At 37.3% G+C, this 135,000-nt stretch overlaps 3 protein-coding genes across 3 annotated transcripts in view; 1 reads left to right on the forward strand and 2 right to left on the reverse strand.

Moving 5' to 3' along the window:
• LOC100888772 overlaps nt 1-244 on the forward strand; it is a 5,406-nt gene extending 5,162 nt beyond the window's left edge. The window contains exon 6 of the mRNA XM_003726395.3: nt 1-244. This exon is cut by the window's left edge and continues 76 nt beyond it. Within this exon, the coding sequence (XP_003726443.2) occupies nt 1-5 (5 nt within the window). The 3' untranslated portion in view covers nt 6-244.
• Nucleotides 245-9,490: 9,246 nt separating this feature from the next.
• On the reverse strand, nt 9,491-75,912 carry tmem16 (transmembrane protein 16; the record flags this gene model as incomplete). The annotated part of the gene is given in 26 exon segments (NM_001079541.1): nt 9,491-9,691; nt 13,261-13,351; nt 15,564-15,787; nt 16,772-16,824; nt 18,520-18,672; nt 19,253-19,392; nt 23,374-23,471; nt 24,137-24,194; nt 24,624-24,735; nt 25,462-25,498; nt 26,280-26,444; nt 34,039-34,113; nt 36,672-36,734; nt 37,685-37,767; nt 38,960-39,020; nt 39,708-39,804; nt 40,623-40,757; nt 41,995-42,059; nt 48,686-48,798; nt 49,263-49,317; nt 49,767-49,821; nt 51,802-51,938; nt 56,848-56,946; nt 59,458-59,484; nt 61,438-61,629; nt 75,797-75,912. Coding segments are annotated over 26 exon segments (2,705 nt in total), but the record flags the coding sequence as incomplete, so codon positions are not given.
• A 46,672-nt stretch (nt 75,913-122,584) lies between these two features.
• The window catches only part of LOC115926112, a 25,073-nt gene continuing 12,657 nt past the window's right edge, over nt 122,585-135,000 (reverse strand). Inside the window, exons 2-5 of the mRNA XM_030990597.1 lie at nt 127,787-129,031; nt 125,204-125,849; nt 124,193-124,378; nt 122,585-123,271 (exon numbers count right to left, since the gene is read on the reverse strand). Coding sequence (XP_030846457.1) covers nt 123,072-123,271; nt 124,193-124,378; nt 125,204-125,849; nt 127,787-129,031 — 2,277 coding nt within the window. The 3' untranslated portion in view covers nt 122,585-123,071. The remainder of the gene's footprint in view (nt 123,272-124,192; nt 124,379-125,203; nt 125,850-127,786; nt 129,032-135,000) is intronic.

Genomic DNA, 135,000 nt, shown 5'->3' on the forward strand with positions numbered 1-135,000 from the left:
CTTGAAGTATCTCTGTCTCAGTTCGTACAAAACTTCGCATCATTATTATGACTACATTCCAAAGGGCGTAGCTACATCAACAGGGAGGCAGAGGGGTGGCCGTGTGACACCCCTTCGAAATATTCAATCGGCAATGGATGGGGTTTCATAACTTGTCGGTAAATATTTAAAACAAATGATGGTCTTCTGTTTCCTTTTTGAGGGAAAGGTTTTTGTTGACCCCCCCCCCTCCCCGAAATTTGCATTCTACCCCCCCCCCCCCTCTCTCCCTTATTAAAATGGTATAGCGACACCCCACTGGAAATAAGCTTTCGAGCTTTCGTGGGTTATCCTGTTCAAGCTGACTTATTTTTGATCTGTTATTATTGTATCATAATAATCACATCATTGGTATGATCACATTTTTCTTATTGATAATCATGGCTGGTATGCAATATTTTTTTTTCCAGAAAGTTTTGGGTCTTTTTTTAAAACTATTGTGCTGATGATTCCAAATTGAGAAATGCAGTATGTTAATATATGTGTATAATTATGCAAAATGTAAATAGTGTAAATGGCTGTATTTATTAACTAAAGCTGCAATGGAATACATTTACATAGTTATACCGCTATAGTTAATTGATTCGGTATAAGTGAAGTATTTTAGAATGCAATTTGTAAATCTATTATAATGATTGACAAACGTTTAGATAAAGCACATATTACAATGAATGTGAACTGCGGCAAATTGATCTTCAATCGCTTTATACAAACGAAAAAAATAGCACGGGTGACGTCGTTTTCTTACATATCGTACCTAATATAATAGTTGCTGTGTAGAACAGCAATCCCCCTGCAATTCAAGGCTACAAGTGTAAGAATATGAAATACTCCGTCTATTTTCATGTTCTTTTTGGGGAGAAATTAAAAGTCTAACATTTTTAAAGATTTATTATCTTACATTGATAAAAGAACAAGTGTTAAGCGTAAGAATTTTAAGTACCCTCTCCTTTCGAGGGGAGGGGGGTGGGTCAAAAATAAAATTTGTAATTTGATGAACATTTATTCTTCTGCCATGTGTTAAAACTCAAGGAAGATACAACTATGTCGCAATTGTGTATCGGTTGTACTTTGTTGTAAGGGAAAACCCAACTTGTTCAGCATACCTCAATTCACATTTTGTGTCAGTTTGAAAAGATTGCAACGACGGAAGGAAAGGAACCAAAGAATAATAAAACTTGCGATTGCTGATGAACTTGATTTACTTTAAAGGAAACACTTAACAAGAATAACAAAGTAATACGGGTTCCCCCAATGGATATACTTGACACACGTAACGAATATTTTTTTAAAGGGCTTCGTCGGCATCGATTAATTATGATAAAGACAGGAAATTCCTATGTTATAATTCTTCACAAAATAATGACCTATGTCTTCTTCGTACTTGCACTTTACGTATATCCTACATCATTACATTTGGATGACATTGTACGTTCTTTAGCTAAAACGATATTCATATATCTCTTCATGGTAAATATCATGCCAAACTTGTTCCAATTAATGTATAGTCAATTTCTAGTTATAGACTCTATTTTGAAAAGAAAAGCAGAAGAAAACATAAACGTCGCGGTTACCGGCTTCAAATCTGAAAGAGCATTTGAGAGTCGATTTCCAACCTTCTATATTCGGTAGAGAGAGATCATAATAACTATATTTCTTCGGCATGATGTCACCTATAACATGAACATTACCATGGCGACGTCGCGTCCGTTTATACCAGACAGGGTATTAGAGTTTAAGTGTTTTGACCTCTGGGTTTTTCCCTGGTTTTCCCCAAGAAAGCTGCTTGAATAACATTTTATTGAACCAGAAACAAGGGCCATACATGGTGCGCTTTCGGGTTGTAATAGCCCTTTTTCTTCTGCAGATTTCTAAATGAATAATTCTTGGTATTGTGACACATCATTTATTATTATTTTATTGTGTACATTTTCACAAAAAAAAACTTGTTATAGATGGTTTATGTTGTATTGCTGAAATGTGATTTGATTTGTATGTTACAGAAATATATAAATTTAATTGAATTCAATAAGTAGGCTGTCAAATTCTCAACTTTATTGTTTATCTAAATTATGAGCAATTATTAATCTCAATCGATGTTCCCATTTATTTTCCCCCTTTTTCTTACAAAATATTGTACACGAAGGCAAAATGTTTCTTTTTTACTTTCATTTCAGTTTTGTTAAAGTTTGTTTTTCTCTCAAAATATTTCATATGATTTTGACACTGGCTTGCAAAGGATAAAACTGAGTTCATAATATTAGCATTTCCTCTAAGCGCACAATGTATGTAAATTAATGGAATATAGTGTTGTAGATAATGTACAATGTCTTCTTTTTATCAGAAGAGTATTTTTGTAATAAAATGAATGAGCATTATAAATGCTATGATTGCACAATATAACACCTTACCGTCTGATTACATTTTTCACCTTTTTAATGTTGAGGGGAGATGAGAGGAAAGGAGAGGAGATGAGAGGAGAGAGAGAGAGGGGGAGAGAGAGGGGAGAGAGAGAGAGAGAGGGAGAGAGAGAGAGAGAGAGAAAGAGAGAGAGAGACAGACAGACAGAGAGAGAGAGAGAGAGACAGACAGACACAGAGAGACAGACATACAAAGACAGAGGTAGACAGAGACAGAGAGACAGATAGAGAGAGAGAGAGAGACGGAGACAGACAGGCATAGAGAGAGAGAGAGAGAGAGAAAGAGAGAAAGGTGGGCGGAGAGAGAGAGAGGTGGAGCGAGTATATTAATTGAAATTGATTCTCACAAGAGTTGGTTGGCGGGAATGCAAAGAAATGTTAATTATGAAACACTTAAGTAATATTAATGAAAGTCGTTGAACAAATTGCTCTCATTAACTTAGATTAGAGTTTGGAAATATTGTACATTATACCGAAACCAGGATACGCAACCAAATAAAAAGTTTTGTCCAAATATGAAGAAGAATTCAACAATACTCAACACTTGCTCATAATATCAAAAACTTTACTGGGCATCATCTTCGATGAAAACCAGAACTCCCATTAGCAAAAAGTGACCGGTGTTAATCACATGGTGTCGGCCCTACTTACCCGGATTTCCTTATCTTTCTATGCTCATTTCTCAGCCTCTATATATTTGTTACCAAAAATTGTTTGGCACTTCTCTCTCTCTCGCGCTTCACATCCTTTCTCAAGGCTCACGTGTCATTTTTTCTTCTTCTCAAAGAAGAACCCAGATTTCCGATCAGAGTCACATGCAACTTTAATGTTCTACTTTTCATAACCTCGCTTGAACTTCGTGAATGTCTGGTAAACATGGCGCCTGTGGAAATCCTTAACGATTCAGTTTTCCTTAAACCGACATACCTTCATAATTTATTAACTCTTCCTCGTATCTCTTTTTATTCTTCAGTAATCTATTTCCCGCATTTCTCTTGCCTACTTTTAGGTTATAGCCCCTTTGATCTTATCTCCATTTCCTTTCTCACCTTCTTCATCTCTCTCTCTCTCTCGCCCCCTACCCCTCTCTCCAATCCCCCTCCGTTCTCTCTTTCTCTCGCTTCGATCTTTCCCCAACCTCCTTCTCTCTCTCTCATGTTATGCGAATGATTTAAAATATTTGAAGTTGAAAACAAATGTCTATCAAATTCCAATCAAGATTTTATACTATGTGTATGAGGAAAAGCTCAAGGTAATATTAAAAAATGTCAGTAAGAGGGAAATAACTAACAAATAAACAATGGTCACCACATATTTTCTAGTACAATCATTTTAAACATAAAATATCAGACTCCAGATCAAGAATTTTTAAACACAATTTGTAAGGGGGAAAAATGTCCATGGGATAATTTAGAAATAGCATTAAATAGGGGGAAATAACCAACAAAATAAAATAAAATGATCACCAAAGAGTTTTCGAGCACAATCTCCCGAGTTTAATATCTCAATAAAACATGAATTAGACATAACTACAATATTCAAGCTTATACATTATGTATACACGTAGTCTACCTCGCTAAACACAAAACAACCTTAAATGTACAACTAAAACGATCCACAAATTCTAACAATTCATTATGATGATTACACAGTCAATCAATTCCATATATAAAAATATAAACATTGGGCGAACATACATACAAATGAATAGATTATAGATTTCATAAAATAATCGTTCAAATAAATGAAAACAACTGATTACATTAACTGGTTATATAATAATACGTAACATGGATTGCATCTGTATTTTTTTTCTTCTTCAAAAATCCTCTTGGCAGATTACCGTATGCATATATAATTATGTGTGTGTGTGTGTGTGTTCACACGACAGGGTTAAACAACATTTGCAAACTGCTCTGTAACCAAGTAGGTTCATGTCAACTAAGTGGTGTGAACACGTCTGTCGATAAATGACTTAGGAAAAATAAGGGTGTTTTATCAAGAAAGAAAGTCACTATTTTCTTTTAAAAACCGTGTTCCAATTCTTCTTTAATGCATAACCTGACCATTGTCATACTTTGATTTTGAGGTGAAAGAGGGCTAATTAACTTAAACAAAGAAAAGTAAGAAAATGCCCCTACAGGTCAGTTTAATTGGTCATTTGTTTTCAAGTCTATGAACTATACCCTATATTATGGTACAACACAAACATGCAAGTACAATTTGATTTAATTTATTAAAATGCATGAACTAGCTATGAATATATAGATATTAGCATATATCGAATTTCATACATGCACTTGAAATTAATTGATGAACTGTTTTACGAGCCTCAGTCTTTACCATAGAGTTTTTGACACAATTCTATGGATAAAATTAGAGTCGCCTATACGGCATATACGTTTACATATTGGTATGCCCTAAATAACATCTTAACATAATGATACAAGTTATATAATATCCAAAGAGAAAGAAAAATAACCAGATAAGTACACCGCCCTATGCATATGTCGACATGGTATTAATTGTATGATTTATATTTTCATTTAGCATACAAGGAGAGGGGAGCTGAATATGTACAGAGCTCAATTTTCAAAAATTTCTTTTCCATTCTTACAAATATACATTTCTGAGGCCAGAGTATGTGTCACATGACAGTGAAAAAGATCATCCGACAAAAAAGTCTGTAATTATAAAATGAAATAAGAATAAAATACAAAAATGGAAGATTTTGATGTTAATATCCCAAAACAGGCACCATGTTTGAATCAAGTACATTGTACATGGATGTGTTTTCGTAAAATCAAAAATGATTACTGAAAATGAATTAATTATAAGACAACATCTCATACATAACAAGAGATTTATAGTTTGAAGACAGCCCAATGAAGAAGAAAAAGAAAAGGAAATTGTTCCTGAGGCTAAAAGACGATAAATGATATTCTAAACAAAAGACAACACACTTTCATTCCTAAGAAGATAAAAAAGCACATTTTGAAACATAGTTTGAAAGACAGTGACACAACAAAAATGATTACAGAATTTGGTCAGTGCAATAGGTCATTTTCGTAATGTAACCAAATTTAACGCGTACATCTTAAAAGTGCCTTCATACAAATTATTTCATTTACTTGTTCATTGTATTTCAAATAATTGTATTTCAACAGTCAGTATGCGAATGCATTTATTACATGTTGTTAGGTAGGGCAAGCCATTCCGTTTGTCCTATCTAGCAACAGCTTATGCATGCAATTCGCACTCTGACTATTGAAATACAATTATGCGTAACAGGTGAAAGAAATAATTTGCACAAGGCACAAAGACGTTTGCATTAAATCTGGTTACTATTACGAAAATAGCCTATTACAAGAAAACATAAAAACTATTTTTTCCCCGTATCAACAAACATGTTGGTTATTGATAACCGATTTGATCCGAATTTCATATAAAAAGACACAAATTTTCTATTTTCTTTCTCAATTTTGAAAAAAAGTCCTTTAAATATAACAAGTTAAAATATCTTAACAAAAAGTCAAGATGAAATACGAGGAGCATATTTAGTTTGTACTCGAGTTGTTGCAATATGTACTTCTTGACTTAACTCCAGATATCATCATAAATTGTTCAATTTTAAATTCAAAGTCACCAAAAACAAACATCATTACATGGCTGAAGATGCAAGAAAGTTGATTACGAATTAATTTCACTCAATTCATTATTTATATAATTATTATTCATACATAAACTACAAAAGTTCTTCAAATTGTTTAAAGAGAACACCTTATATCGGGGGTAGGAAACTCAATAAAACGAACCATACATTTACTGTAAAAATAGCCAGTCCCTAATTAACATGCAAATTATATTCATAAAGATTAATTCATGCATGCATTACCATTAATATGTTTAGAATGATATCCCAAATAACGTACAGGTATATGAATATGTAAATCTATATACAGTAAGTGGTGAATACACGCACGTATTACAACGACATATCATATATATCAATTTAATGGCTACCGTATATATCACAAACTTACATATAGGTAGAGATATAAAAATGCAACCAATCTAAAACTATTCATCGTTTCAATAAAACTGTACAATATACATGTAAACACAACCCTGAATATCTGAAAATGTTTCAAATTCAACTTTCAAATTTCTAAAATAAATTTCATGAAGATCATTAAGACAACGCTGAAATTGTCTCCTCACCATGGAATGAAAAATTGTCATCGAAAATCTAGATGAGACCATCTGCATCCAGCGAAGTCATTCAAATCAGTAAATCGAAATAAAGCAAGACAGGAAAAGCCCTCACCATAATAAAACAATATTTCATTAACATTCAAAATGATTCAAATTAATGAAACATGCAATGTGCATCCAAATAATGCCAAACCATAAATTAGTCAAGGATGATTATTATAATATTTTTTTTGGTAATGATTATCAAAATGATATGGGGGTGGGGTAGGAAAGAGGAGGAATCTTTGCCTTATATCTTAAATTCTAAACTCTTATTAAAGATAAAGAATGGCCCTATTCAAGCTTTTTCTCCTGTCTACGCTATTGCCCTTCGGATTGTAAACTATGATATAAGGTTGGTGACTGTTTTTAAAGTTTGACAGAATGGGTGCGGTCCCAATCCCCATCCCACCCCACCTCACCGCGCCCCTGTTGATTATACTATCCCACTTGCCCCAAGGGGCATGGCCGCTTCCTGAGACTTAGTAGCCATACCCTTGCTTAAGGTAAGCTCATGTAGCGCCTGCTGGGCAAGGAAGTTTTCCCTCTTGATCTGGTTCTTGACAGTGTCGGGCATGTCCGGGATGACGTACGCCACCACCATCTTCACGAAGATGATGACGTGCTGGGGATGCGGTCGTCATGGTGATCACAAGGAGTGGTCGAGAGGGGGGCGGGGCCAAAATGGTATTGGAGTATTGATGGGAAGGGGTGCAGGCATTGGGAAGGGGGTGAAGGCATTCACAAGGGAGGGGAGAGGAAAAGGACAAATCATAAAACAACATCATTAAATGATTCCGGGAATACAAGTCAAACCAATCATACAAAATGAAAATAATATAAAAACATTCAATAATGATATAAATGCAAATAATTTCAATTCATGCACGATGATGACAGTAAAATGAGTCGTTTCATTACAAATTTGCAGACAGATCATTAGTTAATGAAATAGTGTGGATGAATGTTTGAACTTCATCATCAAAATCAGATCACTTACATCCAACCCTGTATGCATGTAAACTAGCAAGATAAAATTTGAATGAAAATTGAGGGAAAAAGAACATGTTGGGGAAGCAAAAATCATCACAATATTCACTATTCACAGCTGCACGTATTTCAGACAAAAACCCTGCATTTGAAAGAAAAGATCACTTTATCTCCAAACTGTACAGACACTGCATTGAAAAGTCTTTTCGTACTTCTACACACATACATGTATCAATGTATTGATGAAAAGGGTAGACAGACTTGCTATACACTGTACTAAGCATTTTCTTCTATGAGTAAAAACTGGATAAGACTGATTAAAACACAGACATTTAGGAGAGTCGGTAAATGGGTCAGTATTTCATATTATCATAGTTATTTCATGTTCTGTTTCATATTACATGCTTATAACATGCAAAGCTAATATATAGCTATAGATACAAATTGTCTTCATTAGGTTGATAAGTCTAAGCATTAAGGTGTAAAATATGAGAGATACTAGTATTCCAAAGGCTCAAACTATTCACTTCTTTCAAAAGGTCCTAGAAAATACTCTTTTTATTTACAGTATAAAAAGTGATGAATAGAATAACAATTTCTTTTCTTCTCCAATTTGCATGTTCATGCACTCGAACATTGGGTACCTGCCATCATTTTCATAAAACTGATTTAAAACATGACATGGATAATCATGTGTGGTACAGTGATGAACGCAAGGCAGTATTTTGCATAGAAATCAAGAGGTGATGCCAAACGGTAGTCCAAAGAGATTGAAAGATTCTTAGAGAAAGTGATACGTGACCGAGACATCCTAAATAACCCAAACTGTACATGCATCATAATGGATATCTGATCAAATGATGAATCACACTGATGGGGCTAAGCTTTTTTTTCATACAAGATGATTTTCTTTTTGAATATACATGCAATTTTCAAACAGATGAGAGGCCTGCATTAATCAAATTAGCAGTAATTTAGGTATATTTGAGGCCAGGATTGCTTGACAGATTTGACGAATAGCGAAAGTGAAAGTGAGAGTGATTTTGAGCGTAAACAGGATGAGCACAAGGATATAAACTGCAAAAGAGGTCACTCATTATAAAATGGTCCATAGACTCTACAAAAATGTGAATATCGTTGAGAACAATACAACATATGACATGGAAAGAGAGTCATGAACAATACATGTACAACATTTGATTGAGAAAGTGAAACACTATTATAACAGAAAGCTTAAATATGTAACTTAGAGGGAAGCAATTAATTGTACATCCTTGTTCTAACAAAGAGATTACATATAACCTTGAACATCGATTTTACTTCTGAAAGCATTTGAAGAGAGAGCATTTTAAGGAGACTGTATTATGAAGAACAATTCAACATGGGGTTTCGTAGCAAAATGAAACTGCAAAGCGTGTATATACATGAACGAGCTTCAACGGTATTTCCGGTGTTGCGGTACGATACGAAATCGGATATTGATACGAGAATGAAAAGTGATGAAAAGTCATTGTCGATTCCCTTGCTTAAATGAGGGCACTATGTAAGATAATCTTTAGTACAATAAGGACAGAAAGATGATATAAGATAGTACAACTCATGAGGACTGTCATGGTTGATTCCCATAATAGAGGGCGCTACATAAGTTTAGCTGTATACGATAACGAAAGAGAGATAATGTAGTCTGATTTGATTTGAAATGAATGGATGCAGACGTGATGATAGCGAGGATGGCCAACATCGCCGAGCGAGGGATGATGCGTAGTCGTGGCGATGAGAGAGCCGGTCTAAGGCCCAGCGGCGCCGGCCTGCTCTACTTCCGGTCCACCCGGCGGGACCAACTTCTTGCTCTTGCCGCGTTGCTCCGTGAGGGCCGTACGCAGGGCCTGCTGGCCGAGGTAGGTCTCGCGTTTGATCTGGTTCTTGACGAACTCGGGCATGTCGGGAATGATGTATGCCACAAAGAACTTGGTGAATAGGACGAAATGCTATGCGTTGATGGAGAGAGAGGGTACAGGTGGTTATGTATATACAGATACATACAGATTAAACAGAGAGACAGTTTGAATGATAGCATTGACAGGTTGAGAGAGAGAGAGGGAGAGAGAGAGGGAGAGCGAGAGAGAGAGAGAGGGAGGGAGGGAGAGAGGGAGGGAGGGAGAAAGAGAGGAAGGGAGAGAGAGAGAGAGAGAGAGAGAGAGGGAAACAGAGTAGAGAGAGTAACCAAGAGAGTATAAATGTGAAGGCAAGAGATAATATATTACAGAAAGGCAGAGAAAAGAGATAAAAATAAATCAAAGAGAAAGGAGAAAGAAAGAAAGAGTCAACAAACAAGGAGGCAGATGGAGGGTGGAGAGATAGAAATAATTTTAAAAAAGAGAGAGATAGAGAAATAAATAAGAGGGAAAGCATAGGAGAAAGAGGGAAAGAGAAAGCATGAGAGATAGAGGGAAAGAGAAAGAGAGAAAGCATGGGAGATAGAGGGAAAGAGAAAGAGAGAAAGCATGGGAGATAGAGGGAAAGAGAAAGAGAGAAAGCATGGGAGATAGAGGGAAAGAGAAAGAGAGAAAGCATGGGAGATAGAGGGAAAGAGAAAGAGAGAAAGCATGGGAGATAGAGGGAAAGAGAAAGAGAGAAAGCATGGGAGATAGAGGGAAAGAGAAAGAGAGACAAAGAGCAAGCAAACAAGGATAGAGAAGGGAGTGTTTCAATTATTAGAGAAAAAGAGAAAAGGTGAGATAAAGTAATAAATCATATTACGAGAGAAATATATAATCAAGAGAGATAGAAAGAAGGAGTGTAGGTAGAGAAAGCAGGATGTACACACATTTGATTTTCTTAACAGAACATATAAAGATAAAATGGGAATATTGTGATGTGCCAGTGATATTTTCAGTTGAAGAAACGAATAGCTAGCAATATATTTAAAAAAATATGTATCACACAATAAAAAAATAAAAAAATGAGTATATGGCAGCATATAACACAGTGAGTTTCTATGTACTTTTTGAAAGATGCTTGACAAAAAATCCATAGGTAAACCCCATATTTCTTCACAAAATAACTGGATATTTCTTTATCTGATAATTTTATTCATCTTTTTTTTCTCAATACAATGTAAAATTCTTGCAACTCTGTAAATTTCATGATAATCTGATAAGTTTGTAAGTTAGTTACATATAGTATTTAAAGAAAGTTAGTCCAACTTTGATATAAACCTGTTTCGATTGTGTAATTACAACCCCATGCACTAATGACATGTTATTACTACGTTACTTTAGCATAAATGATTAAGTGGTTCTTAATAACAATCGTTAGTCTGTCCTGAGTATTAGACGTCGTCCTCAAGTGTTCTTGAAATTAATTACGCAATGTCAAAATAAAACATCCTGCTATATGCGATGTTGTTAGTTTCACAAGCATGGAAATGATAAATACATGAATGGATTTTTTATGAATGAAAGCAGCACAAGTTTATTAATCTTGGCTTAGCTTTGCCATGTCTGCATGCCATATATCATGATGAATATATAACAATGAAAGGAAATGTCCTTCAATATATTGCCTTATTAGAAACCACAGGCGTTTATGTGATGCTACGAAGCAGGATACCATACACATGAATGAAGATAAAGTATTATTAACGTGTTGGCTACGACCAAGTGCACATCCGGAAACATCTAAAAATGTAAATCCGGCATCTGAAAATAGATTGCGAGGTATTTATTACCGCCATTAGCGAACAATCATGGCTTAGGAAAAGAAACCACTTGCGTTGCTGCGTGCCAAGTTTTTCCAAGAAAATTTCTCCAAGTGATGGCGTTTGCAATATTTGGTATATTACTCTTGATTAACAAATATGCTTACTGTTTGTGTACTTTTACAAATGAATCGAGATAGATGGAGAATAGCAGATAACAAATTGTAAGCATATCGTAGTATAGCAGAATAGAATCTTTTAGAATCACAGGAAATTAGCGTGTCTGCAAAATCGCTGAGATATCGGAGACGCAATGCATTGTGGGAATGCATTGTGGGAATGCATTGTGGGAATGCACATTGCTATATGCGATAGTGAGAATTATAAGCATGATAGTGTTTAGAATATTAGTTACTCCCGTACATGATTTTGATAAGAAATGAGACAAAGTGAATGAATTGTACAAACATCAAACTCATGAATGCCAGGATAATGAAAAATGAGCAACATTGATGACGGTTCTGGTGAGGAAGCAATTTCCAGCTTCGGGATAATATCCAGAGTCTGAAAAAAATGGGCTATTTGGCAAACTCAAGCTGATGATGACATGCCTACTGTGTATGATCACTGCCGTTAATACATGTATGTTAAATAAATAAAACACTCCCTATTCTGGGGATCATTCTCATCAAGCCAATTTTAGCTTTCACGATTCCACACTTCCTTTTATCTTATGTTGATAATGACAAACATGTATATACTTTTGATGTTTTTTAAAAGAGAGTGAAATAGAGTGAAATAAATAAATGAAATAAAATGAAATAATCAATCCTACAGCATTAAACTCTGTATTCTGGGTTTTCATCTTGCTCTTTCCTCTGATGTTAAAGCTTATCTGCACTAGTTTGGCCAGGAGGGATTAGACCACACAGCGAGGTCACTGACGGGTGGCTATCTCATCAACTCTCAAATAACATAAGAAATAGAGGATCATGGGGGACCAACAGGCACCGATTGGGGAAGTTTTCTATAAAGAGGGAGCAAGTAGCTTCAAGTAGGACAGTGGGGCTTTAAATAGAAGATTAAACTTAATAAAACTGTTTTGTTTCTTCTTCTTCTTCAAAGCGACTTTTCACCAATATCTACCCAAACCTTCCATTGTTAGTGGTCCGTTACCAAGAAGGGGGAATTGCTAGAAAGTTTATACTTTGGGGTGGGGTGGCAATGTTGGATAAAAGTTGCTAAAAAGTTTGCCCGAATTCGCCAGCCAACCAAAAGCAAATAAATTAACCACAAATTTGCAAACACTGATTAAGGATTTGGCTACAGGAAATTGAGACACAACTCCTCAACAAACATCCCGACATGACCTGTGTTATTAGCATACACACACCAATATGAGTACTCCGTCAAACCCAATACACCAACCACCTACCAATATAAGTATTCCATAAAACCAAAGACAACAAACTGCACTAAACCATCTACAATTATCATGAAATTTTCAAAGCCGATAAATTTTAAAGCCAATAAAAATGCACCGTCCAAAAGAGGCCCTGACAGTGTACTTCTCAACTTCTAGATTATTTCCCACTCACTGCTCTTCATTTACAAAATTATCAAAAACAAAACACAACTTATCACACCCCCATGTTCAAAATGGAAGAATCTCCTCAACAGTATTATCCTGTTATAAAGTGGGTAGCTACCATTTTTGGGTGGGGATAAAATCTAGAGGTTTGAAGAAAAAAACACACACATTTCACTGCATCCCTTCAATAAGAATGGAACAGTCCTAATATTTGCTTTCATGCAATAAATGGGAAGGTACCATTTGATTTTAGGGGGTGGACTTACCTCATAGAGCAGGATAAAGGCCAGCTTAATGGCGATGACCAGCCAGTAGTCCAGGGTGACATTATAATGTTCATCGTAGTTACCACGGTATCTTTGAAAATGGAATTATTGAAGAAAAGAAAAGAAAAGCATCATTTAAACTGGAAATGTGCACATTGTATACCCTCAGTTTGAACAAACCAGTGATGAATGGATTTGGTTACTCCAGTGCTTTTCATTAATTTGTGATTTTAAACAAGAATTTGGCCAAGTTGAGGACAATTTTGATACCATTCCTCAGAATACATAATCTTTCTTCTGTACTAGTGCCTATCTCAATAACAATTTTTAATTTTACAGTCATAGGTTCTGATAGTTCTTTGTACGAATTGAAAATCTAGTGCCGTTTTCATTTGTTGCACGCTTTATTGCCACAGAGGGGGCTGATCACAAATCAACAGATATATCGGTCAAATTCATTTTGAATTGTGTACAAATAGAGTTTTTGAGTCTAGTATTAAATAAACATCTGGAATTAAACATTCAAATTAATGTGTTGATAGCCACTTTGGTTGGAGGTTCCTAATGGTCGACCTCTTCATTATATCACTGGATTCATGGACCTTCAGTTTCCTAGGTCTGCAAAAAGGAAAAACATCTTTAATCTATGCCCCTTGTTTGCCAGCAAATTCAAACTGAAGGGCTTTCTCGGTGTCCAAAGGGTCCGTCCAGAAAGTTGGGGCAATTTTAGTGACATACCAGAAATAAGAAACTATGTCTCCTATCTAGATAACAATGTTTGCTAAAATGAGTTTTGCATAAAAAGCATAGCCAACTAACTTCAGAAGTACTCAAGCTTCATGATGAATCAATATTATGGACCCAAAGTTTATGTAATGTTATATGAATATGGTGTCCATGTAACGCCGGTAAGAAGATAAATGTGTATCAAACACAGATTTTGAAGAAAAGCAACTGAAACAGAAACGATTCTAGCAGGGCACTACTATTTATATTCATTTCATAAAAATCTTCAACAAATAATTTCAACTTCCATGTGTAGTAGAAGATCTCATACCTACGTTACATGGACACCGTCATATTTTTTGCCCTATTTTTATGGAATGACCCAAAAAGAAACTGACTGAAAAGATTACCTAGACAGGGGTGATGAAGAGCACTAAAAAAAAAAAAGGGGGGGGGGTTTCCCTTCAACCACGCTCCCCTTGAGTGGAAAAAAAAGAGGATTCAGGGCGGAAAATGGCATCAAACGACATTCCGCCCTTTTGAGTAAGAAAATCTTGAAAAAATAGGAAGGAATCAAGAAAATAAGGAAAAAATCTGAAAAGAATCTGGAGAAAAGAAAAAAATAGATGGACCTTCGACCGGTGCTGTCGAAAATGATGCCTCCGCCATGGAGCAATTTTACAAATCAAAACAGAAGCGAGGAATTTTTGCATACATGACCCAAGTTTGGCGGGAATCCATCAATGGGTTCTTGAGATAAAGCGATCACGAGCTATTTTTGAATACATAGTGAGCCCTGTGACCTTTGACCTTGGATCTCGTGATCCTAGAATCGAATCAGGTCATTGGCTCTGCAAGATACATATATGACCCAAGTTTGGCAGGAATTCGTCAATTGGTTCTTGAGATAACGCGATCACGAGAACGGGACGTACATACGTACGTACATACAGACGGACGGACAACCTGAAAACATAATGCCTCCGGCTAATTTGTAGCGGAGGCATAAAAAAAAGGATTCGGGAGGAAAAAATGGCATCAAACAACATTCCGCCCTTTTGAGTAAGAAAATCTGGAAAAAAAAGGGAAGAATCAAGAAAATCAGGGAAAAATCTGGAGAAAAAAATAAAAAATTGGGATGCCGATTTAAAGAGAAGGTTGAGTTCTGGGAAGAGGTGAAAAATTATTAGTGAGCGTTATCATTCTTATTATGCAAGTGTGAAAGAATATCACATAAGACATGTTCCCTGAAAAGCATGGCTCTTCAAATGCCTTCATATTCTAACTATGTCATGTAACATCGTAAAACTCCAGGGTAGGATTTTTATGCCACGTGTTTGTGTAGTCCCATATACATCTTTCTGTGTACAGTGTTTGTAAGTTTACCAAGACTTGGCCAAATTTCTTATCATTTTGATGATTCCAGAACCTTGCAATACACACAAATTCTTACATGCTAGATGATCAACCTTGTCTGGTCGATTCCACACCGTTTCTTTCACAATGCAATCGCATGACCAGAACTCAACTTCATCTTTAAATCAGGTTTTTATCAGGCCTGCCAGAGGAAGACTGACCTGCATACGGATACGTTCAATCCATAGTTGGGGTCCGTGGTGTCCTCATCACCAACCCTGGGGTAACTCGGATCTGTGGGCTTAGAATCATTCTGCATGTCCACGGTGTTGAAGTAGGAGAGCGACCAGTTGGTATAGCCGTTGAGCGTTGCCTCGGGTCCTCCGTAGTAATACTTAAAGACTTGACGCGGGATGAACTCGGACGTGAAGGCAATGACAAGGGCCTGTCGTGGAGATGAACAAAATTAATTTATTTATTGATATATTAATTAATATAATATTAAAGCCCCACCGCACTAGTTTGGCCAGGAGGATTAGACTCCCTGCATGGTTACTGACAGGTGGTTATCTCATCAATCAGCTCTCAATTAACATAAGAAAAAGGGGATCATGGGGGACCAACGGGTACCGCGTAGGCATTGTTTGCTATATAGAGGGCGCAAGTAGCTATAAGTAGTGCACCGTTTAGTTGAGGTGAGATAAACTTGGAAGTGAAAAGTATAATAAGGGCCTGTTATTAAAAGAGAGAGATAGACATAATAATAGTATTGGATATTTATATAGCGCACATATCCACCCTGCAAGGTGCTCAAGGCGCTCCAATATTACCCTGGCTCTGCTAGGCTAACGATTTTGGTGCTCACAGCATTTAAGGAATTCCTTCCCAACCGATACCAATTTCACATCTGGGTGGAGAGCGGCAAATGTAGATTAATGTCTTGCTAAAGGCCATTAGTGCTATGGCGGAACTCGAACTACGTACCCTGTGATCCACTAGACCACAACACTTCTACACATAGAATATTAAGAGAGACAGAGAAAGAGAGAGAGAGAGACAAAGACATAAACAGGTTGTCTTTATGAAAAAGGAGAGAGAGAGAGACAAAGACATAAACAGGTTGTCTTTATGAAAAAGGAGAGAGAGAGAGACAAAGACATAAACAGGTTGTCTTTATGAAAAAGGAGAGAGAGAGAGAGACAAAGACATAAACAGGTTATCTTTATGAAAAAGGTGAGAAAGGTGTTTTCAAGGGAACAGAAAATGTGGTCTTTACAGACAGGTGGTTACTAGTATAAAGCTTAGCTGGTTTCAATACACAGTGAAACCTGTCTATAAAGACTACCCAAGGGAGACAAGAAAAGTGGTTTTTATAGGCAGGCTGTCTTTGTCGACAGGTGGTCACTTAAGCAGGTTTGACTATACTTACATTGGTTAAGACAGACAGGTTTCCAACGGTGACTAGGATTGCATACCAAGCACCTATAAATGAGACAAATTTGTGAGATAAACATATTAGCCGCTTCTAATAATTGGATTGTATTTACATGAATTGAATTTATGTTGTGTGGTAGTAGTTTACAACTGGGCCCCATTTCACAAAACTTGTCATCAGTGACAAATGACAATTTTCGTTATAAGCTAGTGAAATCCTTGCTTCTGAATGGTTATCAGAAGATTTTTCACTGATTTTTGTCATGTGTCACTGAAAAAAGGCTTTGTGAAATGGGTCCCAGGTCTAACACAAGCATAATAGCAATCTTCTTTGTTTGATGTACTTTATATTATCTAGTTATACTGTATTTTACAACTGTTCTTACACTACCACTTCAGCACTTGACACCTTACCATTTCATCTCTTCGCGACTGGTCAGAGCAAAGCTCCCTTTTACAAATTAAACACTAGCATATTACCGAAACCCCTTCTTACCGAAATCCTGGGCCCTCTTGGCGACTGGTCGTCGGAGCTGAGAGATATTTGTAGGCATCGAGACGGACCTCAACGAGGTTGTTAGAAAGAGCGAAGAGAGAGACTTCTCTTTTACAATAAATTAAACACCAACACATTTACTGAAACCCCTTCTTATCGATATCCTGTGCCCTCTTGGCGACTGGTCGTCGGAGCCGAGAGATGAATTTGTAGGTATCGAGATGAACCTCAACGAGGTTATTAAAAAGAGCGAAGAGAGAAGCTCTCTTTTACAACAAATTAAACACCAACACATTTACTGAAACCCCTTCTTATTGATATCCTGGGCCCTCTTGGCGACTTGTCGTCGGAGCTGAGAGATGAATTTGTAGGCATCGAGACGAACCTTAACCCTATTTTAACTGGGCTATTTCAGACCAGGTTTTTACTGGGGGGGGGGGGGGGTCAATTTGACCCCCCCTTAAGATCTCGGCCGTTTAACGGCCGATCGCCGCGAAAATTTGTATACATGTCAAGTGAAGTGTATAGAATACTATGGTAATTTCAATTTTTTGAAAAATTCACTCATTTACATATTTATGGTAATTTATGCAAACAAGGTCATAAAATTCACATTTTTGCCCATAAATCATACATTATTGATATTTAAGGATCCTTTTTCTCTACATATATTTGTTAGACCGTTTGAAATAATAATACAACACAAAAAATTAGAAGAGCCAGGTTATTCCTTATGTTATCTCTTGTTTTGATAATTTCTTATGTATTTCATTGTTTTTTCAACTTATGTATTTCATGGTTTTTGTTGTTTTATTTGATTTATAACTACAATTCAACTATTTTGACCCCAAAACAAACACCCAAACTTTAAACAAGACCAAATAACCAATGTTTTATCTCTTTTCAGGAAAAATGACATTTCCATATGTTTTGTACACAAATCACAAAAATGAGCGATTTTCGGGCTGACATGCATCAACAAAATGTCACGTGACTCCGTAACTATACGTCCGATTTTCGAAAAAATTGTTTTAAAAGATGCGTAAGACTCGAAAGAAAAAAGTCATGAAAGGAAAATTTTATATCTGCCGCGGTTTTGGAGAAGTCGCGAAATTTCTACAGGGGGGGGGGGTCAAATTGACCCCCCCCCCCCCCCCAGTTAACGTAGGGTTAAGAAAGTTATTAAAAAGAGCGAAGGGAGGAGCTCTCTTTTACAACAAATAAAAATTACTGAAACCCCTTCTTACCGATATCCTGGGCTCTCTTGGCGACTGGTCGTCGGAGCTGAGAGATGAATTTGTAGGCATCGAGACGGACCTCAACGAGATTGTTCAGAAGAGCGAAGAGAGGAGCCAGAGGGAAAGCAGCCACAAAGATGGTGGAGAAACCAAACTGAACGACTGAAAAAGAGAAGAGGAATAATAAAAGGATGATAACTTGTACTTTCAATTTTGGGAATACATGTATCAATGTGAGTGGGATTTAGAACTAAAGAAATTTAGGATTTTTATTACTTGCAAGCTCTACAGGAAAATTGATTTCATTCAAAAGAAGAAGAAGAAGATATTGCATTGGGGATGGGGGGGGGGGGGGGGGGGGTGAGAAACCATTTTGAAGGGAACCCCAAAATGAGGTCTTTGTAGACAGGTGATCACTGTTCACAATGGGTACCTGGTAGGATGTGAAAGTTCATGTGGTTGGACAAGCAAGTGTGCGCTTGCAAAATGGCGACTGGCTGGAATGCTCCCCAGGGAGTGGAAAATGTGCATACATTGTGCGCGGGTAAGCCTGAATCCAATGACCGGGGTATTAACATCTCTGTAAAGTGCTTAGGCACATCGTTGGATCGATGTATTGAGCGCTATATAAACACAGAATATTATTATTATTACTATCACTAAAGCAGGTTTGACTGTATCAGACCAATAAAATCGATCCTAATCCAAAAATTGCAAGAGAGACCTAAGAGAAAGAACTTACCCATCTCGAGGTATTCCTTGAAGAGCCCTCGTGGTCCAAGATCGGCCAGGTCAGCGTCCTGTTCCCACTGCTCATAACGTCCCTTGCCGCTCTTCTCCTCCTTGCGACCGGTACGAGAACGCCAGAAGTTCATCAGGACACTGGAAGGGGAGAGATAATGAGAAACAGCCCATGTGATGTGAGTGAATGAAGAAGGGGTTTATTGTCCAGTATTCAAACCAGGGCCCCGTCTTACAAAGAGTTACAATTGATCTGAATCAATCGTTAGTCTTCTTATCAATCGCAAGTTTGCAGTTGGACTATCTCCTATGTACATAGTTGCGATTAATATCCTCTCTTTGTAAGACAGGCCCCAGTTGATGTAAACATCATCTCAGGGGGTTTTTCACAAAGACTAATATCAACTTTAAGTTGGACTAACTATGGCAAGCCGTTCATGCCACTGTTTGCTCTCAACATTATGATCTTTAGATTTTTTCCTTCAATAATGAATTATCAAAAAATGTAAATTCTGTAGATTTGTGACGATTTATACATCACTTGAGAGACTAATGCCAGTAAATGATAAGACCAAACAATGGCATGAATGGCCTGCCATAGTTAAGTCCAACTTAAAGTCGATATTAGTCTTTGTGAAACACCCCCCTGGGTAAAGTTAGAGTCCCTGGCGGATTTGTCTCCTCCTCAAGACCGGTGAACGAACGCTAGAAATTCATCAGGATACTACAAAAGGAATTCAAGTATCCAATGAAACAGCCCGGAAACTACCACATGTGCTATTTTCTAGTCCCACTAACCAACTTTTAGCACATGTATTTATCCTGTAACATTTTCGATATATATTGTAAAGGGATGCTACATGTATGTATACAAGTTGTAGCAGGGTTGGCCGAGACGTAATGTGTTCATCATTCTTTGAAAAATTACTAATATTATTTAATCGATATATAACTTAAAGCAATTAACAAAATAGATTATGTTTAATCTTTATGGTTTTATGTGATATCTTTGGTCAATAAAATACATGACGAAAACTCGTCGTTTAAAATTGAAACCCCCATTTGACTTTCACCATTTCTACTTGTACTAGAGCTGAGATTGTGATAAGCCCTAAGTAAACACTAGCGCTGTAATCCACCCCCACCGAGACCTTGATGAGGTGATAGCGAGAGAGAGATAAGCATGATACAGGGGGAAAGGAAGGGAAAAGGGAGAAAGAGACACATGCAGGGGTTCGCTGCCAGAGTTAAAATTGTTGTTATATCGCCAATTATGGGTCATTTTGCTTCGTTCGAACTTTCATTTTGGTCTTCATCTAAATTATTAGTGACTTTAGGACATAAAAATATCTTAAAACAAGTAAAATACTTATTTCCTACTTCTCATTTCCTTTCAGGCAGACCCCAGTAAGAGTTTGTTTACACTAGTATTACGTAAGATGATGTAGAGTCCAGCTGCAATCCAATATCTTAATCTCTCTGTCCAAGTTTTTAACGAGAGAATTGAAAGTGGGGTAGTGAGACCCCATCAGATTCCCATTGGTGCCTGTGTAATAGTAGTAGCTCTCTCAAAGTTTTAACGAGAGAAACGAAACTGGGGTATTGCTACCCCACCAGATTACAAAGTTTTAACGAGAGAAACGAATCTGGGGTAGTGCTACCCCACCAGATTACATTGACTGCTGTGCTATAGTGGTGGGGTATAGTTTTAACGAGAGCTTTTCGTAATGACTCCAGCCAACTTATTACTCACTGAAGTATAAGAACAGAGCGCCCAAAATCGTTAAAAACTAGATGGAATTCGACTGCGCGCAGTCGAAAAATGATGCCTCTGTCATAGAGCAATTTTACAAACCAAAACAGAAGAAATTTTTAAAATTCAAGTTCAATTGTAATCCATTGACAGGTTCTCAGAATATCGTGATTACAAGCAATTTCTCACATATATGACCCTTTGATCTTTGACTTCATGACCCTAAAATCTACTCAGTTCTTTGGCTCTGCAAGATGTCCTGAGTTAAATAGTAATCCATCTGTCAGTTCTAATGAGAATGTGTTCACAAGCTATTTTTGCATACATAATGAGCCCATGATCTTTGACCTTTGACCTTATGAACCAAGAATTTACTCAGTTCATTGGCCTTGCAAGTAACATACATGACCTAATTTTGGCAGGAATCCATCAATCAGTTCTTGAGATAACGCGATCACAAGCTGTTATTGCATACATAATGTGTGCTGTGGCCTTTGACCTTTGACCTCATGACCACTAAATCTAATCAGTTCATTGGCTCTGCAAGTAACATACATGACCTAAGTTTGGCAGCAATCCATCAATCGGTTCTTGAGATAACGTGATCACAAGCTGTTTATGCATACATAATGAGCCCTGTGACCTTTGACCTTTAACCTCATGACCCCAAAATCTAATCAGTTCATTGGCTCTGCAAGATACATACATGACCAAAGTTTGGCAGGAATCCATCAATCGGTTCTTCAGATAACGCGATCACGAGCTGTTTTTGCATACCTAATGAGCCCTGTGACCTTTGACCTTTGACCTCGTGACCCCAAATCTAATCAGTTCATCAGCTCTGCAAGATACATACATGACCAAAGTTTGGCAGCAATCCATCAATCGGTTCTTGAGATAACGCGATCACAAGCTGTTTATGCATACATAATGAGCCCTGTGACCTTTGACCTTTAACCTCATGACCCTAAAATCTAATCAGTTCATTAGCTCTGCAAGATACATACATGACCAAAGTTTGGCAGGAATCCATCAATCGGTTCTTCAGATAACGCGATCACGAGCTGTTTTTGCATACCTAATGAGCCCTGTGACCTTTGACCTTTGACCTCGTGACCCCAAAATCTAATCAGTTCATCGGCTCTGCAAGATACATACATGACCAAAGTTTGGCAAGAATCCATCAATCGGTTCTTCAGATAACGCGATCACAAGAACGGGACGTACGTACGTACGGACGGACAACCCGAAAACATAATGCCTCCGGCTACTTCGTAACGGAGGCATAAAAATACTTGTTAAAGCCTGTCTGCACTAGTTTGGCAAGGAGGGATTAGACCTCCCTGCAAGGTCACTGACAGGTGGTTATCTCATCAAATCAGCTCTCAATTAACATAAGAAAACTAGAGGGAACTTCGACTGCGCGCAGTCGAAAATGATGCCTCCGTCATAGAGCAATTTTACAAACCAAAACAGAAGAAATTTTTCGAATTCAAGTTCAATTGTAATCCATTAACAGGTTTTCAGAATATTGTGATTACAAGCTATTTTTGCATACATAATGAGCCCATGACCTTTGACCTTGTGACCCCTACATCTAATCAGTTCATCGGCTCTGCAAGTAACATACATGACCTAAGTTTGGCAGCAATCCATCAATCGGTTCTTCAGATAACGCGATCACAAGCTCGTTTTGCATACATAATGAGCCCTGTGGCCTTTGACCTTTGACCTCGTGACCTCAAAATCTAATCAGTTTTTTGGCTTTGCAAGTAACATACATGACCTAAGTTTGGCAGCAATCCATCAATCGGTTCTTCAGATAATGCGATCACGAGCTCGTTTTGCATACATAATGAGCCCTGTGACCTTTGACCTTTGACCTCGTGACCCCAAAATCTAATCAGTTCATCGGCTCTACAAGATACATACATGACCAAAGTTTGGCAGGAATCCATCAACCAGTTCTTCAGATAACGCGATCACGAGCTCGTTTTGCATACATAATGAGCCCTGTGACCTTTGACCTTTGACCTGGTAACCCCAAAATCTAATCAGTTCATCGGCTCTACAAGATACATACATGACCAAAGTTTGGCAGGAATCCATCAACCAGTTCTTCAGATAACGCGATCACGAGAACGGGACGTACGTACGTACAGACGTACGTACGTACGGACGTACGGACGGACGGACAACCCGAAAACATAATGCCTCCGGCTACTTCGTAACGGAGGCATAAAAAGGGATCATGGGGGACCAACGGGTATCACTTAGGTATTGTTTGCCAAATATAGAGGGCGCAAGTAGCTACAAGTAGTGCGGTGGGGCTTTAATAGAAAATAAGAACTGAAGAACTGACAACTTACGGCATAGCCAGCTCCATGAAGTTGTTGAAGAATTGCTTTCCGCACATAGTGATAGCAATATTAATGAAGAGTTCTTGCATACATCCAGCAGGGTCACACTAAGAACAGACACAGAAAGATAATAAAATATAGTCAATTATTATTATTAAAGGGAAAATCCAACCCAATTAGACAACTGCTCTAAAAGAAAGCAGAAAAATCAGAGAGTTGCAATTAAATCTTACGTAATATAAGAAAGTTATTCATTTTTGAAAGTTAAAATCACTATACAAAAATTTAATGAGGGCTTGTAACAGTATCTCGACAAGTATGTGTTTAAAGGTAAAGACCAGTTATGGTCATGCGATTGCATTGTGAAAGAAACGTTGTGGAATCGATCAGAAAAGGTTGATCATCTAGCATCTAGCATCTGCAAGGTTCTGGAATCATCAAAATGATAAGAAATTTTGCCCATTCTTCGTAAAGTTACAAGCACTATACACAGAAAGATGTATATGGGACTACCCTATATCTCTCACAGACCATGAGAGAAACAAATTTACCAAATATATGAATTAGTAGGCAGTTTCCCGGCAAATTTTTTATCATCATGTATTAGTCAAAACATATTCTTTCACATGATTGGTAATGAGAGCTTCAATTTCATTTTTTGAAATTGGGGCGTTTCCAATACTGGTCTTTACCTTTAATCATTACTTCATCTGTTGTATGGGAAAGAACCATATATTTCTTGTTATCAATCTTTAAAAATAAAAATCCTCACCTCTTCCTGACGCCATATTCCGAAAACACGTCCATAGTCAGCTGGGGTACCGGGTAGGCTGTTACAAAAAGAACAGATTAAGTTTATGAAATTCAAATTAGCTTTAAAAATGTCTCATGCTTGTAAAGTAATGTATTTATCTACCCACATGTAAGACAAGTTGCATTATAAAAATAAATTTTATTTCAATGCTTAAAGGCATCGTTTATTAATGTTAAATCTGAGATGCATGGCCATACGTGTTATCAGTGTCTTTGATATGGTGTAAAATTGAAGCCCTACAAAAATTGCGCTTCAAAAAGATCATGAAGTGCCTCAAAAAAGTAAAAATCTTTGAGTGACCGGTTTTACCATACTCATTTTACGCATTAGACTGTAGTGTTATAAAAAAACATTTGAGAAATGAAATTTTGATTTCCAATCATAAATATCTTGATAATCAGACAGGCAATGCTTGACCTTTAACCTAGTTAATGACGATGCTTACCGGCCCTTGAAGAAAGCAATGTAAAAACTGGTAGAGTAGTAATTGACGAATGCAAAGAGGTACATCTTGAAGGTGAAGCTGTCTTCGTACTCTGTCTCAGTACGGTGCAACTCTGTGGTCAAAGAGATGATCATTTGTACGTCAACATTTCGGACATTGCTTAGCGCAAGACAACAGAATAACCCCCGCCTCCTATTAAAGTATTACGTGATCAATATGTTCAGTTTATAAAATTTAGGAGAATCTACTTTTTTTCCATTCTGAGTATAGCAAATTAATTCCATTTGAACTTTTTATAACATTTTCTAATCTTTTGCAATTCAATAATTTCTGATCCTATCATTTCCACTGTTATGAATGAAACGCATACAACATGCAAAGAGATTGTAACATGCATGTAATGTAATATGCCGAGTCTAATGGGTGTTAACTCAAATCATTATTTTCCACTGAAAACTACATACATGTACATAAATCAATGACATATTACAGTCCAACCTGCTTTAACCACCACCTGTATAGAAAGACCACCCGTCTATAAAGGCCATATTTTTTGTTTCCCTTAATTACGGTTTCTCAATGAAACATGTACAAAAGGAACCTGTTCTGTTTATAAAGACCAATTTTCTTGCCTCCCTTGGGTGGTCATTATAGACAGATTTCACTGTACTTTTGTTAATATAAGTGGCGGGATCATAAAGTGCACCAAAAGGTTGCTGGAAATAACCCCCCTTTGGGAAATGATAGAAGTGAACGTTCAGCTGGCAATATCACATGGTCCACGTATAAACCCAAATCTACAATAAATAATCATTACATTTGTGAGAAAGGAACTTACCTAGATTAGTCAGCCAAACTGCAATACGCTCGTACAGCTGTAAAGGAAAACGGAGTAGAGACGATTAAGGGTACATAATTACACCATTTAAAGCTCCTCCAAAGTGTTGGGAGCCACAAATTCGCCACAAAGTTTATGGCAAAGAGGATGTCATTTAAGACACACTTCTGCAAAGATTTCCCCTCACGGATTGTGTTTGAAGAAAAATATTGATAAGTGAATACATAATTTGTGTTTCCAGGGGGGTGTTTCACAAAGATCCTAAGTAGAACTTAACACTAAGTTGGACTTAAAAATTATGGACAGCCATTGGAGCCTTAAAATGAAATATATTCAAAAGCAGAAATTCAAGTATTTTAGACTTTTTATAAATTCCACATCAAGAACATAGAATCTCCCATGATAATAGAAAATATGAATGATTTGAATCAACATTTTATGTCTTTTAAAATAACTTTTACAAAATGTTTTCGAGGATGCTAATGGCTTTCCATAATTTTTAAGTCCAACTTAGAGATAAGTTCAACTTAGGATCTTTGTGAAACACCCCCCTGGGAGTATTAGGGAAAAGTTTCCCGACGTCAAGGCACCAGTGATGACTACAATTTGGATCAAAAGCAACTCTTTATAAGACGGGGCCATAGCTACTGTAGGAGTGTTGGGCGCCCCCCCCCCCAAAAAAAAAAAAACAATGGAGTGAAGTGTGCAATGCTTTTTTTTGTTTTGTTTTGGAGTCCTTCAGTGCGAAAATTTAATCACGCGAAAAAAACAGCATTTATAGTATTCTATAGTTTTTCTGGAATTTCAGTCAGACTCACTATCTGCAGGATCATGATGAGGATGAGCGAGATCATGGAAGCCGTAACCGAGGTGATGATGGAGGCATACGAAGAGATGAATTCCTGATCGATGGCGAAGATGGCCGTCTTGACGACGATCCTGTAGACGATGACGGTCATCACGGCGGCCATAACAAGCAGAATCTAGGAGGATCGTGGGAGGAAACGGTCAAGAGACCACAAAAGAAGTCAGGCTTTGCTTTGGATTATTACCGGTACTGCACTACGTTCTACTCTTGAGAGCAAGAAGCACATACACTTGCATCATTCAAAATTGATTTATGCCCTTCTCCTTCTCACTAGATTTGAATTCCTTTGTTCTACTAAAAATTGGGCTTAAAGACCATCTGTACTAGTTTACAGGAGGGATTAGACCACACTGCAAGGTCACTGGACAGGTGGTTATCTCATCAACTCAGTTCTCAATTAACATAAGAAAAAGAGGATCATGGGGGACCAATGGTCACCGTTTAGGCATTGTTTGTTATAAAGAGGGCGCAAGTAGCTGCAAGTAGTGCAGTGGGCCTTTAAAGCTTGTGTTCAGAATCCGGTTAAAAAAAGTAAGTTAGTGAGAAGTCTAACTTTTCCTATTAGGTTTAACTGAGTGGGTACAATATTGACCTTGGAGTTTAAAGGCCCACTGTCCTACTTGTAGCTACTTGCGCCCTCTATATAACAAACAATGCCTAATCGGTGACCATTGGTCCCCCATGATCCTCTTTTTCTTATGTTAACTGAGAGCTGAGTTGATGAGATTACCACCTGTCCAGTGACCTTGCAGGGCGATCTTATCCCTCCTGTAAACTATGGCAGATAAGCTTTAAAGTAATAGGTCTCATGGCCTAGTAAAAAGTCTAAAATTCAATATGAAAACTGTCAGGAGGTTTTAAACTGACTTGACTATGTTTATGTTGACTTTTTTGTTCAAACTAAAATACATACAAAATTGATGTATCATTGATCTTATTTTAACTCCCTGTTGCAAATTGATTTCAATGATAAGAATTCAAATCTTTGGCAGATTATCCATTTATCAATCTGTTATGTGCAGTCAGTTTTGCGTGCTATATATTTTTTTCATTTTCTTAATATTTTTTTTTATGTATTTCTGCACTGGCAAAATTTGCCATAACTTGTAAAATGCACTTTGAATCAAAATCAGCAAATGCTAATATGCTTTTTGAAAATAGTGCTAAAAAATGACATGCAATAACACACATATTATCATTCATACAAGCAGTGCATAGTTTTCGTTTCAATAAAATTGCAAATAATTTCAAGAAATTTACACTCCGTGCTGGAGGGGCCTTTAGTTCGATGTATTTTTAAGGTAAATAGATGCATTCATTTTGTGATGCAATATCTTTTATACATACATATATTGCTATACCAATAGTGGTAAGAGTAATTATATTATCTCTCAAACATAATAGTTATAATAACAATAATGATGATTATCAGAGGCTGTTTCTGTGTATATAGTGCTAGTCCCTCTCTAATATATAGTTTCAGCAAATTAAATACAGTAAGACCTATTTTTCCTTGTCCTGGCCTTTACGGTTTGGGCCTTGACTATAACTCCATAGACTACATTCATGACTATATCAAAATGTTACATACATGTAGCAACTTCAAGTTTTTGTTTTGAATAAAACATATGTATTGGGGAAGGGCGAGTCGGGGAGAATTCACAGTGTATTATAAAGGAGTATTAGGGGAAACTTCCCTAATTTCAGGGCACCAGTAATGACTACAATACTATTATACAAATATGGAGAAAACATCAACCATTTGCAAATATCCTATTCATGCATTGTTGCTACAAATTTGAGCCCATTCTGGCATGTAAATATGTTCCTGAAATTTTCCAATCATATGATTAACTGTGTTTTCCCTCATAGTTTTACTAACATCCCTGCTTCTATATTAGAGTGGTTTCAGAACTTCTGAAAAGCTCAACATTAAAAAAAAACTTTAAATCCCTTTAAAGTAATTTCAAGGTATTTGCAAATGGTCGACACAATCTTTTACTAGAAAATTAGATCATTTTGAATCGATCACAATGACAAAGGGAGTGTATAGGAAATCACAGTTACAAGGATAAAGAGTAAAATAGACTTTTAAAAGCATTAGAGATCTACTTGTAAGAACAGTGCTTGCATGTCATAGTCATTTGACGTCTTCTTTCTTAAAATGTAGTATGCTTGCGATTTTGGGTTCAGTTTTGGCTTTTGTAAGACATCATACAAGTAAATTTTCAATTTAGAGACGGCAAAATTAATTCTCCTTCTTATTCTGACCAAACTTTAAAAATTTGTAAGCAGCATACAGACAGTTCTTACAGAGATCTCTACTGCTTTTTGTTTTCTATACTTGTCAAAATCAATATTGAAATAAAATCACACACTCTAAAGTTGTTAAACATGTTATACAATCACAAATTATACAATTACTGGTAAAAAATTAATAAACACCAAAATAAATGTTATATAGTTTTTTATAAGAAATAGGATTAAGTATGATGAGAAAGAAGATATTATACTCCATTTAAACCCAGCAAATATCATTCCAGAAAAACGATACAAATATTGATATACGTTTATACAACAAGACTTACAATCCCCAAAATATGTGTTAATGAAGTTTACGAGCTTCCCAATAATTACATTTTAGCTATGAATTTTTGTTTTACAATAAATTATAAGACAATTTGCAAGAGTGTGATAATGGGAAGGAAGGTATATGGATTTATATACACAGTCAACGTTAAATAAAGCTAAAATACTGCAAAAGCAAATCTTCTGAGCAGTGTACCTGCTTATTCTTTTAGTTGCTCATGCCTGTACTTAAAAATAATTCCATTTTCCCATTTTTATTGTAAAATTGCACCCATTTCATACATAATTTAGAGGTATATTTTGACCAGTTTACCAGTTTCTTGAGCCCCAAAGCATTGTAAATTAAAGCATTTTAGAAAGGATTTCATATAATGTTCAGTATTTAAATATGGTGACTTATAGAGAATATTCAGAAGGGTAGGAGAAAACTTGTTAATGATAGGAAATATATGAAATGGCTGAAATCATCAAATATTTTAAGGCTTTTAATATTACTGACTTCACTACCAAATTGATCTGAAAAGAGCTTCAATATAAATCATTATAAAATAAAAATCTTGTGAATTTACAAAATTTATGTGAGGCTGCATGACTACATCAAACAGCTACAGCACCACATCTGTATATTCCCTAATAAATTCAGAATACACTTAAAATGTACAATGGCAAGAATATATCATATGTTGACATCAATACAATCTTAGAAGTTTTCTACAATAATAGAAAAAGGCATTCAGATAAATCTACACACAAGCATTGAAGCTCCATACAAATCTGATATACATACAAGTGCTTGTGCACAAATTACATGTACAATGAAAGAAAACCTAAGATGTTGCACAAATTTAGCTGATAAAGAAAACAAATTTACAGTTCAATCATAGAAAAATTGGATACAATTAAAGTTGATAGATAATAAATAAAGCTTATAAATTGAGCTTTTATTTAAGTAGCTCATTTTTCGGGCTCCCAACATTTAAGAGCCTAGAGGGGCTTAAGAGTTGAATAGTCAAGTAGGATATTAATAGTAGATACCTACAGTTAAAAACTAAATTATTCATACCATTACAAAATTGTGTAATTTCTGTGAAGTATTTGAAAAAATGATTTGTCCCGATTTATGTTTCAAGAGAATGTAACATTCAAGATTACATCAAAAAGTATTCAATAAAGGCCCTAATTCAACCAGTCCACCTTTCATTCTTGACTTTCCAAAACACAAAAATATAAAATTTACAAAGGGGGTATGAATAACTTAACTGTAAACTGTATTAGTAACCATACTCAAAACCAACCCATGACTTGCCATGCACTCTGAATATGCACTGAGATTGTAACTCTTGGGGATTTTTTCTTCTATTTTTTTTAATGAAAGCCCTGCTTTTATTTGCTATTCAAAAGAAATTTCTGGCAAATTTGCTGAGGCATTTCATTCTTTTCAACAACAAATAAGCAGAGGATTGTTTGAAGTTTACTGGAGCTAGACAGGTTGCTCTATCAAGCATTTGTTTCATGAGGCAGCCCTCGAGTCATTGGTCACTGTTACGGGTAGATTTATGGGTAGATTTACGGGTAGATTTACAGGTAGATTAACGGGTAGATTTACAGATAGATTTTACGGGTAGATTTACAGGCAGATTTACATATAGATTTACAGGTAGATTGACGGATAGATTTACGGCTAGATTGACAGATAGATTTACGGGCAGATTTACAGGTAGATTTACAGATAGATTTTATGGGTAGATTTACAGGCAGATTTACAGATAGATTTACAGGTAGATTGACGGATAGATTGACGGATAGATTTACGGGTAGATTGACAGATAGATTTACGGGTAGATTTACAGGTAGATTTACAGGTAGATTTACTGACACATCTTCAGGCAGGTAGGTTTTGAACATATGGGACACTTAAAGAGAAGGTCGAGTTCTGGTCATGCGATTGCATTGTGAAAGAAACAGCATGGAATCGATCAGAAAAAGTTGATCATGTTGCATGTAAATAGTGGTGTGTACTGAAAGGTTCTGGAATCATAAAAATGATAAGAGATTTGGCTCAGTCTTGGTAAAAGTAACAAGCACTGTACACAGAAAGATTTATCTTGGACTACAAAAACAAGTGGCATAAAAATGTGTATTTCTTTGATGTTCTTCCACACTTGCATAATAACAATCAAAACGTGCACAAATTATGTTACACCTCTCCCCAGAACTCAACCTTCTCTTTAAGCCTCTACTGTACTCTGTTATCAATATCTACATTACACTCTACATTTCATTTCTTTGGATCCATAAGGACATTAAAGATGAAGTTGAGTTCTGGTCATGCGATTGCATCAGAAAGAAACGGTGTGGAACCGACCAGAAAAGGTTGATCATCTAGCATATAAGAATTTGTGTGTATTGCACGGTTCTGGAATCATCAAAATGATAAGAAATTTGGCCAAGTCTTGGTAAAGTTAAAAACACTGAACACAGAAAGATGTATATGGGACTACATGAACACGTGGCGTAAATATCCAACCCCCCCCCCCCCCCCCCGAGTTTTACGATGTTACATGACATATTTAGAATATGAAGGCATTTGAAGAGCCATGCTTTTCAGGAAACGTGTCTTATCTGATGTTCTTCCACACTTGCATAATAAGTGATAACGCTCACAAATTATTTTTCACCTCTCCCCAGAACTCAACCTTCTCTTTAAGCCTCTACTGTACTGTGTTATAAATATCTACATTACACTCTACATTTCATTTGCTTGGGGCCATAAGGACATTAAAGGTACTGTGTTCCTTTTGCAGCCAACCTCAAATTCTGTAGAACTTTGCAGGAATAATGAATATATCACGTATGTCCTATCTGTGAAATTTAAACGTTAGCAGTGTCCTAATATTCAAATTATACAAGGAAACCCGTTTACTTGCCAGACTTCAATGTCAGACACTATTGAGTGATTGACTGGCTTTTTTTCTTCTTTGGTAATAACATACATAAAATGAGCTGTAAAGGGTACTTTAGCATTTGTCTACATTAATAACCCACTTCTTGTGATGGCCAAAATTAAACTGATTGAATCTTTGCGCAGCATAAAACGTATGACCATTCGGTACAATGGTCTGAAAATCAAGACTTTTACTTATTGGCTCTATAACTCCTAAGTCGATTTGACAACTAATAGTCGTTATTTCCCCAATTGAAGACATTTTCAAGCCCCACCTTTTTTAGGGAAGTTCTAAATTAGTATCATCTTTCAAATGCCGTTGGAATTTAACCTTTTTATTTTTTGGGCTTGCAAATGGGACATAGTACCCTTAACAGACCTTGTAACTCCAAACAGATGATTCGATACACACACTTGTGCTTCATCCTACCATGAATAAAATAAGCGCTACTCCACCGACAAGGCGGGGGAATCGCACTTTCAGGGGAACAAACGGCTCCTCTCGCTACAGGGGTCAAGGGTTATGGCAGGGGTCAAGGGTTACAGCAGAGGTCAGGGGGTAAAGGTTAGCCAGAGGGGACAATGAGGGGGCGTGTTTGTTACCCATGCAAAGCCAAAAGAGGTGTCAGTTGAAACGAGAGAGAAAATTGTTTGGGTGTTACCGGAAGTTTGGATAAGCCATCATCATGCACATGCATCAGGATGTTGGTTAGAGGTCACCGGGTTGCCCAAGGTTAGAGGTCATCCACAGGTCGAAGGTCATCCAGGATCCAAGTGTTTTAGTTGCCACATGCATGGATGGTTTATGAGGCATGTATCAATGGCATGGAAAACACACATTGGACATGTCATGGAGGTTTGTGAGAACATGAGAGTCACAATGCATGTGAAATGAACGAAAACAAATCCCAATTTTGATATTTAATAACAAGCATTTTTTATTTCAAAGTTAAGTTGTTGGCATTGAATTTATATGAAAATTTCAATGATTTTTGTAATAAATATGGAATAAATATTTTGATAAATGTATACATGAAGATTTAGTTCCATGAATTTTGCAAAATGTTTATATTAGCAAGAAATCATTTTCAAGGGATATAATAATAGTTATTATTTTTGTTAATATTTTATGCCATGTTTAGGAAGAAAAAGAATATAACAATTCAGAAGGAAAGTTTGCCCGAATCCATTAGGATGAAAATATAAGGAATTGATACAAGGCCAGTACAATTAGACATTAATGAAATGTCATGTATTTGACAGAAATGCATCACAAGAGACAAAGGTGTAATGTCACAAGGTGAGTGAATTTGGAAGGAAAAGAGAGAAAAACCAAAAGGTTAGCTTCAAAAACACCAAGAGATTGAACCCCTAGAGCAAACCCATTCACAAGGAGAACGAAAGGGCATTAATAGAGTCATCAGCTAAGAGGAAAAGTCAGTGAAAGTTGGTGAAAATTTCAATATCCTTGGTTAAAATAACGGTTAAACACATGCAGGAGATGAAAATGAGAATTGGAAATAAAAAGAAAAAGTGAAAGTTCATAGGGTGTAAAACTTGGGCGTGGGCAGACGAAGGGTGTACCAGTGGAAGGTGGTATTCGGTACATGCATATCATTAGACAATACTTAGTTAGTAGAGAAGATAAGCCATACATACAGAGTAAAAACTTGTTCAAGTAATGAAATACACTAATCAGATAACAAGATGCAAGTATAGTAGTGTAAAAGTTTTTTAAGGCGAGTACAAAGCCATACATGAGGATGATACAAGCAAGGAGACGAGCTTTGTGTGGAGGTTAGTCGAGAAGAAGTTACACTTTAGGTTTCGAGGCGACACACTTGAACACACACAAAAACAGGTGGTAAAGAAGAAGGTGCTGCTATGTCGGGGAGCACCAGCTTATAATCTCTCACCATGAATGCAATTGTAAGAACGGACGTCGAAAATCGAGGGAAGCGCTTGGAGAACTTCATGTACTTCTCGGGAAGCTAAACAGAATCGTCAAATGCACAACAATAGAAAAACACATGCATACAGGTTATGTTTTGTACTATCATGATGCTATCTAGAGATTTTGTCCCATAATGCAACGGAGCATCGTTGCAAAGGAAAAGCACTGAATTGGCTTTTGGGGGATTTTTTTTTCTCGTCTTGATTTGTTGTCAAGTCTCACCATGAAGAAAATGGATGCAATAGATGCCGAGAATCTCGGGAACTTTCTCGAGAACTTCATGTAAGGCTCGGTCAGCTGAGGGCGCCAAATATCAATTCACACGTCATGCAGTCAATCAGCGTATGTTAAAAAAAGTGTGATAGAATCGAGAAAACGTGAGCATGAGCCATGAATACATTTGACAAATATATGAATAAACATCATATAGGACATTCAAAGTGTATGAATATTCATGAGTACAGTATGACTGTTCACCAATGGGTGGCAGCAGTGGGATAGCTCATGAATATTAGAAATGAACTCATGAATAGACATGTTTTCATACAATGACACTGACAATGTATGAATATTCATGATTCTCTTTGAAAATCTGTTAGACAAGCAATGCATTGTAATCGATAAACACACAAACGATCAAGATTACAAGACATTAAGAAGCAAGAACAAAATGAATATTCATGATCTTGGTGTCCAGGATATCTGTAAAATGGTCCAATCAGATCATCAGGTTCATGTTTCATGTTCTCCAAGCGACTTTAAAGTGTGATATAAAATGCACAATCCATGATTAGTTAATAATTCATCAACAAGATCATGGCATATTCCACTCGGGGTTGCAAAATGCTGTTGCCTGCAAAAGAAAAGTACAAATAGTTAGTCATGCCAAAATGGGGATGCTTTCTAGTAATATTTAAAATCTTTAAAAAATTGAAGCAAATAATAAGAACAAATAGATTATTGTCATACTATTCTGATTTCAATGAAATTTTGTGCCATTTTAACAATTTCCCACAATGGATTGTTGTGTCTTTACTGAAAAGCAGTAATTCTTTATTTTGTGACACTTGAAAACACTCGAAAATAATACATTTTGCTTTTGATAATCCCCCCAAAACTTGGAACTCAAACTTCCTTTAGTTATTCTTTAGCATTCACACATGGAACTGGCAAGGGGTAATCAGGGTTTTTGAGCACATCAAGAAATGTCCAAAGTCCAAAGACTTGGGGTGATCTCAACGCTTCTCACCAGGAAGAAAACGGACATGACAGAAGCCCAGAGACGTGGGACCTTCTTCCTAGGCTTGATGTACGACTCACGGTTCTTCAAGGTCAAAGGTTAAAGGTTAAGGTGAAAACAAAATGAGTTCAGATATGACTGTGTAATGTTGAATGTCGGGTGCTTTTGAATGTTTGAAATGGATAAATGGCGCCATACAAGTGCTGTGGATCATCATCATCATCATTTCAATCAAGGACGCAGGTTCGAAACTGAGACACATCTTTCGGATGGTGACGTTTAAGGTCGGGCCCCAGACATAATCATATGTGATTGATACACGTCTGTACAAACCCAATTACACACACACACACATCATCATCATCATCATGTTATGTGAAGAATACAAGTTCACCAAGGATGGAGAGAACTGGTTTAAAGAAGAGAGCCATGTTCTGTTCTGGCAGTTCCATCTCCAAACATCCCAAGATTCTGAAAATAACATTCAACTTTAGCAAACAAGGAAGAGACCCACAAGAGGAGAAGTTGAAGCCGGCCGTCTAGAGGATGTTGAAGGTCCATATGACTTCAGGGACCCGTTTCACAAAGCCTTTTTTCAATGACAAATGACAAAAATCAGTGACAAATCTGCTGATGACCAATCAGAAGCAAGGATTTCAGTAGCTTATAACAAAAACTGTCATCTGTCACCGGTGACAAGTTTTGTGAAACGCCACCCTGTTCTCCATCTCAGCAAGGTCGTCTTGACCAAGGACCAGACATTGTAAAGGAATTAAATGGTTAAATGTTGATCCAACTGGTATATTCTTCAAGATGTAAAGCCTCCCTTTACACTCCTACTGCCTTGAAACACAAATCATAAACTGTAAGGGAAACAACTGCAGGATAACTGGAAGAAGTGCCCACAAAATAAAAACACATTCAGGTATTTTTAAACAAAGCAAAGTAAAGAAAAACATAATTGTATAATTTTTGTCCATCATATGCATTTGAAAAACTTGAATGCAAAACAGTAGCCTCATATACTTTCGAATATTCTGATTATTTTCACAATATTTGCTAATAAACTTCTGATACTATCTTAGTTTCTTTCTTATAACTGAGAATTATTTGACGCATCTAGGAATGCACTTGAATTTAAATCAAATAAATGAATGACCTTTGTGTTTGCATAAAAACTCTTCAGATACACTTACAAAACAGCTCATAAAAATATATGAAAGTAAAATCCCATACATAATTTTTTTGGTTTCCTTTAACAAATGTATTTTGGGATGAGCTTGGGCACAAATATCTTTGGTAACCCCTCAAAATAAAAATTGCAAATGCTTATATCACTTCATTGAGAACGACCCAATAATTTTTGTTTTTTTGTTAATATGTCTTTGTGCACACGTCTCCGGGACTGTCCAAATGTTATATATGTTTGTGACTGGCACAGTATATTGTCCAAATAAGAATTAGGAATGTGCGTCCAGTTTCCAGATTTCATAACTAGTCCCACGTTTCAATGCTTTTATTAGGGAGTGGTGTTTCCATCACCTCCTTGAGGTCTGTTCCCAAAACACATTTAAGGCATTGTCAATGATTTAAACACATAGTTTGAATGACTTACGTTGGTGATGGGACTGACTCTCCTGTCTGGGGCCTTGGCCTCGAACTCGGGACGAATGTTCTCCTAAAAGTGTCAAGAAAGAGAAAACGAGAGATCATTCATGTCATTATTACATATGTATTTGGCGACGCTCTGTCTAGTAGGGGACCTTCCATTCAATTTGAAATTTCAATTGATTTATGTTTCCAACAAAATATTACAAATCAATTATAATCATATTGGAAGTGAATGCTAAGTCACTATGAACATGACTATCATCTTGCCATTAATTTGAAATGGGTCTTAAGACTGCAAAACAAAGGTCATGGGGGCATAATTCATAAAACTTAATCATTCCATGAGTAAATTTTCGAGAGAAATTGGGAAATGAGGAATACAAACATGTAATAGTATATTTGTAAAGCGCTTAGAGACATTTGAATTAAGCGCTATATAAAAATTAAATATTATTATTATTATTAATAAGAAGAACTTGAAAAAAGAGAGATGGTGTTCATAGATCGCTAAAAGATAAAGTAGCTACAATTAAGACCAAGGAAACTATCTAATGCATTTACATAATCTAGAAGTATTTGGGGGAGAAATTAAGAAATACAGTCAACTTGTCTAAAGCGACCGCCCAAGGGAAACACAAAAAGTGGTCTTTATAGACAGGTTCCTTTTAATAGTACATGTTTCAATGAGAAACCATTTTCAAGGGAAACAAAAAATGTGGTCCTTGTAGACAGGTGGTCTTTAATAATAATAATAATAATATGTCTTGTTTACACAGGGTAGCCTCATCAGAATCCAATGGCTTCTATTGGTAAATCAATAATGATAAATCAAAACCGACTTTAGCAACTGTCCACCAAAAAAAGTATATTCTAATTTATACTGTTCTCCCTGAGGGCCCTGCAATCATATTTGTCTTTGTAGTCAGGTGGTCACTAAAGCAGGTTTGACTGTATATCAAACCTAAGAATAAATGACGAGGATAAAAGGAGCCGAAATGAGGAAAGATGAAAGCATACCTCCTGTTCTTCAAAGCCAAACAAGTCCCAGTCGTAGTCAATCGTGTTCTGCCTTCTTTTCCAGAATTCGCAGAACATGGTGGCTAGAAAGAAAAAGGAAGAAATAGATTTAAGCAACATTCCTTATTAGACAGAGAACAACAAATCGTTTTTAAATTGCATAATTAATAAGATGAATCACGACTTACACCAGAGATGCCAACCTTCTTCAACAAAAAAAGTATTCTTAAGAGCAAAAAACAGTATTTTTTTAAAATCTCTCAACTTAGCATATCGTTCCATCGAGCAGCTTAAAAAACCATGCAGTACCACGTATACGTACCCGGATAGGAGCGCGACGTGCATACATTACACGTGGGTTGTTCGCAATGTGCACAGTTTGGGGCCCGTATCACCATCCTGCGTGCAACTTTTTAAGATGTAGGTGCATAATACACTTACGACACAAAGCCCATTATCAGAAATTAAGAAAAACATCACTAAAAAAAAAAAAAAATTAAATTTAAAAAATTTAAAAAACGTAACAAAACATACAAAAAACGTACTGCCGTATTCATAGCGAAAAAACGGAACAAATACGGCAAAAACGGAACAGTTGGCATCTCTGTTACACCCCCCCCCCCCATGTTATAGTATTACAGTGTTAGGGTATTACAGAGCACAGATTTCACTATTCTTGTGGAACTCTCCTTTCCTACGCTAATGAACAACAATAGCACAACAAATTTAGCAGTGTGGCTAGACTAATATTTTTAAAACACTAGGGAAAAAATTGCCATTTTTGAAAAATGCCAATTATTCAATAGTTACATTGTTATTTTGATGTAATCACTGGATACAGACTTTCACATGAGGCCCGACCTACTTGTTTTGTCTCCAAATACTTTCATTCATGTACACGTTTTGATTTTTTTTTCTTCAGCTTTTGTTCTTCTTGTGTTCTCCGCTCATGTTATTCTCATGTTATATATTGATATCACTTTGTAACTTTTATATGTGTGTTTACCTTTGTATATTTCTAAAGAAAGTATTGAATAAATAAAATTGTACTTGAACTCAAAGCCCGACTACACTAGTTTGGCCATGGGGAATGAGACCTCCCTGCAAGGTCACTGGAAGGTGGTTATCTCATCAGCTCTCAATTAACATAAGAAAAAGAGGATCATGGGGGGACCAACAGGCACCCATTAGGCATGGTTTGCTATATAGAGGGCACAAGTAGCTATAAGAAGTGCGGTGGGGATTTAATGGAAAATAAAATGTGAAGGGACTTACCCCAGAGGGACATGAAGCAGGCAAAGAAGACGGTCGCTTCATTATCAAACAGGTACGTCAACTGTGAAGAGTAATAATGGTAATATATATTTATATGGCTCTGAATCCACCTGAAATCAAATTCTCAAGGCACACTTTTGAAACAAAAATAGAGATCACTTAAACGCATCTGAAGAAGGAGGAGAAGAAAAAGAAGAAGAGGAAGAGGAAGAGGAAGAGGAAGAGGAAGAGGAAGAGGAAGAGGAAGAGGGAGAGGGAGAGGGAGAGGGAGAGGGAGAGGAAGAGGGAGAGGGAGAGGAAGAGGGAGAGGGAGAGGGAGAGGGAGAGGGAGAGGGAGAGGGAGAGGGAGAGGAAGAGGGAGAGGGAGAGGGAGAGGGAGAGGGAGAGGAAGAGGAAGAGGGAGAGGGAGAGGGAGAGGGAGAGGAAGAGGAAGAGGAAGAGGAAGAGGAAGAGGAAGAGGAAGAGGAAGAAGAAGAGGGAGAGGGAGAGGGAGAGGAAGAGAAAGAAAAGGAAGAAGAAGAGGAAGAGAAAAAAAAGGAAGAAGAAGAAGAAGAAGAAGAAGAAGAAGAAGAAGAAGAGGAAGAGGAAGAGAAATTAAAGGAAGAAGAAGAAGAAGAAGAAGAAGAAGAAGAAGAAGAAGAAGAAGAAGAAGAAAAAGAAGAAGAAGAAGAAGAAGAAGAAAAAGAAGAAGAGGAGGAAGAAAAAGAAGAAGAGGAAGAAGAAGATTTGAGGGAAACAAGGGTCTCACCTTCGAGTAGAAACAACTGTCAGATAGCGTCCAGTACGGGCATCGTTTGTCACACAGAGGACACATGATGATATCGGTTCCGGCGCAGATCTCTTGCCTAAAAACAATAAAATCAAAACAAAATTGATTAACAAAGTGCTTCTTCCTGGCGATAACATCATTGAATGCAAGTATTATCCTTGCTTTAAAGATGCTACACATAGTACACATCGTATACAAGAAAACTTCATAGAATATGGGACAGAGAGTTGTGGCATTCCATGGCCACCAACGTCTCAGGACATGGCACGAAAGGAAGAAGAAGACACATTGACTTGATAAGGAGCTTTAAGTATTCATGGAATTAGTTCACACAAGGTATTCATTTACTTTACCTGGGTGGAGAGTGGCAAATGTAGATTGCCAAAAGATGTCATAGCAGGGATTTGAACCCTACACTATGTGGTCAATAGTCCAGCAATTCAGCCATTTAGACCACATTACTTCTACAACTCTACTGCATGACAAGGAAAGTGATGGAAACAGAAAAAGGACAGAGATGCACATGGTTCAAAAGAAGAAGAAGAATGAGAATATAAAAAAAAGGAGGAGAAGAAGAATGAGGAGGAGAAGGAAGAAGAAGACAAATACAATAAAGAGGAAAATAGAAGAAGGAGAAGAAGAAGGAGGAGATGAAAGAGAAGAAAAAGAAGAAGAAGAAGAAGAAGAAGGAGAAGAAAAAGAAGAAGACAAAAAAGAGGGAGAAGAAGAAGAAGCAGAAGGAAGAGGAGGTGAAAGAGAAGAAAAAGAAAAAGAAAAAGAAGAAAAAGAAAAAGAAGAAGAAGAAGATGAAAAAGAAAAGAATCCTCCCCTCCCCCCCCCCCCAAAAAAAAAAAGCAGGATAAGTAAGTAAAACAAATCAAGTTTTTGACTTACACAACCACACTGCTGGGTAGAGAGATACATCCATAGAGAAAGACAATCAGACCTACAAAGCCTGCCCATGTCAGCATCTCAGTGTAGAATCCCAGCCAACAGAAGTAGATACCAATCTTCTCACCAAAGTAGCGCCTGTGAACAGAAGCAGATATAATAGTTATAGTAATTTATACAACACCTACGTGGATCTTTGTCATTTGATTGGAGGATTGTTGGTCACATGGTATTCAATAGATGTTCTATTGCACGAGCGTGCATTTTTGGTTATATGCAGACTGCGTACCTCTCTAAAGTGCGCGTATCCCATAGTTATATTAGCTGCGTGCGCGTGTATCTGACGCGAAGGCATCTGAATGTAATCGAGAAGGCTTGACTCCCACTTTAATTTATCTTTAATATAAGGAGTAAAGCATAATTTGTTGATTTACGTTCTGTTACATCTTCTTTGATGTTGTTTAAAACAAATAATGAATGTGTTTCAATCGTTCAATAGTGTGAATATTTTCATTCGTTGACAGATTAACGTTAATTCTATTCAACTCTGCTGACGCTTCATTAAATAGAATGTTAGTCTTTCAACTCATGAAAATATTTGCATTATTGAACTCATAACCATTCATTATTTGTATATTATAAGACGATGAAGCGGATGTGCATGAACAAAAAATAAGAAGATTATTTCAACATACTGCTATATTTCAATTGCTAATGCTATCAAGTATCAATCTTTGACAATAGACTAAACACAAAATTATGTACCTAACCCTAAACCTAATCAAAAACCCGACTGCAACCAAAAAACCTACATGTACGTTAACTCTAGAACTTGAGATGTAAATAAAGTTGAAAGCAAACATCAGGGCCCCATTTCACCAAACTTGTCATCAGTGACAAATGACAGTTTTAGTTACAAGCTACTGAAATCCTTGCTTCTGATTGGTTATCAGAAGATTTGTCACTGATTTTTGTCATTTGTCATTGAAAAAAGGCTTTGTGAAACCAATGGGTGGCAGCGGTGGGATAGTTCATGAATATTACATCAGGACCCTTTTTCACAAAACTTGTCATCAGTGACAAATGACAATTTCTGTTATATGCTAATGAAATCCTTGCTTCTGATTGGATATCCGCGAATTTGTCACTGATCTTTGTAATTTGTCATTGAAAAAAGGCTTTGTGAAACCAATGGGTGGCAGCGGTGGGATAGTTCATGAATATTACAAATGAACTTATGAAACGGTCCCCAGACAACCAAAGAAGACATCAAGTGCTGTGGATCATCATCATCATCATCAACTCTACATCTTTAGATAAATAAATTTGAAAGCAAACATCAGACGACCAAAGAAGGCATTAGTTTTATCCTCACCTGATCAGATCGAGGGGTTGCTTCTTGTACCATCTTCCTGGCCTTGCCCACTCTTCGTACAGCAGCTACAGAATACAAGAGAACGGGAAAACAATGTCAAAACAATCTAGCATTATCATGTAGAGGTGTCGTGGTCCAGTGGATATGTCACTAGACTGTGGATTAAAGAGGTTCATGGTTCGAGTCCAACTGCAGCACTAATGTCCTTTGGCAAGATATTAATCATAAGTACAAGTTCACCCTCATTCCATTGGAATTTGTGTTAAACTTTATATACATTTTTCAATGGGATGTCGGTGAAGTTGTTCTTATGACGGTCTCGTGGAACGCTGCCCTGGCCTCTCACACTGAGCTGTTGCTGTATTACAACATACATGTACATTCCTGTACGTACCATGGTTATGTCATGCATAAATACAGTCCATAACTCACCAACTCTTAGATACAAATGCAGTTAGAGTAATTAATCCTGTTACAAAAAGTTATTACTTTACAATAGAACCTGGTAGCAACAATTATTCCCAAATGGGATTCCCTCTACATACAGTTATTAACTAAATTATTCATACCCCTTGTAAATTTGACGTTTTCCTGTTGTTTTTTTTATCTAAAAAATGAACGGTGGACTGTTTAAATTAGGGCCTTTCTTGAATACTTTGATATGTAACCTTTAATATGTCACATTCTTAAGAAACATAAATAGGTAAAATCAATTTTTCACATACTTTAAATAAATGACAAAACTTGGTAAGGGTATGAATAATTAGGTGTTAACTGTATTCAGTATGTGCCTTACACACTATGAACATGACGGACAAAGAAAGCGGACAAAATATACAGTTCCTCATTCTACCCTCAACAATTGCTGTGGTAGACAAAGGAACATCCCTTCACTGCTATTATTTAAACATGTGTAGAACAGGTGAATATGCATGTGACATCTGTTCTACACATTTTTAAATAATAGCAGTGAGGGGACGTTGCTTTGTCTACCACAGCATTTGTTGAGGGTAGAATGAGGAACTGTATATTTTGTCCGCTTTCTTTGTCCGTCATGTTCATAGTGACAGTAAAGCACAATTTGATTTCTAAAAGAAAGTTGTCAAGTTTCATATATTCAGTCGTGACATCAAGCAGTCTTCATGTACTAGCCATGTGTCTCTTCAAAAGGGAGCAGAAAGTGAACCAACTTTTGTATTCAGGATTGAACAGGAAACAGAGCAAATGGTCCTGTTACACAATATGATGGACTAGATTTTCTTGCGAAAATACGACCATGTCCCTAAATGTAGAAGCCTGTGCAGCGGCTTATGTAAATTTGAAAACCAATACTCTGAAATTTCTATTCTCATCGATGAAGGAAGATTATTCCATAGCTTTTCCCTGGTACATACTTTTAAGTGTTGACTACCATTTTGGGGTAAAGTTTTTTTCTCCACGAAAATGGTATTTCATGTACGCATAGTTCACTTTAAAAGTACACCCCTTGGCACTTTTCTTCCGAATACTGCGCCCTATCTAAAGATCATGCACGGGAAGTTGCCATTACTCAGGGGGAAAAATTTCTGAAAAGGTTAAATAGAAACTTAAGTATCTAAGGTAGACTCCATGATTCAGAGGGCCAGTCTTATAAGGTATGACAGAAAGATGGATATTCATGGACCCACTTCTACTATTACTGTATATAGTGTGGTACAGTATGTCACTGAAACAGCTCCCGTAGGACTTGTGTGCCAATTTTATTTTTTGTGTGTGCATTTTTGGATTCATTGGGGTCCAAGCTATCAGAAAATGATGAGGTTCAAATTTTCCTGAAGACACCAAATTGCCCTATTGCCCTTTATATAAGTCATTTTGGCGCCCAATATGGACCCCCCAGGAAATGAAGGAGGGGTCTGAAAATTTGAAGGAAAAAAAAAAAAAATTGGCACAAAAAATCCTATGGGATTACATACCATACCGCACTAATAGTACCAGTAACTCATTCGGATATGAGTGCAATTTTTACAGCCATTGACATGCTATCAGGGTATGAGGACTGCATCCAGAAGCGCATAGAACATGCAGGAGAGCTCAGAAAATGGTAGTTTTATCCATTCCAAAGAGACAGCTGTAAGAATGCTGATATTGGAAATAAATCTTTGTATTTGGGTGGGCTATACACCTGTACATGGTTTCCCAGTGTATCAAAAGTGTATATATTTAATATCATCATGAGCCCCATTTTTTTTTCTTTTTGTAACATTTAATACAGAGGAAAGAGTTCATGCTAAATGCATTATTCATATCTGAAATTCCATCATTGTAGATGTTTTGCATGCTTAAACATAATCAATGTATTCAACTACTGTGACAACTACAATGACTATTTCTACTACTACTGCTGCTACTGCTACTACTACTATTTCTACTACTACTACTACTGCTACTACTACGTCTACTACTTCTACTACGTTTACTACTACTTATATTACTACTACTACTTCAACTACTGCTACTACTACTACTACTACTACTACTACTACTACTACTACTACTACTGCCACTTCCACTACTACTACATCTACTATCACATGCAATATGACTACTTCTGTCATAAATGTAGAATCCAATAACTGCTGTTGATACATAGAAATAGTGAAAAATATTACTGCAGTATTAATACTTGTACATGCAGTCCCATTCATCTTTAGTTTCATTACAAGATAAAATAATGAAAATTGGACATGAATAAGTAACTGGAATGGAGTCACATTATTAACTGCTGTAGTATGTACATGTAAATTCATTTACAAATGTAATATAGGTAGTTAGTTTCTACATGTACATGTAGGTGTACATGTATGTAGAATGTCAATGAACAATGTCAGATCAAGTTTGGGTGAATAAAGAACATGAATATGATCTCTTTCAGTGTGTTATGGTCAATATGAATTGAATGGTCTGGGGGGTGTTTCACAAAGATTCTAAGTCAAACTTAACTCTAAGTTGGACTTAAATATTATGGAGAGCCATTTGTAGCATTATAATGAAATACATTCAAAAGCAAAATTCAAGTATTTTAGACTTTTCATAACATCCACATCAAGAACATGAAATCTCCCAATATAATATAAAATATGAATGATTTGAATCAACATTTTATACTTTTAAAATAATTTTTTACAAAATATTTTCAATGATGCTAATGGCTTTCTATAATTGTTAAGTCCAACTTAGAGATAAGTTCAACTTAGGATCTTTGTGAAACACCCCCCTGGTGTTAAACCTAATAGAGCTATAAATCATTATCTTTTACGACTAAAAGTACATTACATCCTTTGGTTCCAACAAACCTAGTTGTGGTATGTACATTCGTGTACATGTGTTGGTAATTAATTTCTAGGTGTAAGAGTGAAAGTACCGCCTCGAATCAAAGAGACTAGGTACAATGAACATTAAAATGATCCATTCCAGGATGTAACGTTAAATGCCAGATGGATGGTCTGTTGTTTAACACAATATAACAAAACAAAAAACATTATCTTTTGAGACTGAAAGTACATTACATCCTTTGACCTAGCTGCATGCAGACAGGAAATCCTATTCCTTCTCAAATCAAGGACTTATAATATTGAGGGATCAGTGACACAAAGACGTAACTCCATTTTGACCATTTTGAGAAAAAGTGGTTAAAGTGTCACTGAGCACTTGGGCCTTAAGGAGTTAAGTCTAAGTTTCACTAGCCATTGACATCAATGGGGTGTTGGGTGGAGTTAAACTTTGTGTTTCCTGGAAAGCCCACATTTTTCTGAACATTTTGATATCAAATACTCATTTTGGCAAAATATGGAGTTACCTCTTTTTGTCACTGAACCCTTGATATGTTAAGCCTTTATAAGTACTCCCAATCTGAAAAAAATTCACCACACTCTCTCTTTATTTACACAGATTTCAGCTGGTTAAGAAGAAAAAAATGGTTGGCTTCATACTATGTCTAAATCAAAATCTCATTTATAAAATTACCCTTTACATATACAAAATGAAAATCACATCTCACATTTGCTAAAAACACACGTTTGTGGAATAGGGTCCTTTTACCTTTAAAACTCTACTAAATGTATGAATCTTTCTTTGCCCAGTGCTTTGCACGTACATCAGTTGCAAATGTAGTCTAATACAACTGTCAAACATTTGCAGAAAACTGTTGATTTACATGTACATATAGCGCATCACATAATGACTTATGTGAACAACACAATTACATCTTATCACCCATCTCCATGATCTTATCATCTGAAAATAACTTCTATAGATGAGACACTAAGGCATTCCAATTGCCAGATAAAACTTTAATCACACTACACGATGATGTACCTGACGCCCAAATCAAATCAATTCATAGTTTACAAATGTCCCCCAACCAAACTTAATCCTGTGAATGAATAAATGTAGGTTAACTATCACAGGTGTCATATTAATTGCATGCAATAGTTGGAATTAGAAATCAAAATCAAAATAATAAAATGAAATGAAAGATAAATATCATAATTTCCCCCCTTTTCTCCCACTTAGGTAGATGAACCTAAATTTTGTACTTGACTTATGATGAACTTAAGGGTTGTGTATCAAGTTGTTATCAATTTATTACCTTTTTGTCAAATTTGTGGCAAAAATAGTAATAGAGATGAAATCAGTCACAAAAGATTTTACTTTATGAAATTACTAAATACATGTATCTATTTTTTTAACTGTAGACCTTCATTTTATTTGCGGCTATTAAATAAGTATGACTATGACTATGACATGGAATGAAATGCCTTGGCTAAATAGATGTTCCTCTTTTAACTTTTGTTTTGAATAACCTTGTTTCTGAAAATAAAAGGGAAGGACAAATATCTGAACCCAACATACGTGAACATGTATGTCCTACATATATACCTTACCCAACTTAATAAAAAGTACATCACTTGGAACAATAAATGAGTGAGATAGTTTGAACTTAAATGGTCGTTAAATGAAAGTTAAAAAGAGAAATCATAATGAATCGGAGTTGACTGAGTCAGTTGAGTTTTGAGGTGTAGATAATTAAACCATGAGCATGTCGATCCACTGGCATTAATCCGTCCGCATGCAAAGGTCAAAGGTCGGCAAATACTTACATTTCTAAAATTGGGTCGTGCCCAAGCTGGAAGCTGCTCATTTGCATAATTTATGCAAGTATGAATTTGAGCCACAAAAACAAATTATTCATCACATTCAGAACTAGACATTATATGATGAAGGTACAATGTACTCTAATCAAAAAAAGTGAAGAAAGTACAATACAGTATGAGGGCCTCTTTTTGATGCACAGGGGAAAAAAAGGTGCATACATGTACATGTATATGTGTGTAGTTTACGCCTTGAGTGAAACACTTTCACATCGTGAAAAAGCAAAGAAAAAGCAAAAAAGAAAATATAATTACATTTTTCGGGCAGGGTTTGCTGCATACAGGGCAGGGGTAAAATTTATTACCAAATATTTAAATCTGTATCATGCACTGATTATGTTTTTGCTCATTTTGGGGTTGATTCAACGGTAAAGCATACTTGCTGTAAGTATATCTCTATAGCTCTTCTTTGACAGAGGGTATATCATCTTTTCGAAGAAGAGCTAGAAATCTGAAGGATATTTTCTCCAGATATTTGAACGGCATGAAACAGTTTGGAGAGGGATATCCGAACCATTTCATTAAACAATCTCAAGTAATCCTTGAAAATATGACACAGCCTTCAAAAGCATGATTTATTTTTGTTGGGGTGGATATTGGAGTAACTACCTGTGACAACTAAAAAAATCTGACTAAAATAATGTGAAAAGGAAATGAGTCAAATCCCAAAATTGCATTTGCTAACCACAAAAGCATTGCAACATATGGAGCAAGATGAAACCAATTTTTTGTACAAACAAGTTCTCGTGGCTATGTGACATTGACATTTCTCAGTACTTTTTGAAAACATGAAGTACAAATCAGCTACTACAGTAGCCATTAGATTTATCCAGTTATGAGGGCAAAACATCTATTTTCACGGCTGTTTGGAAAAGGGGCTACACAAAAAAAGGAGGAGGGGGGGGGGGGGGTTGATGCTATCTTAATGCCGTAATTTTTATCCTGCTGCATACTTAGTCTAATATAGATCAAACTGATTTTCAAGGAAAATGCAAGGAAAAATCACACCAAACCAAAATAATAAGATAAAAAAAATAATTTCTATAATTGCATATTTGTCATTCTGTTTATCTTTAAGGGGTGGGATTGGAGTTGATTTCTAAAACTCTATCTAATACAATCAAATGAAAATGTGGCAATGCAGTATGGACGGATGACATAAGGACAAACCCAACCAGGGGAGTGCTTCACAAAGTCTAAGATCAATTTAAGTTGGACTTGAACTATGGCAGGCCTTTCATGCCAATAATTTTGGTTCAAGACTTTTTAAGGTCATAAGTCCAAGTCTTAAATATAACTTAAGTTTACAATAGAAGTAACTTTTTTCTTCAACAATGAACTATCAAGATTTGTGACATCCCTTGAGAGACCAATGGTGAGAGCAACCGGTGGCAAGAATGGCCTGCCATAGTTCAGGTCCAACTTATAAGTCGATCTTAGTCTTTGTGAAACATCCTCCTGAGTTCCTAAATGGTCAGGCTGATGATTGTGGTACTTACATGTCTATCGTTCTGAGGGCCATGGGTCAGAAGGGAGTGCTTGCTCTTGTAATCTCCCTCGTGAAGTGGGTAGGCAGCGAAGTAGGATCCGTTAGCGATCAGGTGATCGATTCCTAGAAACATGGAAAGAAAGGGACAAGATTGTGGTTTAGAAGCGATGAGAGCTTCTAAATGTAGAATTTTCCTAAATTCCTGATTAAAAAAAAAAAAAAAAAACATTTGAAGATTTGAAGCAATGATATAATAATCATATCCCTCATGGAGTGGGTAAGCAGTGTAGTAGATGCTTTTATGTGATCTCATTTTGGTTTTTATTTCACAAGTGCACCTTAAGTATTTGATTTCAAGCGAATTTAGCGTCTTCCAAATCATACATTATTATTATTATTACATTATACCATTTAAGAAGACAGCAAAGTGTCCGTCCATGTTTACTATTCACCATGTAATGATGTTTTCATGTATATGTATGTCTTTATATGTATTTTAATGTTATGCAGGGCCCCCTATATAACAGTATTTTAACTACTGATGGGGCTACCCCGTTGAAATAAAACAAAATAAATAAAATGCTTACCAAACTTGGCTGGATCATTTGCATCGTAGCGCATCCTCTCTAAGATCTCGTACACCTGGAAATTATCATAGGAAAAAGGGGAATACGGAAGAGAATTAGACTTGAAAAAAAAATGTACGACAGCTTGAATGAGTGAAGCTCTCCATTCAGCAATCAATCGGGACAATTTTTTTTTTTTTTTTTTTGAACTGCTTGTATTCATAGTCCTCTTACAACACATTTATAGGTCCAACAAAGTATCTCCACCAAAAGGCAACAGAACATTCCCAAAGTTGTTATTGTTGTTCAATTTCTGATGTTATGATTATCTGTTTGCCAAGAAAATGTTAATTTTGGTATTTTTAAAAAGAGAGTAACTCCAACGTAAATATTGGAACAGGAAAGTTTCGGAGTATCAAATGTCATTGGCTAGATCAGCTAGATCGGGGCTAAGTGCCAGAAGGGCGTTAATTCCTATACTGTATATAAAGACAGAAGGAAGACAAGACAATTGAGTAGTCTTACCACACGGTTGCGGATGTTGTTGGGGAAGAAGGTATCCTGGCTCTCCATGATGAATCTGTGTAAGACAGAAGAATGGGGAATATAGATAATTTTGCTGTACTTTTTAGTTACCATCTTCCTTTGCTCTTACTTTCAACACCTCTCCCCCCCCCCCCCCCTTATCGTAAATAGCCCTCTTTGCTATCTTTCTCTCTTTCTTTCTTTCTTTCTTTCTTTCTTAACTTTCTTAACCTTCTTTCTTAACTTTCTTTCTTTCTTTCTCTCGCTCTCTCTCTTTCTTTCTTTCTCTCTCTCTCCCCACCTTCTCAATTCGCTCACCCACTCTCTATTTCTAGTTGTATCTTCTCTATCTCACCCCCCCCCCTCTCTCTCCCCCTCTCTATCTCTCTCTCTTCCTCCCTCCCTTCTTCTTAGTTTTATCTCCTCCCCCCCCCCCTTTCTTCTAAAGTGTGACTCTCTCTCTCTCTCTCTCTCTCTCTCTCTTTATATATATATATATAAAAATCAATCTCCATAACCTTCTTCAGTCTCTCCTTACTACCCCTATCTCTCTACCGACAATCTGCCTACGCGTATCTCTCTCTGTATAAACATGACCTTTTAACATATCATATCTCCTTACCAGCCCCCTACAAATAGCACTCAATACACTGAACATGTATCCCTACACAATATATCTTTATGTATCCATTCCACAGGTACATATGCATAATTTTCTATTCAAATGCCCTGATTGTGTTTGCTGTGACAGCTTCTCCCGTTCTGGCAGTATTTTCTCTTCTATTCGGCTGCTTTTCTGCACAATTCCTCCTCCACCACCCCCCCCCCCCCCCTCCCTCCCTCCTATTCCCCCTCCTCTTTTTATTGACCTCTTCCTCAAATCTTCCTTTTACATGTATCTCTCCCTCCATGCATCCGTGTGTGTTCCCCTCTCCCTTCCCTATCGCTTCCTTCTTTCAAGCTGTTTCCTCCCCCTACTAATGTACTCACTCTAAGACTCTATCCCTGAAAAGGGGGTAGTAAGGACGTCAGATCCAAGCTTTACATAGTTTTCACTTGCCTTTATGCCCTCCCTATGTTATCCGGCCTCCTTCCTGTCCCCCCCCCCCTTCTCTCCTCCTCTATTTACCTCCCACTCATTCGGAGGCTCTGTCCCTAATAAAAGGGGATATGAAGACATCACTTTCTGCATTCAGAAAAGTCCTCGCTCATTTTTACCCCCTCCCCATCTGCCCTTCCCCTCCCGATCTAACCCTACCCCCTACTCACTCAGAGGCTCTGTCCCTGATGAACGGGGCTGTGAAGACATCAGGCTCAGGCTTCACATACTCGTCACTCTCTTGCTCTCTCTCTCTACCCCCCCCCCCCACTCTCAGCCCTACCCCCCCCCCCTTCCTCCTCCATCCACCCCTACTCACTCGGAGGCTCTGTCCCTGATGAACGGGCTGTGAAGATATCAGACTCACGCTTCACAGTCTTCGCTCTCTCTCCTACTCCTACTCCTACTCCTACTCCCTCTCTCTCTCTCTCTCTCTTGCTCTCCCTCCCTCCCTCTCTCACTCCCTCTCTCTGTCTACCCCCACTCCCCCTCCCCCTCCCCCTTCCCCTCCCCCACCCCTCCTCCTCCTCCCACTCCTCCCTCATCCACCCCTACTCACTCAGAGGCTCTGTCCCTGATGAACGGGGCTGTGAAGACATCAGGCTCAGGCTTCACATACTCGTCACTCTCTTGCTCTCTCTCTCTACCCCCCCCCCCCACTCTCAGCCCTACCCCCCCCCCCCCTTCCTCCTCCATCCACCCCTACTCACTCGGAGGCTCTGTCCCTGATGAACGGGCTGTGAAGATATCAGACTCACGCTTCACAGTCTTCGCTCTCTCTCCTACTCCTACTCCTACTCCTACTCCCTCTCTCTCTCTCTCTCTCTCTCTTGCTCTCCCTCCCTCCCTCTCTCACTCTCTCTCTCTGTCTACCCCCACTCCCCCTCCCCCACCCCTCCTCCTCCTCGCACTCCTCCCCCATCCACCCCTACTCACTCAGAGGCTCTGTCCCTGATGAACGGGGCTGTGAAGACATCAGGCTCAGGCTTCACGTACTCCTCACTCAGCTCAAAGGGAGTCCACAGCTTGTCAATGCAGTTGAATACATTAACTGGCTCCTCCATGTTGTTTTCCTATGGAAACAATCATTAATAGTATTTTTTTTAAATAAAGTGTCAATTATCATTATCATTATCATTATTACTCATACCGTGCTTTTCCCCTAAGACCCAAAGGGCTTATAGTATAGTATTAATGACTGCTTTGAGAGAAATAGTTGTTTTATTACGCTCAAGGGAAGGTTAGAATTGTGCTATTCCCCGAGGCTTGCCGAGGGGAATAGCCCAATTGTAACCTTCCCGAGAGCGTATGAAAACAACTATTTCTCGAATATTAAAGCAGTCATTAATACTTTTATATGCCGAAAAAAAATAGACTAAAAAATGAAAAATTAAAAATATTTGTCATTTTTGTCGAAGTCGGGATTCGAACTCTTGCGTAAAACAAGAGGTGTACCGAAAACCAACGCTTAGCTGCCAAGTCTCCCGGATCCTGCGGGAGACTCCCGGATTTTGACCCAATATCCCGTTTTCCCGACCCCATGCAAAAATCTCCCGGATTTCCAGATTTTAAGTTGTATTATTTTCACAAACGACTGTTTCACAAGACTAGCATGTTGAGTTCGTACGTACGTATACAAACAGGTCAACACATGGCAATTCTGTAATATGAATTTTCCTGTTATCCAGTCGTCGAATATAAATTTACCGTGATATCGTACTTTATTTAACAGCGTAATAAATGAGAGTTACGCCGAACGACTGGCGGGCTAGTCTAACAAACCATTGGGAACATGTGATAATGTGAGTGGTGTTTGTGTGATAGCAATTCGCCTGCTTGCTCTGCCGGGCGGCTTCCTCGCCGGCCCCCGTAGCGTCCCGGTACGTTGGTGCCGGTTTCCAATCGGTCGCGTCAGAGCAGCCAGAAGTTGCACTGATACAACAAGCAGACTTTGTCTGCTGCGATCGGCCCAAAAAACTGCACATTTGAACATCAGTTTTTGGATTGATTTGGGGACTTTTGCGATGTGATTTTTAAGTGGATTATCATTTGATACCAACATGGCAGTGTTACTGCAGAGTGGATTTTGAAGCCGACTTTTTTTTTCTGATCTCCTTTGCCGTTGGGAACGCATCGATATAACTTGCATCTTCCGAAGGCGTAAGTCAACTTTGTCCAAAACAAGGCTGTATTTTGTTTGACTATTAAAATATCATCCAGGACAATGTCGAAGTCGAAATATTGAAGTGATTGATGTCAGTTCCAGAAGAGATGTGTCATTTTCATCTGTGCAATACTTTGTTGAAAAGTACCCTTGCATTTTGAACAGACAATCAGAGAATGGAGACCTGGACAAGCTTGAGCTGGAATTTGCACAATACCAGGTTGAAGACTTTTCAGGGGAACCAGAGATCCTGAACAAAAACTTGAGAATAGACAAGAAATGGTCTGCAATTTCAAAGATGGAGGATGGCAATGGCTCAAAGAAATACACACTTCTGAGCAAAGTGATGAAATCTTTGCTTGTGATACCACATTCCAATGCTTCATGTGAAAGAGTTTTTAGCATTGTTAGGAAGAACAAAACTGATTTCAGGGGATCAATGAATTTGAAAACACTTCAAGCACTCCTAACAGAGAAAATTGCCAACACAGATGTCCCATGCTACCAAAGGGAGTATAGCAAGGACCTCCTTAGCAAACTCAAGCAAGCAACCTACCAGTCACTTCAAGGAAAACCCTCAAGCACACCCCAGTCCTTGCCTTCCACAAGTACATCCCCCATTTCACAATAGAGGTAACAGGAGTTCATAGTCTGAAATATGATGTGAAGTTCATATGTTATCAATTGTATGCAAATAAAATGTGCCATATCAAAGCCTTCCATTTTGAGAAATCATTGAAAAAATGTGTTCTAAAAGGGTTTCAAAGAGGCTTAAAACCAAGAGCTTTTGGGGGGCCTGCCCCCTGCCCCCCCCCCCCCACCAGGGGCACTAAAAGGCCATTCTTGGTTCCCGCCAACATGAAGTCGTTCGATGCTGCTCTCTCAGAAATCTCCCTGATTACCCAAATCAAATGTTGGCAGCTCTGTAAGTTAGACCACTCGGCTATGGCCCGCCGTTAACATGCTTGGCAGTTTTCTCCAATATATACATTAAAATGGATTGAAACCGGCTTCGCGTGTGATGAATGCTTCGCAAAAGCTCCATATACGGACTCTTCTTTTACTTTTGCAATGCATATTGGCACGAACTTAGATCAAGATCTATCGGCAGATGTTGTTTTTTTGTTTTTGGAAGTTTATTTTCGTCTTCATGTCAACAATGCAAGATAAAATTGTCGGTAAGATCGATCGAGATTCAATTGTATTGAAATTACCGACCAATCCTTCGCACACATACGGCATCCTCCATCGCTCAAACCATTTTTTAACATGTAAACCTATGGGGTAACCATGGAGGCTGACCAACTGTTTTTAATAACCATGGTTATTAAAAATATTGAAATGTTTTATGCATGGTTACCGAGAATTTTACAGGAACAGTTGAAGTTTATGAATGCAATTCGACCAATCAGATGGCTGGATTTCTTAAGTGAGGTATATAATAAATGACAACAATAATAATAATATTTTGTTCTTATATAGCGTCTTCAAGACCGCAGGCTCTCTCAAAGCGCTTTACAGATATATACTATTACCCCAGTCATCGGATTCAGGCTTAAATGCGCACAATGTATACGCAGTCTCTCTACTCCCTGGGGAGCATTCCAGCCAGGCGTAATTTATACAAGCGTACACTTGCTTATCTACCGGTAACCACAATAACTTTCTCATCCTACCGGGTACCCATTTAACACCTGGGTGGAGAGTGGCAAATTACAAATTTACTGCAAAGCACTGGGGGTAGTCAGGGTGACATGGAAAGAAATTCAGAGCAACTTTTTGTCCCCCCTTATAGATTTAATATTTAAGAGTCTTAGGATATCATATCTAGTCTTAATACACCTAAATGTATAGCAATTCCAAATAATATTAAAATGGCATTATCTATATATGCAGAGGCTTATTGACTGCCTGGCGTTTGGTTGCATTTATCACAGTTTAAAGAGATTGTAAGTCAAAACTTGACTTTCTGAAATCAGCAATACCTTGGGATAATTAAGATTGACAGGAATTTCCTCTAAATTCAGTCATCTGGTGAACGTTAATTAACCTTCATTACAGTGAATCCATTCCATACATATCATCTGCATGCAATTTAAATTAATACTCATGATCTTTCCTTCTTTAAAATCTGATAATTTTCAAATATATATCTGAACTTGACAAAAGATAGAATCAATAGAAAAATGAGACAGACTATCCCTTTGAAAAGACGCAAAAATACAGACTGGTATAGAAGCAAGGCAGCTGGAAATAGCTAACTTTTCGGTTACTCATGAGAAGGCCTTAAAGCCCCTCTAAAAAGTAGGAAGCCCTAATTTCTTCAAAAATGTTATGGTAAAATTTTACTTAAATTGTTTCATAATGTGAAGGGGAAAAAAAGAAGAGAATACATAATTTGGGTTTTCTGTTGTATCCAGAAAACCCCAATTATGTATTCTTTCATCAATATTCATCTTCAAACACATGTGTTTTGAAAATGCTTGCAGAAATGTGTCTTTAATTACACCCTCTTTCACATTAGGATACAAGTTAAGTGAAATTTTGAGGCTCCAAACATTTTAGAGGGGATTTAACAGCTACATCTAGGTACGTACATACTGTCAATGGCAGTATAAATAGCCTTATTGCTGGCAGTAGGAGGTATGGTCAATCTATTATGGTTGAGGTTTGTAGATTGACTGCCAGACTAGGTATGATTGTAAAAAATGGTAATGATCAAAGAAATATCTTAATAATAATAATAATAATAATAATAATAGCCTAATAGTCCACTCCAAATTTTATTAAACCGAAACGGAAACTCTTTTTGCCCAATTGATCGTGAGCCCGGCAGCCACTGAGCAGCGCCAGATCGACGTTGCTCTATCCCTTATTGTTGAACGCCAAACAAGGTAGCAACAACTCCCATCTTTTAACGTCTTTTGGTATGACGCGGCCCGGGTTCGAACCCACGACCTCCCAGTTGTGAGGCGGACGCTCTACTGACTGAGCCAACACTCCGGTACACTCCGGGAATCTAACACTGAAGCCTCATTTACATAGGACATGGTTAATCACCTTGGAAAGCCATTATATGTGTAATGAAGGGCAAAAGCTGGTAGAAAAGATACATATAGTTGTACTTAAAACAAAGGTACCTAAAGCTATTTAATCATTTTTGTTGTGTGTGTTTCCATGGTACAGAAAACTTTCATTGGCTAGTTAGTTTCTGCTTCTACCATGCGATGTACACCAGTGCCTGTATTCAATTCGATAGTTGATTTGTGTCGGTATTTCATTTACCATTCATAGCTAAGTTGATTGCTCAAGTCTAGGCTTATTGAGATGGCATTTAAGTATTTTACTTTAGTATGCTAGAATACTTACTGACTGCCATTGCAACGTCACTTAGCCAATCTCAAATTACATGCAATAAACTTGTCGCATTGGGTGTAAGCTGATTTAATTGCGCGTAGCCTACAATGACTGTGTATGAAAACGACATACCAAGGGAGCTGGGAGCTGTCTTAAATTTAGGTAAAATAATTAGCCAAAAGCTGCAAATAAACATCAAAGGTGGCTATTTCTGACATATGCATTGAATCAAATACTGGCCCTGGGCTGTACATGTAGCAACCAGGACAATTTGGCTAAATCCAGACCCACCCCTAAAAGATACAAAATAAAAGAAAGAACTGAATAAATGAAAAAATAAATGAAAAATAATAAAATTAAATAATGGGCTTTTGCGAATAGATTACTGTACATACACATACTGTACCTGTACATACTCAAAATTATTAATAATTTTCATTGAAATTAATATGAAATCATACCTCGATGGGCATCTTGATCTTGAGTTCCTCAGCATAGCGAGTCATCAGGTCCCAGGGAGCATGAACCTTGACAAAGAACGTTCGACCGTCGTGGGATTCCTGCAGGAAAAACAGCCAACCCAAGAAAAATTAGGAACAATCCTGGTTTTAATTACTGCAGCAGGGCTTACAGACATAAGCAGAGCACACAGGGCCAATGACCCTTTATGATAACAAAAGGGAATTTAATTTTTTAAATACCAGTCATTATTTCATGAGGACATAATTGTATAATATGTAACGCCTGCTTTTATATCACTTTTTTTTAAATCACTTTCCTTTAAAAAACAGCAGCTAGAGAAGAGTACTGCTTGCTTATTGCTTGTTTACAGCCAAAAGGTTGTTAACTCTTGTGTCAAAGTATATGAGTTAACTCCCTTCTGGAACCAAACATACGATATATTCTGCCAGTAAAAATAATGAACCTCCAAAATAACAGGAGGGGGGGGGTGACTACTAAGTTATTCGCAAACTCTTTCTAAATCTTACAAGGGGTACATGTTCAATGGACTTCACAGGTTTATATACAGGTATCATTAGCAGTATTCTAAGCAGGCTATATACTGAACATATACCAGCACAGGTATTTGTAAGAATATGCATCATTCTGTCATACATTGTACATATATACACATACATGTAGCCTCAATCCCAAATTGAACATTCTTTCATACATGTATAAATATAATAACTATCCCATACAGTACCACAGCCCTGTATATGGAAAGCCATGTGAGCAAAAAAAAAAGATATATGCAGAATTATATATTGTACCTCTATCATTCCCCGTTCTGTATACTGTATAAAAATGATTTCATGTAATAAAATCTACCAATACATATCTATACATGTATAAATATAATAATTATCCCATACAGTACTACAGCCCTGTATATGGAAAGCCATGTGAGCCAAAAAAAAGATATATGCAAAATTATATATTGTACCTCTATCATTCCCGTTCTGTATGTATAAAAATGATTTCATGTAATAAAATCTACCAAGAATGGCATAAAAGTCTGAAATAAAGTGAAAAATTGGGAGAATAAAACTGATTTCATGTAATAAACTCTACCAAGAATAGCATAAAAGTCTGAAATAAAGTGAAAACTTAGGGAGAATAAAGCTGATTTCATGTAATAAAATCTACCAAGAATTGCATAAAATCTCAAATAAAATGAATAAACCACAATAATAACAAGTTTTGAGGAATATGATAATTAATACCCATCACTATCTATTGGATTAACATTGCATTAATATTCCATTTTACAAATATATTTGCAAAACCTTTGAAACAGCTATGATTTTATAAATTAGCACAACATTGTATAAATTTATTTTCTTTTTCTGTACAACAGCGTTCTATTAAGAGAATTGTTAATGTCAACCAGGCCTTTGTTTTATCGAATCCATTATCTTAATATTATTATTTTATGCTTAAAAAAGCATATATTATTTTGTCTTCAATACCTGTGGGAAAAAAAAATCATACAAGTGTACAAATTGATGACATTTGTAAATGTAATGTACTAGTGGTAACCGGAAGTGGCATCACTTCATATTCAAAGGGACGGTAATGCATGATCGTTATCAAAGTTGAAAATGACCCCCAATTTCACAAACCTTCGAAAATATTTACAACAAAATGCGACCCCCTTCTATGTAAAAACAGGTACAAAAATGAGCTGCAATTATTACTCTTTTTGAGGGGCCTTTTTAAGGAAACATTAACAAAACTGTCCTATTTTTGCACCCCAAAATACCTTGTTCACATGTTTGTGAGCATCTTGAAAATATGACCCCTTTTTGGTGACACTTCTTTCTCTTAAAAAGAAAGAAAAAAATCAAGTCAGCAAACTACCATGCATATGAATATGAAGTGAAACCACCAGGAGGTTCGTCACTTTGGACTGTTCACATAATTTTATAAAAATATTAAAATTTTGGATGTTTTGATGAATAAAAATATCGTTGCTATGAGAGTTTTAAAAAATGTATATGTGAATTAAAGCTGTTAATATGTTAAAGTGTTAGTTTTCTGTTGAAATAAACACAGCAATCCTTTGATAAATATGTTGTTAGCATTGAAGCTGTAAAGTAGTTAAATTGCTATTTTTAAGGCATTTTTTTAAAAACTTAAATTAAAATATGACTTTTGCCATGAAAGCACGAATTGTGTAAGATGATTACCAACCCATAGAGTCAGCATTCTTAGAAATGGTATCATTAAAAAATGACAATTTATGATACTGTGCAAGTTTGGCTTTATCTGCTTCATAATTGCCTTAGTGTGAGTAAAGTGTGGTGTAGTGGTTCATTTCTTTGTCTTTCATAAGGAGATCAGGGGTTCAATACCACCTTGACAGAAATTGCCTGATTAAAGCATTTCCCCTTCAACCACCACACATAGAGAGCACTTATTTTGGCCGCTGTTTTGTTTTGTTTTTCTATGTCTTTTTGACCCATATACTTCACCATACATTGAGAGGACTTATTTGGGCTGCTGTTTTGGTTTTGTTTTTCCTTTGTCAGTTTGACCCATATACTTCATCATACATCTATACTCACAGGGTCATCTTCCTTCGGCTCCGGCCCCTGCATGCAGACGTAACCACGACAACCAATACACATCAAAGAAGGGGGCGTGGCACATGGAATGTTGAAGTTAATAAAGCACACATGTTGTCAATTTCGTGTGTGTTTTAGAATGCAACGGCAATCAAGCAAGGTGGATGGAAAGAGAGATCGGGATGGGTAAGATTTTAGGAAGGGGGTAAGATTTTAGGAAGGGGGTAAAAATTTTGTTGGGGGGGGGGTAAGAAGTTGGGGAGGGGCAGAGAAGGGGTGCAGTATTGGTAGTGGTAGAGGAGATGACAAGGGTGCCACATGAGGTGAATGATGAAGATGAAAGAGGGATGGTTCAAGAATAAGTAGGTTTAGAGAAATAAAGGATGAAAGGCAAGAACAAAAGGTTGAGAATCAAACATGGATAAAGATTAAGATTTCACTTTCTAAAATGCCATCATGCAATATTTAGGGGTTAACAAAACAAACTAATATCAAGACAATTTCAGCAAAAGTTCAAGCAAAAGAAACGAAGAGTTCAAGAAGTGGAAGAAGAAAACGATAACATTCTTTTCTTTTTCAAATTTATAAATACAGAGAAAAACGCTAGAAATTAAAGGAAGATATTTGAGGCCTATTAAAACCAAAGAATAGAATCATTTGTGAACTGAGAGTTTGAGAAAAGAAAATTTAGGTAAAAATTTAAACTAATTGAAAAGATCCACTTCTTGATTAAATGCAAAAGTAATTCAACTAATCCAAACTAAAAAGAGCTTAATAAAAAGGCAATGCAACCAAAAGTACAATGCTAGTCTACTGTATATCTAACTATTCTATTTCAAAAGCAAAATAAACATACACTTAATCAAAATAAGCAATGCAAATGATCATCCATGCATGTACAGGTTCTGTGCCCTAAATATCTGAAACATGCTTTTAATAGACATGCTTAAAACATAAAACTTTAATTTTCCTCAACATAGCTGTTTTAACTCTTCCCATTTTCTTTTCATTTGTAATTATTCATTTGTCACAATATATGACATCACGCCAATCCATTTCCTCTTATTCTCTATCACATGGTCATAATGAAAGCTATCTGTATTTAAGTATTTTATAGTTAAAGGTCACTAGTAAAGTTGCAATTAATAAGCAGGAAATTGTGAAATGATATTCTTCAGTTTTTAAAAAATCATGCTTTTCATGCTGTTAACATTCAAATTATATTTTATGCTATAAATTAGGAATAAATTATTGATTCAAAATATCATCTAAACTTTTAATGAATAACACTTTATGTATACAGGGAAAAACAAAGTTAGTCATGAGCATGACATTTGAAATTAGAATAAAGTTACAAGTTGATTACATTTTGGGAAGAACACTCTTTGCCGTCATAGCCAAATTCAAACTCAACATTGAACTTCATTATTTTTATAAAATTGATGATTAAACGCACCTGACATACAAAGTTTTTCATGTGAGCACGGATAAAGAAATTAAGGTACTGCATCTTAAAGCTTATAATCAATAGTCCACTCAATTATATGAGAATTAAAGACAGATCAAATTCACAGCAGCTATAGTTAACTCTACTTAGACACATTTTGAGGGAAAGTTCCTTCATTAGAAATCTCAAACTCGAACTCACACTCACACTCAAATCCCTACTCAAACTCAATTGCCAGATGAAAATTATAAGACAAAAAATTGAAACAAAATAAGGGATAGATCAAGCTAAACAAATGCACCAACTCATACAGAGCCTAATATCTGAAGAAAATTTGAGAAATATGATCTTTGCTGAGTTTGCTCAAGAAGCTCACACTCACACTCAAACTCAATCTCAAAATGTAAGCTCGAAATGAGCAACAAGAACATTACGATCTTTGCAGAGTTTGCTCAAGAAGCAGAGTTAGCAGACACTCACACTCAAAATCACACTCAAAATTTAAGTTCAAAATGAGGAAACAAGGACATTACCTCTGAGTTCTCATACTCGAGCTGAAGTCCTTCGTCAATGAGATTGGCCTCAAAGTTCTGCCTCTTCTTCACCCTCTTCTCCTCTCTCTCTTCACTCTCCTGCTTGCGGTAGGCCAGGACAAAGTCGATACGTCGCTTGCCATCCTTGAAGAAGAGGTCGTTGACCTTGTTATCGTCCTTCTTGGCCGGGGACTGGAAGGAGAAAGATGATAACAATAATCATTAATTAATGATAATTAGTGATATTAATAATAATAATAATGTGGTCTTATCAACCCATGTTAGCCACATCTTAATTTATATCCCTCCTTCTGTGAGTCCTTTCTTTTCTATGGGTGCTATTATCATAACGATAATAATAATAATAACAATCTGGATTTATATAGCCCTTAATACGGATACCATCTCTAAGCACTTTACAGCTATTATTACCCCGGTCATCAGATTCATTCAAGCACAATTTGCACCATTTCCACTCCCTGAGGAGTATTCCTACCATAAGGTCACTGTGAGGGCATATGGCAATTACTAACACAAATGCTCTGGTTACCCTCTGGGTATTGAGTGGTAAATGTAGATTAATGCCAATATTTTCCAGTATTTTTTGTTCAAATACAGTGAAACCAGTCTATAAAGACCACCCAAGGGAGAAAAAAAAATGGTTTTTGTAGACAGGTGGTCTCTCTATACAGGTGGTCACTAAAGCAGGTCCGACTGTAGTTCCTTCTGGGCCTTGTTTTCAATTACAAGATTGAGCACGCAATCTTTACTCTTTTAATTTTTATAAAATCCAATATAAAGCATTACATTTTTATTTTTTATTCACCGCATACATGTTTCTTGCAAGGGGATCAAGAGGTGAAGAAACAGAATAAGAAGATAATGAGAAAAAAGTGTTGTCATGGAAATGGTTACAAGTAAAGGTATCACATAATGCAAATAGTAGAAATTAACAAACACACAGCTAGATCTAAAATGTACATATAGATTGTGAGCGTTGAAAGGTCAGGGAAATAAGGACATACAAACAAATTTGTTATTCAATTGATTGTTATCACAAACTTCACAGAATCAAGACCTTCATAATGAATATTGCCCCCATCCATACAATGATTGGTTTTGGGTATGTTTAATCTTAAAAATATTGCTCATGCAGGATTTCATGCTTGATAAATGTGTCGACATTTTGTACATTTAATTAGGGTCTGTTTGGAGCCAGAAGGGCATTAACTCGTATACTTTTAACACAGAATTAATGCTCGTTTGGCCCTGAACAGACAAAATATACCGGTATTAACAAAATACATTTAGATGATGCATAAAGAAGAGGAAAATATAGAATGTTGTGCACGGAATTACATATTCGGTTAACAACTCAATTATTCATACCCCTTGTTAATTTAATGTGTTTTGTTTTGTGTTTCAAGAATGGAAATTATGGCCTTTGTATTTCAAGAAACATAAATGGGACAAATCAGTTTTTCAAATACTTCAAAGATTACAAAACTTGGTAAGGGTATGAATAATTTAGTTGTTATTATGAACAGGCCCGTAGCCACGATTTCCAAGATCGGTTGAACTTTTTACACCCCTCCCCAGGACGTTGATCAATTACATGTATGTGCCCCCCCCCCCCCCCAAACATCAAACTCTGGCTACAGCCCTGATTATGTACATGTCGCTCAACAGGTTTTATAGGTATTATCGAGTCCTATCTATTTCCGCACATTTCTGGAGCATTTTCGTCTTCATCTTCTTTGCAACGACATGCAGTTAGCAGATATTTATTTGACAAATTCACAACAAACACAACATAAAGAGCAAAATGTCTTGCATGAGAAAAGCATAATAGATGGCCTGCAATGCACTGTATAATGTCTTGTGATTGAAGCTTGAAGAAGTAATATCAAAAGAAAATATGGTCCCCGAAAATAATTAATTTGAATAATGTATCATGAAGGTAATCTTCAATCGAATGGACTCGGAGAACGGCCAAATGTTTTTAATCACAAATTTACTGAATGTCAGTTTTCCTGAAACAATGAAAATTTCATTTTTATTCAGTTTATACAAAATTAAAGTAACAGTAAGATTAAATGTACATGTAGAAGAGGGTGCAGCATGCAAAGTTAAGAAAGTCAGGAAACATCACAAGCAATAGTACAACATTGATGCAGCAATAATTAAAGGATTAAGGACATCAAACAATGGCAATTTCGTGAAAGAAAGAAAAAAAAATTCCAAAGGCACATGTAGAGTAATTAAAGCAGTAAGAAAATACAATCTTTTAACTTTTAGTGAAAAAGGGACTCTTTTTCTTTCCACAGAAGCCTTCAATCGAGTGAAAGTAAAAAGCTCACACATCAAATCTGTGTCATTTGGGGAATGCCATCAATTTGCAAATAATTAATTGATTAATTACATATTCACAATTAATACCGACAAAATACTGCATTAGATCTGACAGACAGGATGGATATTATCAAAAGGTTATTACACTGCAAATAGGCACAAGTATGGACACTGCAATCGGTGTCTGCTCAGAACCAGAAAGGCATTCAGTCATACACTATGACATTGAGTTAACGCCCCTCTGGCTCCTAACACAAACAATTCATTACCTCTGGAAGTTCATCATCATCCGTTTGTGCGAGCAAATTCGGATAAAGGTGCTAAACGAAATAAAAATAAATGAGAGAAGCAAATAAGCATTTTTAGCTTCCCAGCAAATAAGCACAAGTATTGTACACTGCTGCGACCCAGAAGGTGTTCACACTTCACACAGACACTTTGGCATTTGTATTAGGTTCATGGGTTAACGCCCTTCCTCCTCTAAACAAACGATTTATTACCTCAGGATCCTCTGGTTGCGCTACCAAATTTTGATAATGATGCTAAATGAAATAAAAATACATACAAGATGGAAAAAAGCATTAGCTTTAATGAAATGCTACTTGATTCTGAATGAATGTATATTTGTTTTGAAGTATTCTACAAGCTACATGCTTTTTGTTAAGTTCCTTTTTTACATGTACTTATGAAATTATTTACCGGTTGTGTAAATGCAGTGTAGATGTCTTTATTGTTCACGAATATCAATTTTGTAAATATGCTATGTTTTGTTTAATAATGTATTGTTTTTTTTTCATGTGAAATAAAAGAAACTAAACTCAAAAAAGAAAGAAGAAAAAAAGGAGTAAATGGATCGGTTTAAAAGCTGTTGTTGTTTTGAAATTAATTATGAAAATATTGTTAAAATTCTGCTATGCTACTTTGAATGATAAAATAAAAGAATTTGAGATTGCAATTACTTGCTATTTCAAATTTACAGGCAGCATGGAGCTGTGACCAAAACATGTTTAAACCAGAACGTCAATGACGTGGCGCTCATCCGCATCTCGCAACAACAAATATCGTAAATTTTATGTGGTACACTTTTGAACTGGTCAAAAAATAAAAATTTGATGCCCTGGAAGGGACATTTGCAAATAATCATCATAATATTTGGCACAAAACTTTAAAAATGAAATGGAGAAGAAGCATTTTTGGGGTATTTTGGGAATAAATAACCATAATTAATCGATGGAGCAAAATCTCAAAATTCTGTGTAGATTTTTTAGTAAACCAAATTTAGCTCTACCAGATAAAGCAAACCAAATCAAAATCGGTCAAGAAATGAAGGAGAAGAAGCAAATTTTTGTTTTTTCTGGAATAAATTTGCATAAATTACCATAATAAATAAATAGAGTAAAAATTCAAAATTCTGCATAGAGGTATAGTGTACCAAAGTTAGTTCTACCAGATAAAGCAAACCAAATCAAAATTGGTCGAAATACAAAGGAGAAGAAGCATTTTTTGTGATTTTTTAAATAATTTTTGGAATGAATTTGCATAAAGTACCATAAATAATCAATGGAGCAAAATCTCAAAATTCTGTGTAGAATTTTAATGTTCCAAATTTAGCTCTACCAGATAAGGCAAACCAAATCAAAATCGGTCAAGAAATGAGGGAGAAGAAGCAATTTTTGTTATTTTTGGAATAAATTTGCATAAATTACCATAATTAATTAATGGAGAACAATTTCAAAATTCTGTGTACAAATTTAGTGTACCAAAGTTAGCTCTACGATATAAAGCGAACCAAATCAAATTCGGTCGAAATATGAAGGAAAAGAAGCATTTTTTGTGATTTTTAAATTATTTTTGGAATTATTTTGCATAAATCACCATAATTAATCAATGTAGCAAAATCTCAAAATTCTGTGTAGAAGTTTAGTGTACCAAAGTTAGCTCTACCAGTTAAAGCAAACCAAATCGGGCCCTTCAGGCCAGATGAGCTAAAAATCAAACTTGCTCAGTTTTTATAAAACACAAAAAAGAGTAAATTTTATGTGAAACTGACTCAAAAATTAAAAGTACAGCTATGCTACTTTGAATGATAAAATAAAAGAATTTTTTGAGATTGCAATTACTTGCAATTTCAAATTTACAGGCAGCATGGTGATTTGGATAAAGATGCTGAATGAAATAAAAATAAATGAGAGATGGAAATAAGCAGTTTTAGCTTCCCAGCAAATAAGCACAAGTATTGCACACTGCTGCGACCCAGAAGGTGTTAACACAATCACATTGACATTGATTTAGTAAAGTAAGTTAACGCCCTTCAGCTTCCAAACGAACAATTTATTATACCTCTTGATCCTCTGGTTGTGCTACCAAATTTTGATAATGATGCTAAATGAAATAAAAATACATACGAGATGGAAAATAAGCATTAGCTTTAATAAAATGCTACTTGATTCTGAATGAATGAACATTTGTTTTTAAGTATTCTACAAGCTACATGCTTTTTATTAAGTTCCTTTTTTTTTTCACATGTAATTATGAAATTGTTTACCGGTTGTGTAAATGCAGTGTAGATGTCTTTATTGCTCACGAATATCAATTTTGTAAATATGCTATGTTTTGTTTAATAATGTATTAGGGTTTTTTTCATGTGAAATAAAAGAAAATAAAAACTCAAAAAATAAAGAAGAAAAAAAGGAGTTAATGGATCAGTTTAAAAGCTGTTGTTGTTGTTTTGAAATTAATTATGAAAATATTGTTAAAATTCTGCTATGCTACTTTGAATGATAAAATAAAAGAATTTGAGATTGCAATTTCAAATTTACAGGCAGCATGGTGCTGTGACCAAAACATGTTTAAAAAATCAAACTTTCTCAGTTTCTATAAAACACAAAAAAGGAGTAAATTTTATGTGAAACTGACTCAAAAATTAAAAGTACAGATATTAAACATGTACACATATATTTAAAAACACAATTTTCTATGCAAACAAAATTGTGTGTTAATAAAAGTCAAAGACTGCAATGAGGATACTCTGCTTTTGGCCTTTAAGTATACAAATGTACATGTTTATATGCAACAAAAAAAGAGAGGAAAATGGATATCCTTTGTTACTTCAATTCCATGCAATTAATTTTTTGTTTTAAAGGTAAAGACCAGTATTGGCAACGCCCCAATTTCAAAAAATGAAATGGAAGCTCTCATTACCAATCATGTGAAAGAATATGTTTTGACTAATACATGATGATAAAAAATTTGCCGGGAAACCGCCTACTAATTCATATATTTGGTAAATTTATTTCTCTCATGGTCTGGTGAGAGAGATATACATCTTTCTGTGTATAGTGCTTGTAACTTTACGAAGAATGGGCCAAATTTCTTATCATTTTGATGATTCCAGAACCTTGCAGATGCTAGATGCTAGATGATCAACCTTTTCTGATCGATTCCACAACGTTTCTTTCACAATGCAATCGCATGACCATTACTGGTCTTTACCTTTAATGAATATGCTATTTCATGTACATGTATGGAATAGATAGAGATGATCTATTACATCAGTACCAGTACAAGTATGTGAAGTATGATGTCGGTACATGTATTACATAATGGAAAAGTGTCATGTGTAAAAGTACATGTAAATGGCATGAATCTTTAGATGGTAAATTTACCATGCATGCATGTACACAAAACCAGCTAATTTCTGTGTTTCCAGGTTGGAATGATTTTTGGCGGACAAACTCTGATCTAGATGACACACACGATAACAGGGACGAAAATGAACCTTGTTTGCATTATGTTGCATAATTGATATTTAACTAATGAAAGAACAGAAAGTACTAGACAACATGTACATGTAGTATACATCTGATCCAATTTCAGACATGCTACAACAGGTAAATTTAGTTAATGTTTATTTTAATAATTTACTAATACATATAAAACCCTCAAATGAGTTGAAATTGGTAATGTTGGACTTTTTTTTCCAAATCTACCGTGGATGGAAATTATCCTGCTGAATTAATCTATAAAGTAAAATGAACTCGAAACTTTCACATTGACATTATGGTAACATCTTGACGAGACAAATCTCAGCATCTACAAGTTTCACTGCCATTTATCTATGGTTTCTACATGACAATCTAAACGTAACTACGTGTGTATTTGCTAGATCATGATTTTGTCTAAAAACCCCACACCTGGAACACACAGACTCTCTAACTGATAACTTACATGCATTTTATTTTTAAGAAGAGGGGTCTGTTGGAAAAGCAAGAGAAAGAGTAGAGAAGGAGGCAGGGAGAAGGCTTTTAAAACACCAAAAAAAGATAAATTATCCGTTTAGAGCCAAAAGGTCGTTGAAACATAATATTTGTTTCTGCAGGATTAACGCTAATCTGGCTCCAAACAGACAAGTTGTTCAAAACACCAATAAAATTACATGCATTTAATTTTGTACTTAACTTTTGGATTGGCAGCTCTTGTAAACAAAAATGTTTAAATAAAATATTTCATGCTAATACATTCAATATAATAAAACTTATGTGTCTTGCACAATTTTCTCAAGTTCTTATCATATTCAGGGAAAGAAAAATAATAAAACTGTTACAATGTAATTTTTAAAAAGTGTGAGACATTAAAAACGGAGCTGCTTTGCATTCATGGCCATGAGTGTATCCCATGAAAACATAAATATTTAGGTTATTCCTATATAAACTAATTGTTGACTATTAAAGTGGATGCAGAAAGGTATGGTCAAAACTTAAATATATACCTTAATTCATACAAATACAATGTAAAAAGATGTTTTGAAAACAAATGTGTATATAACTCTTTTCTGGTAAAGCCTACAAGATGAAAGTGATTTTTTTTCTTCACATTCTTACATTTGTACATTATATGCTTTTGACATCAAAAAGTGCATTTATAAAAACTGTGTACATTACTCTTTTCGAGTAAAGCCTACAGGAAGAAAGTGAAGCTTTTTTAAATATAATTTTGTAACGTTCTTACATCATGCTTGACAACAAAAAGTGTGTTGATAAAAATTGCATTGTGTTTACATGTAAATTCTGACTCAGTATGCCCAAGTTAAATGTGTTTGTCTAATCTGACACTGTAAGCAGTGTTTGCATGTTACATAATTGCAGTTAATGAGTAACTATTTGTTCTGTAATATGAAGATAGCATCTTCAATGACATTTTATGTAAACCAGAGTACATATCATATATTGAGGGCCAGATGTACATGTACACTAACTCTGTATGAAATGATATGAGTTGATAATGCCCTTCCGGCTCCAAACAGACGATGTCATAGTTGAGAGACAGGAAGACGTTATCTCTGTGTCAAAGGACTTGCATTAATGCCCTTTTGTTTCTCAACAGATGATACTGTCTGTTTGGAGCCAAAAGGGCATTCACTCAAATAGAGTTAACATCCTTCTGGCAGCAGACTGATGATAATACAGTTAACAACATAATTATTCATACCATTACCATTTTGTTTTGTTTTTGTTAAAGTATGTGAAAATTTGATTTGTCCAAAGTTACGTTTCAAAGCTTACATTTAAAAGTATTCAACAAAGGCCCTAATTCAAACAGTCCACCTTTCATTCTGGAGTTATAGCAAAACATCAAAACATCAAATTTACAAGGGGTGTGAATAATTTAGTTGTTAAATGTACTACATGCACACTCTGATATGTTAGATGTTAGATGGTGGGAAGTAGCAATTGCCTTTTAGATCTGCTTCTAAAGGCAAACTAATAATAGGATTTTGTTTACAAGCTTGTAAAGTCATTAGTACATGTACTAATGACAGGGCACTTTGAAATGGTGACAGAAAAAAATAGTGAAGGAGAGTGATATGAACTGGTAGTCAAACAATCGATCGGTAAAGTAATCACACAATCAATCACTCAAACATTTGTCAATTTAATTTGCTTGCTTTTCTTAATATTAGCTTTGTAAAATCACACAAGGCATGCATGGAACTCACAGGATTACGGATTATGGATTACGGGATGCAGAAAGGTGTGGGCAACATGGTGTTGGGTTTTGTCGGAAGGGTTTGAAAATTGGGTGTGGCCGGGGTTGGGGTAGGGTGTGGCTGGGGTTGGCGTTGGGTTTGGGCAAGCTTGGCTGCCAGCACATCAAAGTACATTAAAAGAGGGTGATGTGTGCCTGGAGATGGGAAAGAATAGCAGTGGTTACATGCTAGACCTATGTACATAATGTCCATGTGACACGACGAATGGGGGTAATGGATATGTTGAAACCCATTCACACTGCATAAAATATGAGTAAGGCAAGGGGTGGGGGTTGGCAAACCATTGAATGGGGAAGCCGGCAATGGAAGTCTGTGCAGCTTTTGACTGGGTAAAGGGAGACTGGGGGGGGGGGGGGGAAGAGACTTTAAAGCCTTGTTCACACTGCAAAAGAAAGGAGTTATTGGAGGGCTAAGCATTGAATGGAATGCAAAAGTTCAAGAGGAAGAGTCAGAGCCAGCCTGGAGGGGAGTGTAAAGGATGACTGGAGAGGGGGGGGGGGGGGGGGGGGGGGGGGGGGGGGGGGGGGGGGGAGGGAAGGGGTATCTGAGATGTCATTCACACAGTACAGCAAAAGGTATTAGGAGGGAGGAGTCGAGAGTGAGGAGAGAGGAGAGAGAGGGGGAGGGGTGGAGTTGGCATTCCATTGAATGGGGGCGCCTGGAAGGAGGTGTCGGGGCAGTCCTAGAAGGAATATGGAAATCTGAGGCATCATTCACACTTCAAAAGATAAGAGGTTAGGAGGAGGGTGGAGTTGGCTTCTCACAGGCATCAGAATCGCCCCAGATTGGTTGAAGGATGAGCTGGTGTTAGGTGAGGGTAAATCTGAGCCAAACAGCAAGGGGGCTCTGTGGGGCTAAGGGGCAGGCGGGTTGCTTAGGGGAGAGGAGGGGGAGAGGAGGAGGAGGGGGAAAAGGGGAAGGAGGGGGAGAGGGGAAAGGGGAAGGGGAGGGGGAAGGGGAGGGGGAGGGGTCAGGGTATCCAATTACCTGCTGCTGATCTACATTGTTCTCACCGTAGTTAGGGAACTTGGGAAAGAGATTCTATGATAATGAATGGATATATAAAGCAAATGAGGACAATGATAAACACAAAAGAATGAAAGCTATGGATACAGCATATACATGTATAGATAAAAGGAGGTGCAATGTAGGTAGGAGAATATATGATGGCGCTAAAGAAAATATCTAGAGATTAAATATTATAATCTGGAAGCATGACTAAAGAAGCAGGAAAAATACTATAAAAATATGGCAAATTCATAAGGGGGACACAGCGTGCATATACATGTACACGGTAGAAGGCTAAATTGTTGATTCCTTTTAAATGACCTCTTTAAAATAAAATTACAAATGACAAGCATACAAGGAGCGTTGCTTTAAACGAATGTCATGTTTCCCTATAAACTAAATATCAAATGGAAGAGAGGGACCAGGGGTGCGTTTCACAAAGCCTTTTTTCAATGACAAATGACAAAAATTAGTGACAAATTTGCCGATAACCAATCAGAAGCAAGGATTTCTTAATAACATTTCTTATAACAAAAACTGTCATTTGTCACTGATGACAACAAGTTTTGTGAACCCCTCCCCCCTGGAGATAGAGAAAGAGTAAGAGACAAACAGACAGATAATAGACAGAAACAGACACTAAGAATCAAGAATGTTACATCTAATGGCAAAGATGGAATGAGATTTGATAGCAGTAAGATTTGTTAATTTTTAATTTTTAAATCACATTGTAATTTTCTCTTAAATTCTATGATTTTGTAACTGATATATCATTTATTTTGTTGTACACTTTATAATTCATATCTCATCCATATCATAGCTACTGTAAGCTACATATTGTACTTTTATCTCTGATAATGGATTGAAAACTACATGTACATGCTCATCTAAATGGTATCTAAGTGAATTCAATTTGTAGGTACTGTATATCCTATATTACAAAACAATACATCAAACAATTCCATCCATCTATTTCTACATACACTGTATTACTTGTTTTTTTCAAGCCTTCTTTTATTTCAAACACATCCTTAAAAATAACTAATATTCAAATCTGGTTTTTAAAACAGGACATTTCAATAAAATTTCATTTCCTTCTTGCGAAATTCTATCCATGATTTGCAAATTTGATGAGTTTGTTTTTGATAAGTAAAAAACTGCCTGCTGTTTCCTGTTTCAAACATGAAAATGGCCTGAATCAATATGATACACACATAAATGTTCAGCACTCAATTAACAACCAAAACTAGAACTTGTGGGTGTGTGTACAAATAAACTGGTAATTAAACTTTCGACAGTCATTTCAATAACCACTACCCACTCACAAAATTTATTTTGATGCAGTCATGTATTATTTACACTGTCTGTTAAGCGCAAGAAGGGAGTTAACTCAGATACTTTTATAAAGACTTGATGCCTTTCTGCTTCTATTATTAAAGCAGATAAGTCATGTACATGTAGGTAATTATCAATTGACTCACTATTGGTTCCAATTGAAAGAAGTCATTAACAAATTCATATCGTATCTTTGGAACCAGAAAAGTGTAGAGTGACTTAATAATGCAAAAACTTTAACACTGAGTCAATGCCCTTCTGGCTCCAAACTGACGATAAATTCAATGAAAACTCATGAAACATTTCTAAAGAATCAGTTTGATTATATTCACTGTGAAACATGAATCTGGGTTGCCGTTTGTGATTACAAGTGTAGAAGAAAAGAAAAGGTACACACACAATGTAGAAACACACTAAATGATTCAACAGCCTACTATAAAAGATGCTTGGATGGGGAAAAGGACTGTATGTTTATGATTTTGTTGGTTGAGAGTAGAGAGGTGTTGATTCTGCCTCGCTGATTAAAAATCATTCAGCAGCATATTGGCTTATCAAGAAATAACATCATGTATGTGAAAGATTGGTCTATTCAGAGACAGAAGGGTATGAATTCTGTATTTAACGGATGTTAAAAGAGCACATAATTAATTATATTAATCAAACTCGGGCTGGTAATTTCAGCATCCTTTCTGGAATAACACACCTATCACGACGAGGAGGTGACTATAATGTCAAAGGATGTCACGTGCTAATAGTAAATAGTAGAAATAAGAACTTTTTGCACTTTCCCCAACCTTTCAAAATGTAATGAGAGACTGATATGATTAAGATAAACTGACTTTATTTGGCAATGACAATTTTGAGGTTTTAGTGAATTGGTAATGAAGGGCTAGGTAATTAAGAATCATGAGTTAATGCATTTCAGTACCTGATAAAACTCTACAAATGTTGAGTACATGATTTGAAGGACAGGGGGTGGGGGGAAGCAAGACACTCATTAATGTAAGTTTGGAACTCCTTCTCCCTCCCTTCCTCCCTCCCATCTAAAAAATGTATGATATAAATTCATATCTTCTTTGGAAATCCATGCCCTTCTCTTAGAACTGGCACAAAATATTCAGCAAACACTGTATTACTAAAGAGGAATATTATATTTGGCTATTGTTTCTTCTTTTCAGAACGGTTAGTAAATGAATAAATTTCAATTTGAGCAATCTAAGAGTTCACTTAATTTTTTTTACAGAATGCCTTTAATTATTTAAACATATTTGTGGCTTACACACAGTAAATAAGATTGATTGATCGATCTGTATTGAAAAACAAGTCAGAAAAAATCTCGGAACCAGCGGGACTTGAACCTGCATCTGGGTGTAAGCCACAAATATGTTTAAATAATTGAAATTTCTCCCAGGAAGCATTACATTTATAAAAGAATGCCTTTAATCATAATGTGCATGGTTGTTGCCATAAATCTTATATCATATAAAACTTATATGTAGCTGAAGCACTTCAGGTACCAGCAGTTCTTCACATTTGAAGAGGGTTTGAGTACTTTTGTTAGATCAGATGTTATGAGTTGAGTAAATCTTTCCAGATCGTTTGGAGCCAGGAGGCTGTAACTCCTATCATTTTAAAGCAGCGTTAATGCCCTTTTGGCAGAACAGATCATGTTTCTGACAAGCTTGAAGACTTCGGAGGTAAGCACTTTATAAGTACTGTTTTTATTATTATTAATATCATATTTTATTTAATATTAGCTGGTCATACCCTCTGACAGATTCGAATTGATTTCAAATGATTATGAAATGCTGGTATCAGAGGTAAAGCACACATGGATTAATGTACATTTATATTCATAATGTGTGTCTGCATCAGAAACGGATTTAATTTTTAAACATCTGTCATGTCTGGCCACTGAAGAAGAGTGTGACACTAACCTGTTTCTTTTGTTTGTTTTTTTTTTGGATAACTCATCGCCCTCCGCCTGCCGGATGGAGGGTGTTTTATGCCGTTTTTTGGTTTTTCACATTATCATTGAAAAACAAAGTGTGTTGTCTAATGTCTATTACATCATCTGTTGAGCGCAAGAAGGGCATTGACCCTCAACAATAGGAGTAAATGCCCTTCTACACGTAGCTCTCAACAGAAGATATGTCTGGAATCTTATGTCATTTTTGAGCAATAAAATTACCAATGTTGAAATGTACTATGTACCACAAGAAAAAGATGAGTAAGTCAACATCTAACACAGATTGTCCAATATGAACAAAGCTTGTCAATTATGTGCCAAACTCTATTGTCTTAATATACACCGTACAACATGTATCAAGTATTGCAAATTTGCAATATTAAAGGATGTTCACATATAAACTTGTAAACGTAGGCATTGCTAAAAGGAGGATCTTTGTTATCAATAAGGGATGTAATAATTTCATTTTGAAGTTGTTTTTTTAAAAGTGAAACCTTTTGGGGTGATACAGTTATTTCATACATATCTTGCTGAAGTGTGGGTTTTTTTGTAAGACAACTTTTCTATTACATTTTACTTCTGCTTGTATATCACTGTGCATAATGTACATGTACAGATATTGTTGCCATATTCATAAAAGTGAGATTGATGATGAATAAGAGATCAAGTGATATTTGTTTCTCATATTAATGACCATATGGCACTAGAATAACCGCGTCAACAGCTTTGTTTTTTCCTTGCTGAATATATTTAGGAAGGCGAGATCAGTGATTGATTGTACATGTACATACACTGTAGGCAATAGAAAGTACAAGTCAAGGTGGAAACATTCCGGGGAGCAGCTAAGAAGAGAAAGAGTACAGAAAAGCAAGTCATGACTATATGAAAGAGAAATCATTTCACAAAGAAACCTTGAAGGAGAGAAATGGAGGGCCGAGAGTTACTGGGGTACAGAGGAGGGTGTGGCCCGGGGGTGATAGTGAGCGCTAAAAAAAAGGTTTTAATGGGAGTTGAGTTTTTTTGTTTAAGTTTTATAAATCCAAGCGCTTGCGCAAGGTGTTCAAGCTAGTCGTGAAAAACGGCACCTCACCACCACCCCCTCAAAATGACTAGAGGCATGGTGGCTCAGTGGTTAGAGCGCCCGCCTCATGGACGGAAGGTCGTGGCTTCGAACCCCGGCCGAGTCATACCAAAGACTTATAACAATGGGACCTTCTGCCTTCTAGCTAGGCGCTCAGCATATTAGATTGGAGAAGGGTAGTAATAACATATTATGTTATGCAGGCCCAGCTGGAAGAGCAGTTTCATACATGTAACTGAAGTGGCTACCCTGGGTAAATAAAGCGTTATTATTATTATTATTATTATTATTATTATTATTATTATAGGTACAGTGGAGGGTGCGGTCATTACCCCTTCATGGAATGGTTGGTTCTCCTTGTCACTTTAAAAATTTGAAAGAATTATATAATTAAGAAAATCAAATAATTAACAATTTCAAAAACTAAGAGAAAGATAGAAGGCTAAGAGAGAGCAGAGACAGATAGAGAGTGAATGTATGTGTGTACTTAAATAATAGAGAGTGAAGAGAAAGGGAACGAGAGAGTTAAGAGCTACTAGAGGGGTAAAGAGAAGGGCGTGGTCATTACCCCTTCATGAAGTGGCTGGTCCTCCTTGTCAGTAGGCGCTCCCATGTGGCTTTCAGCCATCTCAATCTCCTGAGGGTTCGCTACTGCGGCATTATCAGGTTGGACTCCTTCAAAACCTGCACATAAGAAGAAAAAAAGAAGAATATTTTTGGTAAATGAGGTGTTTGAGATTTCAGGATGATGAAGGTCTATCAGGACATACATGTACTACAGGGCCCCTGTTGCATAAAACTTACCCTTGATGGTAACTTTGCCATCAATCGCAACTACCATGGTAACAGGGCTCAACAGCCAATTAAAATCAAGGTTGGTAGTTACCATTGATGGCAAAGTTACCATCAATGGTAAGTTTTGTGCAACGGGGTCCCAGATCGGATTGCAAATTTGTATTTTGATGCAGTGCTTTTGATAGTATTGCATTGATTGTTTAAAATAGCAAATAGCTTTTCACAGCTACAATGTGCATGAACAACCGAAACAGGAAGTAAAATATTCCTGCCTTTTTAAAGATTAAACGATGGGCACATTTTTCATCAGTTGACCACGCTCCACATTACAGCCTTGTCAAATACACCCAATCTTGAAGTACTTTACCACCAACAAGGTTTCTGCATTATTATTTTGTTTCATACATTACCAACAACACATCAGTTATACACATGTATCTGGGCAGCGTTTCACGAAAATATCATAAGTACAACTATCATAATGTTTCCATTAGGGAAGACTAAATAAATAATGATGCACGCAAAAGATAGGCTAAATGAATGTTGGCCTTCATCGGTACAGCACCAAGCAATGATTTGGCCTTCAAATCAATATAACCTGTAGCTTGTATATGTGTACCTATGTGTCAAAAAGTTTAAAACAATGTCACTATATTATTATGGACTTCCACTTTTCACAGATTAAACATGTATGACAATATGGACACATACATGATTGAAAAATGATAACGCACACAAAAGATATGCTATGTTGGCCTTCAGTAAAACAGTACAGCTGCAATTTAGGAGAGATTTGGCCTTCATATCAATACCTGTAGCTCGTGTATGTGTCAAAATTTCAAAACAATATCACTGCATCATCTACAGAAGTATACCATTACTAGCAGGACCCGCGGAAATCCGCGGGATCCTAGAGGGGGGCGGGGGGTGTAAATAGATATATAGAGACTGTCTAAATTAAAACCACCAAGAACTTTATTTGCCATTCAGGCCATTAAGAAATATACATGTTAAGCGTCCCCGCCCGCTTCCTTTTTGGGGGCCGCCTCCTATTTTTTTTTTTGAAATTTTTTGAAAAGTTTTTTTTTTTTTTTTTTTTTTTTTTTGAAAGAAAAAAAAACAGCGTCCCCGCCTGCTTCCTTTTTGGGGGCCGCCTCCTATTATTTTTTTTTTTTTTTTTTTTTTTTTTTTTTTTCTTTTTTGAAAGAAAAAAAAACATGAAAAGCACTGCTAAAATGTATTTCTGATTTAAAAAAAGAAAAAAAAAAAAATGTCGGCCGCCATCTTGAAAAATAGCCCGAATGTCAGGAAAAATGTACGGAGCGGCCATTTTGAAAGAAAATAAAAAGAAAAAAAAAAGGGCCTCCTCCTTCCCATTTTTCGAAAAAAACAGGAAGCTAAACATGTTTTTTTTTTAATTTGGCCTTATATAAAAATTAAAAAAACAATCCAACTGTACCGGTAGTTATTCTTTAAGCCACTGGAACTGCGTAGAGTTCCGTAGTGTGGCGTACCGACTACGCAGAAATTAGGCTGCGTATTAATGGGAAAATAGTCCCTGCGTAGGTTATGCGTAGGCTGGCGAAAAAAATTAAACAGGTTGAATTGTTTTCGTTCATCTTGCGTACCCCTTTCCGTCCCTCAGCATATAGTAACGTAGGCCAGCGTAGTTGTTACGCAACACTACGCAACTCTACGTATTGACCCCACGCCAATTAGTGACCCGCAAGTGTCACAAATAAAGTATTAAAAATATGCTCATCTGACCCTATACGCCTAAAACCCCCGAGCTTTCGGGGGTTTATGGCCCCTTGAACCCCACGCCTATATTATATATACACTCAACTCGCTGCGATCTGATCTCTCCCCCCCCCCCCCAACTTTAAAGAACGTAACCCCCGAGCTTTTGGGGTTTATGGCCCCTGGAAACCCGTGGACCCCACGCCTATATTATATATACACTCAACTCAGGACCCGCGGAAATCCGCGGGATTCTAGAGGGGGTGCGCAGGCAAAAAATTAAGTTTTTCATTTCGGGGGCTCCATTTCAAATTTTAGGTAAATTTTCGGGGGCTCTTTTTTCTGGGGCTACTTTTTCATTAATTCATATAAGGATAGGCCTACACTTTGTTGAGATTTGTTTAGTAGGCTATTAGGTTTCAGGCTTCCTACTTCATAATTGCCTATTTAAAAAAAAAAAAAAAATTTTCTAGTTCAATAACTAAGTTTTCATGCATTGATTTGATGCAAGAACTGTAACATAATAGACCCTAGATTGTGATTATTTCTGACCATGAATTTCGATAATCATTTTTCAAAGTAAAATTTTCACAGGAAAATCAAACAGTCTTTTAAAAACGTAGACATTAGAGTCTAGTACTACTTTTACTAATTCTAAGCTCAGGTTTCGTAAATCTATTCACGAAACTATATTGAAATCGCGGCAATAATGATGCAAACCAACAGATAACAATTTCAAAGTGTCAAATCTCTTCGACTCGAATTCAACTCACACACTTTCAACTGCAACTCAGCTCATCTCACACACACTACACAGTGGCAATGCACTGTCAGTTACGGTGATTTTGTCTGATTTTCTTTACTTTGAAGAAATGATTATCAAAATTACGTAAACATGGCGAGAACATCACAAAATAGGCTTTAATTTCATACCTCTATTTATGGAAACTTTATAATATTGCAGCAATCGTGAATTCGTGATGGAAATTGATTGCAGTTTCGCGATCGATGTTTAGTGGTTCATGGTCTAGATTCAGCTTCTACCAAAACAAAATCGACCGCCAAAAACTCGAGCCCTACGCTCCGTCTCGATCTCGCAACTGCGAAAATGTACGTGTTTTGGCATACTTGCGTGCGACATGGTAAGCCAGGTAAGGTATGGAATATGGTTCGAGTTTTTTTACGACCGATTTTTGTGTATTAAGTACGTGTCTACGGATGCAATGTTGAATATCCATGAGGTATCTCTGTCGTCACGCATATCCTGCATTATGCATGTCGCGTCTGTTTTCGCCCTGGACGTCGACACGGAGGAGGACCTCGGGCGGAGTATAGCCAATTCGCTAGAGTAGACTCTCCCGCGGACGATGGCACCGGGCACGGGTACCCCGAGGGCAGGGTTCAGGAGGAGATAGCTGCACCAACTTGGGTCGGCGATCTCATTAAAAAACAATAGAATACAAAGGCCGGCGGAGACGTCATGCCCCCCCGCGGAGCCTTAGCGTATTACTATTATAGATGAATATGTAAGATATTGATTTTCCGTCTTCATACATGTACATGTAGGTTACATGTATGCCAATATGTACAGATAAAAACATGTACATGTATATGTACTTATTGTACATTCATGTACATTTAAAACATACTGTAAGTACAATACATGTACATGTACATGAACATACAGTGGCAAATGAAGAAATGGAAGGGGGGGGGTCATGAACTGTACAGTATGTACCCCGAAACTCTAGGGTGGAGTCTTGGCGCAGGTGGAGCTCCATCATAATGTCATACATGAATATGAATGAGATTAAAACATATAAAATGAATATGTATGTATGAGATTGCATCATACATATGTATGAGATTACATCATACATGAATATGTATGAGATTAAATCAACATGAATATGTACATGTACATGTACATGTATGAGATCGAATCATCCAATACAAGTGTACATGAACACAAATTTACATGTTATTGTAGTTAATGCTTTAGTTTTCTAACATTCACATCAGTTATTGTTCTAGTCCGTGTTAACCAACACTCCAATGTAGAACGATGGTACTGTAGTGCAAACAGCTCTCAAAACATATATGCTGCACCTCATCGCAAAAAGCATAAAATTGGGCCCTATTCCAACAAAACAGCGCAGCGGTATGTTTGCAAACCATTCGTAATGCATGCATATAAAATCAGCCTTCAGTTTTGTCATGGATTAGGGCTCTTCAACAATACCTGTAGAGCTATACAAAAGGCTTTAAAAATTTCTACCAGACTTATTATGTGTGCAAACCATACAGTACATGTACCTGTATGAATATTGTACAATACAACAAGAAGTGAAATCTACTTGTAATATACACTGTATAGGTAATGTACAATGTAGGTATACATGTATGTTTGTACAGTACATGTAGGTTGAACTTTTCCATTGAAAAGTACATATTTACATGTACCAGTATTTGGGTAGGCCTGCAGAGATTTACATGACATAAATTTGCTTGCCAAGTACATGATGCACAGCAGATTGTGACAATCTTTCACTGTAGCCAAAATTTGTTGTCAAAAAGGGGGTGTGGCGTTTTGAATATCATTTTAAACTTCTTTGTATTTATGTATGCAAATGAATGTAAATGTATTAATACTGGATCATTCTCAATGATATTGATGATCATGAGTGTTGATCCGAGCTGAAAACTATATCTGTATTATGTCAGTGTACATGTGTTCAATGCATCTACATGTACATGAATAACGAACAGGAATTACGATATGTACTGTACGTGTACTGTGAGTATCAAGACTGGAACTACATTGCTTTTTGCCACAGAAAACTATTTCTGTACTGATACAATGAAAAAGAAAAGAGATAAGAAGTCAAAAGTATCATCTATTCTCAAAGCACACAGTTACCTAATTGCAAAGAGAACACTAAGATAAGACAAAATGCCTCAAGCAGGATATTGAAGGATATAAGGCATGGATAATGATAGTATTGATCTGTAAATGAAGGTCCAGAGAGAGCTGTGGTCAGCGACGGAATTCTTACCGAGAAGGACCGGTTCTGTAGCCTGTGACTTGGTCACTGCGAAATACATGCTTCTAATCAGTGGTCAAATCCAATGCTATCTCAACATGCCGACCCATGAAACCACAAATACACCGAGTCCAGCAGCTGTAGGAACGTCCAATACGGGTACTCACTACAACTAGCCAGTGGTTAAAAATAACCCTCTTGACAAGCTAAACTACTAATGGTCTAAGTAATTAGGATTTGAGATAAGTGGCTATCGTACCGAGGGTTGTGGGAGGGGCAGGTGAGACCGCGGCCGGTATGTCGGTGTCTTCGGTGTCGTCGGTCTCGGTGTACGACTTGTAGCTCTTGAGAATCGCTTCCTCGTCTTCCTTCTTCTTGCCGAGCAAGCTACTAGGACGAAAACCGGTTGAGCTCATCGCGGGTCTACCGATGAACGACTGGGCCTAAACAATGCTGGAATGCGGGTGAATCTCCCAATTTCTTTATGCCCTCTTGAGCAGGATCCAAAGTTTAGATCATTAGGCCGAGATCAGACTGAACGCAGAAGAATGATACACACCTATTTTGTTTACACATCCATTGGATTTTCGTTGTGGTCTTAACTCCTTAGAATAGGCGATTCAGACCCCAATTACTTCCTGATAATTAAACTGTCAGTGATGGGTGTGATCCCACTACTTAAAGATAAAGTTGAGTTCTGGTCATGCGATTGCATTGTGAAAGAAACTTTGTGGAGTCGATCAGAAAAGGTTGATCATCTAGCATATACATGTAAGTACTGCAAGGTTCTGGAATCATCAAAACGATAAGAAATTTGGCCCAGTCTTGGTAAAGTTACAAGCACTGTACACATAAAGATGTATATAGGACTACGCGACACGTGCACGACATTCTTCAGGTCCCAATAGATATAAACATTTACCAAATATATCTATTAGTAGGCGGTTTCCCAGCAACATTTGTATCATCATGTATTAGTCAAAACATATTCTTTCAGATGATTGGTAATAAGAGCTTCCATTTCATTTTTTGAGAGGGTTTTTTTTTCAAAACCTGGTTTTACATTCAACTTTATAGAGAGTGACATGAAGTGTGAAGTTGCATATTGATACATTCAATGTAATTAACACCTATTAGATGACAGTATGTTTATGCTGACTGATGTTTGGCCCACAAAGGAAGTGTCAATATCTCCACCCCCCCCCCCCTTTCTTATCCCTTCAATTAAAATGGATTTTAAATGGTGGTACACAAAAACATTAATCATATTAATTTACTTAATGCAATCACAGGTTTGCCTCAGCTTTAATCATGGTCTGAATTAAAACATCATGTCTAAAGGTTGCAAAAATAAACCTGTGATATTTACCAAGTAACGGACACCCCCTTATTTGAAATCCCTATAAAGCTAGATTGAGAATAAGAGTCCACTAAAAATAATATGTTCTTTGGCTTTTGATTATAACCAGTTCTAAAACAGTTGAGTTTCTTCTGAACTGTCTTGCTTACAATCATTTGCATGTACCACTACCAGTAAACGTCACTTTATTATCAGTACATTACACAACACCTGTTCCATCTACCATGTTTTACCGGTCTCTTAACTTTCACTACCATCCAGGCTTATCCTGATAGCTCTATTTATAATTTTATAGCTGTTATAAATTTATATGTTGCACATTCACAATGGAAATATTAATGAAAGAAATCTAAGAAGCATATCAGGGCAGTTCAAAGTTTTTAATTTAAATTCTCTGGTGTCATGGAATGCTTTGAACCACCCCTTTCAAAGATGGTCACAGTAGGCATAGTACCGGGTATCTTTATACGAAACTGGCACCTATGTTTCTGATATTTAAAAAAAAAGGATTCTATTGGTACTTGAAAAAGTAAAATAGACATGACGTAGCTGCAAATGAAGCTTTCTTCCAAGATTGCCTCTGTTAAATTAAAGGTAAAGACCAGTATTGGCAACGCCCCAATTTCAAAAAATGAAATGGAAGCTCTCATTACCAATCATGTGAAAGAATATGTTTTGACTAATACATGATGATAAAAAATTTGCCGGGAAACTGCCTACTAATTCATATATTTGGTAAATTTATCTCTCTCATGGTCTGGTGAGAGAGATAGGGTAGTCCCATATACATCTTTCTGTGTATAGTGCTTGTAACTTTACGAAGAATGGGCCAAATTTCTTATCATTTTGATGATTCTAGAACCTTGCAGATGCTAGATGCTAGATGATCAACCTTTTCTGATCGATTCCACAACGTTTCTTTCACAATGCAATCGCATGACCATTACTGGTCTTTACCTTTAAGCATGATGCTTTATACATTTTTGTCCTCGTTTCAAAAAGCCATTAGGAGTATCGGCATATCGTTCACCGACATTGCGTGCCCCTAATGGATGCTGTACTGTTAATGTTCTAGATATATTGTGAGAAGCAGCTTGGGTAATATATAGAACTCAAATGATGCTGAAACTTGTTTGTTTGGGATTTTCTTTTTTACTGCTATACATTTTTATTTCCGAGATCTATGCATAATCAAAGCAAAAGCAAAAGCAAAAGCAAGGTTTTGTGATTTTATTCTATTTTCATTTTTTGGGGGAGAGGGGGTTCGGTTTTGTCGTTTAAATGCTTCAAGTTATTACCTTACAATAAGAGAGACATGGTTTATTATTGAATCTACCTTTTATGCAAATACCATTTTTGTTAAAATATGGTTTATGGGGGAGAATCAGGTATAGTATATTTTGTTGTCATGGTTATTAACTAGATAAACAACTTCATGCTGTTTAATTATCAATAATTGCATCAGATGAGCAAAAGTTCACTTAGTTCAATTCTTTCAAAAGTATATGTATAATGTACCTGTACATGTCCATGTGAGTACATGGACTGCCATTTACGCTTCGAGCAGAGGAATAGTGTTCATTTGCATGCAGACGATCTTATATTCCATCACAATCTCTCTCTTTTCCTACGTTCAGACAATTTAAAAAAAAAGGAAGAAACTTGTTTGATCCCATTTAAAAAAGAAAAGGTATGATTCCAGAGACTACGTATAATTCACTATAAACCATCCAAGCATGATATTGGCTCATTTGGACTCTGGACCTATAAGGGTTCGGTATTTGTATACAAGCAATCGGGGTAAACACTGATTTCAAAAGTTCGTGCTCTTCCCTCCCCTGATCAAAATCTGTCCATTTGTTCCAAAAGATGACTGCTAATTTTTCTAATGTGTTCACATTTGATGTCGACTACTTGATTCTTTTTGTTGTTTTTAAACAAAGGAAAGTTTAATATGTATGTTGACGATAATTTTATACATGTCATGCTTTTTTCTGATGTCGACTTTCTCTCTTTCCAACTTTTCTTCACTGCTCGAAACCCACCTCCTCTGCTTACCGATATCTAATTTTGGTCCTCTTCAACTCTCTCGCTCTCATCTCCCTGCTCTCATCATCGAATAAAAATCATTTCATGTACATGTACCTTACCCAACTAAAGCTGTTATGAATTTAGTTAACCATTACTACAATATCTGTCTATGATTATGATTATTTCTGTTTTGTAAATTGATCTCTGTAAATTTTTATGAGTCAACCAGTGGAAAACGAATTTCTGAATGGACAATAAATCCTTAATTTCAATTTCAATACTTCTCCATTCCGTGATTCACACTTTTCTATCAAATTCCACATTTTCTGAATCTATCAACAGAAATAACTACACTTTCTTGCTGCATTCACATTATTGATTTGTTCACATTTTAAAAAAAAATTTAAAAAATGTGTACCTTAAAATTCCTGTAGACTTACTGTAGAATATGTCAACTGTGAAGATTGTGCAAATAAAATATACATGCAGGCTTACTGGTAGACCCATGAACATATTGTACCTCCCAAATTTACAGTCAAGTAAATATTGTTTCACTATAAAACTATAAAAAAAATTCAGCACAGATATGAAATCAGCCTATTAAAAGATAAATGGGTTCGGGAACAAGGCCATGCACGTTCTGTAACGCTCTATGGACTCCATGGTGGTGTTCCCTTATGGGAGGTTGGGGGTGGACATGTTTGGGAAATGGTTGTCAAAAACAGAGTGATGCCCCCACAGTGATTAACCCACTCAATACCACAGGACCACAATAACATGGAATCCTATTCACAGAAAGACCACAAAAAAATTGTTTCGTTTATAATTGCACAATAGTTTTTGCCCAATAGAATACCCTTCAATAACATGACTACACAATTCATTTGTTAAAATATAGCTCTCTTTAATAGCCCTGTACTACATGTATCTTGGGGGAGGGGGATATTCAAACTTGTAGTTTTAATGCATTACTGTTTGATCTCAATCTTGTTGGCCCAAGTTGATAATGAAACATGATTTTGTTCCACAGTCAAGATTAGCTTCATAGTGTTTTACACGTTATGCAACAATTGCCAAACAAACATAGGACTATCCCTATTGTAAACAAACGGACATACAGTCATGAAGTTAACCCCTCCACCCCCCCCCCCCCCATATTCCTCATTACCTATGCACTGGCATGATGTACAGTATATTCCCAATATGGCACATTTTAATAATGTTTTATGGACATCAAATAGTTTATTTGTATTTCAATCTCTTGCATTCATTTCAAATGGTTCTGAAGTACATGAAGTACAAATAGACACCCACATACGTTGAATTATTACAAGGACATTATGTACACATTAATAATTGTGCTGTGTATTCTTTGGCACACCTAAACTATTAAAGCAACAACTGCAGGGGAATGGTGAGAGCAACCAGTGGCATGAACGGCCTGCCATATCTCAAGTTCATCTTAGTCTTTGTGAAACACCCCCAGTTCTAGTTGAATTTAAAATAATGACATGAACAAATGAACGAATAAATTTTAGCTACTGTACATGTACATGTACTGCCCTTCTGGATCCGAAAAGAGACATGTGCATTGTTAGATCTGATGTAGATTAGTATTGAGACAAATGCTTGACAAATGAATACCTGGGCCTTGCATGCCATCTGTAGATCTGCTAAAGTCAACAGATTGTTTTGATAAAAAAGATTGTTGCGTACATTGTAGGTGTGCCATTGATAGCATTCCCTTAGTTCGACCATGCAACTCTTTGTACACTGTATTAGGTGTATGGTTCAACTTTTCAATACATGATATCATTTTATTGTTATGTAGATGTAGACATACATGTCAGGGTGCTACAAGAATTTTTTTCACCACTTGCCCTGTCGGGCAAGTGGGTTTTCAATTTACTTGCCCAAACAATATTTCCACTTGCCCAAAACTTTAAAGCGAAAAAGGACTCGAGGTTAAAGCATTTATTATCTCGTAATGATAAGTTAGTGTTTTAGATAGCAAATTAATGCACATACATGTACAGTGTAACTGTACTGAATAATAACCTAATATGTCAAAGAAAATGGTCAACAAAGGATGGTTGAAGGTTTAAAAAAACGCATTTTATTGATTCTCCATAAATAATCAGATTCACATGAATCTCGGCAAGGTAGAATGGTTCAAGCAGGTTTAAGTTTTTAATATTCAGTCATGTAAAAAAGCATAATGACCCTGTTGTAAAAAATATGATACAAACATGTCATTAATGGTAGCCACATGTACCATGGTGCAACATCACATGTGTGTCTGTGCAAGCCGCTGTCATTTGGAAACGTAGGCTAATTTTCAGCTGTTAATAATTTGGGTCAACTCTTCCATCAAGAAACGTCATGTAAATAATGGGTAATCAACTATTTTAAATAAAGTACGGACATTTTTATTTCATCATTCACTGCTATAAATATCATGCCAAAATTTGTAAATTCTTACTAAATAATAATATTGAAGATATTTTACGATAAATCTCGGATAAGTATGCGAAAACTAGACTAAACAACGTCGCTAAAACCATGAAAACAAAACAACAACGGCTTATATTCTGGGGGTCTCGATACTATTATCAAAATGACTCGCTCGGTCGGATCTTGAGACCGCAGTAATAAATTGAAAACGAGACAAAAACATTCATCTGATTTATATGAGCAGCGAGTTTTAAATAATATGTTCACAATCATTAACAGTCATTATGAATAAATATCAAACATTTGACTTTTTGTACTTACTAGAAAATCCCTGTTGTTTATTCCATTCCGATTCGCACGTGTTCATTTCCCTAGAATAATGACGTCATATTTGGCGTGATTCAACCAATCGGCAATCAGAGAATAGCAAAGGCCTGTCGGTGCGGCCTGCAGAGCTAGAGAGAGAGAGCGCGAATAAGCTCGCAGCTGGTACGATCGCGCTAGCTGTCTCTAGCTAGCTCACGGCCGGCCGTGCATGGAGGCGGAGCGGCATTCATGGCTTGAAGTGTCACTGTTGCATGCGCGCTGAGCTAGCTGAGCTGGCTAGCTGTCTGTGAAGTTTTTTCGAAATCGGAACGATCGCTTTTTTGCTTCTGGATTTTGACGACGGGTAAGAAGTTGACGGGTGAATGGTAGAGTTCTTGGACACTAGGAAATTACTGTAAAAGTATCACTTGCCCGAATCGGGCAAGTGATAATTTGATTTACTTGCCCGACGGCTCAATTTGGTTGCCCCGGGACGTCGGGCAAGCGGGTTTGTCGCGCCCTGCATGTATGCAGTACATACATTTTCATAAATGTTTGTATCAATTTCTGATTGGAAATTCGAGTACTTTATGAACATGTAAGAGAGTAAAGAAAAGGGCTGAGATAAGGTTGATGACAGGGCTTAAATTAATCCAAGGCCATCCAAGGCCAGGCCTTGGATGCCCCTTTGATTGGCCTCGATGCCCCTCTCATTGGCCTTGGAGATTTTTTGTGCCCTTTCCAATTCTTCCCATTGGTGCTGTAATATAGGAATGTGCCCTACAGAAAAGTGGCCTTGCCCTAAAAATGTTGAAATTTAAGGCCTGTGATGATCATGGAAAGAAAACTGTACTAAAGTTTAACCCATTACTTTCAGAAACAATTCAAATGCAACATTTTCCACGGACTATAAAGCCAGGTTATCTCGAGCTTAATACATATATATATATTCATATTTCAAAGTTTGTTGTTATTTTTTCTGTTTCACTGATTTACTTCTCTAATATGTCCGCTTCCATTCCAAGTGTGTGGATGAGCTCCTGTGCAGTACTGAAATAAACACACATCCATTTCTTACTGAACAAAAAGCAGAGCAAACAAACTTCTCAAAGTTCAGACAAAAGAGGTCATCGATGTGAGCTCAATCGACTCCACCCTACTATATGAATGAAATAGCTTCATACATCATATGACCCTGCTTTCAAGATCAGACTGAACGTGTTGGACAGTATGATTATTTTCTCTATTTTCAATGAAAATACAGTGTATACATTTGTACATACAGAACTTTATCATTATATCTAGACAATGTTTAACCAAATGCAAGACCGAAAGTGAATATTACGATGAGCATAACATTTTTTTTTCCTCATCTGGAATAAAAAGTGAAATTGGACTAAAACTAGATGACATATTCATGATAGATAATAAAGTAATCGTTTAACAACACAAAGTTTTAGCATTTGCAGAAAACATTGATCTGGCATTTTAACCCTAAATGAGGTGTGGGAGGGAGGGGAGGGAGGGGAGGAGAGGAGGGGAGGGGAGGGGAGGGGGGGAGGGGAGGGGGGGAGGGGAGGGGGGGAGGGGGGTTCTGCAGAATTTTGCCGAGGTAGGGCAAACGATCAATTTATATGTCATCTATTCAGAGCAAGAAGGGCATTAATTCTGTGCTAACGTCCATGAGAATAACTCCCTTCTGGCTCCAAACAGACGATATTGTGTTTTTTGATCTTTGAGCTGTGGCTTTGAGCTTTTTCCAATTTCAGTTTTTAATTTAGTAACAACTCACCATTATTGGCATAATTCATGTCATGTCCGGGAGGGTAGACCTTGATCAAGGGTTGAGGATTGTCAGAGCTCTTCTCTGACATTGCATTTGCAGCGTATATATGCATTCAGGCAACTGTTGAATACATGTAGTTGAGCAGAAATCTCATATCCCTTTAAAACATGCAGTAGATATCCTAATGTATTAAGACGAGGCGTATTAACAAAACACACCGTCGATGTCTTCGAAAATTCAAAGGTGGAACACGAAATTCAACAATTCTATGATGACAATCTACATACAGATGTTCAGTTGTTGCAAGATGTAGAATGAAAATGAATATGCACGGGTGTATACCATCAGTGTCTGGTAAGCCGTTCTAGGTACTGTGCATGCACATTGTACATTGTAGTTGACGATTAATAAAGTATACAATATATAGCGTGCCTGTAGAAACCACTGTTTAATTTGTCACAACAAATTTATACAAGGCCGTGTACAATACTGAAGAATGTGAAGGTGCGAACTGTAATGCCGGAAAAGAAGCAGTCGTAAATAAATGGCTTTCTTTACTGATCATGCAGTGTACACACAAATTGATGATACCAGCAACATTTGGGTGAGAATGCCATCATAAATTTACATGGTCATATTAGCTTATTGTTCAATGAAATAGCCCATATCTATTTCTTCATAGTTTAATAGTACAGCTCAACTAATACCCTGCCTTTAGACTACCAGGGTTAATTGTATAACTACCGGTATATGAGAATGGTATAGCTATACTATAATAAGTAATTAATTATTCCCTAGTCTGAATGCTGTCTTAAGAAACAACAAAACATTGTTTCATGAAACGTTGTATTGCAAAACGCCCCGACTGAGGATCCTATCGAACAAAAACTTGATAAACAATCAGCATCTCGCTCTAGTCTTAATGTATACCGTATTTGCCGGCGTATAGGCCGCAGTATTTTTGGAAGAGAAAATATCAAAAAGTCGGGGTGCGGCCTATGCGGCGAAAGAGTAAAAAAAGATTTTTTTTTTTTTATTATTTTTTAGTTTCGATTTATGGCGCTATGCCTGGCAATGTCTCCCAGCTCAGTAATCAGTGTGTTGACTCACCACTCGGAAACTACAACAGCACTAAAATTTGACTGTCATCTTGGTTTGAAAGTAATCTTTCTAATAGATCTCAATATGTAGTTTATAATAATAGTTCCTCAAATTTTTTTCTATAACAAATGGTGTACCACAAGGTACACCACTGGTACCATAGGTACTTTATTGTTTTTAATTCACATTAATGATCTTACACATTCTTCTAAAAACAACATTGTTACTATTATTTGTGACAAGTTTACAAGCACAAATCAGCGCCTTTAACTGCACCTCGATGTTAAATGAAGGTCCTTCCACGCGTGGGTTTTCGGCAGCAAAACAACAACAAAACCACAAAAAAACGGGGGTGCGGCCTATGCGGCCTTTACGCCGGCAAATACGGTATACAAAAATGATATAGCTGGGCAGGGATAATCATGAGCGCGCAGTGATGAGTGGCCATCTGTCACGTCAACTGAACTCTTCAAAATGTGTTTCTTTATACGATGTTGTTTTCTAGTCTGTACAGTAGTTTTGTATGCTCCTTTTGTTATTATGATTCTTTCCTTTTTTATATATGAGATTTCTTTATATGACGTTTCTTTATATGACATTTCTTTAAGCGTTTCTTTATACTGTATGACGTTTCTTCAATTGAGGTTTCTTTATGCATTTCTTCAGACATTTTTTATGTGACGTTTCTGTATACGTTTAATATGATTTTCATATAAATTTTGTTCAGTCTGAACAGACCATTAGTATGCCGTCTCAAGGACTACCATGTTTTATAGCAAGGATATATAATCTTAATTTCACTGATCACAGGGCAGGCTAAAGAGCACTTGATATCTAATCAAGATTGTAAAGTGTATGTCAAACCAGGGAAGTACCCTGTAATTTTACATGTACCTCAACTTCTCAAGGTTTATAAGAAAAATATTTAAATTTCAATTGTGATAATGATGTATATATACTGTAGTATGAGTGTAATGACTACTCGTACATAAGCTTGAATACTGCTACATTGTGTACCCTTTGGTTGCTGACTGTATACATGTACAATCAACATTACCAGTATTGAAATCTGACATTATCTGAGCAGCAGTGAACAGATTTGATGGGTCGATTTTGGACTCTTCTTTAATACACTCCAGAGACTGATGATATGACCAGCTGTCAACAGTTGCATCTGTTGAGACTTGGAGAGGGGATTTTTTGAAATCTCACAATATTTTGACCCAAAAAATATTGAACTCAATGGTCAGTGTCTGGCTGTGTACATGGCAAACACCAGTCAAAAGTTGGAATTCGATATGTATGACCATCAAAGTGATTAAAGGTATACCTGTAGATCAGTTTTGGAAACGCCCCCCTCTCAAAAAAAAATGAAAAGGAAGCTCTTATTACCAATCATGTGAAAGAATATGTTTTGACTACAAATTGTGCTGGGAAACTTCCTACTAATTGATATATTTGGTATTAAATTATCATATCACTCCGGCCTGGAAAGCTATCGCGAATGCACTTCAACATTGAACATTTAGGCATATATTTCTGCTGTTTTGCGAATTTAGGCTGAAATATTGCCATCTAAACCTCTGAAGGCAATATTTAAACAATACTGAATGGATATTTTGCACCCACAACCTTTGAACCACAATTTTACTACTTCCGGTCTTTACCTTTAAACTATTACTGTAACCTTAAAAAAAGAAAATCAAAATCAAGAATTTAACCAATTCAGAAGACATCAATGCTTTGCATTCAAAACTATCTTGACATCATAATGCATTTTTTCAGAACAAACTGCAGGACATCAACAAAAATAAATCTTGATTACTGTAACCTTTAAAAAAAAAGATTTTAATCAAGATTTTAAACAATTCAGAAGACATCAATGTTTTTGCATTTGAAACTATCTCTGCATCATAACGCATTTTTCAGAACAAACTGCAGGATATCAACAAAAATACTGAATCGAGAGTTGCAACAGGTTTTGAAAGAGAAAGTTCAAGCTCGTCACCTGTCGGGGAGGAAATTAGCTCTGAAGTGACCTGACAGCTAACAAGAGATCCCTACAGCATGTGTCATACAGGGAGCCCTTCCTCCCGCATAGCGACCCTAGCGCCCGACCCGCAGGAAGTGAAACGAGTTAGTCACCTGATAGCAGGTTGAGATCTTCATCTGATGGGTAATGAGTTTGTGCTACTGTCTGATGTGGAGTACGGTATACACTGTATGAATTATGATTGAGAGATCTCTGGTGGGTATTGCTGGGGGTGGGTTGTTTTGCCATATGGCTATATCGGTGTATGATATGATATATGTTTATGTCTGTGTAGCACCAGGCATGGTCAAGTACTAAAATGTACTGGATGGATGGATGGGTTTGGATGTGTTCTGATGGGTTGGGTTGGTGGATAAGACTTTGCTCATTTACACACACACAAATTGAATTAAGTGAGAGCCTTTAAGTCATTGAGGGGCCACTATGATTACAAGCAATATCACATACATGTATAGTGCAATATAATTGTGTAATGCAAGTTTTGAAGTATTTGCCCTTTTATCATTTTAAATATTGATAAACAAGCATTGTTCAATGATGAAATATGCATACAGTGTACATGTAGATCTACATGATTCATCTATTATTTTATCAAAGACATTTCAAAAGTCAATTTCATATGGAAGAAAGTCAATTAAGTTTTACCTTTGCCCCAAAATATTCGTGTCCTTACTGTCCTATATGTTTGCAATACAGTGTACAATCTGGGGGCTCAAAACCACAAAATATGTCTCTATACATATAGAAGATCTATTGTACTGCAGATATTAAATTTGGGGCAATATACATGTAGGCCCAAACGATGTCCAATAGTACATGAGAATTCAGAAGTCAGTACACACCCACCCCTACCTGTTTTATGGAATGCGCCCTTGACCCCAGTCATCTGATGAGGTCACATGACCAGGTCAGTGAGGTCAAGCCATTCTGAATTATGTCTATTAAATAGGGGATAAACCCTGAAGGCACAAATATTATAGAAAATTGCCCTGCATGGGAACTCACTACATGTTGGCGAGTGAATATTTGCTGAATGCAACAAAATTGTTTGACATTGCATAGAGCCTTTACTTTTAGAGGCTCTGTTTAAATCATTTATAGGGCTATCCTTGGAACAAAATTATCATTCTGAAGGTAACAAACCACAGGAAGAATGAGAGGAAAAATTGGAGAAAATGATGACACTTTCCCTTAGTGGAAATAAGTCAAAAGGGCGATGTATACCTTTCCTTTTTCATCACTATTAAAATTGCCTTATTGCAAAAAAGAGGATCACAGTGAGTCAGTGACATATTTAAAATTTATTCAAAATCCTTGTTAACTGCTATGTGCTAGATGTTTGAAAAGGTCAAGTTCTCTTACAGTTGTTATGAAAACCTGAAGGCCTACAGTACAGACCCACAGAGGAAACAATCTCCAAGCATAAGATAATAATCATCATACAGGCACTTCTCGTTGCGCCCCAACAATTTCCTTCCAGCTGACCTGGGAGACTCACTGCTGACTCAAGTTTCAAGGGGCCATAAAAGAAAAAAGATCAGGGATTTGCTGTCTTCAGCCAAGTACCTGACCATCATTTCCATGGCAACTCACTGTTACACTATTAAACTGATTCGTTATGGGAAAAGGAGTTGGCCAGACAATATCTCACTGATTTTATCAGGGGTTTTTTTTATAGCAAAACTGTTTTATCAATTTAGTGACACACTGCCCATCCTGTTCCCAAATGAATCATACATGTACAATTATTTGTGCAATTGTGTTTTAAAAAGTGTTTTTGAAAAGTAGGTGGCGTAAAATCATTTTAGCTGTTTCCTTCATTTTACGCATGTTACATGTGAAATTGTCTCTTGAAAGACAGAATGGGTATTTCAAAGTACATGACATAATAATTTTCTGACTCTTTGACTCTAGCAGATATGCAAATTAATTCTCAACTTTTACAGGTAGCTTTTCAAGTTCTGGGATTTCAAAATCTTGAATCCAAAAATCACAGGGAGTACAGTGTATACATGTATGTAGCTTCAAATGTTAGCATTTTGAAAGAAACGTGAACATCGGCTGGAGATAAACTTTTTAGGGGTCACAGAAGCACATCACACAAGAATTACCAGGCCAACTTTCATACAATGGGATTAAGGGGAGATTATCCACTACTGTCCAGAGTTTCCTGGACCTGGACAAGGGCACTCTATCCTACTAGTGATTAACTGTCCATACAAACATTTGAGGGCTTCTCTTGTGTCTAAAAAAACAATGGTGCCTTAAAGGGGCATGTTCCCGCCATTGTAGTTATCGCTGCTCTAGTCATCGCCATCTTGGTTCCGAAGATCGACTTCTAATTTGCATACAGCTGTCAATCAAAGTACGCGCGGCCTGGCCTGCCTTCGTCAAGCCAGCTGATCGCTGCCGATCCTGACGTCACGAAAGTGGGCGGAAACAGCAGCCGAATCTTAGAACCGAACTGCGATTGGTATTACTTCGGCACATGTATGCGATAATCGGCATTGTACGGGCATTCGGAACATGCCATCTGCGTAAGAGCCGTATTCTGTTGGTGTCATAGGGAGCTAGCACCGTCCGCCAGCGGGTACGTATTTTGAACGCCCTCTGGAATACGGGGAACATGCCACTTTAATACACCATAGATAGACTTACCATACATTTGTACATGTACAGTATGTCATGTACACAAGGAGATGCCAATTGCCATTGCCAATGTCATCGAACAGCTGCTCATTTGTGTACTGTGCAGCCCGACACTTAAATAGCGATGTGATACTTTCTCAAAAATAGCAAAATTTCAAGCATGAAACTGTTATGAATTTACCTTTAAAGGCTTAACCCATTGTCTACTGGAGCAAAGTACATGGACAGTTGTAGATCCTGTATTAAAGGTAAAGACCAGTTATGGTCATGCGATTGCATTGTGAAAGAAACGTTGTGGAATCAATCAGAAAAGGTTGATCATCTAGCATCTAGCATCTGCAAGGTTCTGGAATCATCAAAATGATAAGAAATTTGGCCCTTTCTTTGTAAAGTTACAAGCACTATACACAGAAAGATGTATATGGGACTACCCTATATCTCTCACAGACCATGAGAGAAACAAATTTACCAAATATATGAATTAGTAGGCGGTTTCCCAGCAAATTTTTTATCATCATGTATTAGTCAAAACATATTCTTTCACATGATTGGTAATGAGAGCTTCCATTTCATTTTTTGAAATTGGGGCGTTTCCAATACTGGTTTTTACCTTTAACACCTTCAAATATGTGTGGATATTTCAATTTTCATGAGCACAAACGTTTCTTGATAATGTTATTTTCAAAAGTTTCATTATTTGTTTTTCTCTATCAGATATTTCTTAAACTTTCACTGGCTTATTACATGTACGTGTATTTTCTCATATTTTACTGCTTTTGTTGACATCAATTTATGTCAGGGACCATGACTCAGGGTGAACTTTCTCTGAATACAAAAACAAAATAGAAATCTAGTTGGTTTGCTTCCAAATGTTTACAAAAAACCTGGCTAGCGTCCAGTGGACTGAAGGCAAAAAGGCTGAACAATTTCCCTTGTTTTTGGCATGAATGACAATCCTGACATACTTCATAACAAGTTCAAAAATATGTCGTTTTCTATTCAATTTCAAATCAATTTCTAAAAAGGGACAATTACAGTAGAGCTGAAGTTCATCTTTATTGTTCTAAATTCTTTGTTTATAAACAAAAATGGCCTACATTTGAAAGAAATCATATCTCTGACTTGAGTTGTTGAGAAGCTGTGGTTCACTAGAGGCCCCCCTCCTCAGCAAAAATCATAATTTTACAAAAATGCCCACTATAATCTTTCAATTTCTTACTAAAAAATAGAATGGAAAAAACAGACTGATTTACATGTACATGTACATACTGTACATGTTCATTATTTTACTCGGTGATCGACTGTGTCCTGTATTCCCAAGAAATTGTACACATGAAGGCTACATGCATGCACATGTACAGGGATCATAGGGATGATTGTGAAAACTGAAAATTGATTCATTTCATATGTCCTGTTTTATGAACAGCTGTCCCTTTTAATTACGGGGTACAGACACGCAATGGTACGGTTTGTTGCAAAATTCTTCTCAGTTTACCATCCAACATTTTCTTAACTAAATTTTAAATACCGTACTGTAGGCCTGCTCATTTGAAGGTGTTACACAAATCATACCAAAATCTAATAACAGCAATTTTGTGTGTGTGTGTGGGGAGGGGGAGGGGGGGAGGTATGCAGATATTGGCTTTTAACATCTGTATGGTACACTGATTTTTAGGATTTTGACAGCTTGGTTACAACTTTAATGATAACATAATTACGTGACTGCGATACATTCTAAAGTGCCAGTCACAATATTGCTTCTGAACAAGCATGAAGATGTTCAATGTCCATGGATATTAGATAGGCTCCCCTTTAGCTTTCACAGAAAATTATAGAACCTACAGATGCAAATGCAAATACTGTATTCATCTATAAATGAAAGGTCATCAATGAAATGGTGGAAGACGGCCTTTCAACCTGCTGCACTTGTAATGTACATGTAATTTACATTGTGTATGTCAATATACATTGAGCAGGTCCGATATCAATATGAAATGCAGCTTCTGTTTGCAAAGCAGTCAGAGCTATACAGTGTAGGTGACTCAGATTCATATATATAGGCATCACTCATATACATGTATTTAAGTTAACCTAGATGACTCTGCTATATCAGCTATATCAGCTCTCATCTTCTAAATTGATCTACCGCTCAATCATATTTTAATGGCTTAGTGTGTGAGCGATGGATGCATCAATGCAGTCTGGACTCCCAACTCACCCATATAATTTATGAAAGTAGAATTGGTACCATTGGTGGAAACTGAAAAGGTGTATTTTGTGAATATATCTACATTTAATAGTACATTATATGTACCGTACATGTACAACCTCTAGAGCCCTAGACTGGAGACATCTACATATGGACATGTAATCATCAAAGATTTCATGGTTCTCTTTTTCATTCTGCACCTTGATGAGCACCATGAACTGTACCATTGCAGCTTGTACCATTGAATAAAGATTCACAACGATACCGTGTAAGCTCTGTAAATTTGACAAGACAGACATGTTTTCCCAATCCCAACATATTAGATGAAACAACAACACTTCGGCTGTCAAGAAATGTCTATGGCACTGAAGTAAACATAAATATTACTGATACATGTACTGCACATTATCACTATGAATATGAGGTACCAGCGTGCCAATGTACAGATGTCATTCTGAGTTGTTTTCTCATGACATGTGCTGACCTACATTATATACAATATACGGTACATGTACATGTATGTATAGCTACAGCGTATATGCCTACAATGTACACATGTACAGCATTGTAAAGATGTACAATGTATATTTACACCTCAAGTACAGCGACTGGAACAAGACAAGACAACACAAAGAGATGAATCATTCATCAGAATAATGGAAGGACCTTGAAATCAGGTCGACACTTTAATACAGCATACAGTATAGTAGAAAGTTCATCAGGGTGAACATTTGTTTCTTTAGGGGGAGGGGGTAATGGCACTACAGTGGCCGCCATCTTGGATTATAATGCATGCCTACATTATATTCCAAGATGGCAGCCCGCATGTTTTACCTCTTCTCTTCGACCAATATTGTTAATTCAAAGTCATGAAAAGGCACTAAATATCAACAAACATGGTCTACATATACAACAACTCCAAATGACAAAATAATCCCAGCCATGAAATTCTTTTGAGCATTTGATAGCCAAAAACTTGAAAATTTTTGTCATTAAAAAAAAATTGGCATGCCGATACCGATCACAGGCAGGAGGGTGTCACTCCGATCTTCTGATCCGATCAAAGCCCCAACTTACAGGGTTAATCTGCTCCTGTATGTGGGTGGATATTATGCTCTAGTGGATGACAGGAATTTTCTCATCTAATGATTGCTAATGCTTACAATTTTGTTTAGATTTTTATTCCCTACCATGCAATTTAATTACAGTACTGTCAATCTTGTTGAATAATCATTACAATTAGTAAAATCATATCCGCATGAATGCTCCTATAGTCGGGAGGAATGCATAATAAATGCTGGCTGCTACACATATTTTATGGACATTGTTTCAAGAACAAATCAACCAACGTCACTCTCTAGATTTAATAAACATGAATTAGGCAAAAGTGCATTTAAACTACCAAATAAAAAGAAACACCAACAAGTACATACATAGTATGCAAATGTATGTGCTGCTATAAAACTTTATGAACAAATATGTAAGTTTATAAAAGGTATTTATTGAAGGGGATAAAATGCATCGTTATAAATATATTGGGTCACTCAGTCACACCCATATTTGTGACATCAAAGTCTAAACTTTCTGTAATGTTGTAAAGAAACATGTACTGTATGCAGTCTACAAATGTACACATTTATTACAAGATACACCGGTACAATGTGGTAGGCCTGCATGTATTATGACATACACTGTAGGCTACAGTATAGTACATCATGTACTACACATAAACATGTAAACATGTACTTCATCTTGCTCAAGTACCCATACTTGTCTGTATAGAATTCATAATGTACTTGAGAGTTGTCTATTACATTTTAACAATAAACAATCATGGACTACTCTTCAGCCAACAAAAAAGTGAATAGGCTTGAATACACAAAGAGTTGTGAATAGAGGGTGCACAATGGCCCCGTTTCCCATCTTCAGAGAGGGTTTACAAATTGCTGTTTGGTCTACAAGGTTTGTCTCCTACCCAATTGATAGTGTACATGTATACTACCCATATGGTCTAATAATCATTTCATCTACGAATCACTAGGTCGAATGGACATTTTAATAGGCTCATAGCCATTTGGTCTATTGCTCCATTTAGTCTAATTCCCAGTTTGTCTAATGTCCATTTTGTCTACAATCCATTAGGTCAAATAATCATTTGATGATTATTGTTATTTGTAATTGAATGATTATCAGACCATATGAATACCGGTACTAGAACAGATGAATAGTAGACGTGCGGGGTGTGGAAATAGACCAACTGGGTAGTAGACAAACTGATTGTAGACCAAATGGCAATTCACCTTCAGAGAGCACTCTCAGTCTCTGTATGTCTTTATTGTTATACATGTAGCTTTGTACCTTACTGCATTCCTTGGGCCGTCAACCGTGTACAACTAGCTTTTAATAGAGAACACAAAAAAGTGAGGCACTATGCATGGTCAGTTTTGGACTCAGAGAGTACGCAATTTGTCCTACATACATTTGAACTCTCGAACGCGATACCAGGTAATATTTAATATACAATATATCTTGCAAGATTCAAGGTTTCAGATTTACTCAAAATATACAATTGATGTATCTTGGCAGCTGGATGACTAAATTCAATTCAATTTCCATGTCAGTTTATTTGGCATCATAACAAAAATTATCATTACAAATCATAAGTACAGAATGAATAATAGGCCAGGACCTCCAAAAGCAACTTGTGCTTGTACATGTACGTATGTATCAAGTCAAACACTATAGTAAATTAAATAGCAATAGCTTAATTAGTTTTAAACATTTTTTTTAAAGTAAAAGACACCACTAAAATCAATTATGTTTTCTTTGTTTTAATTCCACTCTAAAAATAAATTGATATGTTCATTGATGAAAAGGAGACCCATAGTACATGTACAATTATGTACATGTACTACAATGTAAAGCTTAAGAACTTCAAAACTAAAAGTGATGGTGGTGGTATCCATGGAAATGTGTAAACAGATAACAATGGACAAAGAAATGAGTAGGGCCTACAAACTATCACACCTTCATAACTCCAGTACTGTGTATAATAAGGCTTGAGTGTAAATGTTGACTAGAGACATGTAGCTTGCATTTATTTTGCACTATCCTCTCACTCACACATGTATGATGGGAAGGGGCACACATAGGAGCATCACTATCCTGGCTGTATATTAAAAGCTGTGCTATTGATTCTCAACATTTCAAACACCACTGTACAAAACTCAACTGATTTCACTCAAAATCTGTACTTTAGTGATGATTGATGACACCTAAATAGCAATAAAATACAATTTGTTAAATTTTTGTATGTTAGAAAGAATAATTTAAAAATTCAAATTGTGAGTCCACTGTCAAACTTAATGATCAGCCGCATCAGCATCGGCATGATTGTGTGCATCTGTGTGTTATAAGTGTATTGCCTATTCATGTATTCAAATGCTGCCTATTAACACGAAGTGCAGTGCTTAGAGCCTAGAGCGAGGTCAATACGCAGTAGCATCAACTCTCTATGCTTTGCTGGAGTGGGAAGGGGGGGGGGGGTGTCTCACTGTCTGGATGTTTCACACACAATGACTTCTTTTTTGCCTTTGGATTTAACAGTAAATATTCATCAAATAGCACTAACCATTATGATTATTTGTCCTTTAGCGAACGGCGCTCTAGATCTATATCATGAATATTCATATTTGCTCCGCCGCTACCGCGCATGCATGCATAGATCTACTTTCTCTTTGCCTTAGGGCCTACAAAGTTGAATCAAAGATAAGAACATGGATGAATTGTGGGGTTAGGACGAAGAATCACCCTTTTTTAAAGACTTCTTCAAATGATAAATTCAAGTGGATGGAAAGATGCTCAGAGGAGTTGAAAAACATTGTAAGTCAATTAGGTCTAGCCTACTAAAGTACTAGGAATACCTCTTTACCTTGCGAAAAAAATGTAACCCAACCCGCCATTTAAATCATTTTCAAAATCAAGCTCTTCAATTCAAGACATGAATCAGGATAGTCAATATGGGGAACATGGGGGAAATGGTTTTAAAATTGTGTTCTTACCAACAGGCTTCTCTCCACCATTCTGCATATCCATACCTTCAAATCCTATAGGATTAGACATGGTGTCATTCGATCTTTTTCTTCAAACAAATATTTTTAACGTGTCGCCTAGCTCAGCGACAGTCGAGCAGGCAGCCAGAAGGTCCGGCTGAAAACGACTCCACAGATTCGGTGCGATCCCGCCGGGTTGAAGGTGAAATCCACTACTTTAAATCTATAAAGTTCAAGATGTATAACAACGAGAAGTACCCTCCAGTAGTATTTTATCAACAGTTTAGGTTTGTTTGCGAGTCAGATGGCACAAACTTGACCTATTTAACACGCAAAGTACACGGCATTTAATGCCTGCACACAAGAGTTTAGTGTCAAGTTAGTAATTGAAACCACGCGCGCACACGCACAATATACCTTACGTAGAAATGATGCGCAATTATATCTATGCGTTAGGTATGCATGGCGAACGTACTTTTGTCAATGAACCGGGATAAAGGTAGCGTCACTGCGCGCGCGTACGTACATTTAAGTTTGACCATAAGTTTGACCTCTAAAACGTCTGCCCTGCTTTTTCCCCCAGAAGGGCGTGGCACTGTAAAAGACCGCGCAGGCATGCAATATTGATTGGAAGATCCATCACAATTTTTATCCATGCCTGTGCAATGAAACAAAAATACCCGAACAAGATATATAATGAGCTATATCACCGCTTCCAACATTTGTTTTTTCTTTCACACGAACTCTATTTGAGTTTTCTACCAAACCAGGTTTTTTATATTTTGTATATGATATTGATTTGAGGGACCTGCACTTTTTAAAGATTACAAGCTAAGCTTTATTAAGGTCTCTTCGTCTTTCTATTTCACTAAAATGCATTATATAAACTTGTTCCTTATAATTATTCCTTTTATGTACTCTGTCACATGTAATAAATGTGTTAAATTGTTTTACATTCATGTTGGAGACTGAGCGATTTGAACTAAGTTAATTTGATATGATCAAAACCGTCCTAAACCTGCGCATGTGCAATGAGTTAACCTCTAGAACATAACCAACCTTGAAGAAGTGACCGAGGATTACAGGATCTACCTCTCCTCGTATCATGATGATGATGATGATGATGATAAATAAAATTGAACTACTGAACTAGAATTTAATTATCGTTCTTCTGTATTCATATCGAACAAGACACAACTGGACTAAGTAAACAGACAGTAGTATATTATAGGCCTACTGAAAAAACGGTCATAAAAATTATGAAATGATCACTGAGGTTTGGCTATATCAAAACCACTGATAAGGCAATTGGTACCTATGATTATATTGACTTTGCGGGTCCTGCGAAGGACTGCATCAATCATGTTAAATGCTATTTCTCTCTCTCTCTCTCTCTCTCTCTCTCGCTCTCTCTCTCTCTCTTTATTGCTTTCTCGTCTAATAATCATTTTCATCATAAGTATTATTACTATCTTTATTATTAATATCATTATTATTATTACCATTATTATTATTAACATCATCATCCTTATCGCCATTATTAGAAACATTGTATTAAGCGCTTTATAAAATGTACTCTAACAACTGAAATGTTAAATGTCAGTTTAAAAGGGCCGAGGAGTGACCACTCTTTCAAAATGTCAGACTGTTTCTTTTAACCTGCTAGATTCAACCTTTATAGTGTTGGATCCAGCATGTTCAAAGTGTTAATCTACCATTTTTAAAGAGTGGTCACTCCTCGGCCCTTTTAAATGGTGATTTAACATTTCAGGTTTAAGAGTGTATCAATATTGATAAAATTACCATCAGGCATCAGCGTCATCATCCTTATTATTATTGTTATTACTATCATTATTATTATCATTAGGCCTATTATTATTATTATTATCATCATCATCATCATCACTTCTGCTCATGCAGCTTTCGTTCTGGCATTGCCATTACTAAATAAAAAGCTTCCCGGTGACATCTTGCTGCTTACTCCAATGTTTTTTTTAAGGACCTACTGAAGCATAAAAAAGAAAACTTTTGAAAAAGAAAAAAAACCTTCGAGGCAATACCAAGAAAACATCCATTCTTCTCCAAAAAGAGCTTTCAATCTCGTATACAAAACCGTCGTAATTATACCTGTCATTGAGAACACCAGCGTGACGAGGTAGTGTGCTTACATTATCCAAAAGATTTATTTTTAAAGTGAACAGGGCATCTCTTGGAATTACATGTAATGGAGGTGATTAAACGGATCCAGCGATTGAACTATAGCCGGCGAACGCCCCGCCCCCAATATAGCTCCATTTTTTTGTATGCCGGGGAAAAGACAGAATTTTCATTTCATTTCTTCTTTATTCGCCATTAAAAGGCACATCTCAAAGATATAGACAAAACAAGTAGTAACTGTTTGTTTATGATTATATAAGAAACAAATACAATACGTCTATACAACTTTTGGGAAATATGTATATTATTTTGAATATCAAACGAAACCTGAAGAAAAATCATTTTGAGTAGTTCTGGACAGATTGCGGGGAAATACTGCACCATCGTGACAATATCGCTAAGGAAAAAAGAACCCAAAAAAGACTGAGAATCAGAAAGGTAGCCTGCACTTTTCCCTCCCTGTTCTCAAATTTACAATTGATAAAGAGTGATATCAATCGCAAGTTCGCAACTTTGTACATAAGAAATAGGAGACTGCAAACTTGCGATTGATTGGAGGACTATACGATTGATTCGGAGACGGGGCCCCTAAAGTCTGTTTTTTAAAAAATTGAAAAAAAGGGGGGGGTCTCCATGGATGTCATGGATGAATGAAAGAATACGTATTGAGCCGATTAAACACAAATGCAAATCAAAGAGTTAAAACTTCCTATAATGTATGCCTATTCATATACTTCGACAAGAATGGGGATCCACTCCAGGGGGCCGTTTCTCGAAACCGTCATAAGTCTAAGTTTGGGGACATCCCATAGAAACGCTTGTTAAATCAACTACTTATGTTTCAATGGGATGTCCAAGAAGTTAGACTTATGACGGTTCCGAGAAACAGCCCCGACCTTTAGCAGTCACTAATCGTTTCATGTTCGGAGTGGAAATCCACCATCCTGAAGTGGAATCCACTCCCAAAATAGGAATTCAAAACCCGACTTTGGATTGGGTTAATAATTTGGGGAGGAATTAGCTCCCAAACAAAAGTGATTCCTATATACTCCACTGCATTAAAAGAGTAGACCCATGCAAGAGGAGGAAGGGGGGGGGGCGTTGTTCGCAATCTTTTTTTCTTTTCTGCTTTTAAATCATGCTTCTCGTTTGCTTGTTTGTTCATTATTATTCCTTTATATATATATATATATATATATATATATATATAACGCACGATGTAATATGAAAGGGAAAGAAAAAATGGGGGGGGGGGAGGTGAAATATACACCGTGGGGTGGTAGGGGGTTGTACCTTTGAAGTTAAAAAATTGGTATGGGCCTAAACCTACAGCGAATGCTCTTTGGGGGTCATAAAAACTCAAATAAGATAAGACATAAAAAGTCAACGACAAAATAATGCACACTTCGACTACAATACGCATATTAAAATCGCTTGCTGTTTCAAACTTTCTATCGGAATTTGTGGAATTTGTTTTATATTGTTCTCAACAAAATTCGCCCCCGTCTACAAAAAAAAAAGCTCCCGTACACACTATTCACAAGGCCCAACCCAGCGTAGGCGTATTGCGTTGGAAGAGTTCATTCAATTTTGATAAAGTTCGTTCGCTGGGATTATTCGCTTGGGGAAATTTAATGACTTGTAGTGCGCCATCTAGTGTTAAGTGTAAGCACATGCTAGAGCTGCAGTCAGAATCTCATATCGATGGATATTTTGTTAATGTTTTTTAAACCGTCAAGACAAGGCTAGTACATCTATTACATATAAGGAATTAATATCAATCAATGTAAGCACAATAGACTATGTAAAGCCGAATCATATATTTTAACATTCAAAATTATATAGATTTATCCAAATAACAAAGACCGCGCATATTTATTAGAGTCATTTTTCAATTAGAATTGGAATTTGAGAGTGATGTATCACAATCGAACAATTTTTGTTAATAAAATACGTAAGAATGTAATAAAATTATCGTGGATCACTGCATCACCAAAGAAATTATTTAGCTATTTTGTTCGCAAAGAGTAGCTCGAAGATAAAACTTTCTTCGGCTGTTCCGATGTTGATGAGATAAAATTAGTATGACTTATGACATCCTGTATGAGCAGTGTCCATAACAATGACGTGAAGGTTTGACCAAAATACAGGAATCATTGAAAGATTTCCTTATATTATGCAAACCTGTGAAAATATATGGCCCTGAATTTTATGGGGAATGTCGTGGATGCATGTTGTTTGAATTTCTGTAAAAAGGGAAAATCAGTTCTGGAATTGAAGATTTTTTACCCAAATATTTGAATTATTAATATATGTAATTAAAATGTTAAGATTTTTCTTTATTTCTTTCTTTACATCGAGTCAATGGGAGAGGTGGAGGTGATAAAGAGCTAATAAAGAGCTAGTACAACTGCAGAAGGATTATGAGTTTTGTTCTAATCCCGGATATTTTGGACCTGCCCGGTGCAGGCGTTCAGAATCATAGCTGAATAGTTATAGCAGATCAATATATCGTTTAGGGCTTCCTAATCAAAGGACTTGGCGTTATAACCCAGAAGTCTTGACTTAATAATCCCCAGCAGGCTTGGCTTTATAATCCATATACATGTACCTGGCTTCATAATCCATAGATTCGGCTATATCATCAAAGGAACATGCTTTAAAATCCGTGAAGCTGGCTTGTAATCCATGAAATACGGTTAAGCCTGTATAACAGGCGTGTATTTAAGAGCTTGTAAGAAGCCAAATGGAAATCAACTTATTTGCACAAAATCCCGTATACAAAATATATATCATTTTTATTTAAAACTGTGGCTCAGTGTACTAGAGTTATAACTAGACTAAAGGCAGAAAGAGATACTTCAAGGGGCTTAAATGCATGGTGAATACAAATTGACTCTGATTTACATAATTATTATTGTGCTTATGATCTCAATAGTATTGTGCGCAATCGAGGCACTCGCTCGTATTTTGTATTCGTATATGTGCACTAAGTAGTATGCATATCCGGAATGTGACTGCTATATTTACCCAGCATAACATTACATTATACTCCTGGTTTCTTTACACAATCGTAAACTATTCCATTAGTTTCATACTGATTAATCCAGAGATTGGCATTGACTATAGAACAGTGATCACGAGGGCAACGGACTTTTGAACCTCGTCAGTTGACAACAACTGAGAAATAATGAAAGAAGCTCTGCTGGTAAATTTGATATATGAGAAATAGTTGGTAGTCTCTATTGAAAAGGGTAGCCACTAAAAATTGACAAAAGAAGAAGAGAGAGGGGGAGGGGTGGGGGCCAGGAAAAAAGAGACAGAGACAGAGACAGAGACAGACGGATACAGGCAGACAGAGAGGGAGAGAGATAGCGAAAGAGAGAGAGAGAGAGAGAGAGAGAGAGAGAGCGAGAGAGAGAGAGAGAGAGAGAGAGAGAGATAGCGAGCGGTAGAGGTAGAAAGGTTAGAAGGGGATGAGTGGAGACATAAAACATGAAGACAAAAAGACACAGGGAGATGGCAAGGAGACACATTGTACAGAAACGGAGAGATTGAGAAAGTGAGAAATATAAAGAACGTGAGAGAACGAGAGGGAGAGACAGAGAGAACAAGAGAAAGAGAGACAGCGACAGAGAGATATATACAGAGACAGACAGAGATACAGACAGACATAGAGAGACAGTGACATACAAAAAGACATACAGAGAGACAAATGTGGGAGGGGGGAGTCTAGAATCAGAAACACCAAAATGTAGGCTGAATTCCGAGACTATTATCCGACTACCCTGGGGAAAACTTAACAGGGGAGGAGACCCCTTTCACATCCAATCATTATAACAGGTGTCTATAATTATGAGGAACATGACATCTCTACCCCTGCTGAGAATGACAGTCATGATTCATATTTCATAGAGTCATCTTAATGTGTCTTTCTTCGTAACATCACATCATTACATCCATTTCATCCAGTGGCATACACACAAATCAGTGAAAATTGTTACAGGAATGTAACGACTGCATGGGCAACAAGCACAAGGGAAGTAGAAATCATGCTCATTCCTCACACAAAACTAAATAAATTCTTAGAATAAATAAATGATAAAATAGATAATAGAATAGAGAAATGATACATATCATATTGTCCGCCATTGCTAAAGAGTAATTATGTCTTCCTTTTTTCCTGGGCATTACACGGGAGGGAGGGAGGGAGGGAGAGGCGTTATGCAACCCAATGAATACGCCCCTGGATAAACAGTTAGTTCGCATATTACTGCATAACGAATAAATACAATGTTGCAATTCTGAGTTTTAAAAAAAGGACCCCAAAAGATGCGTTATTCACAAAAAAAACCTTCTGCAAGCGTCCGGGGGTCACTAATGGCACATCACTACCTTAAAGCCCCGGATGGTCTTTTGGTTATATTTTGCGTTAAAAAAGGGGGGAGAATTAAACACTTATGGCAATCTATAAAAATTTTAAAAAACAGGTTAAAATGGGGGTAATAATGCGAATAACGATACAATTTCTATATGCCGCTCAAATGAATTACCTAGCCCCCATCTCGCCCCCCCCCCCCCTCCTTCAGGCATGTTCAGTTGTTCACTCATGGTTGGTTCGTAAATCTTTTTAGTGTAATATGTCCTAAAATGATAATTAATTGTCACCATTTGAGTCTTATGCAAGACTAGACAGGCAGCGCCCTTTATGTCATTTTCTACCGGAAACCCGAGTTGTCAAAATGAAACCTCGTTGACCTTGCACTGATAATAGGTCACAGAAATTGACATGATGAGTGACTGTGTATGTAGAAAAGTCTTAGTACAACAGCCATAAAAGTTCACTAAATCAAAATTACCAAACACTCTTGTGACAGCCGATTCATATTTTGAGGGAAGGGTGTTGGGGGGGGGGGGGTGAAGGGGCAGATATGGAGGAGGGGTTTGTGATCAATACTCTCCGCAAAATGTAAGCTATGTATCATGTTTCGTCAAAGGTGGACTAAATCCAGAAATTATGTTTTAGATGTTCATCTTAAGGAGACCCTACGTGTTATCTATGAAACCTTGTGTCTTCCTGTTTTTCGAATGATTTAGTATCAGTTTTAGTTTCAATTGATTGCATCATTCCGTTTTACAAAGAAAACGATGTTTTATAAATAAAACAGGGATATTGCAATGTTCATGTAAACATGATTTTACACGAGAAATTTCCAACAAAATCATGAATCAAAATAAGTTTGTTATGTCAAGTATATGCTGGAGGAGCCCGCTACAGTAAACGTTGTTAATTGTATCAGGATAAAACAAAACAAAACAATCGAAATAAACAACTTCTTTGCATAATCACTTTTAGTTTCAAATCCGCTGTTGCCCCCAGAAGTTGGAATAGTTAAAATAATTATTAAAATGTTAATAACTTTTTTCGTGAAATTATTGTGACAATACGGTTTATCTTTGATAGATTTTTTTTATTCTCAGAATTTTATGGATCAATCTCTATAGCTCTTAAGATTTATCAATTAAGTTGTTATCAAGAATGAAACATAGTCTCACAAACACTTCATCAAAAGAGGTAAGGAAAAAAAATCAAACTTTAACAACAGTGTAGTGTAAAGCGATCAGGACTGAAATATTTCCTTCAGAAGCACTCTGGTATATACACAATTATAATTTCATGAAAAATTACTTTTGTTATCATCAATTAAGTTACAATGATTTGTCTGTAAAAAAAAAAAAAAAAAAAAATCAATATTTTGTTATCAATCAGATAAAGTAATTCTATATACAATCCTCCATAATAGCAACAATATTTTCACATATCCCTATACACTTTAAAGGCAGGCTTTACTACTTCAGCCAGAAGGGATTAGACCACATAGCGAGCCAGCGAGGTCACTGTGACAGGTGGCTATCTCATTAACTCAGCTCTCATTTAACATAAGAAAAGGAGGATCATGGGGGACCAACAGGCACCGATTGGGGAAGTTTTCTATATAGAGGGAGCAGGTAGCTACAAGTAGGACAGTGTGCCTTTAAATCGAGCCATCCATTGCATTATATGTTCATGCGTGAAAGAAGATTTCTCTCTTGGATTGGGCTATCCCAATACACGAAGGCTAAACCAAAGAGCTTCGAATCTCCTTGGTCAAACCAGTCGTAATCCGACTTGATGGCAAACTTCTACGAAACTGTTACGTAATATGAATAGAACGTTTTGGAATGCCATCCTATTGTTCAGAGCAAATAACGACTGTCCTTTAAAAAGGTGTACTTTGGAGCTCGCAGTATAGCCCCACTTTAACACAATAAATTTACGGCCATTTATACGCTCATCTGTGCTTTCGCATGTGATTTAGGTATAATGTTTTGACTAAAAGAGAAAAAAAGTAATGGGAAGAATATAAACAGGAAAGGGGGATTGACGAACAGGAAAGCTTGAGGAATATATACATCTGCAATATAAACATCAATTGCTATTTCTATCAATTGTTTCCATTGAGTAAAAGCTGCTTCACATGGTTAAGCATGGATTATTTTTAAAAATAAATTGTCAATAACCAAAAGATTGCCGTTGTATACGTGTATACTACGAAAGGTGGGCGTGGCACATTGCAGATACGCGGGATAAACACAGAAAAGGGGGCGTGGCACATTTGCAGAATCCAGTGTATACCGTGTGTGGATTTAATATTACGAAGGCATATAGAGTTGTATTCTTTTGTCCGTGTATTTAGCAATAGCATAGGTTATCACCTGTTGTTTGTTGTTTGTTTGTTTGTTGTTTTTGTTGTTGTTTTATCAGTCGAGGTAAACATGCATCGTCCTGCAAATAAACAAAACAACTCTTCATTTTGTCGTAATGCAACACGCAATGCAAATCCCTTTATTTTTTTCTAGGGCTGGCATATAATATATTGGTAGCTAGTTGTCTAATACTCATCGCATTCCTTACAAAATGAAAGCAGAATGAAACCTTCACTGGTTTTTGTTTGTTGTTTGTTTGTTTGTTGTTATTGTTGTTGTTGTTTTATCAGTCGAGGTAAACATGCACTGTCCTGCAAATAAACAAAACAACTTTGGGTTTAATACCCTTCATTTTGTTCACATAGTTGACATGGTCTATAGATATTTTTGTTTGATAAATCACCTGATTCTTTACATAATGAAAGCCAAAGAAATAAAACTTCACTGGCTTCAATTCAATGTGGTTTCAATTTATTCAGAAGGATAAGCCGATCCCGTTTCCCTGCCCACCATACCATTCAACTAAGCTTAGTCCGCAAGCACAGACTCTGATTTGACATGTACTCAAACAGAATTAAACACATTTCCAAATTATCAATAAATTCTTGAGCAAAAGCCTGAGTCTGTCAGTTATTGTCTTCCTTTTCCCCCTTTTTCTTCTTTCTTGTTGTTGTTGTTTTGTTAATTCAAATAGATTTTGGCGTAAACATTCATAAGTTAATAATACACGACTTTAAAAACTAAAACAACAACAACATGGTTGTGAGGAGAAGTTGAAGTACAGAGAGCCTATGTAGTGCAGGCTGCATAGTCTTTCACTTCAGACACGTTGCCACGCAATACGACTAATAATGGTTCGTGCCTGCAAGCTAAGCTGAACTCTCCTCATGTAACCATTATGTGGTAATCGTGTGTGGAGGTCGGAGGGATTGCCAAATAACTAATCTTCTGTTTTGATTAAAACAATCCAAGTCGCATCCTTCAATTGTCCTTGTCTGTACCACAAACCCAACTCAGCTGATCTCTAATATTATTGTGGGACTATGAACTCTTGGCGAGGACATGATACATGGAGGCATCCTTCCGTTGCTATTTGGACGCAGGAAAACCACCAGAAAACAGGAGCGGGAAAATGTTTTAATAGAGCTATTGTAACTGAGACGTTACAACATCCTAGAAGGGAATTTCTTAAGATATTTGTTACATTTTGATCAAATTATAATAGCATGAATGTAAGCCATGGGCATCCAGGACATTCAGAATTGGCAGATATCTATCAAACGGCGGGGTGGAAAAGCGTTAAATTTCAGCTACTGTATTGGTATAGCATGGCTAGGTGATGATCTATAGGAACCAATTGGAAACTCACAGTTGACAAAAATTATGTTATAATCGTTATGTAAGGATGGGATGACAAAATTATGACATTGATCAAACAAAAATGATAACAGTTAGAATTCGGAATTTTAACATACATATTTCAAAAGCTTCATTTTGCACGTCAGCCAAATACATGGTATATCCAACATAGAGCGAATACAGTGTATGCCCCCACCCACTCGCTTGAGGTACGGTTCTAGCCCCCCCCCCCCCCCCCTCCACAAACAAATTTGTCTATAACACGCGTGAATATACCAGTTAAATTCGCGCATGTTTCGAAGAGATTCCGGCCCCTTTCTATCCATGCAGTCACTGAATACGCCACTATTTTTTATTTTATTTTATTTTTTTTACAGTTGACATCGTGCTGGTCATCGATATTTTATTGTCACGAGATCAGAGGCCATGTTTCTTTTTCATATTTAACCTCAATTACCGTCCAAAGGTAAATGAACATCATCCCGTGTATTATTAGGGTGTGTGTGGGGGGGGGGGGGGGTCAATCCACTCAACGTTCCGGTCGGCACATTTGAAAATTCTCTATTCTCAAAACCATGGATCCCTCTTTAAACATTTCTTTCAAGATATTTTGTCACAGTCTATTTACACAGGTATTTTTTCCGCCTACATTCTCGCAGGCATATAATTGAAAATGAGGTCAAAGCCTATATACACATTCATTTTCTGGTGTAATGGGGCGAGGAACATTGTTTGTCATTTCTAAAACCGCAAAATGTTTTGACATGTTCATTTAAGTCATGTGCTTCCTCCAATATAATGTAGAATCCCTTTCCTTTAGCTCATCGTGTGATTGAGGTCTTTGCTAATCCATTCCAACTTTTTCTAAGCGACATGCCAATAAATGGTCGGGTGAGGGGGGGTGGCCAGATTTCTGAAAGATATAGAATTATTACGCATATTTCAGTGAACATAATGCGGGGGAGGGGGTGACGTGATGTCCTGATTTCGAAACCAAGATCAGCAGGGCAGCTCGTCGACTTAAAAACCTTACTCTGCATTATTAACAATGTTAAAGGCCCACTGCACTACTTGTAGCTACTTGCGCCCTCTATATAACAAACAATGCCTAATCGGTGACCATTGGTCCCCCATGATCCTCTTTTTCTTATGCTAACTGAGAGCTGAGTTGATGAGATAACCACCTGTCCAGTGACCTTGCAGGGCGGTCTAATCCCTCCTGTAAACTATGGCAGATAAGCTTTAAATGTTAAGATGCACGGCCCTACGTGTTATCAGTGTCTGTGATATGGTGTAATATTGAAGCCCTAAAATAATTGCGCTACAAAATGATACTCGTTTTCCCCAATATACTGTAGTGTTATGAAAATCGTTAGGAAATCGCAAAATTTGATTTCGATTTCCAATCATAAATATCTTGATAATAAGACGGGCGATCGGCTTGTAAAGGTCATGGGGTTCCTGACTGACCTAAAGGTTTATAATTATCATTGCAGCATGAGCTAAATCCAGGTTTTTGTTTCAGAATCTGAGACAAAGTTACCGGATCCCTTTAATGCATCAGAAAGGACGAACATCATCAAGCCTATTTCCGATCCTAAGAGTAAGATGAACTTATTAAGGGATTACTTTGGGTCTTAATTTTAATCCCTTTATCTGCCCCTCATCCTATTGAACCTATTCTAACTGCATGTGACCTAAATGCCAGAGCACGATTAATGTCACTGGTGATAGTCTTCCAGGTTTCCTTCCGGTTCGACAAAAAGGCCTCTTGTTTAACAGCCATGGGCTTCGATGCACTTTTTTCCAAGGGGGGGGGGGGTAGGTCATCGAAAACTTATACATTATACAATATATTTGGACCCACCCATCCTATATACTCAAGGCCTCGATCGATGGCGTATCCGGAGTAAAAAGGGGCACCATCTTCCTTTACTTATTTTCAATAATATTGTGATTAGGCATGGAGTATATTTTGGGTTTATATGTCGTAAGATGGGAAGGCTTTAACATGATCATAAACGTTCACAATACAGAACAATTATTATGTTATCATATCCCTATATTTAAAGCCTATGATGTGATAATAAATAACCCCTTAAATATATTTATCGTTATATCTGTACGGCATCGTTCGTTTTAAAAGTAGAGTTATAATACATTTATAAAATTGTAATTACATCTATAATACGTTCACCTCCGTAGTTGTATGTTTTCACGATTTAAGAATAATTCAGGAAACTTCAGAAGATATTCTAATGCATCCATCTTCTGTTGGCTTATCATAATGAGGTTCCTACGTATTTTTGTTTGAATTGGGACAACCCCCACCCCTCCTTAGAAATAAAACAATACCATTCCTTAAACCATCTCTTTGGAAAATCTTTTTCTCTTGCCTATCATTAATCTCATTTATCGAGTTGTAAAACTAGGTCGCCGTGATAATGATTAGGACGTGTTTAATTCCCAGTCCCACACTCACACCTTCTTTGATCTCAGGGAGCCATGTAATAATTTGACAAAAGCCTGAAACCAACATTATATAAATAATTGTATTCTTCTGTGATTGTAGACAAGGATGCCCGGCTGCGAAATCTGTACAAAGCACAGTGACTGACCGACTCGATTGGAAATACAATTAAAGCTTTGGATACATTGCTTTTCTTTCCAAGGAGTGGGGAATACCTATAAAATGCCTGAATAAGGCATTAATCTATATGCTCAGCACTTGGGAATTGTGCGTTCTTTCTAAAAAGTTAGAGTGATTAAAGGCCGACCAATTTATGAGGAGCAAAGGTCAGAATCTAATATTTCAGTTCTTAACATTGTGTTTACCATAAGGAATTAATGAGTTTGCACATTGTTATAAAATGTGAAATAGAGCATGCAATGCATTTTAGTATAATGTAATACGGATTCGCACGATGAATTACATTAACATTATTCTTTTTTATTCAAATCAAAACGAACGAGAAACGTAATTCTTTTAAAACTACATGGACGATTCTGTATACGATAGACCGTTCAGTTATTATTCTGTTAAAGCTACATCATGACTTCCTACAAATAATTTGCGGGAGGGGGCGGGCCTGTCGTGAGCGGTTGCGTTCCTTTTCCAAGATAACTTCGTGAGCTTATGCAATGTGTCTTGTTACCCGCTTTTTCAAATGGGCAAATAAATAAAATACGTTGATGACTAATGAAATTGAAATTACATGCAAACCTGTCAATAAAGGCCACCCAAGGGAGACGCGATACCTGGCCAATGTAGACAGGTCTACAGGTAGTCTTTCTATATGGTTCTACAACACCCCCTTCATTCTTGAGGGAGACAAAGTACACGGCCGCTATAGACAGGTGGCCTATATAGAGAGGCGGCCTATAGGCCCCAAGACATAACTTGCAACGTTCTATATATGCTACACTAACCAGAGCTTACATTTTAACAGTTATACAATCGAAATTTGGGAATGAATGATACCATTATTATTATTATTATATGGTCTTTCACGGACAAACACTTGCTACAGTCGAGGAATCAATAAACGTATAACATATACTCAAATGGTCTATGAAGACCACCTTTATCACCGATGGGACGCCATTTCCTTTTCTATCATATATGAAGACCACCTGTCTATGTTCACCCCTTGATACTAGTAGGACATAGGCATTTTAGTAGCAACATTTGTATGTGACTAGGCCTATATGTCTTTTGAAGACGAATACACGAATACACTTTATCCAAATATGTTACTATCGGCAGGTATGTTTAATTTGTATTCCTATACCTATCGAGTCAATTAAGACATTTTTAGTATGTAATCATTATACGCGTGTTACTAACTACAAAGTCAATTGACTCATCTCCTTTCGGCTGCATACTTGTCTAAGTGCTTATATGGACTTATATCCACCTAAGTAAACGTGCTGTTTCCTCGGTAAACATAAGGCATTCGAATATAACGCATTCATTCATACGAAATGTATTGGAGCAAATAACAAAGGATACCTCGATCAATACATGCACAATGCAATAATAATACGTGAATATGACAAATGAACGTAGATTGGGTACCCATTTCAAAACACACGCTGTTCAGCAGTCCCATTACAGTGCACGTCTGTATAGGTCTGTATAATCACGTTTATAATAATCTTCGGTTCATTATCCAAAGCAATAACGGCCTTCATTTATTTTTCAGATATACTGGGTAGGCTGTAGCAATTATATTTTAATTGAGAAGGAATACTGGATTTCGAGCGAAATACATCAGATCCCATCTCGTACTCGTATACGCTCAGTTATTCAGACCGTTTGCTTTATCCTCCAGTTTCATCAACGTTCCACGACACTATAAATTCGGGAATGATATATTTCCCTTTATACCGTATGTGAAACATACAGGCGAAATAAACGAAATAAAAGCTACAATAGTTTACAATATAATGTACAAAAGTATGAACAAGACGTTTAAGTTCCAGAAAATGACAATACAACTGTGATATTCCGAGAACGAATACAAAACTCTGGCAGACGACACACCCACCGATACAGTGATCGGTTGAAGACAATTTTATGCTTACCAATATTTGGCGACTTCGGCTCATCGACTTGACCATACCCGCTCCGATCAGGTCGCGACATCTTGCAAGATCAGCTGAACAGATGTATGATCCAGCAAATGGTCCAGGTCCTGTCAATCCTAAGGCTAAGTAGGTCCTATGAGCAGTTAGAACCAGGACTTCCTGAAGATCTGGACAGTAATATCCCAGTGATCGGTGGTGGTAGAGTTGCGCTACGCTCGCACGGACACAAACGCAGTGGTGTTCTTCGAAGCAGGAAATAGGCCTGTGCGGTCTGTACGTGCACAAATCGATGGGGGTGGGTTAAAATGTCTCCAGCGAGACTGTTGGTAGTGACAACGCCAGAGCTGCCGGCCTGCTCGAAGTGAAGGGTTGGGCACCTTTTGCTGCTTGGTGTTTCCGGTTTCACCACTGAAGATGAACAGCTGTCTTTCCTGAATCCTGGATTCAGAAACCAGGCAGAATAGAAACTCAGCTCAATTTTTCTCAATGATTGCCGATATTTGAGGAGGAAGCAATGACTCCTTAAAGTTCAGGCAATATTGTCTTGCATGATTGGTTAACCGTTATAGGAAATCGATTCTACAGTGTAGCCTCTTGTGTAAACAATATTAATGTTACATTCTGGATGAGATTGAGCCATTGAGGAAAATAATCGGGGTTTCAAAGCGCTTCACAAAGTGCCCCTGCCTAATTTTGTTGCACAATCACATTGGGCCATCCAACAATTTAAAAGACATGTTAACCGAAATACACATCTACCCAAGTAATCCGAAAGGGCGTTATGATATGTAAAAGGCCATGCAGCAATCCAACACTGTTTATCCAACATTCTTTGCCATAAATTATAATTGTGAAGAAAGAAATACTAATAAGTGGCACAATATTGTATTCCTTATACAACGGTTACAACCCTCTTCACCTCCTTCTCCCCATATTTATCTCTATCTCCATGTTTATCTATCTAAGTCTAATTTCTTTTCTCTGTCTGGTCTGCCCCCCTTCTCTCTCTCTCTCTCTCTATATATATATATATTTTATCTGTGTCGTATTGCAACTATACTATTACAGAACTTTAAACTGTATACACTAAGTTTGTATTGCTAGATCTTTCTCAATTAAAAGCTCACTTGGTCGATTTCACAACTATGATTGAAAGTAACTCCTTATTAAAAATTCCTTGGCAGTAACTTTCGAGTGATAACACTGGACAATGCAGGATCTATTTCATTGCAACTCATCGGGGGAACCCCAGGCGTCAATGACGTCATAAGCACTACAATAGCTTTGTGGATGGATTTGAGATTGTACGGAATATGGGTACTATGGTTTGTCCACTCCTCGTATTTGTCCTTTTTCGTGTGCGAATGTACATAAAGGCCACCTGCCCGTAAAGACCAATTTTCTTGTCTCTTATCCGGTCTTTAAATACAGTTTTCACTGTTGCTATGTTTTGGTATACAGTATACCAAAACATAGCAACATCTGAGATACCACATAATCGCTTCCTATCAAATGTATTTGAAAGAAAAAGTATAAAGATAAGCTTTTGTTGGACCAGCATTTTGAAATTCGTGTCCTTGTTAGTTTGTATACTATCGAATCCCAGTGCAATCTCGTATTCACTGTTCTTTATGAAAATAATAATGAATACTCCTCTCAATAGCTGAGAGACAATTTTCATAATTATACTCGGAATTCTCGAGCAGAAATGTAATATTCATCGAGGTCAATGTGTATAGCTTCGACCGCACTTGAATGATATCTGAGGCATAGAGCTTTTATTGTTGAGGGTAAATATTGATTAGCTTTCGTTGCTGGTGTTATAGCATGCAGTCATGAAATCGAGGACTGCATGTGGCCTTGATGTATTGTTTTGGTCTGACTCGATTATTGTCTGGAAATACAATGGAGTTAGGGGTAAGGGTAGGCCTGTATGGGGAAGATGGTAGTGGTGGTGGTTGTGATGGCAGTGATGGTGGTGGTGGTGGTGGTGGTAGAGTAGCTACAGAGGAGGGGGCAAGGAGATGTGTCTCCCCAAATTGGTTGGCGAGATGGGGGGGGGGGGGGGAGCGATAGAAATAGGGAAAGGAAAGGCATTGCTGGAACAACTCCCCCTAAACCTACCATCATGTTCTCCAACATACGATTTGCATTATTACAGGTGCCACCCTCTTCTTATGTTCCATGGGCTCCATCAATAGCTGAACCCTTCAAGATTTGATGCGAGACACTTTGTATTTTATTTATGAGCACTTCGTGTTTTGTTTTTTTGTGGGGGAGGCTTAAAATGTTTGGGTTGCTCCAAAATGGTGGAAGATAGTGGGCCTAACCATGCGCGAGGACTGTGAATTACCTGATGTTTGACCTGGGACAAGTATCTTGTCTGCCGGTGACTTAACCACAGGGCCATTCACCATTGCAAGAATGCAAGCGCACGTTCAAGTTGAAGGTATAAACGACATATTTCTCATATTGGGAGAAATAAATCTAGCTGGTCAGGATTGACCAATACAGGAAGAACGGACGACAATAATGGACGGGCAGCCTTGTATGTACAGTCAGTACTCAATTATTCATACCCTTACCAAGTTTTGTAACTTTTTAAGTATGTGAAAAAATACTTTGTCCCGAATATAATTATGTTTCTTGATTATGTGGCGTATAAAAGTTAACATCTAAACTTATTGAACAAATGCCCTAATTCAACCAGTTCACCTTTCATTTTTATCTTACGAAAAAAACACCACAAAAAACACATCAAACTTACAAGGGGTATTAAGTTGTTGACTGTATCTCCTTAAAAAGTGCATGCGCCTGAGAATATACCATAATTGGTTCACAAGAAATATTGGCGTGAATGTATGAACGTGGCTAATAGGACTAAATGCCGCTGAAACTACTGAGAAACTACAACATCATGAAGAATATGTGGTTGGCAGCAATTGATGAATATTATCCTGTTTCTTTTTTTCTCTCAAAACGAATGCCTTTCCAAATAGCAACGGTCGATGTCGACGAAATAGTTAAGATGCTCATATTAGTACCAGAATTGTAGGCCTAATCTGAAGCGGGGGAGGGCAAAATAGTTGCCAGCTGAAAACATTATTTTCAGCAATCTGAATCGGATTGCCTTTTTCTGTTGTTGCAGTCACAGCTTGGTAATTGTTCAAACCTGGGTGTTTTTGAAGCATGACCGATATGGCTTAACCCACTCGCCCACGTCTGTTCTGGTCAATGGTTCGAAAATCCGAAATCAGTTTCTCTTTTGTCTGCGCCAGCCAGTTTGTTTGTGGCTCTCCATTTCATTTTACACATGTTGAGAAGGAATTCAGATTACGAAACGAGTAAACAATCATTATGATTATTTGAGTTATTTTGACTAAATTTATTCAAGCGCAAAGCAAACAGAGACTTGATCACAAATGTGTTATTTTTTATTGCCAAGGCCTGAATTGGTGAACTTGAGTAAGAGTGTAGAACAACTTCATACCATGCCTGCTCTGTTAAAACTTACAACATAAATAAAATGCATTACATGAGGGTACTGATTTCCGTAGTATCATATCTGATTGATACACGTCTGTAAAAACCCAACACACACACACACACACATCCCGCCTCCTCCCCCACTCTCTCTCTCTCTCTCTCTCTCTCTCTCTCTCTCTATTTATCTTTCTCTCTATCTCTGTCTCTACATCTCTATCTCTTTCCCATATACTCTGTCTTCTGTTTCTGCCCGTCCCTCTATTGTGGCCCGATGCCCCCTTTTTTCTGCCCCACCTCCTCCCCCACCCCTTCATCTGATCATGAACCTAAGTATTAGGTTCATGATCTGATATTGAAGTTAAAGGGTAATATCATGAAATTAGGTTCATGGTAATATACAAGGATCAAGTGTCAATGTCGCTACCCGCATTTTAGCACGGACAATTTACAATGCAATCTAACGTACCCACGCAATAGGGCTCAAATAACAAATGCCTTAAATGAAAAAGCAAGAGCAAATAAGTTCATAATAGACTTAATGACGGGTGAACTATTCCCTAAAGCGCTGACTTTGGCCGCCATGTCAACTTTACATATTTTAGTAATTTTTTGTTCGTTTTAGGGTTGACCGCCTACGCGCTTAGAGTCATGTGAGAATATAAGCTCTCTCTCGCTCTCTCTCTCTCTCTCTCTGTTTGTTGGTTCGTTTCCTGTGGTGAAATCTTCCTCCAATTGCGACATCATGAAAGTGACTTTGTAAACATTCATTAGCGGATCCATGGGAGGGGTCACTAGGGGCATATGCCCCCCCCCCCCTCCCTCGGCAGCACTAAATTTGTGATATCTTTTGAGACTTTTGTACATTTGCTTGAAATTTGATCAATTAAAATTAAATTTTAATTTGAGTACGATTGTAGTATAAATAGAAAACGTGCCCCCCCCCCACCCCACGAATCCCCCCCCCCCCTCCCACCAGAAGAGAACACTGGATTTGCTACTGACCATGGGGTGATAAATTCCAATAATTACATAGTCATGGACAGATAGTTTTAATGACACTGAAAATCGCAATGGTTCAATCGCAATGGTTCAATGAGGCAGACGAGAATGTCATTGCTCGTAAAAAAAAATGATCCCGGGCTGGAATGCTCCCCAGTGAGTGGAGAATGATGACCGGGGTAATAATATATTAGTCTGTAAAGCGCTTTGAGAGGGCCTGTAGTCCTGAAATTCGCTATATTAGAACGAACTATTATTATTATTATTATTAATGTATGGATCCCCACCCCTAGCAACCGTCTTATTCTTTAGAACAAAACTAAAAATCCAATAACAAACCCGGAGGTAATTAATCGTATTGAAAGAGACACAAGTAATACAGATTGTCACGTGAGGCATTATTTTGTTTCTTTCAAATTTTATTACAAAAACACGAACAAATTCGTTTAGTCAAATACAAACATATCTACATACATTATGGACAAATTATTGTGATAGTTGACATTGCATGATACATTTATTAAGTCAATTATTCAATTGAGCATAGATCATTTTGAAAAGAAAAGGGCATTTAACACAATATAAGAAGACACATTGATAGTGTGAGGTGTCTAAAATCATATGGGAAATCGTCCATTGTCAAAGAAAATCTGTGAAAAGAAACGTTATGCTCCAATAACAAATATCACTGACTTATAAATTCGACGACCAGAACTTTTTGTTCTTACTATGAAGGAAAAAAACGGACTTTGATTTACACGTATCTCATACAAGAGTATGAGTAATATATTCACGTTCAACATTTTCAAATAATTTGCACTGAGGAGCATATTTCCATTATACCCAGTACAGGTGGCAAGAACAGATTAATAACATATGTTCATGTTTATGGTATTCATTCAATTTAAAGGAACGGAATACGATTCCTCGGATAACGATGACACTTTTTGTTTCATTTTCCTGTTACTATTATACGAACAGGCAAAGAAAAAGTGCGGAGGAGATGGGAAGATTTCTGGATAATTATACCACTGGCAACAATGCCATTTATATTCTTGCGTTTATTATTTAAAAAACAAATTGACAAGTCAAAATGATGTTTTTTATGACTTTGAACACTAAAAGAAAATACAAATTAAATGACAAAATGCAAAAGAATCAAAGTTTACCCCCACCCTCCCATAATAATACACAAATCACTGAGGACTGGAGATACTACTACTGGCAAGTAAAAACATGATAGATAACTTCTTTATGAAACCAGGCAAACAGGCACTCAGAGATTATGTTTTTCTAGGTAAAACATTTGCATGTTTATAGTCCAGGACCTCATTTCACAAAACTTGTCATCAGTGACAAATAACAGTTTTGTTTATAAGCTACTGAAATTCTTGCTTACGATTGGTTATCAGCAGATTTGTCACTGATTTTTGTCGGTAGTCATTGAAAAAAGGCTTTGTGAAACGGGTCCCAGGGCAGCGTTCCACGAAACTGTCACAAATACATTGAGTTCGCCGATAACCCCTTAAAGCTAATCAACACTACTAGGCTAGGAGGGATTAGACCACACATCGAGGTCACTGATAGGTGGCTATCTCATCAACTCAGCTCTCAATTACCATAAGAAATAGAGGATCATGGGGGACCAACAGGCACCGATTGGGGAAGTTTTCTAAATAGAGGGAGCAAGTAGCTACAAGTAGGACAGTGGGGCTTTAAAACGCATGTATCAAATTTAACACGCACTTCAATGAGATGTCAGTGAAGTTGTACTTATGACGGTTTTGTGAAACGACGCCAAGTATAATATGCATGATAACGAGACAATCAAGATTATACTTTTGCATAAGATATAAAATATACAAATGGGTCATGAAACATGATATTACTACATATATTGCTTATTATATGATCTCGACTTGTTGAAAAATATATTGTCTATTATTGTTCCAACGTATATTCACGATTTGCGCATGATTCAGATGTGTTTATTCCATTAATCTTTTGAGCTGTTATGTCATTATCGCCAATAGAAAGCAATCGTCCTTGCATTCCAAAATGTACAGGTAGAACTGAGATCCATGTGATAAACATTTGCTATTAATCACAACTTATTTGCGATTAATATCAATTATCAACTCTTCATATGACAGGGCCCTGGGGGGCATTTCACAAAACTTGTCATCGGTGACAATCGACAGCTTTGTTATAAGCTACTGAAATATTTGCTTCTGATTGGTTATCAACAGATTTGTCACTGATTTTTGTCATTTGTCATTGAAAAAAATCCTTTGTGAAACGGGTCCCTGGTCAACAAATTGTCACTGTTATTTGTCCATTCGATATTATCAAATCAGTAACATTGACGGTTTATTTTTAGTCTTACCCGTGTACGTGTAAGTAAATATTGGTTGAGTTATAGAAGAAACTCCATGATCACTGTCGATATATGCATTACACTCTCTTCCTACTTGTTCAATGTACAGCCGACTGTACGAGGTTTGCCCTTCATCGCAACAACACATTTCCAACCATTTATCTTAGAGATTGTCGTTTGTACATGGACGAGTTTATAGAAATGCGATCGTCAACGTTTTGTTTCAACACTCGAGATCCAATCTAAGCGTGTATGCCTCAGAATATTTACTAGTTGCCTGTGAACGTTTCATTATTATTTAAAAACCACATCACAGTATAGTCCAACAGTTCAGCCAGAGTCTTGTTTGTCACAGGCAATAACTCCGTCTCAGGATATCAAATTAATCGTAGTAAGGCTTAGTAAGACTCGAATCCATCGAATTTCTCGAAATGGTTCAGTGGTATGGATGTTATCCAGGGTAGACCTATCATATCGCAAGTTCTCTCGGTTTCTTTCACACCGATCGGTGGTTCTCTCCAATTTTCCGGTAACAATACTGTGCTGTCTCACGTCAAGAGAGGGCAGTCTACCATAAAATCATCCATAGCCATCAAGTCGTCGTGACCGGGTTGCAGCGCCATGCCTGCCGCGTTGTATTTTCTTCTCAGTCGCTTGCACAGCTGTGAGATGCTTTCTCGTGATGTCTTCCAGATCACCTCAAACTCGACGGGACTGCACCGGGATCCGTACTTCTGGAAGAGGAGGTCTGAACAAATGGACGTGTGCAAGAAAGAGAAAGAGAGAGAGGAGAGTTATAACATTGGTTCATTAACTTCAGGTCCCCATTTCACAAAACTTGTCATCAGTGACAAATGACAGTTTTTGTTATAAGCTAGTGAAATCCTTGCTTCTGATTGGTTATCAGCCAATTTGTCTCTGGTTTTTGTTAATTTCAGGGCCCCCATTTCACAAAACTTGTCATCAGTGACAAGTTTCAGTTTTTGTTATAAGTTAGTGAAATCCGTGCTTCTAATTGGTTATCAGCCGATTTGTCTCTGATTTTTGTCAATTTTAGGGCCCCATTTCACAAAACTTGTCATCAGTGACAAGTTTCAGTTTTTTTTATAAGTTAGTGAAATCCTTGCTTCTAATTGGTTATCAGCCGATTTGTCACTGATTTGTCATTGAAAAAAGGCTGTGTGAAACGGGTCCCAGTTCTACCAAAGTGTGATAAAAACTGCCTATCATTCAGGATGATGATCACGAAAAGAAGATGCATGAAGTCCAACGCTATAGTTTAAAATACAATGGTATCATAGTGCTATTGCTTTCAAAGTCTCTCTCCAATTGACAAATGTACAATGCTTCATTTTAAATGATGTATTGCTAAGTAGGAAGCAACACGTGACGTATGTAACCATTATCATTTGAAAGATAACCTGATTTGTCAATTTTCCCAGAATTTCGACATGGTTAGCTGTCATATTTTAAAATGGGCATAGTAACAATCACCTACAAATCCAAAATGGTTTGATCTCCTTCATGAAATTTATTTTTTAGACATAATTATTGTTCACAAGCAAACAAACACTTTTGTATACTAGACATTTATTGCCAAACTTAAAATAAAAATGTACATTATTCAACAATTGGGAAAGAAGTGATATGCACATTATTCCAAACTCACGTTTTATCTTTCTCAGGCCAGCAAAGTCAAGCGGGTTCTTGCTGTTACGCCCTGTGACCGAGGATCGGATCAGAATCTTAGTCCCGAAGATACAGTAGCGGGCGAGAGCGATAGCCAACCGGGGAGCTCCGGCATAGGGCGTCATCTCTTCCCACCTAGAGTCTTGCATCACCATCTGTATACGAACTGCATGGGTAGAATGGAAGATGGAAAAATAAAATTACCAAATTACCAAATTTGTTTTGGAAATGAAGATCGTCATATTGAGAGAGAGAGAGAGAGAGAGAGAGAGATGGATGCCACTTAAACTGTATAACCCATTAAGCTCTTGATTGCAAAGCCTTTCAAAAAATCAACCCCATGACAATAATTTTGATAGCCTTTTCCATCACCTATTGAAATGAAGTATTATGTAATCCGAACGTGATTTTTATACCAAGGAGTTTTTTAATTTTATTTTGCCTTGATTTCTGGCAGTCTCTGCGATCTGGTTTTTATTTTGAACGTTAAGGATTGTTTTGAGATTGAGATCCGACATTATTCACTTCGGCATTTTGGGGCTTATTCCGTTACGGTTAATGATTAGCTCATGAATGGGTCCGGAGATGAAGTTTGGAATTTGACAAGTGCGTGAGATTGACCGGAAACACTTTTCGCTAGAGCAAAAAAAACAAGGCCTACAGTAAGTGTACGTGTAATAATTATCCTCATTCTGTCTCTGAACATCTAATTACATTATTCCTTTTTTTCTCCTTCCTCTTCTTCTTCTTAATGCCCCACTGTACTACTTGTAACTACTTGCGCCTATTATAGCAAACAATGCATAATCGGTGCCTGTTGGTCCCCCATGATCCCCTTTTTCTTATGTTATTTGAGAGCTGATTTTATAAGATAACCACCTGTCAGTGACCACGCAGGGAGGTCTTATCCCTCATGGTCAAACTAGTGCACACAGGATTTAAAGTGTTCTCTTTAGCTACTGATGATATACTTTTGTAAAATTATTCTCACCTTCTGTTTGTGACTGGTTCACACCTCGCATGTCTCCAAACTCGGACAGGTTGTCAGGAAAGCGGCCCTCCTCTGCCTTATCATCGAGCATGATGATCCCATCATCTTCCATCGGTCTCTCTAGCTCCTGCCTCCCTTCAGCTCCAGCTAGATGCGTTGCTCCAGCCCTGAAGCCTACTCTCGCGTCTCCACGTCGAGCTCCACCCTCTTTGCCTCCTGCGTGTCGCCTCTCTGCTGCGAGATGTCTCCCTCCGTCTCTGTCCCTTAAACTTGGGGCAACGGCTCCACGGGAAGTAGATCCTGCCGAGCTCCCGCCGCTTACCACGCGCTTTCTCCCGCTTCTTTCTCCAGTCTCTCCTCCTGTTCCTCCTCCTCCTCCTCCGCCGCCGTTTTCAGACGACATATCTCTACCTCTACCCCCTTCTCCCCCCTCACCTTCAGCATCTCCACCACCGCTCCGGTCGTCACCGGCCCCTCCTGGTCCAGCCCCACTATCTTCCTGGAGACCCGAGTCCACCTCACTGCCTGCTCCACCGGGATCCGAAGAGACACTCTGCATCTCGGCTGCACCCATGAAGGGGAGATGCTCCAGGATAAGCTGGAGCTGGCCCTCGATGACTACCATGCGATTGGAGATGTCTTCCATCTATATAAAAAAAAAAGATAAAGACAAAAATGACAAAGATAGATTTAACAAATGCAGAGTAATTATCCCTAGAATGTGAAAATATTGACTTCACTGGAGGAGCATGTACATTTGAATGATTTTTTGATAACAAAATATGGCACCATACCCATAGGAAAGTGAAAAGTATGCCGCAGACCTGCCGCAGACCTGCCGCAGATCTGCCGCAGACCTGCCGCAGACTTTTAGTCTGCGGCAAAGAGTATGCCGAAGTATGCGGCAGAAAGAAATTTTGCTGTAGACTTGCCGCATACCAGTATGCCACAGGAACAGTCTGCGGCAGATCTGCGGCAGATCTGCGGCAGGATGAAATTTTGCTGCAGACTTGCCGCATACTAGTATGCCACAGGAACAGTCTGCGGCAGATCTGCGGCAGGATGAAATTTTGCTGCAGACTTGCCGCATGCTAGTATGCCACAGGAACAGTCTGCGGCAGATCTGCGGCAGGATGAAACTTTGCTCCAGACTTGCCGCATACTAGTATGCCACAGGAACAGTCTGCGGCAGATCTGCGGCAGGATGAAACTTTGCTCCAGACTTGCCGCATACCAGTACGCCACAGGAACAGTCTGTGGCAGGTCTGCCACAGGAAATCCCATTAAAGTCTAATAGGGCCAATTGAAACCAATCATCTCATGCATATTCATTATTACTTTACACGTGTGACAGAAAAATACATTTATCATGATTTGTTAAGCAAATTAAGACAATGCACATCATTTTTGTGATTTCTATTTTCCTTTTGCCATTATTAACCAATAGATTATTTTGTCTGATCATGTTACAATTACATTCACGTTTAAGCAATAGATATATTGATTACTAACCAAGAAACTATGATTACTAACCAAGAAACAATATACATATTTAGTATATATATGTGTACGAGCCTGTGTCACTTTAAATGTTACTCTTGAATACACTTCAAATGATCAATGTGATGAAGTTAATACAATTGAGAATAGAATATACCTAATTGGTAATATATATATATTGGTATTACCTAATTGGTAATATCGATATTGCCAATATCGATTATGAAGTATCAATCAGTTTATCACTGGTTCTTCTACATGCATACTTTATTGCCACGTACTGGATATGAAAGAGTATGCGGCAGGTCTGCAGCAGGTCTATATGAGATATGAATATTCATGACGAAGAGTCTGCGGCAGGTCTGCAGCAAGTCTGCGGCAGACCTGCCGCAGACTCTTCATCATACTGAAAGAGTATGCGGCAAGTCTGCAGCAAGTCTGCGGCAGACCTGCCGCAGACTCTTCATCATACTGAAAGAGTATGCGGCAAGTCTGCGGCAGACCTGCCGCAGACTCTTCATCATACTGAAAGAGTATGCGGCAGGTCTGCAGCAAGTCTGCGGCAGACCTGCCGCAGACTCTTCATCATACTGAAAGAGTATGCGGCAGGTCTGCGGCAAGTCTGCGGCAAAACTAATTTGCATGTGAAAAAGATGACTGTCTGCGGCAAGTCTGCCGCAGGAGTATGCGGCAGGCTCATTTCTTTCCTATGGGCAGACATATGTGAATCTGTAATCAGTGTGCCTTTCATATAGAAACCATTTTTGATCAGTTCTGAAATTCTAGTTCTCAACAATTCCAGCACATTACGTTCACATCGTCACAAGTGAATATGTTCATGTAACAAAAAGAACAAATACTTTTGAATTGTAATTCAAAGATGCAGGGACTTTTATTTTGTTTATTTTCTTGATTAATGAGTTTAGAAACATGGGCTTAGTATCCTCAACTTTCTCTGGTATTATGTATCAAGTAAGCACTTGAATATGCCTATTTTTCAAAACTTGCTTTAAAGATCAACATTGTCCTCTCTTCCAACGGGTTCTAATTATTCATAGATTCAAGATCTTTTTATTTTCCTACCCATTTTTCAGTTCCACTAGTTTCTGTTGCGGGTTCAGTCTGCCTTTGGCTGCGGTTAGTCGAGAAGATCCTCTCCGCGAACTCGCTGTAAGACTCCGGAGGATCAATCTCTAACTCTGGAGAAATCTCATCACCACTGAAGTGATCCGGACTATGAGGTGACGTTCTTTCGTGAGCTTCGTTGAACCTCATGTGCCTTGCGTGCCTCTCCTCCTGGTCCCCGTGGCATCTGCCCCTGCCCCTGCCTCTTCCTCCTCCTCGACCGAACATGTGCATCCCCCGCATGGCCTTACCCATGGCGTGGTGCATGCGAACCATCTTCTGGTACTTGTGTAGCGGGACGCCGTGCGGGAACCCGGGGGACATCCTGTGCATCCGTCTGGGCATACTCGATGCCATGGCCTGTCGCATCCCTATCATGTTCCGCTGAAACTTGCTCATGAAGGGTTGCTTTACGCCGCCTCTGCCTGCGGATAAGGGCAGACGACGTTGCCCGACGTGGAAGGCCGCTCCCATCTCCGGTGTGATGCCATGCGCGAGGCGACTCGCCATCGCTGCCGCGTTGCACATCTGTGATCTGTGTAAGCTGAGTGGGAAGTGGCTCATCCTCGCTGCGGCCATAGCGGCGGCGGTTGCTGATGACGTCATTGGCGATCTACGGTTTCTCTCCATCCCACCGCTGCCACCAGAACTTCCGCTTTGTGACGTCAGAGTACTGCTGCTCCGACCAGACCTCGCCATATCTTCGGGATTCTTCGAGAAGCCATGCGAGGAGTGCGTGGTACGAGAACCAGCGCTGTGGGCACTATGGGTGCTATGAACAGAACCAACCGAGGACCTTCCGAGAGACGACGGTCTCTTCGGGTTGACAACGGTCTCGGGATCCGAGTCGAACTCCTCATCCGAGCCCATCATCTGACCGCGTGGATGCGACAGGCGACGTCGTGTCATCGCCCTCGCCTCCAGAATAGCTGCCTCGTCATCGTTGTCCTGTGTTCTCTCCATCCAGGACGAAACCGCTGGAGGAATCCTGTCTCTCCCTCTAGGGCCACTCCTGCGGATCACCAGGTCTTCTGGCTGTTCCTCGCTTCGTGGTCGTTCTTCATAGCGTCTACCAGATAGCTCTCCTTCATCGACGGTTAACTCATAGTCTTCATCAACCTTGAGCTCGTAGTCGTCGTCGACTATCTCTTTCTTCACCGTCGGCACTGGTCTTTCAGCCGGCGATTGACTCCGAACAGATTCCTGGAAGAAGAAAAAAATGATAAGAAGGAAGAAATCTCAATTACTTCTGTCAAACTTGGTTTACTTGGTAACATGGCATACATTCATTTCTTTTATGCTTGCCCAACAAAGCATTATTCGCCATAACCATTGTGTCCAACTCGAACTGGGTTGGGCAAAATCTCTTAATCAATGGCTCTGTTTACAACATACGTTGTGCCCCCTCAACGGTTCAACCCTCTCTCTCTCTCTCTCTCTCTCTAGCCAGAGGCATCGCTATACTATAATAATGTTACTTTCTTTCTTCAAAAGTTAAAGTAAACTTTCAAATGAAAGTTGTGAATTATCCAGATCACCGGTGGTGACATAAATGAGATTTTTACCTTGTGAATTTCAAGGAAATCAGCTTTTAGACAACGATCACGAATGTGTATGTCCTTGTCGTTGTGAAACTTGGCAATACATTCAGTGTACAAATATCATAAGATGTCTAATATACCATATCATCTGAAGCACAATGAAATACAATTATTGAAATATTTATAACGTCACGACCGCGGAATTCCTTCATTATAGGTTATGGACTTCTTTTAAATATCGATCTCTATCATAATTAGTGTCCTAAGACTATCCCGCCAGAAGACATTGTTATACTACATAATTGTCTTTCTATTTTCTTTATGTTCCAAACTCTTCCTTTAAGTATTCATATTACTCACATAGCTGCCATTACACAATGTGAAAATGAAACTAACGGAGGAGGCCCAGAGTTTTCTGGAAACAAATCGTGGATAACTCTGCGTCCAAGATGTTGGAGGTAAGGACTATCAAAGTGCGATGTGGCTTACACAAACCATTATTTTAACTCTAGAATTAAAGAATGGTGAGCATATCCGGGAAATCTTATCCAACTTTGCGTTTCGCAATCCCTAGATGATTATGGTTAGCAGCCACTGCCCCGGCACCGGCGTATGTTAACGTCATTAATGATAATGACTGTGTATTGGTGGCATACTATTATCTCCTAAGAATCTAAGATCGACTCCAAATTAACACGAACTATGAAGTTGGATCATTCTTAGGACACTGGAGAAAACTCATTTATACAACAACAAAAAATGCTATAGCTACTTGAGAGGGATAGTTACTTCACCGGCAGTTGCTTCTGATTGGTCAGGTATTTCACGAAGCTCCAAAACAGTTCCCTCTCATAAAGATTGAACGTGGGAGGGAAATATTTGGAGCGACATGATTTATCTCGCGTACGCGTAGATGCGCTTGTCACAACTATCTCTCTCAATGCGCTATGGTCTGATCTAACACATTGAAATCAACTTGTAGCCGAAATAAGTTAGCGCTAAGTTAATCCGTCTTCTTTTCTCTACAAACAGCCTTGCCCCCCAAAATTTCGACATACTTTTAACAAAATTAGAGGTCCTTTATTCAGTTATTTCAAACACAATTGCTATAATGATGTGCATGCCATATCGTATCTGAAACTGATAAATTAAGAGTATAACATACAATAACATGTATACATATTACATAACATACATAAGAATTCAACAGTATGCATTCAATTATACTTAGGTAGTATAATAATCCTTGCGTTATGAACTGGCTATATGGATACATTTCCTGAAAGAATTTATAATTGAGATACCATAACTGCAGTTATAGAACCGAAAGCTATCCTAATAATTGCACCTAATATTATAACTCATGGTCATGGAGAAGTTGAGGGCGAGATTCACTAGAATCACAATCACTCATTTCATTCAAGTGCCTTTATACAAGATACAAGATATTTTATTTGGTCTTTGCAAACAAGTTACATAGAAATTTGGTTTCCACTGGCGTTACAGTAATATTCAAGAAAGTACATAATTACAAGAAAAGAGTACATCACGTTTATAGAAATAGATGAAATAAGGAACATGCAAAAGGTAATGAAGCGACAAAAATGGTCATTGGTACTTCAAATCATGAGTTTCAAAATTAAGCCTTGGTCATTGGTATTTCAAATCATAATAGTTTCAGTATTGATTAATTAATTTCCGACGCAGAAGTTTAACGTTTAACCTTTGAGTTGAATTTATGAACAGAATCGGGTACAAATGAATATCTGAATCGTGAAAGGCGGGTTGGGGTACAAATCATTCTTACATGATTATTAAAAGTGGTGAATGTCATAAAGCTGATTGATAATGTACAAAATCTTTCTATTAAGACTATATAATTACGGTATGTAGCTGGTTGTCTGACGCAACAGTTTAGGATATAAGTTTCTTATACAACAAAGCACAGCAAAAAAGAGGGTCGTTAGAGAGTTGATGATTGTCCAAACTTTCTCCATATCGGACCTACTGCAATGCAGAGACCTAGCATGTCACACAATGCCATCTAAAGCGAGGTCCTGGGAAGTATGATGGGACCCTACACTGTATGTCGGTGCTCCTAAAATTTTCACTTGAAATCGACTAGAATTTTCTTTCGTATTCCCCCCATCGTCTGATCTCATATTATTCTTTACATTCTAGAGAGTAAACGTGCGGAAAATCTCATCAAAAGACGTTGACACACAAAAAAGTGATTGCCCTGTCAGTTATCCCATTTCCTATTTTTCTAAAGTTCCACTTTCCATGTGCAATCAGCAATTAAAAAAATGAAACTATACAATCCAAACTCTCGATAATTGCTTATTATTCTTTGTCGTAATTTGAAAGTGAAAAAAGGGAATGAATTTATTAATATTGAAGAGACACACTAACCTCTATCCAGGCTTCCATAATGGATGCCATTCCTTTGCAGTAAAATATCTTCCAAATATGGAACCATCCAAACCGGGGATATTTTCGAGCTACACCCCCCCCCCCCCGTCCCCCCTTAATTCTCAATGTCCCTAATTATAATAATATCCAACATTGCCCGATAGTATGTTGCTTTGTAGCTCGACTCTTAATGGATTCGAAATATTCTCTAGATATATATTTTGGTTCCTATTATAATGATTTGGTCAATTCTGACAAAAAATTAATAAATATAGGCATTGATTGTTCACGGTTTTTATCGAGGACCCCCTCCCCCCTCGTCAGTTTTACCCTTCATCTGTCTGTCTGTCTGTCTCTGTCTCTGTCTGTCTGTTTGTCTCTCTCTGTCTCTCTATTATTCTCTCTTTCTTTCTCTCTCACTCTCACCCTTTCTCTGAACGTTGATACGCCACTTTCTCTCTCCATCTCTATGACATCCCTCACCGCTCTCTCACATCACTCTTTCTTTCTGCCCCCCTCCAACCTACCCCTCTCTCTCCATCTCTCTCTCTCTCTCTCTCTTCATCTCTCTCTCCCTCTTTCTCTCTCCTATTTCTCCCATTTTCTCCACTCATCTGTAACCTGCGTTTTAAAAGTTTAATCAGCGTACATGTATTTCCATAAATATGGCGAACACTGGCAATGTAGCCCCCCCCCCTCTCTCTCTCTCTCTCTCTCTCTCTATGATAACGTCCCTTCTCCCCCTCCCCTCTCTCATTCACTCTCTCTTTCTTTCCTTTTCTCTTTGTCACACTTTCTCTCTCTCTCTCTCTCTCTCTCTCTCTCTTTCTCTCCACCCGTCTCTTTTTAATTGTGCAGTAAGCACTACAGTCATTGTCTTACCGAGCATTATAAACGAACACTTGTATATACATGTAGTAAAACTACATAAAACTATAACCCGGAAGACGAGAGTCCTCTCAATATACTTCTGAAACTGAAAATCGTTCTCACGACCAATTCGAACAAAGCGAAACGAAAACTACGACCCGAATTCCCACACGAGATAGACTCATAGAGAAGAGAGATAGAGATACTTTCGTAAACAGAACATTAATAATCTTTCGTTAGGTCTTGGAGTGATACCGCTTTAACCGGCCTTAAACTTGGAGTACTTTTTTTTTAAAGATCAAAAGCGAGAGTCCATTTATTACGCCCCTTTTATCTTGGCGATAGATTCGCTGGCATCATAACGAGATAATATGGTTTCTGTTGTTATACACCACTTGGTAAAACGCGCCAAGAGATGAGAAGAGAGAGATAGAGCACTGTTGTAAAATGATATGATAGCTAGTTTCGCATTCGACGAGGTCTCGCTGGCATTAGATATAAAAGTTATCAATTTGAAAACCGCGAGAGATGTGCTCAACTATTGCCATGCTTCTCCTTCTTTTTTCTTCTAAGAGAAATGTAATCTTCGGTGTGAAAACAAGGAAAGTGAATTCAATCTCACATTGGGTAGCAAATAGAATGATAACTTTGAAGATGGTCATACAAATCGCTTAGACGCTGCAAGAACAGGTTTTTTGTTTTGGGTTATCATTCAAATGGGTTATTTTACATTGAACAGTTAATGTTACTTGCGTTCTTATAGAGATGGTGGAGATCTGTTGGAAAATAAAACAATGTGAGCTGTCTCAGTCTTTTAATCTAACGTAATGTTTGTCCTACCTGCGATTAGTATTGGTACTATTGCAATACAATTATTCATAACAGGTGAGCTTTCGTGGGCTATCCTGTTCAAGCTGACTTGATGTTGATCTGTTATTCTTTCATAATATATTGTAATTGTATGTTGGAAGCTTGGCAAATAGAAATCAATCAATCAATCAATCAATCAATCAATCAATCAATTACATAACTTGTATCTTGGCACTACCAAGAAACCTGTATAACCATTACATTACGAAAATGGTATATTGTGCATTGAATCAGTAATTCTTAGATGAGCGTCCCCTCCTTTACTTTTCATGCTTTTGAAGATCTATATTTCCAAAAGAAAGTTGATTTATCTAAACACTACAAAGGCCTTGAGGAAAAAACGCTGTTTCATTGTAATCATAGCACCTATTTATCATTAATATCTCATGTATACTCATTACGATGGACCACGTGTCTCTAATTCAATCACTCACTAAATACCATGAAAGGAGGCGACTTTCTTTTAATTATCTTTGTGGATAAAATCAAGTCGAAACCAACTCGATTAAATCAGGTTTTCCTGCACTTGACCGCATCTGTAGTAACCTCGGTTAGTCTAGTTCAAAAACTCCGTTTTATCCGGAGATCTTCGGGCATGAACTATGAGTTATGAACGATCTTCAGTCTGGCAACAAGAAAAATTGTTGTCTGCGGTTCTGGTACCCCAGGCACTTGTTTTCCCTTTGATATCTTATGCAAGGTACATCATATTTTGTAGAACTTTGCAGGAATTATGAATATGTGACATATTAATATGTCCTATCTGTGAAATGTCAACGTTAGCAGTGTCCTAATATTGAAATTATGCAAGAAGACCCGTTTACTTTCTAGACTTACACGCACACAAATAAAAAAAATCAGACTATCATTAAGTGGATTGCAATCACTAAAGTCGATTCGACAACTAATGGTCGTTATTTCCCCCTTAAAGACATTTTAAAGCCATTTCGTTCTGAGGGAATTTCTAAATTAGTCTATCAAATGCAAGTAGAATTTAACCTTTTCATTTTTTTGGCCTGCAAATGGGACATAGTACCTATATGCAAAGAGATTAAACTTATATTTGCCACACTCCATCCAGGTGAGGAAGAAACATGGTAAATCGGTACTTGGTTTACCTGTCCCTTTTTCAAAAATATTTATTATCCATCTCTTTTCTAATCTCACTCTCTAATTATCCTCTCTCTCTTTCTCTTTCTTTCACTATCGATCTATTTCTCTCTATTCCCCCTTCCTCACTCTTTCTTTCTTTCCCTCCGTCTCTCTCTCTCTCTCTCTGCCACCCCTCTCTCTATATCTCAGCCCTCTCTTTTCTGTAGCCTCTCTCTCTCTGTCTCTCTCTCCCTCTCTATCTATCTCTATCTATCTTTCTTTCTGTTTCCCTATCTTTGTCTCTCTCTCTCTCTCTCTCTGTCGCTCTCTCCCTCTCTCTGCACCCCACACTCTTTCTATTTCTCAGCCCTCTCCTCTCTGTTGCCA

This window comes from Strongylocentrotus purpuratus, unplaced genomic scaffold, assembly GCF_000002235.5.
Source record: "Strongylocentrotus purpuratus isolate Spur 01 unplaced genomic scaffold, Spur_5.0 spur5_contig_844, whole genome shotgun sequence".
NCBI lineage: Eukaryota > Metazoa > Echinodermata > Echinoidea > Camarodonta > Strongylocentrotidae > Strongylocentrotus > Strongylocentrotus purpuratus.